General features: G+C 43.4%; 1 protein-coding gene across 5 annotated transcripts; it reads left to right on the forward strand.

The window, feature by feature from the left end:
• The first annotated feature begins 3745 nt into the window (after positions 1–3745).
• LOC116976743 (MAX gene-associated protein-like) lies at positions 3746–119653 on the forward strand. 5 transcript variants are annotated; one of them, XM_033026633.1, is made up of 26 exons: positions 3746–3891; positions 3972–4757; positions 10874–12055; positions 27997–29122; positions 36478–36544; positions 38913–39047; positions 39392–39538; positions 42326–42442; positions 43037–43593; positions 46755–47073; positions 49954–50192; positions 57328–57459; positions 66176–66254; positions 84618–85264; positions 85619–85871; positions 86929–87513; positions 94558–94851; positions 98943–100054; positions 102369–102484; positions 109052–109130; positions 110041–110226; positions 110306–110417; positions 113022–113315; positions 114985–115161; positions 115363–115566; positions 117490–119653. In XM_033026633.1, the coding sequence occupies exons 3-26, from the start codon at positions 10965–10967 to the stop codon at positions 118809–118811; spliced, it is 9390 nt and encodes a 3129-aa protein (XP_032882524.1). In that variant the 5' UTR covers positions 3746–3891; positions 3972–4757; positions 10874–10964; the 3' UTR covers positions 118812–119653. The 5 variants fall into 5 exon arrangements, with proteins under 5 accessions (XP_032882524.1, XP_032882523.1, XP_032882526.1 ...); XM_033026632.1 differs by having other exon boundaries at positions 3746–4757; XM_033026635.1 differs by having other exon boundaries at positions 3746–4757; positions 38916–39047.
• Positions 119654–144179: the final 24526 nt, after the last annotated feature.

Here is a 144179-nt window from a genome sequence, read left to right on the forward strand (position 1 = left end):
GGGAAGGCTGACCCCAGTGTACACTGCAGAGGATACCTGAAGGCAGCATCAAAGGTAGGTAAGGTGATTAAGAAGGCATGCAGGATACTTGCCTTCATTAGCTGGAGCATTGAATATAAGAGCAGGGACATTACAATACAACTTTGTAAAAATACTGGTTAGGCCACAGTTGGAGTATTGTGAACAATTCTAGGAAGTGCATGATTGTACTGGAGAGGATGCAGAGGGGATTCACCAGAATTTTGCTATGGATAGAGGGTTTCAGCTATGAGGAAAGGCTGGATAAAGTGGGTTTGTTTTCCATGACCTGAGAGGACTGATGAGAACCTGAAAGAAACACAACATTATGATGTTTATAGATAAGGGTAAATTGGGAGAAACACTTCAGCAGAGGCATTTGTAATCAGAAAGCAGAGGTTTGAGGTAAAGGGCAAAAGACTTAGAAGGGATTTGGGGAAAAACTTGTTCACCTACACCATGGTAGGAATCGAATGAGTGGGTGATGGAGGCAAATATTCTCACACATTAAGAAGTAGTTAGATGAGCACTTGAAAGGCCATGATGCAGGTTAACGTGCTGGAAGATAGGTGCAATTATGGTTTAAAAAATGTTAATAGAAAAGGTTTGGAGAGATATAAGCCAATCACGGGCAGATGGGACTTGCTCACGAGGCACTGGCATGAGACACTGCTTCAAGAAGGCCATGCCCTCTGCAAGCTGCTTCTGTCAGGCAGGGATCACAGAAGCCTGAAGTCCCACACCACCAGGTTCAGGAACACTACAGACCACCTCTTGCACTACCATGGACTAGTTACATAATTGTGGATTTTTTATGATAATTGCAGTCTTTTCACTGCCTTCAAGTATTTATCTACAATTTATGTATAATTTATGTTTTTGTGTGTGCCTGTGATGCTGCAGCAAACAAGATTTTATTGTACCTGTGCCTCACCATACTTGTGCAAGTGATAATAAACTCAAATCAACTTGATTTTACTTGAACTTGATCGGCGTGCATGAAATTAGCATGACGGCCTGTTCCCGTGCTGTATGACACTGACGTGAAACTGAGTTAAGCTTCTGCCCATTATCCACTGTGCTGTCAAGATCACCTCAATGTTTAAGGTAGACACAAAATGCCGGAGTAACTCGAGGACAGGCAGCATCTCTGGAGAGAAGGAGTGATGTTTCGCATCGAGACCCTTCTTCAAACTGAGAGTCGGGAGGGGGAGATACAAAGATAAGGAAGTGTAAGGTGTGAGGACAAGACATCACCGGGGGTGAAGATCAAAAATTGTAGAATAGTTAGCAAGGAGAAGGTAACAACAAAGCAAACAGATAAAATGTAATCAAGGACAGTCAGACTGGTCAGAGAATTGGGAAGGGGGAGGGATAGAGAGAGAGGGAAAGCAAAGGTTGAAGTTAAAGAAGTCAATGTTCACCTCCATGTCAGTGGCCCTTGTTTCTGCCCCTGACTTTGCTGAAACCCTCGTCCATGCATTTGTCACTGACAATCACAACTCACCTGATGCTCTTCAGGTCAGCTTCCTACATTGCACCTTCTACATGCGTCAGCTCATCTAAAATTCTAATGTCAATATCTTACTGGAATTAAATCCCATTTATGCCACACCATTGTCCTTGATAACCTGTATTGGCATTGAGTACATGGAGCCTCAAATCCCCTTCATCCAAATTTTCAAATCCCCCATGGCCTCACCCCATTGTACCTTTATAAACCTCCAGATTTACCATGCACTAATATCTCAAGAATATGGAAAACATGCACTAGTCATAGAGCTTTATTGCTTGGAAACAGGCCCTTCGGCCCAACTTTCCCATGCCGACCAAGTTGCCTAACTGAGTTTGTCCCACTGGCCCATATTTCTCCAAACCTCTCCTATCCATACATCTGCTCAAGTGTAATTTAAATGTCATTATTATACCTGCCTCTTCAACTTCCTCTGGCAGCTCGTTCCATATATGCACCACCCTCTGTGTGAAAATGTTGCCGTGTCAGGCAGCAGCCGTGCAGGGAATGGACAGATGGCATTTAGGGTTGGGACTCTTCTTTAGACTGGTGGAGTAGGAGGGAGAAAGCAAGAAAAGCAAGGTGGGTCTGGGGAAAAACCTGGCAAGTGATAGGCGGATACAAGTGAGGGTGAATTATTGGCAGATGGGTGGGGATGGAGACAAAGGCTAGAGGTGAAAAGGAGACAAGAGGGTGTCAGATAAAGGGAAGAGGATACAAGCACAAGGAGAGGAAAAAGGAGATGCAAGGAAATATAGGACTAAGCGATGGGAGATGAGCTGATTAGCCGCCTCCCTGTAGGCAGCACAGTGGCGCAGATGGCAGAGCCGTTGCCTCACAGTTCCAGAGACCAAGGTTCAATGTTGACCTTGAGTGCTATCTGTGTGGAGTTTGCACATTCTCCCTGGACTCTAGTTTATTTTGTGTGCTCCAGTTTCCTCCCACTCCCCAAAGACGTGTGGCTTTGTGGGTTAATCGACCTCTGTAAAATTGCCCTAGCATGTAGGGAGTGGTTGTGAAAGTGGGATAACGTAGAACTAGTGTGCACGATTGTCGGTATGGACATGGTTGACTAAATGACCTGTTTCCAAGCTGTATCTCAAAACTAAACATCTTGTTCTTATTTTAACTGTGATGAATGGCTTTGAATAACATTTAGGAGGGAACTTGATCCTGATATGAATGTTAAATATCACCAATGCCAAAACCCATAGGTGTGAGTTAATTAACATTTCAAAAGTTTAATATTATGTTTGAGATGTATAAGGGCATAAGACTGATGGATTTTGGGTATTATCGATTAAAATCTAACCACCTGGACAGATAGATTTACATGCTGGAATGTTGCCTGAGACTGCCGACGCAATGATGTTGCAACGTGGTATTTTGTTCGATAATAGTTTAATTGAAGATATACAACAAACTGTTCTGATCCATTTTATTCTAACTCGCTCCAAGTCTTTTTCCATTACTGGTGTTACAAAATAAATGACCTGCTAGAGCATAATGTAGATCTCATGTATGGACATACCCAGTTAAAGAATTTCCCTGATACATATGATACATAATCGGATCTAGGTTATGTCTAATTGGCCCACTGTATCTAAACGAAACTTTTATTTGGTATGTTTGTGGCTCCAGTGCATGTCCACATTTATTTGCAAACAAATACATCTTGTAGTCTCAGTGAATGTCGAAAGAAAGTTTAGAATACATCTCCTAGGTGTGCTCTGTGGTGACTTTGGCGATCTGGGTGGAGTCTGCCCATCCAACCCGTGCGAACACGATGAAGCGCCGGGCAAACTCTAACCGGCATATGTAGCCTATCAGCGCTGCGAGTCATTGCAATGCTACCCGCTTCACCGGCTAACAGCCGCCGACCAGCTGTTTGAGGGAGGCATGCAAGAAGTGGAGATTGGGAACAATTGAGGTTCTCTTTGCCTTTCTTCTCCCCCATCCCCCGCCCTGCCCAGGCTCCCCCCGCACCCCAGCGATGCGCGCTTCTCGCAGCGACTTCCCTCCCGCTGTTGCCGCTGCGCCGAGCCGTCCAGAGGGTGCAGACACGGGCACCTCGAGGCGCGCCCCCACTTCCCCCCCAGGCCGCGCGCTCCGCACCTCCACGGCCGCGCGCTCCCCACCCCCACGGCCGCGCGCACGAGAGGTGGGTGCGATGCCGCGACGCGAGGAGCATCGCACCGCGCGGGCGCTGTCGGGAGGCGCGAGCTGGCGCATGCCCGGTGGCGCGGCGGCGTCAGTGCGTAGTGACGGGCTGTGGGAGCGGAAGGACGGCGTCTGGGCCGCGTAAAGCCAGCGCAACGATAACGTTAAAGACCCCGGTCCAGCCGAGCGGCGATCGCAGAGTTCCGCCCTCTGGCGCTCTTCACCCGTCCTCGGTTTAAGCCGCCGGCCGTCGGCGGCAGAGACAGAGAGAGAGAGAGAGAGTGTGAGCGAGAGGGGAAGGCGGTGCCGGGCAGGCCCAAGTTCTCACACGCGCGCCTGGCGCCATTACCCGCGCGCCCGGCGGCTCCTCCTCGCCTCCCTCCTCCTCTCCTCGCCGCCGCCGCGGCTCCTCCTCGCCCGGCGGCTCCTGCGCCTCCCCGAGGCGCCGAGACCCGGGGCCCCGCGAGCACGTGATCTGCACGGCGTGCGGGAGGGAAATCGAGCGGGATTCGTCCGCAAGGCGCCCGCAAATCCGACAGCTGAGCGGCGGCGGTGCTGGCAGCAATCCCAACGAAAAGCCCGAGGGGAAAGGCGGAGGAGGCGGCGGGCCTTGTGTGGCCGCCGCGCATCAAGCAGTCAGCTACGGGAAGAAGAAGGGGGGTAGCTTTGTCGAAGAGTTGGTGAGCTGCAGAAATTAGCACCTAGAGGTAACCGCCCTTCTGCGTGAATTCTGGGAACCAAGGGAGGCCGTGAAGGGGGTTTCCCCCTCGCTCTCGGGTAGGGTTTAGAGGTTTTCTAAACAGGGTTCTCTCCTCCCCCTCCGACGAACAAGGTGGGGTGGTAATCATATATTACCAATACCCTATATATAATATGTAGGTAGGCGTATTCAGGATCTCATAAACATCGAGGCACCGTGGTTAATACAAAAATCAGGACGAAGCCTGAACTCGTCGGTGGATGTTATTTAAAACTGGACGATTAACGCCGTTCGTTCCGAAGGCTATCGATGGGCTTGGGTTTGCGGAAATAGGACGCGAGCTGCGGATGTTTTTCGCGCGGGAGGGTAAGTCTCATTCCTGAAGTTTATCGCCTTGTTTCCAAAACAAATGTTTCAATACGTGTGCAGAACATGCTTAGTATTTGACGTGATCATCGCAGAAGGCAGCTCATCTGTCATTTGTACTTAAGCAAAGCCTTGCCCAATATACTTTTGCTGATTAGTTTTATTTAGAGCCCGCAGAATATTACACGGTGACAACTTAGTAAAGCAAAGCGGGAATATGAAATCTGCAAATTTAGCATCGGTCGCCGTTGTAAATAAAAGGGAGGGACAGGAGAGTTCAGTCCTCGGGATTAAATGGGATAGCGAGAAACGGTGTCAGGTTATATTGCAGTGTTGAGGCCAAAGTGCACTTGGGGATGGGGTGAATGGGGGATGGGGAGACGCTTGAAATCTCAGGTGTAATGACTACTCCCCTGAGCACGTGTGAAAACATAGTTATTGCTCGGACACTAACAACAACACATTGTAATTCCCAACTCAGACTCAAATTCATTTTCAAGACTGCCTTTACACCGAGCTGGAAGTTTTTTTTTGTTTTTTGATCCCTCCAGAGGATTGCGACAGAGTAATTGCTCGCGGTTTTGGTTTTGTGATGTGGGACTAGCTTTGCTGCTGGTGAAGCCCTGTTTAATTATCTCCTTTTGTTAGCACCCCCTCCCAACACACAAACACGCGCGCAGAGCCGGAGATGGCCTGCCCCGAGAGATGGTGTGAGGACAGGGTTAGAAGTGCCCCTCTGGTAAAACTATCCTCGCCTCCGCCGCGCAGCTACGGCCTCCAGGTCTGAGGGGGCGTGGATTAAAGGCTTCGAGTGACCCATCGTGCTTTGGCTCTGCTCTACACTCCAGGAACTGTGGAGTTGGGACCGCGCTTCCGATCCCTTCCGCCCCGCTGCTGTATTAAAACAGATCGCGAACATTTTTCCAAGTCAGGGGCCGCTCGGTCGCGCTGCCGGCCCCTTTAACCTTGGTGCGCCTGGGGGTGGGATGGGGCGGGAAGATGGGCTATTTTGCTTCAAAGATCAGATGAGTGGGGGTGGCTGGAGGTGGTGATATTGAAAGCTCCGAGCGAGCGGATCGAGGAAGGCGCCAAATCAGATGTAGAGGTTCGATTGCAGCGGCCTGGGGCGGCAACAGTTCGCGTTCACGTGGTCAGGAGGAAGCGCTGCTGTTCCGTGGCGAGCAACACGGAGGATGTGCTTCAGTTGGAGGGCCCGCGCCGAATTTCTCTCACCCGTCCTTTGACGGAGATCGACCCAGTCGGCTTTGAGCCATTACTAAGATCGGCGGAGTCAAACCTTCCTCAACCAGGCAAGATAAATCGAGCCGATTTGCGTCCTCTTGTATCGGACGTTCAGCCCCCTCCTAGGGTGCAATGCAGTTTCCACATGCTACCCCTGTGCTTGCAATAACAAGTCGTGCCTGTTAAACCAAGCCAGGGGTCCAACTTTTATACATTGAAGTAGGTATTAGACAATGAAGGTGATCTATAACCTTTTTATTTAATATTGGGGTACGCTTGATTAAGTTGACTTACAGGCTTGTTATAAAGCATGGAGCAATCTGAACAAATATCGCCATGCTAATAGAAAGGGGCGTTTAGATTTTATCTGACATTTTGCACGTTTAAAATGTAATCTTTTAAATGATACATATTTTGAAATGGATGATGATCAATCCTTCTCGTAGAGCAATTATGTTATTTGTCAAATAAGCTGTCCTTTTTATTGTATCAGAATATAGTTTCACTCAATCCAATCCAAGTACTTAACCATTTAGAAAATAAAACAAGATTGTGTGCAGTTGCTAGAGATTATTGGTAGGCATTTTTAATATTAATAGTTTAGTAAGAATGTTCTGGGCTTCAGGTACATATTAATGGACTGATTATGTGAACATAAATGTGCAAAGCAGTTATGAAGGACAGATAAGGAGAGGGAATACACATTAAATGGTAGGATGTTGAGAAGTGTAGAGGAACATATAGAGTGGATGTCCACTCATCACCCGAGATAGTTAACAGGAAGGATCTATCATCTTAGTAGAGGTCAGTGATTTAAGTTAATCGGTAGAAAGATTAGAAAATAGTTGAGAGAAAAAAATTGGTGGGGATTTGGTTATTATTTTCTGAAAAGATGGTGCAAACGAATGTCCTTCCATGTTTGGGGAAAATATCTGGATGATCACTGGAAGAGCCATAATTTGCAAGGCTACAAATCAGGAGCATAATCGTGTATTTAACTAGAAGTTTAAGGACCTGGTTAGGTGTTTTAAATTTTTGATTCCATGATCATAACAACATGGTTCTTCTCATGACTAATCTGACACAACACCAGAACAAGAAAAAGTGGAAGATTCAAGGGCATGCATGTGAACATGTGGTTAAAGGGGATTTCAAGAGCTTGGTTGACTTTCGGTGAGAACCATCCCTGTCAGATCTTGGAGTCTCAATATAACTGCCCTGAGGATGAGACCATCAGTCTTTTCCTTCTGTGCACGTGCGAGGAAGGTCTAGAAAACATAACAGTGGTTTCTGTTGAGATTCATCCTGTAGATCTGCATAACACAAGAGTGCGCTCGACAAACTATACCCAGAGATGCACTTTGAGACTAACATAAGCTGCTATTGGAAGGTTGTCAGCTTGCTGAAAGCTGTACTTTTGTTCAAAACATGCTAGTCTTCCAATGTAAGGATCTTCCAATGTAAGTAATTAGTCAACGCATATTCTCATTTAAGACATTTATGTTTCAAACAATAACGGTCCCACTAATGATCCCTGCAGTGCATCACTTGTTGCAGACTTCCAGTCAGAAAAACACCCATGCACAATTAAATGCAGCAGACTGAGACACCCTACGTTACAGAACTATGCTGAGGGCAACAGTAAAAATTGCTGCATCTGCTACAAAGGCTTAATGGAGAAGGGCTAGTGTACAGTTGCCCTTCTTGTATTGTAATTGGTGACACACAAATGCACTGTAGTACATGTTTGCAATTTTTATATATTTTGAGCTGGAAATTAGATTTTAAGGAGTGACAAAGGGAGATAAATGTGGAGCAGTTACGGAAATCACTATCAGGACAAAACATTGTTGAGATGTGTAAAATATTGAGTCATACAGCACTGAATGGGTCCTTCTGGTACACCGTGTCCATGTCAGCTGAAAAGCCTATTTACGCATATCCTATTTGCCTATATTAGACCCTAATTTCCTTTGTCTTCCGGTCTTAAACCTGTCCAAATTCCTTTTAGTTGTTTTTGCCTCTACCACCATCTCTTGCAGGTCATTGCAGATAACTATCACCCTCTCTGCAAATCTTACTCCTCCCCTGAGATCTCTCAAATTTCTCCCTCTCACTTTAAATGTGCCTTTCAGTTCTACACTCCCCTGCCTTGTGAGAAATACTCTGGCTATCCTGTATATACCTCTCCTAACATTATAAATATCCATAAGGTCATCTCTCAGTCTCCTATGTTCTAGTGAGGACCAACCAAGCATTTCTAATCAATCCTCATACCTGCAGCTTTCAATTCCAGGCAACATCCTGGTCTCATGTACATTCTCTCCATTGCTACCAGATCTGTACATTGCTCCAAATGCAATCTAATAATTGTTTAGCATGACTGAAACATGATGTCCCTACTCTAGTAGTCAGTGCTTCAGCCAATGAAAGCATGCAGACCAACTGTCTACTTCATTATCCTATTCACCTGTGTCACCACTTCCAGAAATTTAATAAAAACCATCAGCAAAATCATGGACCAGTCTCACCCCTGTTACACCCTCTTCTCCCCAGGCAAGCGGTACAGCAATTTGAAAATGCATACCTCCAGATTCAGGGACAGTTTCTTCCCGGCTGTCACTAGGCAACAATATAGTTCTCAACAGTTCTCTCATTAGCTAGAGTGCGGTCCTGACCTACATCTATCTCATTGGAAATCTTTGAACTATCTTTAATTGGACTTTATCTTACACTAAATGTTGTACCCTTTATCTGTGTACTGTGGATGGTTTGATTGTAATGTACAAAGTTTTTTCTTTAACTGGATAGCATACAAATAAAAGCTTTTCATTGCACCTCAGTACATGTGACATTATTAAATTAAACGTATGGACTTGCACCCCAAGGTCCCTCTAAATATCAGTTCATAAGGTCTCTGCCTTTACTCTATATGTCCGACCAGAATTTAACATTCTAATGCGCATTACCTCACTCTCGTGATCACATTCCCTCAGTCTTTGTTCCATTTAACTTTTCAGTTGTATGTCCCATGGTGTCCCACGGACAACATAGAACAATACAGCACAAGAATGGGCCCTTTGGCCCACAATGTCTGTTCCCAACAGGATGCCAAGACCAATTTGAATCTGCCTGCACGTAATCTATAGCCCTCCATTCCCTGCATTTCAATATGCCTATCCAAAAGTCTCAAGTGCCATTATCGTATCTTCCTCAACCATCGCCCCCAGCAGCACGTTCTATGCACTCACCTCCCTCTTTTTTCCAAAAATGCCCTGAGCATCTCTTTTAAATTTTGCCTTTCTCACTTTAAAGATATGGCCTCTAGTATTTAATTTTTTTCCCATCCTGGGGGAAAAGATTCTGATTGTCTATCCTATCTATGCTTCTCACAACTTTATTTACTTCTCTCTTTGGGCTCCCTGCAATCTCCTGCATTCCAGAGAAAACAATCCAAGTTTGTCCGACTGCTCCCTGTAGCTAATATCCCCTAATCCAGGCATCATTCTGATAAACCTCCTCTGCACCTGTCCAAAGTATCCACATCCTTCCTGTATTGAGACGAACAGAACTGCACACAATACTCCAAATGTGGACTCAATAAAGTTCTATAAAGCTGCACCATGACTTCCTGGCTTCTTGTACTCAATGCCCCTACCTATGAATGAAAGAAAGCATATCATATTCCTTCTTTACCACTCTAACTACTTGTGTTGCCATTTCCAGGGAGTTATGGACTTAGACCCTAAGATCCCTCTGTACATCAATGTTTTAAGGGTCATGCTGTTCATCATATATTTTCATCTTCCATTTGGCCTCCCGTGGTCAGATTAAACTTCATAAGCCATTTATTTGCCCATTTCTGGAGCTGATTTATATCCCGCTGTTTACTTCGACATCCTTTCTCGCAGTCCGGCATTCCAGAAATCTTGGTGTAATCTACAAATTTTTCGTGTCATCTGCAGTTTTACTCATCAAGTTATTTGTGGTTCCAGCATTGATCCCAGCGGTGAACCACTTGTTACAGACTTCAGATTAAAATACTCATCCACCACTAACTACTCTCTGCTTCCTATCACCAGGCCAAGTTTTGAAACAGTTTGCCAACACGCCTTGAATCTCTGGTAGCTTATCCAAACAACCAGACTATCAAGTGGGACCTAGTCAAAAGCTTCCCTGAAGTCCAGGTAAAACCATGCCTGCCCTGCTAACTTCAATAATTACCCTGCTAGCTTCCCTCTTTAAAAAAAAAAAAACTCAATCAGATCTGTGAGATGCTAAAAAACACTCATATTGGTGGTCAGAACATTATATTTAAAAGCACAGAACCGAAGCAGGAACATTCATTAATTAGAAAGTCATGAATTGCACAACAATTCAACTTGGACAATAAGCACCTCAATAATGATGAAGAATACAACGTTACACCTAGTTACAGGAGTTAAAAACCTGATGCTCATTATTGGCCAATGATGACATAATACAATGGTTTCCTGCTTTCTTCTCCCAAGTATTTGTTGATATGGTTGAAGAAATAAATTAGGAAAATTATAAACGAAGGATCTGTCATGAAAATTTATATCAGGGAACATGATTGGATGTGATCAATTCTAGGAAAGATGGATCTAACCAAAGAACATGCATGCAGGACTTAATGTCACCTGTAGATGGACAATTGATTTAACGTCCATTCCTGTCAGAAACCTTTCCTTCAGTAATCAGGAATCATTCTATGATGCTGACATTTGTTAACATTGAGCTAAAAGTTCTTTGGAAACTAGGGATTGTGGGTTGCTGCCATTGACTCGGAGAGATTGCATGTGGCATCCTGTTGACATTTAATTTGATACTATGTTTTTATTTATATCTTACAGGGTGGTAGATGGCCTTCTGTTGACGACTATCTTGGATATATTTTCACTCTCTCCTGTTTTCTCTCTTGGACGGTTTTAACCTCAAAAGGATATGGAGGAACAGCAGCCAGTACATACAGAAGAGAACAACTTCCCACCAAACTCTGTCACACCCGCTGCATATTTTGTCATTCTTAAGCAGGCTTCTGGCAGTAATGACACTGAACGCAGCATGGTAGTGGCCAAACAAGAACTTGGGGGTATTGGTTGCCATCTGGAAAAAATAAGCAATTTGGTACCAGGGAGAACTGGTTATCCAGTTAAGTGCCATTCTGGGAATGTTTGCATCACCTTGGATAACCAGGATGTGTGGAATCAGTTTTTCAAGCATGGGACAGAGATGATCCTCACGAAACGTGGTAGGCGCATGTTCCCATATTGCAGATTCTGCATCTTTGGTCTGGATCCTTTAAGGAAGTACATCCTGGTAATGGATATTGCTCCCGTTGACAATCATCGTTACAAATGGAATGGCCGTTGGTGGGAAATAAATGGAAAAGCAGACCCACATGTTCTTGGAAGGGTATACATACATCCCAATTCACCTTCCAGTGGGAGCTACTGGATGAGGCAATCAATATCCTTTCATAAATTGAAACTTACAAACAATACCTTAGACCAAGAAGGTCACATCATCCTTCATTCCATGCACCGGTACTTGCCACGTTTGCATATCATCCCTGCTGACAAGCTGACTGATGTAATTCCCCTCAATGGCCCAAATGTGCACACCTTCACTTTTCCACAGACTGAGTTTGTGGCTGTAACTGCTTATCAGAACATAAAGATCACTCAGTTGAAAATAGATTTCAATCCATTTGCAAAGGGTTTTCGGGATGATGGTCTGAACAGTAAGCCAATGCGAGAGTTGAGGCACCATGGTGAATCAATGGATGCAGGTTGCAGTGATGATTCTGCTTCTTCAAACAGTATTCTAACTGAATCTAGTGAGCATTTAAGTATTAAGGCTGGGGAAAGATCTGAGACTGAGCACAGAAGAATTTGTTCATCTCCAGACTCTAGTTTTGACGGGGAGTTGTATAATACTGATGAAGAGGAAGATTGCCTGGAAGGTAACAATGCATCAAAAACAAATAAACATAATGCAGGAATAAAATTCATGAAGAAGAGAACAACTGAGAGGTAAGCAATGACTTTGTGGGGAAAAGCCAACAAATCTGCTTTACTCTCTTAATTTAACATGAGCATGTTTCCAATTTAACTGCCATGGTGGCAGAAAATTTACTTCCATATTGGTGATAAAAATCTGTCCACATAAAACATTATATGTGCTATTTGGAAAATGACGCTTTCTTGCTACATTAGCTTGGTTAAACGGGAAGTTAAGAATTAAATATACTGCACAGTTAAAACCTCAACTATACCCACCATAATAGAATCATTTTCCATACATTGAAATTGAATTCATTTGTACCTGTTCTTTTATTTGTAAATTGCATATAAGAAGCATTTTGAACCCGTTTAGAACTGTTGGTATCCATTTCCCATTGCAGTTGGTGTCCATTTCCCCAATAGGAAATTAACTGAATATTTCCCGTCACAATCCAACCTAATACCTTGTTTCCTTTCCCTTGCTATATTTCCTGCAAATGGTTACATCAAAAGTAGGTATAACTCATTTTAATTCCAAAAATGAATCAAAAGGTTACAATTTACAGTCCTCACATATCTCTCAAAAGTGAGTTCAATACACTGAAAAAAATGAATTAAGTATGTATTAATGGACCCTGGTTATTGTTTGCAAATGCCAAAACAGCGTACATTGTAACTTATTGGAAAAGATCAGTGTCAACAATCCTCTGTTAAGATAAAGAAGCTCTTTGAACTGACAGTAGCTCAGATCTATTGATCTATGTCTGACATTCCTATAGATTGTGGGGTCTTGGGACCATTAATGGGGCACAATTAGCCTAATCCATTTGTTGGGGCTGAGGGGTCTGACTGAAAACATGCACATTGCCCCTCCACTCTTTTTCCCTTGAGCTATCCATCTCTATAAGTTGGCAACGTGATTGCTTTAACAAGCATTAACCCAGTTCCCATGGGTCAGTCAGCACATAAGTGCCATGAGTGTGAGGAAGCAAGTGGTTATCATCTATGAAACATGCAGATTGCATTTTAAAGCTTTAATAAGGGGACCGACCATGATAATGAACTGTTCAAGTAAGGAAGCCCCAATTTTCTAATTCATTTTAGTGCAACTTCGGATTTGTTATATATACAGCACCAAATGAGTGCAGCAAAATACGTTGAGTGCAGGATATGTGTTTGAATTAATATAATGCAAGTCTTTTTTGAAGAATTATAATACTTTAAAGTGCATTAGATACTTTAAAATCATTTACTTTGAGACTTGGTAAGCTGGAGGCTTGCATAGTGGACATGAGGAAAGAATGTGAGGATGAATAACTTTCCACATGTGTTAGATTTTAGTGGCAAAGGGATACTGCAGATTTATTATGCATCGTGATCTTTAAATGCATTTGGAAGATAATTAGCTTCTCTGGTTCAAGCATAAAGGAGCAAATAAGTTGAACTCTGGCAGATTTGGAAATTGATTGCCCTGCTTTGAGATGGGGTACCAGTGTAATTTACCTTATTTATTTTGAAATTCCTGTGTGGTGCTCCCACAGGAGCTATCTGATAAGTAGTAGCTACCAACCTGTATTTGTTGAATGCCTCATGGTGTAAACTACAATCATAGAGTCACACAGCACGGAACAAAGTCTTTGCCAAGCACATTTTTTACAAGGTGACATGCGACCAATGAGGTCAGGGGAGTAGATGTTGTCTATGTGGATTTTGGTAAGGCATTTGATAAAGTCCCTCATGGTAGGCTTAGTCATAAGAGGACAGAGGGTTATGGTGGAAGGGTGTTTTTTACATCGAGTGGTGGCTGCCTGGTCTGTCGCCTATAACAAAAATCTGTTTTGAAGAGGTCACCGTTAAAACGAGGGATACTGTGACCATAAAATACCTTTGAAGAGTTGGGAAGTCATGTTGCCAGTTTACAGGACTTTGGTTGAACCACAGTTGGAGTGTTGTGAGCAATTCTGGTCGCCCCATTACAGGCAGGCTGTGGAGAGGGTGAAGAAGAGGTTAACCTGAATGAATTAGAGGGTATTAGGTATAAGGTGAGGTTGGGGAAAATTTAATTGTTTTCTCTGGAGCAATGGAGGCTGAGGCCAGACCTGAAGGGAGTATATAAAACTGAGAGACATAGATAGGGTAGACAGTCAGAACCTTTTTGGCTCAGTGTGGAAATGATAACACTAGAGGGCATAGTTCAAGGTGATGGGGCCAAAATTTAAAGGAGATATACAGGGTTTTTTTTTTTAATGAGAGAATGGTTTCTTTAGTCAGAGGGTGGTGAATCTGTGGAATTCTTTGCCACAGAAGGCTGTGGAGGCCGTCAGTGGATATATTTAAGGCAGAGATGGATAGATTCTTGATTAGTACAGGTGCCAGAGTTGTGGGGAGAAGGCAGGAGAATGGGGTTAGGAGGGAGAGATAGATCAGCCATGATTGAATGATGGAGTAGACTTGATGGGTCAAATGGCCTAATTCTGCTCCTATCACTTATGATTTTATGGTAGGTACCTGGAATATGATGCTGGGGGTGGTGTTTGAGGTAGATGCAATGATGACATTAAATAAACATTTGGATAGGCATATGGATGTGGAGTGATGTGGTTCATATGCAGGCAGAGCAGGTTATTTTAAATTGGCATGTTTGGCATGGACAATGTGAGCCAAAGGGTCTGTTCCTGTGCAGCTCTGCTCTATGTTCTGTGAGCCTGCATCAACCAGTCGTTAACACCAATCTTACATTGATCCCATTTTGTATTCTCTCCACATTCTCATCAACTTCCTCCATATTCTACCACTGGACCCATTCATCCTTACAATAGGGGCAACTTACAGTGGTCAATTAACCTTCCAACTTGCACTTTTTTGAAATGTGAGAGGAAACAGAGTATCCTGAGGAAACCACACTGTCGCAGGGAGAATGTGCAAACTCAGTGCACATGGGCTTGCAAACTGGAGCTCATCTACTGAAAACTAGTAATGCTGTTGTCATTGTATTTTTACATGTCCATGAGAAATTTGCTATTCCTTGAATTAAACAAATCTGGAAACAAACCCAGTTCATTATCAATGTGATCAACAGCAGCTAACACTCAGTCACCCTTCCAACATTACATCTATTGCTTACATTGACAAGTTATTCAGCAGATTAATTTTAATCCAATTCTGGAATGGTACTTGATTATTGAACAAATTATCCCTACAAGAAGAGCAAGTAGCATTAGATTCTGGAAGGTACACAAAAATGCTGGAGAAACTCAGCAGCATCTATGGAGCGAAGGAAATTCTGGAAGTCTGAAATATAAACAAGAAATACTTAAAGCTCAGCTGTGAAGGGAGATATTGTTTCATGTTAATGACATTTCATCAGAAATAGGGAAAGTTATAAAGCAAGTTAGACGAGGGAGTGGTGGTGAAAATAAAGGAATTTCTGATCTGTAATCAAGAGGGGATTAATGATACAGGTGGCAGTGGCTGAGAGAACGTGAAGGATTGTTAATTGCAGCTGACCTTTATGAGGGAATGTAAACAGAAGGAGGTGAATGAAGACGAAGAGGAAAAAGAAACTGCAATTTAAGACACAAAATTTGCAGATGCTAAAAATGCTCAGTCTGTGGATATAAAAACATGAACCAGGCATGCTGATAACCCATTATCGGAATGGGCCACTCCTTTCCGATGAAGCAGATAGATATCCTCTTGTACTGCTCATTTGGGCAGTGCAGTGTGGTCTGTACAAAATCAAACAGAGGTTGGGTGACAACTTTGCAGAATATCTTGGTTCAACCCAGTTGACTGTAACTTTAATTGTCATATTTCTTAACATAGGACGTCACTTAATTTTCTGTAATCTGTTTGCCTCTCTCACATGTTAATAAACTCCAGCCTCCTGTGCGATCCACTGATTCTCTTGATCAGTGGGAATTATTTGGATGTTGAATGAAACAAGACTAAGGCAGGGAAATTCACATGGTTGCAGGGAAAATGTGTAAACTCAACCAGACACCGCCAGTGATCAAAATTTAACCCAGGTTACTGGAGCTGTACGGCACCAGTACTAGCTATTGCTCTTTGAAACACCTATAGCCGTCCAACAAGTACTTTGCTATCTCGTTGTTGATGCTGTCATCAAGCAGCCTATGCCTCCACCTCTCTCAGCTGGCACCACCACTGCTTGCATCATTCTCTCTCAGTCTCCAACCTATTATAGAAATTCTCTTTGTTAATCTCCATCTGTCCCATTTATTTTTAACATACAACATCTTGGACTCCTAATTTTTGTAATTCTTATGAAAGGTCATTGACCTAAAATGCCAACTACCCTCCTCTACCAAGATGTAGCATGACACGCTGAGTAGTTCCAGCAGTTTGTTTTTATTTTAAACAGATACGTAGTCTGGCTCAAATTGAACAGGTTCTGTCAGAAATATTTGACAAATTTTAGTGTAACCTGGATTTTCCTCAGTGTATTTATTTCATAGTTGTACTGAAATGTGCTTGAATGTTCTCGACTCGATTTCAGAAGGGCATTGGAAACAAGGAATTGGATATAAAACAAGCTAACACAGGGCTCTCGCTTAAATTTTCTCCGCTGTTGCCAGCCAGGCAACCTAGGCAGCATTTTAGGTTGCCAAATGACAGTTTAGGTGGTCATTTAAGACGGCTTGCATGACGCGTGCGATAATGTGCTCGGACGAAGTGCGTAGTTACCAGTCAGTATTATGGTCAATGAAGCATTTACATATTATTTCTGCTTCAAATAAAGTCACAAACTAAACATATTTACCAATCAAGACATGATATATACCACAATGACATGTAGCAAAATGACAATACTGTATCTCATCTCCTTTTACATGTTGCAATGACTGCAATTTCTATTATTTCTTTCCAATTCCAAACAAAATTCTGGTTGGATTATTCAGCGTGTGATCAACCTCAGTGAGACCAAGTGCAGGCTTGGCAATTGCTTCGCACAACACCTACACTCAGTTCGCAATAACCAACCTGATCTGCCGGTGGTTCAGCACTTCAACTCCCCCTCCCATTCCGAATCTGATATTTCTGTCCTGGGCCTCCTCCATGGCAAGAGTGAGGCCCACCGCAAATTGGAGGAACAGCACCTCATATTTTGTTTGGGTAGTTTACACCCCAGCAGTATGAACATTGGCTTCTCCAATTTCAGGTAGTCCTTGCTTTCTCCCTCCTTCTCCTCCCATTCCCAGCTCTCCCACAGCTTACTGTCTCCGCCTCTTCCTTTCTTTTTCCAGACTCCCCCCCCACCTCTGACATCAGTCTGAAGAAGGGTCTCGATCCGAAACGTCGCCTGTTCCTTTGCTCCATAGATGCTGCCTCACCCGCTGATTTCCTCCAGCTTTGTCTACCAACGGGATCCCACCACTGGCCACACCTTCCCATCTCCTCCCCTGTCGGCTTTCCGCAGAGACCGCTCCTTCCGTAACTCCCTGGTCAATTCGTTCGTCCCTTCCCACCCAAACCACCCCCTCTCCTGGCACTTTCTCTTGCAACCGCAGGAAGTGCTACACTTGTCGCTTTACCTCCCCAGTTTACACCCCAGCGGTATGAAAATTGACCTCCAATTTCAGGTAGTCTCTGCTTTTTCTTCCGCTTCCCAGCTCTCCCTCAGCCCACTGTCTCCGCCTTTTCCTTTCTTCTTCCCATCCCCTGCACCCTCACATCAGTTTGAAGAAGGGTCTCGACCCAAAACGTTGCCTATTTTCTTTGCTCCATAGATGCTGCCTCACCCGCTGAGTTTCTCCAGCATTTTTGTCTCCCCATTCACACAAGTTCTGTTATCCCACTTTCCTCACCCACTCCCTACACATTAGGGGCAATTTTACAGAGACAAGTTAACCTACAAAGCCATTGCGTCTTTGGGATGTGGAAGGAAACCTACATGCTTGCAGGGAGAATGTGCAAATTCAACACAGAGTGCCCGAGGACAGGATCGAACACAGATCCCTGGCGTGTGAGGCAGCAAGTCCACCAGCTGTGCCACTATATTTTATTTTCCAACACACAAAAAATCATACGTTGACAACTTTGGTTACTAAAAAAAAAGAAACTATCCATTTTCAGTCTTAAATCTCTAAGTGATGCATGTCCCCCTTTACAGCTACTGTATGTTTTAATTCAGTTCAAGACTATGTGACAGTGCATTGGCCATAAAGTTGCTGCCTAAAATTGCCAGAGACCCGGAATTGATCCTGAATATGGGTGCTGTCTGTATGAAGTTTGCTCCTTTTCCCTTTGATTGCATGGATTTTCTCCGGGTGCTCTTGTTCCCCTCCACATTCCAAAGGTGTGCAGGAACCTTTTTCAGACCCAACCCAAAACGTAATATTTTCCTTTTGTCCTGAGATTCTGTCTGACCTGTAGAGTTACTCCAGCTTTTTGTGTCATCTTCAGTTTAAACCAGCATCTTCAGTTCTTTCCTACACACACAATACTATAGGATAGAACTTTATTAATCCCAGGAGGGAAATTGTGTGTGTGTGTGTATAGTTATATATTCATATATAAATATACACTGTTTTGTTTTCTCGTTTATAACATTGTTTACAGAGTACTATGTTTACATATCCTGTTGTGCTGCTGCAAGTAAGGATTTCATTGGGGCATGAGAGAATAAAACACTCTTGACTTACATCGCTAATGTGTGGGATAGAACTAGTGTACTGGTGATCGATGGTCAGTGTGGACTCGATGGGCCGAAGGGCCTGTTTCCACACTATGTTTAAATTAAACTAAAACACTACAACCAGAGGAAATCTAAAGAAGGGTCTCTACCCGAAACGTCACCCAATTTCTTCTATCCAGAGATGCTGTCTGCTCCATGGAGTTCCGCCGCACAATTAAAGCATGGAATAGTCTTCACCCTACTATAAGTACCCAATTTAAGGTAGCTTTTTTTTCCCCAAGAACCCTTTTTTGTTTAATTCTAGACAGGAGTCAAGAGAGTTTTATTGTCATGTGTCCAAGATAGGACAATGAAATTCTTGCTTGCTGCAGCACAACAGAATATGTAAACATAATACAGAACAGGAGATAAAAGTTCACTGTGTCCATAGACCATATATGTATATATATATATATATATATATATATGTATGTATGTATGTATGTATATGTGTATATATATATATATATATATATATATATATATATATATATATATACACACACAATAAATAAACAGATAAAATGCAATAGGCTGTTATTTTTCAGAGTTTGGTGGTGGTGTTTAAATTCTGTTTAGATTCCATTTCGAATATTTTTGGAGGACCAAGAAACCAAGAACCAAGAAGTAACTCCAGGGAGTTACTTCAGCTCGAGGGAGTGATTCTGCATTGGCTTTCAGCGGTCGCGGCGAGTGGACAGCAATGGCAGCCAGATCTCCCAACCTGCAAAGGGAGGGAGAAAGTGGCCGACGCCGACCAGTTGCAGTGGCAGTGCGCATGTGCAGGGCGGCACATGTGCACAACCACGGCCGACGATGTGCTGGCCAAAGATCCTCGCTATAGGATCTTTAGTGCTGGCCGTGGTTGTGCGCATGTGCAAAGCGGCCGGCCGTGCCGGTGGACGAGGAGCGGGCGGAGACCCGAGACATGGACAGCGGGCAGAGACTCGAGACATGGACACGGATAGCGGGCAGAGAGTGACAGAGAGGGAGAGAAAGATAGAGAGGGGGCCCGCTCAGAATTAAGCGATATGTGTCCCGGGTCCCAAAACTATGTTTGTAAAATGTATAGATTAAGGAGGAAGCTACAGGCTACATTCTGTCCATCCAGATTCATACTTTGTTTGTATTTCTCTCAATGTTCCTCTGAGATAGTGGATAATCATATTTTCTGTCTTGTGTTGCCCATCACTGTCGGTTTTGTTGGTTGTCTGCTTTCTTGTTATTTTTCCCTCATCCATTTTATCCGTGTTCCTTTTGTATTGCATTGCAAGATATTTAATTATCTTTTGTCATACAGTTGTATGTATGATTGCTATCATTTTTGGCTGTGAGATGTATTAGTGATTGGCTGTCATTGCGGTACCTGTCGGAAAGTAAAATTAGAAGCATAACCCTAGGCTCGTTATTAAGGGTGTGAATAAAAGCAGAGAAAGAATTGAAAGGTCCGGTCTGAAGAAAACAGTGAGAGAAAGGAATATTAGCCAGAATATTGGGAAGAGTAGAATAAGGAAGTTATGCGGCAGGGATAATGAAATAAAAAAACATATTTTGGAAGAATTCTGTTGGTCAGGCAGCATCTGTGGTGGGAATAGACGCCAATGTTTTGGGTTGGGACCCTTCTTCAGAAGTCTGAAGAAGGGCCCTGACCCAAAATGTCATCTGTCCATTCCCTCCACAGATGCTACCTGATCTGCAAGTTCCTCCAGCACTTTGTGTTTTGCTCAGAATTGCAGCACCTACATTTTCTTGTGTAACTATAGTTAATGAAAGGTTGGATAGAACAATGGACGATAGAAAACATTGGTTGCACAAGGAAGAGGAGCAAATGTATGGTTTGGAGTTGAGAAAATCAGAAAGGCCTTTGGATTAGGTGCGGGGTAAGGTTAGGAACAACAGAATTTGACTGCAAGTTTTTAAATGCAGTATAATAGAGCAAGGAAACAAAAAATAAACGGAGGAAAATATGTATGAATTTGATAACTGGGATATTGCACCATCTTCCTATTCTCTTCTCACAATCAGACGAATTGGAGATACCATTAAGATACTTGAATATCATTGCCATCTAGTGACCATATTTTACATTGTGACAAACAGAATTTCATTTGGAATATCCTATAATTATTTCACTTCAATATAGTAAATGACGTAAGCATGGAAAAATAATGGCAGGAAAAATTTCAAGGGCTGAAAATGTGCATCATTTACAATATTTCACTTTTACTGAAGTATAAAACAAATGTTAGAAATTAGATCTACTGGTAAATGATGATATGATTGTAAAACATTTTGGTTTATGTTTGAAAGTGAAGAACACACAGAGAATCTTATCTCTTCATACTCTTAAAATACTCTTCATACGTTATAAGTAATTTCCAGAATGTTGGTGTTTTTATACCCAAAGAGGAGAAAGGGGAAGAATAAAGTTATTTTAAGAGCGCTTGGGAATCAAATAACTGGATTTAAAGATCCAGTAGTTGTGGTCCATGTGGGTACGAATAACGTAGGTGTAACAATGTACGAGGTTCTGTTGAGGAACTTTGAGCACCTAGGGACTAAATTAAAAAGAAGAACCAAAATGGTAATCTCTGGATTGCTACCTAAGCCACGAACAAATTGGGATATGGTTGAGAAGATTAAAGAGTTGAACGTGTGGCTCAAAGATTGGTGTGGAAGAAGTGGATTTGAATTTCTGGGACATAAGCACCCGATAGGAGGGAGCTGTTCCGATGGGACGAACTCCACTTGAACCTGCTGGGACCAGGGTCCTGGCAAACCGCATAACCAGGGCCATAGATGGGGCTTTAAACCAAAGATCTTAGAGCGGAGCAAGCTGGTTCACTCTGCGGAAAAAGCCGTAGTAGCTGATGGGTAACCTTCAGCGACATTCCCGTAACCGGCTTTAGTCATGGCGGCGTCATCTACAAGCAGAGCGTACTGCTCCGCTATAATTGCAGAGTTCACACTTTAATTATTTTTTAAAAATGTATAAGCGCTCTAACAATAGTAAAAAAGACGGCGGTAATTAAAACTATCGGAATTACTTTGGAGGCACCTCTGCGATTCATCTCCAGTACACTACACCCCCCCCCCCCCCCCCCCCCCCCCCCCCTGAATATTTTATCTGGGGTTTTAGACTGAGCTAATCTTGCAGAGGGTTGACGGGTTTTCCTTGCTAAAGGATTACATGTGACCCTAACAAAACCTCAAATCCTCTGTACGCTGGATCAGACATAACTCAGGGCAGTTCTTCGATCTTCACGTTGATGTCAAGGATAGACACGAAAAGCTGGAGTAACTCAGCGGGTCAGAAGAAGGGTCTCGACCCGAAACGTTGCCTGTTCCTTTTCTCCAGAGATGCTGTCTGACCCACTGAGTTACTCCAGCTTTTTGTGTGTATCTTCGGTTTAAACCAGCATCTGCAGTTCCTTCCTACACCTTAATGTCAATACGTTTCCGAATTTATTGAGTGCAATGTTATCTATTCCCATTTTTTGTATCAAAGCTTCTCAGTGTGTGATTACCAAATTGCAGACAATTTTGCAAAATTTCAGGCTACCATCGTGTTGTGAACCTATGACTACTTTATACCTGTCCGATCCATGTACCTGTCTAAATGTTTCTTAAAAGTTACGATATGCAAAAAAGGTTGCCGACCCCTGAACTAAATCAAACTCTTGATCCTGTCCCGCCAGCCTTTGTGTTCATTGATATTTTACTCACAATATTGGGATTTCGTAGAGGGAGAGAGAGAGAGAGATATATGTTGAATGAATGAAAGAAATATATATATATATATATATATATATATATATTTATGGGTGCATACAAGCAGTTGTGAACAATGGGATTAGATGAATTCCAGAGTGCAAGTTTAATACAAAAATCAATTCACACACAGGACATGAGCCATTTAAAAAGAAAATGTAAAAAACATTGAAAACATTTAAAAACACGCAAACTGTTCTCCCGCAACGCTGATTACACAAGTCGGGTCGGGATTACTGAAATGGCGGAAGTTACACTCCGTTGTGTACTACACGTCAGTCCATTGGATTTTGCCGGAGTGGACCATCTTGCTCCGCTCTAAGATCTTTGCTTTAAACTAAATAGTGAAGGGGGTGGGGTCAACAACCTGGAAATATATGAATGAAGTTAAAAGGAAAGAGAGTGCAGGAGAGGTTACTGAAGTTTCCAGGATAGAAAGTTTAAGAGGTAAGAGACTAAGGTCAGGTAAAATCTGGACTAATGTGGGTAGAGGGGTGGTGAATACTGAACTATAGATGTTATATTTGAAGTAAACAGAACAAAGTGGGTGAGCTTATAGGGCAGTTATAAATTGGTTGGTACGATGTTGTGGGCATTATGAAGATGTGGCTGGAGCTGTGTGTTGAATAACCACAGTTACACGTCATATCGAAAAGACATGGTTGGCAGAAGGGGTGGGGTAAATCTGCTGGTAAGGAATGATATTCGGTCCTCAGCAAGTGACATAGGATCAGAAGATGTACAATCCTTGTGGGTAGAGCTGAGAAACTGCAAGGGTAAAAATACGCTGATGGGAGTTGTTTCCAAGCCTTCCAAAAAGTAGCCAGGATATAGGGTACAAATTATATCAAGAGATAGAATTGGTATGTAAGAAAAGCAATGTTACAGTGGTCATGGGGGGTTTCAATATGCAATATGGAAAAGGGAATTTGTACAGTGCCTACAAGATGGCTTCTTAGAGCAGCTTGTATTTGCTCCTCTTTGGTCCTCTTTGAAACCTACCAAATAGTGAAAAGCCTGGATAGAGTTGAAGTGGAGAGGATGTTTCCACTGGTGGGAGAGTCTAGGACCAGAGGCCATAGCCTCAGAATTAAAGGATGTACCTCTTGAAAGTAGATGAGAAGGAATTTCTTTAGTTAGAGCATGGTGAATCTGGAATTCATTGCTACAGAAGGCTGTGGAGGCCGTTGATGGATATTTTTACAGCGAAGATTGACAGATTCTTGATTAGTAACAGTGTTAGGGGTTATGGGGAGAAGGCAAGAGAATGGGGCTGAGAGGGAAAGATAGATCAGCCATGATTGAATGCCGGAATAGACTTGATGGGCCGAATGCCCTAATTCCTCTCCTGTGACTTATGAACTATTCTTGCTGTATAATGGAGTGCAACTCTTGTACTCAGTGCACCATCCAATGAAGGCAAGCATGTCAAGGTGTTCAATACCGTGTCTGCCCAGTTGCCACTTTCAGGGGACTATGTACTTGTGCCCCAAGGTTTCCGTGCTACAATGCATGTTATTCACTATATATGATCTATGTCCTGCCATTCACAGTATACAGTGCATTCAGAAAGTATTCAGACCCCTTCACATTTTCCAGATTTTGTTAGGTTACAGCCTTATTCCAAAATGGATTAATCTTTTTTTTTTATCATCAATCTACACACAATACCCCATAATAAAAAAGCGAAAACAGGTGTTTAGAAAATTTTGCAAAGTAATTAAAAAGAAATAGCTGAAATATCACATTTACATAAGTATTCAGACCCTTTACTCGGTACTTTGTTGAGGCACCCTTGGCAGCAATTACAGCCTCAAGTCTTCTAGGGTATGACGCTACAAGCTTGGCACACCTGTATTCGGGTAATTTCTCCCATTCTTCTCTGCTGATCCTCTCAAGCTCTGTCAGGTTGGATGGGGAACGTTGCTGCACTGCTATTTTCAGGTCCCTCCAGAGATGTTTGATGCGGTTCTAGTCCGGGCTCTGGCTGGGCCACTCAAGGACATTCACAGACTTGTCACAAAGCTACTCCTGCGTTGTCTAGGCTGTGTGCTTAAGGTCGTTGTCGTGTTGGAAGGTGAACCTCCGCCCCAGTCTGAGATCCAGAATACTCTGGAGCAGATTTTCATCAAGGATCTCTCTGTACTTTGCTTCATTCATCTTTCCCTTGATTTGACTATTCTCCCAGTTCTTGCCGCTGAAAAAAGGATGAGCACAACATGATGCTGCCACCACCATGCTTCACCGTAGGTATGGTATTGGCAAGGTGATGAGCGGTGCCTGGTTTCCTCTGGACGTGACGCTTGGCATTCAGGCCAAAAAGTTCAATCTTGGTTTCATCAGACCATAGAATCTTGTTTCTCATGCCTTTTGGCAAACCAAGCGGGCTGTCATGTGGCTTTTACTGAGGAGTGGCTTCCGCCTGGCCACTCTACCATAGAAGCCTGATTGGTGGAGTGCTGCAGATATAGTTGTCCTTCTGGAAGGTTCTCCCATCTCCACAGAGGAATTCTGGAGCTCTGTCAGAGTGACCATCGGGATCTTGGTCACTCCCCTGACCAAGTCCCTTCTCCCCCGATTGTTGAGTTTGGTCGGGCGGCCAGCTCTATGAAGAGTCCTGGTGGCTCCAAATTTCTTCCATTTAAGAATGGCGGCGGCCACTGTGCTCTTCGGGACCTGTAATGCTGCAGAAATTGTTTTATACCCTTCCCCAGATGTGTGTCTCGACACAATCCTGTCTTGGAGGTCTACGGACAATTCCTTCGTCTTCATGGTTTGGTTTTTGCTCTGACATGCACTGTCAACTGTGGAACCTTATATAGACAGGTGTATCCCTTTCCAAATCATGGCTAATCAATTTATTTTACGACGTGTTCCCCAATCAAGTTGCAAAAACATCTCAAGGATAATCAATGGAAACAGGATGAACCTTAGCTCAATTTTGAGTGTCATAGGAAAGGGTCTGAATACTTATGTAAATGTGATATTTCAGTTATTTTTTAATTACTTCGCAAAAATTTCTAAACATGTTTTCACTTCTTCATTCTGGGGAATTGTGCGTAGATTGATGATTAAAAAATAATAATTGAATCCATTTTAAAATAAGGCTGTAATGTAACAAAATGTGGGAAAAGTGAAGGGGTCTGAATACTTTCTGAATGCACTGTATGTCCTGTCCAACCTCCCAAAAGCGACACTTCTCACTTGTCTGATTGAAATTCCATCTAACATGCCTTCGTTCAATTTCCCAGTTGATCTAAAGTCTGTTTTAGCTTAAGAAAACCCAGAGAGTTGTGAATCTGTGGAATTCTCTGCCACAGGAGGCAGAAGAGGCCAATTCGCTGGATGTTTTCAAGAAAGAGTTAGGTTTAGCTCTTAGGGCTAAAGGAATCGAGGGATATGGGGGAAAAAGCAGGGACGGGATACTAATTTTAGATGATCAGCCATGATCATTTTGAATGGCGGTGCTGGCTCGAAGGGCCGAATGGCCAACTGTTGCATCTATTTTTCTATGTTTCATCACTGTCTACCACATCACCAATTTTGGTGTCATATACAGAATAACCAATCACTACATATTCAATCAATATTTATGACAAATAACAGGGGCACACCACTGGTCACAGGATTCCAATCTAGCAACAAAAACTTCCCTGTCACCCTCTTTTCTTGCACCAAGCCAATTTTGATTCTAATTGGCTAACTCACCCTGAATCCCAAGTGCCCAAACGTGGACCATTCTATCATGCGGATCCTTGTCAAAAGCCTTGCTGAAGTCCATGTAGACCACCTCCTCATCTATCCTCTTGGTCTCCTCTTCAAAAATCTCAAATCAAATTCATGAGGAACTTTTTCCTCGGCATAAAGCCATACAGACTTCCCTAATCAATCCTTGTCTCACCAAATGTAGATACATCTTGTTTTTCATAACTCCCTTCAGTAACTTTGCCATCATTGATTTAGGTTCATTGTCTTGTTCTGTCTTTATTAAATAAAGTGACATTAGTCACTCTCCAGTACCTTACCTGTGACTATCCTATATACTTAAAACTCTGATCTTGGATGTGTGTGTGCTCTAACGGTAAATGTTTTACATATTCCTGTAGAGTTTTATCCCGTGGATTCAGAAATTGCCTCATCTGAAAAATTAATGCATTATTTCTCGAGTTATTAATCAAAATGTTCAAATATTTCAAATAACTCAGAAATTGAAAACCGCTGGCCTTGGCTGATGACGTGATCACGCGCAATGGCTGCACGTTGTGTTCATGCGCTGCGAGTCACTTCGCCCGGCTGCGCCGCTCGTAAGACCTTTGAAAAAAACCTGCTGTCTTCTTGCTCGCGCTGCGAGTGATGTCACCCCCCCCCCCCCCCCCCCCCCCCCCGACGAACCCATTCTTGGGCCCTGACTGCAGCCTGAAGCCGGAGGCGAGGTTCGAGAACCAGCCCTCCACTCTGACGACTCGCCCCCAACCCCTTGAACACTACCCCCTTCCCTCTCTGCCCCCCTCACGCTCACTCTCTGTCCCCCTCAAGCTCCCTCTCTGCCCGCCCTCCCCCCCCCCCCCCTGCAACGGGTAGGGGACGGGTGCGTTTTGCATCCGGGAGTGAGGGATTATTGCGTTCGGGAACCAGCCCCTCCCCTCTGATGATGCCCCCCCAACCCCTTTAAATTCTACCCCCCTCCTTCTATGCCCCCTCACACTCCCTCTCTGCCCCCCTCATGCTCCCTCTCTGCCCCCTCACACTTCCTCTCGCCCCACCCCCTCCCCCATCATCCCCCCCCCCCTCCCTCTCTGTGTCTGTGTCCCTCTGTCCCTTTCTGTGTCCTTGTCAGTGCCTCTCTACCCCCCTCCCTCTCTAGCCGCGCCTGCGAGTTGGGGGCTATTGCGTGAGTGGATAGGGCAGGGGATGGGGTAAAAGGAGTGAATGAATAATATTAATATAATATCAATGGGGGTAGTTAGTGCGTGTGTGTGGAGGTGGTTAATGTGTGTGTGTGTGTGGGGGGGGGGGGGTTGGTGTGTGTGGGGGGTTGGTTATTGTGTGTGGGGGTGACGCCACTGGCCGCCCCCTCCCCTCGCAACCGCGCATTGAGGGGATGGGACCCAACGGGTCCCATTTGGTCCAGTAAAAAATTAAAAAGTAGAAAATCTCTGCCTGGACCACAGCAATTTCTTATTTCCAGCAATGTCCTAGGTTGCACTTGGTCAGACACTGGGGATTTATCCATCTTTATGCGCTTCAACATCGCCAGGCCCATCTCTTCTGTAATGTTGTTATGTTCCAGAACATCACTATTATTTTTCTCAAATTTTTTAGTTTATACATTCCCTTTTTCAATCCAGTAAAATTTCTGATAGTGTGTCATGTTCTGTTAATTTGAATGTGTTATGCAATGCTTCATTGGTTGAATTAGAATTTATATTTGTAATGGATTTTTGACCATATTTCATTTTCAGTGTGTATTTTGCTTCAGTCCTTTGTTTTTATTTCTCTGCAGCATCTTGAAATGCCTCCCGAATATATATTCAACAAATCCAACCAGCGTTGCATCATCTGAATACTATGCAGAGCCGTTTAAAATTATTGTCAAGGAAGAGCCTCCAGATGACTATGAAGATAACCATGTAGCAAACCCAGTAATCCTTGATTGTGATGGACTAAAATGTAAAGATGAGAAGGAATTTTTAGATTCAGAAGGATGGGATGGTGAAACTAATTGTGATTTACAAAATAAAACTATGACCAAAAGCTCCACAAATGAAGTGGATACAACTTCATCTGCAGTTACCAAGCAGCCACTAATCAGTCCCATAGGAGTAACTAAAGCAAAAATGCTGAGTGTGGAAAGTACCAAAGTGCCTGTAGTTTACTTGGAGCCGTGTACTTTTACAAATGGCACCATCAAAATATCTGAACTGCCACAAAAGCTACTGTCTTCTTGTCGGAGGAAAGGGGGACCTATACCAACTGCTCTCCAGTCCCCCAATTCTACAAAAAAAACTACCGATTCATCTAGCTCTGCTGAAAATTCTCAAGTGGAGAATGTAGATTCAAAATCCGTATGCTCCGGGCCCAAAGAGAGTAGCTCTGCATCAGAAAAAAACGTGAATAAAACCAGTACTTCCACAGTTTCAAATAATCCAACAGCTTCACCTGGTACGCCCCCTGAGAAAACCTCTGGAGAAGGTTTCAGATTTCGTAAGATAAAATATACAGAAAAGGCATTAAATTCTGGGATCTGGAGAACTCCAAGCAGGATATTTTGTGATTCTGCTGAGAACTCACCCGAGTTACCTGTTTATTCTAAATCTGCACGTTTGAATACCAAGACATTCAGTTCTGGGATCTGGAGACCTCCAGATGGTGGGACTGACTCGATTGGCCAAACTTCTGCACCCCACATTGAAAGCAAGTCTTCAGGCGTGTCGGAGCAGCATGCTACAGTGGGTTCTTATACGCGAGGTCGAAGAAAAAAACTGTGTTTGTCTGCAGAACCGTCTCAATCTGCCTTGAGGTCTTCTCTTGCTTCCTCTGAACGTCTGGAACGTGAAGAAACATTTCATGATGCCAGTCCAGACCTGGACGATGTGGAGGGTGTTACCTTTGTTTCATATGCATCACAGGTGAGACTACTTGATTATGTAACATTGTATTGGGATATGTATCTCATTTAATGATTTGTTTTGTGTCTTTAGAATGAAGTATGAAGCAGATTCTCACAAAGCAGGAGTTTATTATACATAAAGCCCGTAGAAAATATAGAATGGAAATTTTTTATAATTTAATATAAAACATTTTGTGCCCTTGGACAAACGTAATATTGTAATCTTAATGCAAAAACAAAATAGTAAATATCCTGGAAATTACAACAAAAATCGAAAATGCCAGAATTATTTAGCAGATCCCGTGCATTTTTGTAGAGAAATTAAATTAACATTTCAGATAAATGATCAATCAGGATCAGAGTTGTAACAGCTTTCATGGGAATGTGATTAACAAAACAAAGGGATGAACAAAAGAAGCGATTAACAAAATGAAGGTGCAAAGTTGTAAATGGGTAAAAAATATTGAGAAGAGTTTAAAATGACAAAATTAGCAACTGTTAATTTAATAATAGTCATACAGCATTGATCAATAATTTAATAATAGTCATACAGCATGGAAAACAGCAGGCCCTTTGGCCAAACTTGTTCAAGATGCCCGATTTACACCAGTTCCATCTGCCTGCGCTTGGCCCATACCCCTCTAACTCCTTCCTATTCATATATAAATCTGGAAACTCACAAAAATGCCTTATCAAAAGTTACAATTACTTAAAGTTCAATGGCATGAAGGTAAGAAGCAAAACACCGGTTAGAGTGAAGCTTAGGGTTTTTTCCGCAATTTCAGAGAGGTGTTTCAATCTGTTTGGCTCCCCATTCTAAAGGAGATCAGAATTTGTAATTGGCAGTTTATCAATCAGGTAATTATAATGGGGTGTTCTAATTTACTAGATTAATGTACACGCATGTGGTCTAAATTGATCATTGTCCACTAGAAGTAAAATAACATTAGCAAATTTGTAGATTTAAAGTAACATTAGCAAATTAAAAGATTAAAAGTCACATTAGCAAATTTGCAGATGACACAAAGCTGGGTGGCAGTGTGAACTGTGAGGAGGATGCTATGAGGATGCAGGGTGGCTTGGACAGGTTGGGTGAGTGGGCAGATGCATGGCAGGCAGTTTAATGTGGATAAATGTGAGGTTATCCACTTTGGTGGCAAAAACAGATTATTATCAGAATTGGGAAGTTGGGAAAAGGGGAAGTACAGCGAGATCTTGGGTCCTTGTTCATCAGTCACTGAAAGTAAGCATGCAGGTACAGCAGGCAGTGAAGAAAGCGAAGGGCGTGTTGGCCTTCATAACAAAAAGAGTATAGGAGCAAAGAGGTCCTTCTGCAGTTGTACAGGGCCCCGAGTGAGACCACACCTGGAGTATTGTGTGCAGTTTTGGTCTCCAAATTTGAGGAAGGACATTCTTGCTATTGAGGGAGTGCAGTGTAGGTTCACGAGGTTAATTCCCAGGGTGGCGGGACTGTCATTGGTTGATAGAATGGAGCGGCTGGGCTTGTATAGTCTGGAATTTAGAAGGATGAGAGTGGATCCTATTGAAACATATAAGATTATTAATGGTTTGGACACGCTAGAGGCAGGAAACATGTTCCTGATGTTGGGGGAGTCCAGAACCAGGGGCCACTGCTTAAGAATAAGGGGTAAGCCATTTAGAACGGAGATGAGAAAAAACTTTTTCACACAAGAGTTGTGAATCTGGAATTCTCTGCCTCAGAAGGCAGTGGAGGCCAATTCTCTGGAGGCTTTCAAGAGAGATAGATCTCTTAAAGATAGAGGAGTGAAGGGATATGGGAGAAGGCAGGAACGGGGTACTGATTGTGGATGATCAACCATGACCACAGTGAATGGCGGTGATGGCTCGAAGAGCTGAATGACCTACTCCTGCACCTATTATCTAAGAAAGTTGAGGTTCTTTTTTAGCTCTAGAGCTCATCAACTGTACGGTTTGTTTCACCTGGCTGCACCTCTTGTCAAAATAAAAGGTACCTAGGAATATTTTCTCATCCCCCTAAGAATACACAGTCTTATGGCCCACCAAGTTGTTTTTGAATCCGTGTCTAATGATCTCTGATTAAATTAATTGGCATGCCACTCAAGATCAGCCATGATCACATTGAATGGCGGTGCTGGCCCGAAGGGCCGAATGGCCTACTCCTGCACCTATTGTCTATTGTCCAAGACCATGCAAGCTTTCTGTAATGTAGGAACCTTAAGCTTGTAATGTAGAAATCTGGCAACAGAATTTGTATCGGTGGTGTCACTTCAGGAATAACTGACTTAAGACACATGGGGACAACTGTCCTGTTTGTATTTTTTTCCCAATGAGCCCAAAGGACCTCTTTGTAAATGTGAGAGTATGGAATCATTGTGGATTGAAGAGTCAGTATTGATTCATCTCAAGAATTGCATTTAAGCCCTCTGTCTTCTGATTCTTAAAGCAAAAATATTCCCATGTGCCAAGAATAGCATCCAGGTATACTTTTCTTGTTAGTAAACACTCTAGGTACGTAATCTACCTTTCCCTGGGCAGGCCATTTATGGAGTGGTTATGTGGATTTGCAAAGATTGTAGGTGATGATCTGCAGCCATGTGATGTTTCTTGCTCCTTTGAGTCACAATTGGTATTCCTTGTTCTGAGTCCAATGCCATTTTTGGAGCAAAATGTTTGGAGCAAAGACCCATAATTTATTTATTTGCCTCTGTACGCCACAATTTGAGATATGTAATAGAAAAAATCACGTGGTTAAAGTGCACATTGTCAGATTTTAATAAAGGCCATTTTTTTTAATTTTGGTTTCACCATGTAGAAATTACAACAGTGTTTATACAGAGTCCGCTCATTTCAGGGCACCATAATGTTTGGGACACAGCAATGTCATATAAATGAAAGTAGTCATGTTTAGTATTTTGTTGCATATCCTTTGCATGCAATGACTGCTTGAAGTCTGCGATTCATGGACATCACCAATTGCTGCCTGTCTTCTCTGATGATTCTCTGCCAGGCCTGTATTGCAGCCATCTTTAGCTTATGGTAAACACAAAATGCTGGAGCAACTCAGCGGATGAGGCAGCATCTGTGGAGAGAAGGAATTTGCGACATTTCGGGTCGAGATTCTTCTCAACCCGAAACGTCACCAATTCCTTCTCTCCATAGATGCTGCCTCACCCGCTGAGTTACTCCAGCATTTTGTGTCTACCTTCGATTTAACCAGCATCTGTGGTTCTTTCTTAAACATCTTTAGCTTATACTTGTTTTGGGGGCTAGTCCCTTTCAGTTTTCTCTTCAGCATATAAACGGCATGCTCAATTGGGTTCAGATCGGGTGATTGACTTGGCTACTCAAGAATTGACCATTTTTTAGCTATGAAAAACTATTTTGTAGCGTTAAGAGTATGTTTGGGATCATTGTCTTGCTGTAGAATGAACCGCCGGCCAACGTGTTTTGAGACATTTGTTTGAACTTGAGCAGATAGGCTGAGTACACCAGAATTCATTATGCTACTACCATCAGCAGTTGTATCATCAACTTAAGCCAGTACCTTCAGCAGCCATACAAGCCCAGGCCATAACACCCCCACCACCGTGTTTCACAGATCTTGGGCAGATCCTTCTCTCCTCCATACTTTGCTTTTGCCATCACTCTGATATAAGTTAATCTTCGTCTCATTTGTCCACAAGACCTTTTTCCAGAACTGTGGTTGCTCTTTTGAGTGCTTCTTGGCAAACTGTAACCTGGCCATCTATATTTGCAGATAACCAGTGGTTTGCATCTTGCCTCTGTATTTCTGTTCATGAACCTTTCAGCGAACAGTAGTAGTAGTCCCCCCCCCCCCCCCTCGGTCATGACTGACCATGGGTGATGCATCCTAGTTGGCAGGTGATGTGTGGTCAGATGCAAGGCTGGGTGATGTCACATGGAGGACAGGCTTTTGCCTATGCAGCACATCCCCCCCTCTCCACGTCGCTGATCGATCCAAAGGAAGAGCAGGGCCGTTACAGTTTGGCACCAGCACCATCTCAGGAGCTGCCATAGCGAGGTTGTAGACAACAACGAACTGCCTTAGGGTCTCCGACTCCGGATTTTCTTGAGGTTTACTCCAGGAGCCTTTTCCATGACTGGATATGGCCACAAGGCAGTGGAGGTTTTAAATCAGAGTTTTCCCTCTCCTGATGGACTGCCTTCCCAGGCTGACGAGGCCCATCTGCGGACAGTAGTCAGTGACAAATCCACACCTTACTCCTGAAGAGTGTTTCTGATCTGTCAGACAGGTGTTTGGGGATTTTTCTTTATTATAGAGAGAATTCTTCTGTCGTCAGCTATGGAGGTCTTCCTCGGCCTGCCAGTCCCTTTGCGATAGTAAGCTGACCAGTGCTCTCTTTCTTCTTAATGATGTTCCAAACAGTTGACTTTAGTAAGCCTAAGGTTTTTGTTGATGCCTCTGTAACAATTGTATTCTTGTTTCTCAGTCTCATAATGGCTTCTTTGACTTTCATTGGCACAACTTTTGGTCCTCATGTTGTTAAACAGCAAAAAAAGGTTCCAAAGGTGATAGAAAGACTGGAGGAAAGACTATGTGCTGAGAGCTCTCTTATACCTGCATTAAGAAGGCAATTAAACACACCTGAGCAATTACAAACACCTGTGAAGCCATGTGTCCCAAACATTATGGTGCCCTGAAATGGGGGGGTCTTTGTATAAACACAGCTGTAATTTCTACATGGTGAAACCAAAATGTATAAAAATGGCCTTTAATAAAATCTGACAATGTGCACTTTAACCACATGTGATTTCTTTTTCTATTGCAAATCTCAAATTGTGGAGTACCGAGGCAAATAAATAAATGATGGGTCTTTGTCCCAAACATTATGGATGTCATTGTATGTATGGAGAGCTCGTTCAATGATTTAGGCAAACTTTTTCATTTTATTGTTCATGCACTGTTTTCAGTTGCTCTGGCACATGGACGTCTGACTATTGAAACCCTGGGTTCTTTTCCTTGGTTCTTGATTCCTGTCCACTTTCATGTCGCAGAGCATCTTTACAATGACATTCAGAAGTGAAATGGAGTGTGCATTTGGTTTGTCAAGATGAGATTCTGGTGTCAGTATAATTCCCATGGTGTTCTTCAGATATGCTGAGTGCATAATGCACAACCTTGCCACAAGGAACACTCAGCCTTTGCCTGAAATCTCCATGAAAAAGAGGAGATAGTTTCAGAAGAGATTTGGCAAAAGCAGAACAGCACGTAGAGGAGGACGCACAATCATCTTCGGCTGCTCCATCAATGACTTTCCTTCCATCATAAGTGGGGATAATCAATCTCCAATACCATTATTAACTTAGTCACTGAAGCAATCTGTACCTGCATACAGCATGTTTAATCAATATTTAAGCAGGCATATGTGTAGAATAATATTCAAGCCACACGAGTACCAGGAAATTACAGTTTTCAACAACAGATTGTCTAGCCACCTATCCTTAATATTCGGTGACATTACTACCATAACGTTCTCAAACTGTAACATCCTAGAGGTTACCGTTGACCGAGAACAGAATTGGACCAGCCGCATTAATACCTTTAGTTGAGAAAGCTGGTCATAGACTGGGCATGCTTCAATGAGCATTGTGCACTTTAACCACATGTGATTTTATTGATGTCCCAAGATCTTTCTACCAAGTACAAGTCTCAAATCAGGAGCACAATGGATTATCTCTACTTGCCTGGATAAGTGCAGCTCCCACAACTTCAGACACCACCCTGTAAAGGACAATGTAGCTCTCTTGATAGGCACCCCATCTATTGCCCTAAGCAGTGATTTCTTCCACCACATGTACATGATGGTTATCGTGCATAGTGTCATTCAAATTTACTGCAGTTACTCATCTGAGCTACTCTGACCGCACCTCCCAAACCAACTGTCTGTACCACTGAGAAATACATAGGCAATACTATCTGGAGTGATGTTCCAACCTTAGGCTCAGCACCTACAATGGCACAAAGTTGAAGAAGTCGCACATAGTGATTAAGTTACAGCCCTCTCCCAATCTCATTCTCACTTTGAGCATCTCAGTGAATGGACATGTTTTGTTTGTAGACATGATGTTGAAAGCCTGTAGCTTGGCATGTTTCATGGTGATTGAGAGACTGAGCTTGTGGCATTCCAGAGCTCTCCATTCATCCCACTGTCCATCTTACATACTCAATAGAAGGGAGGTTGGAGACTTCAGAGAGATTTAGAGTGAGCATATGCTTAAAATTATTTGAAAAGAATTGGAATGTCCTTTCCTCACTTTCAACCAATTATATCACAATTTATTTTAACTTCTGGATATGATTTTAGGAAGTGTTAATTCGGCCAAGGAGGAGAAACAAGAAACTGCAGATGCTGGAATCATGAATAAAACATGAAGTGCTGGAGTAACTCAGTGGGTCAGGCAGCATCTCTGGAGAAAAGGAATAAGCAACGTTTTGGTTCAAACCCTTCTCCAGACTGAGAGTCAGGACAGGGAAACAAGAGATACAGATGGTGATGTAGAGAGATATGGAACAAATGAATGAAAGATATGCAAAACGATGATAAAGGAAACAGGCCATTGGTAGCTGTGTGTTAGGTGAAAACGAGTTACAGTCAGGTTTAAACCAGCATCCGCAGTTCCTTACTACACATGGTTTATCAAGTACTTGGCTCAAGGTCTTGTGCAGAGCAGAAAGGCCTTACACATTAGAGCGAGTATAGACAATGAGACTCAACAAGATGACTTTGAAGCTGGTACAACTTGGGTGGGGAAAGGATGGAGAGAAAGGGAATGCAAGGGTTACTTGAAGTTAGAGAAATCAATTATACCACTGGGTTGTTAGCTGCCCAAGCAAAATATGAGATGCTGTTCCTCCAATTTGTATTTGGCCTCACTCTGACAAAGGAGGCCGCCTACGACAGAAAACTCACTGTGGGAATGGGAAGTGGAATTAAAGTGATTGGCAACCGGGAGATCAGGTGGGCCAGGCGGACTGAGTGATGGTATGCAGCAAAATGATTGCCCAGTCTACATTTGTTAACACTGATGTACAAGAGTCCACACCTTGAACAATGGATACAGCGAATCAAATCAAAATCTCAAAGCAGTCTTCTTTTACTTTGTCCACCTCTTAAGGTCAAAACTTTTCCTGAAGAAGGGTCTCGACCTGAAAAATCACCCATTCCTTCTCTCCAGTGATGCTTCCTGTCCCACTGAGTTACTCCAGTTTTTTGTGTCTATCTTCATCTTAATTTCTATAATTTCTTTAGAAGTTTTCCTAATGTGTACCAACATGTAAGTTCTGATATGTTTGCTGTTCAACTCAGTGCTTGGATTTGTTTTTTGCAGGATGCCCTGCAATCCCACCTGGTTGAACATGTGTCGGAAGAGCCGAGCAATCCCATTCATCCGACAGGTAGTAGCTACACAAAGTTTATTTAGTCTCTGCTGAACCGTAATGCCATCGGCCATACATATCTTAATTTAATGTTTTAGTAACGTCCTTTTTCTTTTTCTTTTTACATTTGAAGAGATCTATCTACATGACAAATTATTACCAAAACCAGATGTAACTGAACAAAACACAATATGGGTTGGTTACAGGGTAATAAATAGTTTTTGAGTTGGGTTAGATCCAACTGGCTCTTCGAGGTTATCTTGGTATTAGCACTGGTTCTGCTCCCGTATTGTCTCCCTAAAGCATATTGCTCCACAGAGTTGTGAAGAGGCCCTGGATTGTCAAGCTGGTGCTTATCACAGGATGGTCAAGTTAATGTACAGGGTGTCTCTGAAGTGGTCCGACCTCTGAATGAAAAGAGTAGATCTTCTGACAATTTCCCATGCAGGGCCACTCAAGGATGATGTGAGGCACAGGCGAATGCAGGCGGCCAGTGGTATCGGCCACAGATGCACCAGGTAGCTGTATCTCCGAGAGTGCCGTCTGCTACAGCGAGTGTTGTTCTTGGTCACTCTGAGCTTTGCATCAGATAGCAGAGCATGCCACTAGCGGTACCACTTGCCCTGATTGCTGAAAAAGTGGCGTGCAAACCCTGGCGGGGGCAACAGTGCCCTCTCAAATACTAGGTATTGCCAAATTTTGATGGCTGGTGCTATGCATTCCAAGGCCAGATAGATGCTTATGGCGAGAGCTAGACTACTGGCACATTGCTAGTGTGACTTCTTATATGAAGACGTTAGGTTGAGTATCAAAACAAATTCACATTGTTCCCTAACTCCTCACATTGTTTATTATTGTCATGCGTACTGAATAAAACCTTTTATTTGTGTGCAATCCAGGCAAATCATATCTACCAAAGAGAAAAATAAAGTTGAGTGCAGGACATAATGTTACAATAACAGATAAAGTGTAGATTAAAAGGGCCACAGCAAGATAGATTGGAGATTCATCCCTAGCATATGAAAGATTTGCTCAAGAATCTAATAATGTCAGGGAAGAAGAGTTCATGAATATGGTGAAAAATGGTTTCAAGCTTTAGTATCTTCTGGCAGAGGGGTGAGGAGAGAATGCCTGTAATGTGACAGGTCCTTGATTATGTTGGCTGCTATCCAGAGGTAGTGTGAAATGGAATTGATGATGGGGAGTTGGAGGGTTGGGGGCAAGGCTGGTTTTGAGTGATGTACTGGGCTGCATTCACAAATCTCTGCAATTTCTTGAGGTCTTGGGGAGGGCAGGTGGCATACCAATCTGTGATGCATCCATATTGGATGCTTTCTATAGTGCATCTGTAGAAGTTGGTAAGAGTTATTGAAGACATGCCAAATTTCCTTGGCCTTCTGAGAAAGCGGAGGGTTTGGTCTGCTTTCTTGGCATTAGCATCAAAGTGATTGGATAAATTTACGATATATGCACCTATGAACTTGAAGCTCACGACCATCTTTACTTCAGCACCCTTGATACATACTCGAGCATGTTTTGCAGCCCGCATCCTGAAGTCAGTGACTACCTTTTTCATTTTGCTTGTGTTGAGGCAGAGGATGTTTATCTTAGCCCCATGTTATTAAGTTCTGTACCTCCTTCTTGTACTCCATCTCATGGTTTGTTGGAGATCCAGCCACTACAATGATGTCATGTGCAAACGTGTAAATGGAGTCAGAGCAAAATTTTGTCACAGAGTTGCGACTCTATATGGCCTCAACTGCAACCCCACCACCCTCCGTGTTTTAAAAATAAATTGCCCCGTGTATTATCTTTGCACTATGCCCCTCTCACAAAGCTATGCCCTCTAGTATCCTGGTTAAAATGTTTCTGACTGTCTACTCTATCTAAGCCTCTAATATAATCTTGTCTTCCTGCAACCTGTGGTATTCCAGAGAAACAATTCAAGTACGTCCAACCTCTCCTTATAGCTAATACTCCCTAATCCGGTGATCATTCTGGTAAATCCCCTCTGCAAGCCTCCACACTCCTTCCTGTAAAGGGGCGACCAGATCTGCATGCAATACTCCAAATGCGGCCTAACCAAAGTCTTATAAAGCTGCATCATGACTTCCTGACTTTTGTACTCATTGCCCCAACCAATGAAAGCAACCATATCATATGTGTTTTTACACTCCACTTGCATTGCCACTTTCAGGAGAGTTGTGGATTTGGATCCCAAAATCCCTCTGTGCATTAATGTTGTTCAGGGTCATGCCATTAATTGCACATTTTCCCCATACATTTTACCTCCCAAAGTTCAATACCTCGCAACTGTTTTTAGATTTTCTTTTTCCCCATCTATAATCATCATGCATATTGTGTTATGTACTTTTCATTTTTTTAGCAGATCCTCAAGAAAGTGAAGAGGAGAAAATTGAACGGCTGGAAGAGCAGCTGCTTGAGGACCTTAGTCATTTAGACCCCAGAGTTATTATGCACCCATTGCTGGAAAGAGGTGAATGTTTGACATTGAATGGAGGTTTGTTCTAATGTACCAGTTCAAGAGTCAAGGATATTTTATTGTACTATATCCCAGATAGATCAATGAAATTCTTACTTGCAGCAGCATGACAGAATATGTAAACATCGTACTCTAAACAATATAATAAACGAGAGATTAAAAGTTCAGTGTATGTATGATATTTTTAAAGATTTAAAATTTAAAAAAAAAAGATTTTAATAACATTTGAAAGATGCATTAAAGTAGTATGAATTTCATGCTAGTTTTCCAGTTGTTGCAATATATGTGAAGGATGTGAACCATAACCTAGTTGAAGCTATCATTAATAAACCTTTTAATAACTGCATGTATTCTCCCTACAGCTGGTGTTAAGCCAAATTCCTTGATGTCAACAGGCAACCTGAAACGCTTAGGAGTGGTGATATCACCTTCATCGGCTTCGATTGTTAGACCTGCTAAAAGAGACATCTTAGATCTTTCTCCAATCAAACAAGTCCAAGAACCTTTAGGTGAGAAAAGAACACTTCAGTGGAAAACTCACTCATTCATCTGAGCTATTAACGAAAAATGTATTACCATGGATTATGTGACCCATGATTTAAAAAAAAAAAACCCCATCTAAATCAGTATTTTTGTTCGATATTTCCAAAATATGGCTATAAAAATTAAGCTTGCACATCTTCTGAAGATCACAGTTCCAATTTAGAGATGAGTTTGAAAACAGTCCTTGTTTCTAAGGCTAAAACATTGATTAGGTGACAACAGTTATAGAATAGATATGAGAAGTTAAAGAATAACCACATTTTTGCTAGTTAATGTGGATCTTTACATTTTTGTGACAAATGATAACAGTAATTTTGAAAATGTTGACTACAAGAAATACTAAAAGTAAATAGTGGGTTAGGGCTGGGAGATGATCATGCAGTAAAAGAGAGAGGGGTGGGTGTTATGTGATTAAATAATTCAGTGTTCATAGAATTAGATTGTAAGATACCCTAGGACATGCTGTTTTTCCAGTTTTCATGCATGCCTCAATCTAGCAATGGAGGTGACGAATGACAGAAAAACCATAATGGGAAGGGAAGTTAAAATGGGTGGTAACTGGGAACTCTAGTCGGCCTTGGCAGACTGAATGTGAGTGTTAAAATGATCACCTTGTCTACGCTTGGTCTTGCCAATATGAAGGAGGCCACATTGAGAGCACAGAATGCTGTAGACAAGATGGGAAGAGATGCATGCACTCACCAGGAAGGGCTGCTGGGCTCCCTGCATGGGAATAAAAGGGGAGGTGTAGGGACAGGTGTCAGGTCTCTTGTAGTTGCATGAATGCATTGGGAGGGACATGATTTTTGTCTCTTTTTCACCTTTACCCTTTGTTACCTCCTCCCATCAAATGGCCAAATACCCATCTTGCTTTTCCAGCTTTCTTCTTCCCCACCCCCTCCCCCCTCCCCCACTCAGTCTGAAGAAGGGTCTGTCCATTCCATCCACAGATGCTGCCTGACTCACCAAGTTCCTCGAGCACATTGTTATTTGTTCAGAAAATCATAGTGCCTGATCTATTCCATACTGAGGCATTCTTCAATATTTACCAATACCAGGTTGTGCATCAACCTCTGGGCTATCTATAAGCTGTTTAAACTAACTTTAAATGGAGTCCATTGCAGTCATGTTTTTAAATCCCTTTCAATATGTTAAGCTAATTAACAGTCCAGTTGGAACTGACTGGAAACTGAAATTATAAAATTAGCTGGCAGTGCAAAGTTCATATCCTCCCTATATTTCAGTCCCCTTGTTCGGGATAATTGTTCATCAGCCATCTTATATACTTTTTCGAAAGCTGGTTAATTTATATTTATAGAAATATTGAACTGATGCAAGGAAACTTGGAGTGGTGAAACTTGTAATTGGTTGTTTTCTGAGTTGAGTTGTAGACTGACAAGGGAGGATCTTCTACACAAGTTGTTTAAATATTTTGAAGTGTTCATAAATTATGGTTCAGATTTTCTCCAGCAGAGTTCACTGGCTTATCTAAATCAACAAGAATAAATGCTCTTCAATCTGGTTGTTCCTTTACTTTGCCTTCCTTTCAGTTCCCTTTTGTTCTCTATTCTAGCCAAGATACAACATTTTACTGCAGATTTAGCTGAAAAACTAGCATTCTCGGTCCAGTGATTCACAGTTACTCTTTATTTTGCTTGCCTTGCTCAGATAAAGGAGTGCAAAATAATTCTTGAAAGGAGTGCAAAATAATTGTCTATCTACATTTACAGACTGAATATGCTTCTAAGGGAATTGCTTGGCCCTAACAGCAATAGTTTCAAACCAGTTTTTTTTAAATAACTGATAAATATATCAGCAATGATGTTTATTTTGAAACTTTTTTATGTCAATAGACAATAGGTACAGGAGTAGGCCATTCGACCCTTCGAGCCAGCACCGCCATTCAATGTGATCATGGCTGATCATCGACAATCAATTCCTGCCTTCTCCCCGTATCATCTGACTCTGCTATCTTTAAGAGCCCTATCTAGCTCTCCCTTGAAAGTATCCAGAGAACTGGCCTTCACCGCCCTCTGAGGCAGAGAATTCCACAGACTCACAACCCTCTGTGAAAAAGTGTTTCCTCATCTCTGTTCTAAATGGCTTACCCCTTATTCTTAAGCAGTGGCCCCTGGTTCTGGACTCCCCCAACATCAGGAACATGTTTCCAGCCTCTAGCGTGTCCAAACCCTTAATAATCTTATATGTTTCAATAAGATCCCCTCTCATCCTTCTAAACTCCAGAGTATACAAGCCCAGCCGCTCCATTCTCTCAGCATATGACTGTCCCGCCATTCCGGGAATTAACCTTGTAAACCTACGCTTCACTCCCTCAATAGCAATAATGTCCTTCCTCAAATTAGGGGACCAAAACTGCACAAATTACTCCAGGTGTGGTCTCACGAGGGCCCTATACAACATCAGAAAGTCCTCTTTGCTGCTACACTCAACTCCTCTTGTTATGAAGGCCAACATGCCATTCGCATTCTTCACTGCCCGCTGTACCTGCATTTGTGTTTAAGAAGGAACTGCAGATGTTGGAAAATCGAAGGTAGTCTGAAGAAGGGTTTCGGCCCGAAACGTTGCCTATTTCCTGCGCTCCATAGATGCTGCCGCACCCGCTGTACCTGCACGCTTACTTTCATTATGGCGTTGATGTTGATGCACTCTCACGATTTGAAAATGTTCTGCAATAACAATATAAGTAAAGGTGGTCTTTAAATGTTTAAAAATAATATTTGAATATTCCACAGAAGAAGTTTCCTTTGTTTCAAGAACAGGAAAAACAAATGATTTCACAAAATTGAAGGGTTGGAAGCAAAAACTTGGACAACATTCAGGATCTTCTACTTCCAAGCAGACCGAAACAAGTAAGTTTAAAAATAGGTGCATTCCAGTGACATTGTATCGTTGAGTAAAGTTTCAATTCTTAACCCAGTGGGGCAGGTCACCCAATCCCAAGGACTGATTTTTTGTTTCTGTTGGTGCATCGAGGCAACAAATTTGAAAACTATCATTGTATACCTCTCAATTCTGCTTTTGAGGGACTTCAGATACTGACTACCCTGTCCTTTTCGACCCTCACCTCTCCACCCCTCTTCCTCCATGTCAATCTGATAGGGGGGGGAAAAGGAATTGCTCAGTTTACTTATTGGCCCTTAGTCTCTTGTTGGGTTGTGTTGATGCATCCTTCGAGCTCAGAACTTGCATATATATATGATAACATGAAGAACCTAATTTATATTTTAATTCGTACTGTTTGTCTTCATCCAAAGGCAAAGCTTTCCCAGAGCTAATTTGCCGAGTGTAGCATTAAGCATGTTAGCAAATTGCACACTTGCCAAAAAATAGTTCTAAAGAGGTGAGGGAACTGAGTTTGAATGGTATACTTCAGTTGATGATAATTTGTTTGGATGGTGCACTAAAAAAAGAATGGATGAATATTGCTTTGTGATCTGTTCCAGGTGCAAGACCAGAGTACTCCTTAAAAAATAGTTCTGTTTTCTCAAGTGACAAATTGGATGAATACCTGGAAAATGAAGAGAAAATTATTGAACAGCGTGCTGCTCTGTGCGTGAACAAAACATCAAAAGTTGTATATCAAATGCCAACCAAAAGTTCGAGTTACGTCCGCACGTTGGATAGTGTATTAAAATCCCGGTCATCCCAAGATGACTGTATAGGGTCCCGCACAACCAATCGAACTTCGGTTTCTCCGCAACCCATTTCTGTTGGCTCTGTTTCCAAAAACACCAAGCAGATTGAGATGACATTGGGACCTGTCCCGGATAGCAAAGAGCAGAAGTCTGCAAACAATGCAAAGGCGCCCTCGACACCAGTCAAATCAGCAGCTAAAACCAGTTTGCGGCCGTCCTTTGCACCCATGAGACCTCCTGGGTTATCCAAAAAGCAGATGAAGTTAATGAATCTGGAGAATAGTGCCCGCTGGGTTGGGAAACCAAGGACTTACATCACAGAGGAGCGAGCAGAAGCATCCCTTGTTACTCTGCTAACAGCACAGGTACTGGTTTTGTATTACATTGAACATAGCTGAGGAAAGTTTTTTTTTACTAAAGCACTTGAAGGATGCAAACCTCAAGGAAAGTGACTAGATCAATTCAGAATTGTAATACAACTGTTTGTTCACGATAGATCAGTTTATATGGCCTTGGGACACAAAGAGAAAATATTTTAACTGAGTTTTAAAACAATATTAATATGAACATGACATGGGAGAGAGAGAAAGAGCAAGCCATACATCTCATGAGTCAGTTTTTCCATTCAGCAACCTAGTATCTGATCTATTTTTTGGCACCTACTCCAAATTTCCTGTTTGATTATCATAATCTTTATTTTCTCCATAGTTTAAAAATCCATCTCGGCCTTAAATGAGTTTAATAATGCTCATCCATGCCCCTTTCAAGTATAGAAATGCAACCATGTATGGACAGAACTTCATTTTCTCAGCATAAGTAACATTTTATTCATCTTGCAGAATCTATCTTCTGTAAATCCTAAACTAAAAATTATTGAATTTGCATTTATCAATCCATTTTGTTACACCCAGAAAGAAGTATTGTAAATTTGTCAAGAACTTCCCCCCATCATAAAACCATGTATGACAGCTTTATACTATTACAAATACCTCTTCAATAATGTATTCCACCATTTTCCCATTAAGTTTTATATTTCCCTGTTTTCAATGTTTCAAGGTCAGTTTATTGTCACATGTACCAGCTAAGGAACAGTGAAATTTGAGTTACCATACAGCCATAGTAACTGAAAAGCACAAGACGCACAACCACATAAAAGTTAACATAAACATCCATCACAGTGGATTCCACATTCCTCACTGTGATGGAAGACAATAAAGTTCAATCTTCTCTTTATTCTCCCGCGGTCGGGGCAGTCAAACCATCTGCAGTTGGGGTGATCAAAGCCCCAGCAGCCGACGATCGGAGCCCCCGTCGGGGTGATCGAAACTGCCTTGTTGGGATGGTTGAAACTCTCTCCACGGCATGGAGCTTCTGAGTCGGCCTCTTCTTCCCAGAGATCGCGAGCTTCACCATGTTAAAGTCCGCAGGCCCCGCGGTTGGAGCTTAGATCCCCGACAAATGCTCCGCGATGTTAAAGTCCCGCAGACTCCTGCGGCTTGGAGCGCTTGTCGGTCTGCAGGAAAGGCAGCCAACTCCACGATGTTAGGCCACAGTGAGGACGGAGATACGATACAGAAAATACTTGCGTCTCCGTCGAGGTAAGAGATTGAAAAAAAGTTTCCCCCCACCCCCACACATAAAACAAACCAAGGAACATTAAAACATACTTTTAACACATACTAAAAAATAACAAAACACGAAGAAAGGACAGACAGACTGTTGGCGAGGCAGCCAATGGCGGTGGCGCCACCCTGGTGTTGATCTCCCTTTTGGGAGTGCCATTACATCTGGTGTTCTATCCTTCAGATATCGTCAAATCCAGGATATGTTGATAGAATGTGGCCACAAAGGCAGTGCAAATAATCTAAGTCGCCAGGATGCAGGCCACTTCGAGCCAGCACCACCATTTAATGTGATTATGGTTTATCCAAAATCAGTACCCTTTCCTGCTTGTTCCCCATATCCCTTGATTCCATTAGCCCCAAAGAGCTCTAACTGTCTCTTGCAGCAAATCCTCACTGCCTCCAAAGGTGTGGCCTGAGCAAAAATTCCCTCTTAGCTAAATATTAAGAGGACAAGAGTTTTCAATCAGTTTTGCAGGCCCTATTCTATGGCAATTATCTTCATCCCCTGGCATGTGAATTACCAGAGGCAGATCCAGACCATTTGCAACCTGAAATTTTGTTTGATGATAAGTTTATCTTCCAGCTTGGTTAATCTAAATTTGCTGTTTCGATCTCTGCACCAATGTCAGTTTCACGGTAAGTATTTTGATAAAATACCCATGCCTTATACCCATTCCTTATATATTTCAGAATTTTAACTATTCCAATGCATCCTTGGCCAGCTTCCCAAGTGTTACCCTCAGTCAACATGAAAGCATCCAAAGTTGTGTTGCTGATGTCCTAACTCCCATCGACTAGTTGCTTTTTGATATTTTTTTAATTCCGTTTTTCAAATTCATCTATGACCTACGGGATAACTTCACCTTTACAATTCTGGCTCTGTTACATCCCTAATTTTTATTGGCTTTTACTGCCTATGCTTTAAACTCTAGGATTACCTCCCAAAATCTCTCCATCGCTTTACAGTTCTGGTCTTTCAACCAGTCCTTAAGTCCTCTCTATATGATTACGCTTTTTGTCGTCTTAACAGCGGCTCTTCAATGATCTGGTGTTGAAAAAGTTCACTTAAAAAGATAGACAAAGTACAAATTCTTAAGACCATACAAAGCTTTAATTTAACGTCTGACGGGTGTGGACCTAGAGACCCAGAGGCAACAATTTCACGTCTGAATCTCCAGCAGCACACACAAAGAAATACCAGCAAACCCGAGTTTATATACGTACAGAAATAAAACCAATTGCATGATGTGATGTACAAAAACCATCAGCCACCTCCAAATATGTCCAAAAGTTGTTTTTCACTCTTTGCCAAAAGCCAGTCATCCCAATGGCATCCTCTGGGCCCCTTCTTATCTGATTAACCTCTTCAACTTACATTAAAAAAAACTTGTAAGAGAGCTGTGAACTATTCAACTTAAGTTTAAAAAAAAAACCCTTGTCATGATGGGAGTTGTCGAAATCCCATCATGCATTACAATTGGCTCTTTACAACAGGAAAGCTTAAATATGACAACAATTAATTAATAACTCAGTGTCGTTCATTGATGCTCCTGAGAACCATACCTCCTTGGGATTTCAAATACTATGACTATTGTGTCCACTGCTACTGATGGATTTATGCACTTTCATTGAAATGCAGCTTCTTGCACAATTCTCCAGCCAGGGGACAGTTGTGGTTGCCCGAGCAGGAGAGAGCAATTCAACAAGAAATTCCACACCTTTTTCTGAAATTATTTTTATATAAGAACAGAAAAGGAAGAGGCTCTAAAGCGGATAGGTTTCAGAAAGTTGTACTGACATTATTTCCTATAAAATTCATTTCATGCTCATCTGACCTAATAAATCGTAATTTATTATTGCATTTTGTATTAATAAAGATTTATTTTGTCACAATCTCCTAGGGATCACTATCGACAAAGAAACATAAAGTGATACCTAGGCAGGCGCCACTCTGTAAGAATGAATTCTGTCGATTGGGCTGTATTTGTTCCAGTCTCTCACACGTCAAACAGCCGCCCAAACATTGTCGAAAGCCAGAATGTATGTTCAGCTGTAAATGTCCTAAGCGGAAAGTGTTTGTGCTGAAGTCATTTTCAAAGCGTAGGAAGCAGCTGACTAAATCTCTCAGGGACGATTTAATATTCTACGATGCTTTGGCAGACGATGAGGACTGGAAACCAAAAGCCAAAAAGAAGAAAAGGAAGAAGGTGGTTGAATATGGTTAGTACCTAGTCGCTTGAGGCGTACGGCCGCGCGGGGCCGGTCCCAATTCGAACCGCGGAGGCGCATGGTCCCGACATCATACTCACCAATCAGCTGGGCGGGAGGCGGGCCGACTGAATTTGGACGTCGCACGGCGTCGACCGGTGACGTCATCACGCCACGCGCTAGGCGTACGACGTCAAGACGCTGCGTATGCCCTCAACGCGCCTGTGGGCCGACAGGCCGTTGGCGTGCGGGTGTTTCGGACAGTGCAAGATTTTTGGAGCCCCGCGTGATGTCGGGACCAGCCCCGCAAGGCCGTTCCCCCCTCCCTGCTCCCCCCCCTCCCTGTTCCCCCCGCCACTATTTCCCCCCCCTCCCTGTCCCCCCCCCCTTCCCCCTTTCCCCCCCCCTCCCTTTCCCCCCCCTCCCTGTTCCCCCCCCCTCCCTGTTCCCCCCCCTCCCTGTTCCCCCCCCCTCCCTGTTCCCCCCCCTCCCTGTTCCCCCCCCTCCCTGTTCCCCCCCCTCCCTGTTCCCCCCCCCTCCTGTCTCCCCCCCCCTCCCTGCTCCCCCCCTTCCTGCTTCACCCCCCCTCCCTGCTCCACCCCCCCTCCCTGTCCTCCACCCCCCCTCCCTGTCCTCCACCCCCCCTCCCTGTCCTCCACCCCCCCCCCTCCCTGTCCTCCACCCCCCCCTCCCTGTCCCCCCCCCCTCCCTGTTCCCCCCCCCCTCCCTGTTCCCCCCCCCTCCCTGTTCCCCCCCCCCTCCCCCCCCCCCCTCCCTGTCCCCCCCCCCTCCCTGCCCCCCCCTCCCTGTCCCCCCCCTCCCTGCCCCCCCCCCCTCCCTGTCCCCCCCCCTCCCTGCCCCCCCCTCACTGTCTCCCCCCCTCCCTGTCCCCCCCCCTCCCTGTCCCCCCCCCTCCCTCCCTGTCCCCCCCCCCTCCCTCCCTGTCCTCCCTGTTCCCCCCCTCCCTGGTTCCCCCCCCCCTCCCTGGTTCCCCCCCCCTCCTGGTTCCCCCCCCCCTCCTGGTTCCCCCCCCCCCCCTCCTGGTCCCCCCCCCCTCCTGGTCCCCCCCCCCTCCTGGTCCCCCCCCCCTCCTGGTCCCCCCCCCTTCCTGTCCCCCCCCTCCTGGTCCCCCCCCTTCCTGTCCCCCCCCTTCCTGTCCCCCCCTTCCTGTCCCCCCTTCCTGTCCCCCCCCTCCCTGTCCCCCCCCTCCCTGTCCCCCCCCTCCCTGTCCCCCCCCTCCCTGTCCTCCCCCACCCTGTCCTCCCCCTCCCTGTCCCCCCTCCTCCCTGTCCCCCCCTCCCTGCCCCCCCCCCCCCCTCCCTGTCCCCCCCCCCTCCCTGTCCCCCCCTCCCTGTCCCCCTCTCCCCCCCTCTCCCTCTCTCTCCCCCTCCCCCCCTTCTCTCTCTGCCCTCACTCTCTACCCCCTACCCCCCCTCCCTCTCTAGACGCGCTTGCGAGTTGGGGGCTATGCGTCAGTAGATAGGCCGATTATGGGATAAAAGGAGCAAATTAATAATATTAATATATCAACGGGTGTGCGGGGGGGTAGTTAGTGTGTGTGGGGGGAGTGGTTAATGTGTGTGACACCGCATACCTCCCCCCCCCCCCCCCTCAACCGCACATTGGGGGAACAGACTCAACGGGTCTGCACTTGGTCTAGTGATATTTAAAATTGTAGATCATTTTATACTTTTAAGAACTGCACATTCCAAAATTTATTAAAATCTGACAATGTGCACTTTAACCACAAGTGATTTTTTTTCCTATTACAAATCTAAAATTGTAGAGTACAGAGGCAAATAAATAAATGATGGGTCTTTGTCCCAAACATTATGGACGGCACTGTAGTTTGAAGCATTAGCCTCAATCTTTCAATTGAGTCAGTCAACAAAGTTTCAAGTGGCTGCATCCTGAGGATAGGCTAATAATTATTTTATCAATCAAAATTCCAGGTATCCTGGAAATTTACAGAATGGGCTTGAGGTCTGCCCCTGTATAGGTACAAAGAATAAGTGGTCCATGAAAATTAAAAAAAACTTATTGCTGCAAATCGGAACTAAAAACAGAAACCATTGGAAAAGCTCAGCAGATCAGGCAGCATCTGTGGAATAAGAAATGGGGGTAGTAGGTTGAGGACTGCATGAAAGAATGTTGAACCAGATTTGGCTTGTGGCCAATACTCATGTACCACAGAATTTTTATGTCACAGGATTGTTGAAGACTGCATAATTAGAGTCGTAGTACTTCTGATGAATTGCTAAATCACTGACTCGACAGTCCTTTCTTGTGATGCTTAAGAAAATAGATTTTAAGAAAAACAGATTATTTTCAGTGCTTTGATAGAGACAGAATATATAGTTGTTCCTCTTTACCTTTATTACTGAAGTGCAATGTAGTGTATGTAACAGCTTTAATTGTAGATCGGCGCAAAATTATGAAGAATTTTACATTCCTAATGCTGACTGGGCATTTGAAATATGTAATAGGTTCAGTTTCATTTGTAAAATTAAAATAGATGTGAAATGAAGACCATCAGAAAACTGTATGGCAAATCGATAATGAAACAAAATTGTATCGGAAGATTAGAAATTTATAAATGCTAGCATTTTGGATATTTTTAAGGGGTGAAACAATAGGCAGTCAGGACTAATGTAAAATATTACTCATATTTGTTGTAATATCTATTATTGGTTTCATATCCTTTTTCTGGTAGGATGGAGATTAGTACTGTTAATAATTATGCCTTTAGATCCTCGGATCCCTATTGCATTAAGACAAGGAGAAACCATACCAAATGTTTGTGCAGCCAACTCATTATTAATAAACGACCAGTGTGCACACTGAAAGGGTAAAAGATAACCTTCCTCCATTTTTTTTTCCTCAACCCTGCAGCAGTTCCTGAGCCAGAACAACCTGTGCGCTCATATCCTCTGTGGGTTCGTGAGGAGGGGGAGGTGGACCCTGAGCCAGTTTACATCGCACCTCACTTCGAATCCTATCATGCTAATAGAAGCCCCTCTTTGTCTGAATCACAATCTCCACTTAGTCCAAAAGAGTCTGGATCCACTGATGTGCAAACAGGACAATCGACTCCTGTAAGTTCACCAAAGCTCTCTGAGGTACCCTCTGAGGTAAGAAGCAAATTATATTAAATATCTCCATGATATGTGACTCAGAATTAACATTATTCAGAATATGTTTTGTTGTTTTTACATAACATGGCCAACACTTGCCAATATTTGAGCCACTGGTAAAGCTGCTGCCTTGCTGCCAGAGACCCAAGTTTGATCCTGACCTAGGGTGTATTTGTGTAGAATTTGAACGTTCTCCCTGTGACCGCATGGGTTTCCTCCGTGTTCTATACATGGGATTTGGAAGCTTAGATCACCACAAATTTATGGAAGCAGACTGGACAATAATGTGATGAGATATAGTCATGGTTCAAGTTCAAGTGAGTTTATTGTCATGTGTCCCTGTATAGGACAATGAAATTATTGCGCTAACATTGGCATGGATGACGTTTTGAGATGTTTTGTTGACAAGTGAATTAAGACAGTTGGTGAAAGATGAGATTGAGGCAGAAGTAGGTGTTCATGGTACTGGCTTGGATTTTGTAGCTGAGCATTCATCTGGAGACCATGTTTAATTCCAAGGTGCTGAGAATAGTGTGCTGGGTTTTATATGGGATCAAGGTAGACAACTAAATTTTGGGGATTGAAATGCATACGTTATTAGACTCAGGGAATCTGAATGGATTATGGAATGGGTGAAAGGGAAAAAAAGGCAGCAGGTGGCTAATTGTAGAGTTGCAGGGAAACCATTTTCCCAGGGACTTATTGCCTCGAAGCAGTCTTCCTGTATTTTTATTTTGATAAAGCGGATACAGTAGCTTAAGTGTTTGCACGCATAAGAAACGCCGACAAGCAAACTGGAAAAAAACATATGATATGAACAAAATATACCCTTATCTTTGTGGATCAGGAGCATTTAAAAAAAAAAGTTAATTTCCATTCAATCCCTGGGTTGTCCGCCAACAACTTGTCATATGGCAGGCAGTATGGTGAAGGAAGTTCTCTTGTGGACATGGTAAACTTCCTGAAGCCAAAGTAATCTTGAGGACTGACCTTGTCGTTACTGTGAGTATAGTTATTAAATAATGATATTTTGGTTCATTATTGAATTGATAATTAGGGTTGTTTAATCAGGCAGTATTAACTAAATTAGTTTACGCAGAATGTATGTAGTAACACCCCTAGATGTAAGGAATCTTTGAAGTGTCATTCCACCCCATGTCTTGACATGTCAGTGTGAGTTTGTGATGCTTTTATTTTGGTACTTCATTGGATTTTATATGTAACATTTTTTCTCGCTTCACAGGAATATTTTAATCTTCCCTTTTAGTTTTGCTGCCATTATTTAATTTATTAACAGAAGATTTAGGCTGTTCGTGAATCTTGGTCAATAATTTGTTCAAGTACAGGGCTCTCACTAAACTTTTTTTCCCTGTTGCCAGCCGGGAAACCTCGGCAGCTTTTTAGGTTGCCAAATGACAATTTAGGTTGTCATTTAAGACGGCTTGCATGACGCGTGCGATAATTTGAAGGACGAAGTGCGTAGTTACCAGTCGGAATTATGGTCAATGAAGCATTCACATATTATTTCTGCTTCAAATAAAGTTGCAAACTAAACATATTCACCAATCAAGACATGTGTATATACCACAATGACTTGCAGCAAAATTACAATACAGTATCTCATCTCTTTTTACACGTTGCAATGGATGCAATTCCTATTATCTCGTTCCACTTCCAAACAAAATTCTGGTTGGTTTATTCAGTGCATGATCAACCTCGGTGAGACCAAGCGCAGGCTTGGCGATCGCTTCACACAACACCTCCACTCAGTTTGTAATAACCAACCTGATCTCCCGGTGGCTCAGCACTTCAATTCCCCCTCCCATTCCGAATCCGACCTTTCTGTCCTGGGCCTCCTCCATGGCCAGAGTGAGGCCCACCGCAAATTGGAGGAACAGCACCTAATGTTTTGCTTGGGTAGTTTACACCCCAGCGGTATGAACATTGGCTTCTCCAATTTCAGGTAGTCCTTGCTTTCTCCCTCCTTCCCCTCCCATTCCCAGCTCTCCCACAGCCTGCTGTCTCCGCATCTTCCTTATTCCCGCCCCCCACCCCTCCCGACATCAGTCTGAAGAAGGATCTCGACCCGAAACGTCGCCTATTCCTTCGCTCCATAGATGCTGCCTCACCCGCTGATTTTCTCCAGCCTTGCCTATCAACGGGATCCCACCACTGGCCACATCTTCCCATCTCCTCCCCTGTCGGCTTATTGCAGAGACCGCTCCCTCCGTAACTCCTTGGTCAATTTGTCCTTTCCCACCCAAACCACCCTCTCTCCTGGCACTTTCCCTTGCAACTGCAGGAAATGCTCCACTTGTCGCTTTACCTCCCCCTTGACTCCATTCAAGGACACAAGCAGCTCCTGCACCTCCTCCAACCTCATCTATTGCATCCGCTGCTCTAGGTGTCAGATGCCCTACATCGGTGAAACCAAACGTAGGCTTGGCCATCGCTTCGCCCAATATCTCCGCTCTGTTCGCAGTAACCAACCTGATCTCCCGGTGGCTCAGCACTTCAACTCCCCCTCCCATTCCAAATCCAACCATTCTGTCCTGGGCCTCCTCCATGGCCAGAGTGAGACCACCGTAAATTGGAGGAGCAACACCTCATATTTCGCTTGGGCAGTTTACACCCCAGCGATATGAACATTGACCTCCAATTTCAGGTAGTCCCTGCTTTCTCCTCCGCTTCCCAAGTCTCCCTCAACCCACTGTCTCCGCCTCTTCCTTTCTTCATCCCACCCCGCACCCTCACTTCAGTCTGAAGAAGGGTCTCGACCCAAAACGTCGCCTATTTTCTTCGCTCCATAGATGCTGCCTCACCTGCTGAGTTTCTCCAGCATTTTTGACTACCCATTCACACCAGTTCTGTTATCCCACTTTCCTCACCCACTCTCTAGACATTAGGGGCTATTTTACAGAGACAATTTAACCTACAAAGCCAATGCGTCTTTGGGATGTGGGAGGAAACCCACACGCTTGCAGGGAGAATGTGCAAATTCAACACAGATAGTGCCTGAGAATAGGATCGAACACAGATCTCTGGCGTGTAAGGCAGCAAGTCCACCAGCTGTGCCACTATATTTTATTTTCCAACACACAAAAAATTATACGTTGATAGCTATGGTTTCTAAAAAAAAAAGAAACTATCCATTTTGAGTCTTAAATCTCTAAGTGACGCTATGTCCCCCTTTACAGCTACTGTATGTTTTAATTCAGTTCAAGACTACGGGGCAGTCCATTGGCCATAAAGTTGCTGCCTAAAATTGCCAGAGACCCGGAATTGATCCTGAATATGTATGCTGTCTGTATGGAGTTTTGTTTTCTCGTTTATAACATTGTTTACAGAGTACTATGTATACATATTCTGTTGTGCTGCTCCAAGTAAGGATTTCATTGTTCTAACTGGGACGTGAGAGAATAAAACACTCTTGACTCTTGAATTATGTTGCCAATGAGTTGGATAGAACTAGTGTACGGGTAAATTAAACTAAAAACACTAAAACCAGAGGAAATCTAAAGAAGGGTCGCTACCCGAAACGTCACCCAATTTCCTCTATCCAAAGATGCTGGCTGCTCCATGGAGTTCCCCCGCACAATTAAAGCATGGAATAGTCTTCACCCTACCATAGGTACCCAACCAGAGGCAACTTAATTTAAGATAGCTCTTTTTTCCCAATAACCCTTTTTTGCTTAAGTCCAAGTAAAGAGTCAAGAGAGTTTTATTGTCATGTGTCCCAGATAGGACAATGAAATTCCTGCTTGCTGCAGCACAACAGAATATGTAAACATAATACAGAACAGGAGATAAAAGTTCAGTGTGTCTATATACCATAGCCCATATATATACACAATAAATAAACAGATAAAATGCAATGGGCTGTTATTTTTCAGAGTTTGGAGATTGGTTGTGGTGGGTCAATTCCAGTTTAAATTCAATTTCTAATATTTTTGGAGGACCAAGAAACCAAGAAGCAAGAGTTAATCCAGGGAGTTACTCCAGCTCCAGGGAGTCATTCTGCATTGATTTTCAGCGGTCGCGGTGAGGCGGCGACCGGACAGCAATGGCGGCCAGATCTCCCACAATGCAAAGGGAGGGAGAAAGTGGCCGACGCCGATCAGTTGCCGTGGCAGTGCGCATGTGCAGACCGTGACAGTGCGCATGTATAAGGCGGCCTGCCGTGCCGGCGGATGAGGAGTGAGCGGAGACCCGGACACGGATACGGATGTTGGGCGGAAATGGAGACGGAGAGTGACAGAGAGATAGAGAGGGGGCCCGCTTAGAGTTAAACGATAGGTGCTTGCCAAGCTGGGCAAAATGGCATGGCTTTCAGGTTGCCCGGCGGAACTGTAGGTTGCCATTGGCACCCGGGGAACCGCTAATTTCGAGCCCTGAAGTATTAAATCAAAGAGATCCCAAACTAGTTCACTGTAGAATCTGCTGACTAACCATGCTCTCATTGCTGCAAAATCTGCCTACCTCCACCTGCCTAAACCACAGAAGCCTCTTCTCCACAGTGGGCAACCTCCTCAAGCCTCGAGCCAACACTCTCCCTACCTCTACTCCGGATCTCTGCAACTCATTCCTCCACTTTTTTGCTGATAAAATCAGCACCATCTATCAATCATTATCCCCTGTACCCGACTCCCCAGCATCTACTCCACCACCTACCAAGGCCCCTCCTTTCAACATCTCCACTGACCTCCTTACCCCTCCTCCACACTGCTTCCTCTCCCAGTTTGACCTGGTCACCCCTATTGAAATCTCCAAACTCATCAGCTCTTCCAAACCCACTACCTGCTCCCTCGACCCTCTCCCCACTCCCCTGTTGAAGTCCTGCCTCCCCGTTCTCTGCCCCTACCTCACTAATCTCTTCAACTCCTCATTGTCCCAAAGAATTGTCCCCTCCGCTTTCAAAACTGCTGCCGTTACACCAATCTTAAAGAAACCTGGTCTTGATCCCTCCTCTCTCATTAACTACCGCCCAATCTCAAACCTCCCCTTTCTTTCAAAAACCCTGGAGCGTATCGTTGCGTCGCAACTTCATTCCCACCTCCTTGCGTATAACCTACTTGAACCCCTCCAATCTGGCTTTCGCCCCCTCCATAGCACAGAAACTGCTCTCCTCAAAGTCCTCAACGACCTCCTCACCTCTGCTGACACTGGTTCCCTCAACATCCTCATCCTCCTCGACCTGAGCGCAGCCTTCGATACAGTGAACCATAACATCCTGCTCACCAGACTCAAAGACCTCGGCATTGAAGGCTTAGCACTCAGCTGGCTCAGTTCCTACCTTTCCAACAGATCCCACTTCATCTCTCTCCACAACCACACCTCTGCTACAGCCGCAGTCACTCAAGGCGTTCCCCAAAGCTCCGTACTCGGCCCCCTCCTCTTCATCATCTACATCCTCCCCCTTGGTCAGATACTCCGCCACTTCAATCTGGACTTCCACTGTTACGCTGATGACACCCAGATTTACCTTGGCACCAAATCCCCCCCCTCTCCCATATCAACTCCTGTTTGTCAGCTATAAAAACCTGGATGCAACATAATTTCCTCAAACTCAACAGCGATAAGACAGAATTCCTCCTCATAGGCTCCAAAGCCACACTCAGCAAAATCAATAACCCCACTCTCACCATCGACGGCACCACTGTCTCCCCATCTCCCCAGGCCCGCAACCTTGGCGTGATCTTTGATTCCACCCTCTCCCTTGAGCCTCACATCCGCCATGTCATTAAAACCTCCTTCTTTCATCTCCGCAACATCGCCAAACTCAGACCCTCTCTCACACCGCCCGCTGCTGAAAGACTCATCCATGCCTTCATCTCCTCCCGACTGGACTATTGCAACTCACTTCTCCTTGGCATCAGCTCCACCTACATCAACCGACTCCAACTGGTCCAGAACGCAGCCGCCCAACTCATCACCCATACCAAATCCTGGCATCACATCACTCCAGTCCTCAAACAACTTCACTGGCTTCCCATCTCCCACCGGATCACCTACAAAATCCTGATCCTCACCTACAAAGCCCTCCACCATCTGGCCCCCCCATATCTCATTGACCTCCTCTCCCCCTACCAACCCTCACGGTCCCTCAGATCCACATCAGCCGGTCTCCTCTCCATCCACAAGTCCAACCTCCGCAGTTTTGGGGACAGAGCCTTCTCCAGGGCAGCTCCCAGGCTCCGGAACTCCCTCCCCCAACTGATCCGCAATTCCGTGTCCCTCACCATCTTCCAGTCCCGCCTCAAGACCCATCTCTTCACCTCTGCCAATCCTTAGCCCCACGTCCCCGTCCCTTTTCATCTGTGCATTAATTGCCTCGTACTGTGTTTTGTATTGAATTCTGTCTTTACTTTGTGTACTAGTCATGTCTCTACTATTTATTTCATTCCCCTTACATGTTTTTCCTCTACATGCTCAATTTTTGTAAGGTGTCCTTGAGACTCTTGATAGGCGCCCATAAATAAAAAAAATTATTATTATTATTATCTTTAGGACTAGTGACGATCTCACCCTTGATGCTATTTAGTAACTAGTTATGTATGCACTGATATCTGCTTGTTATTATTTTCTGTAACAACCTTTAAAAGTAAATGTGTCAAAGTTCTAAAATTACTGTACATTACATTTTTACTTACGTTAAGATCTTTGTTGCAGTCTCAAAAAAAAGATTGGTCGGTTCTGCACGAAACCACATCAGATATTTAATTGTATACCTCATATCTTATCAGTAAATACTTATCCGACTTTAGCAAGATGCTTTTGCAGCCACTCCAAATAGTTTTACAAATGTCTTGTGATGCCTCCTTCAGAGAAACAATATATATTGGAGCCTTGTTTGATTCCTTTGAAGGCCGATGCAGTGGTGCTGTTCAAAGGTAAACACTGCAACGTTATCCCATGGATAACGAGCATTGGTTATAGTCATTGCATTATTCCAATTTAATTTGCCTGCCTGATACAGCAACTGTCTTCCAGAAATGTTGCTGCATGTTTGTAATTGTGAAATGTTTGGATGCAAAATATGGCACAGTTATGTATGTAGCATAATGTTGTTTCGTGTCAATATCTGGTAAAACATTCCTTCATTTTGGCTATCTTATTTTTATCTTTATTCAAGGTTGATGAGAAAGGTCCGGTGTACTGGTATTTTGAGAGTATGATGACCTGTGCACGTGTTCGTATCTTCGAACGTAAAGATGCTGAAAGATCCGTAAACTGCACTTGCAATCTAAAGCGCTGCTGTACACAGGTAAGCTACAAAATTCTGTTTAATTTTCTCTATCAGTCTGTTTTGTAGCATGTGAGGAAATGACCAGACAAAGTTATACTGTTATTCTATTTAGGAAAGAACTGGTTTAAATCGAAGGTAGACACAACAGATGCTGGTTTAAATCGGAGGTAGACACAAAATACTGGATTAACTCAGCGAGTCAGGTAGCATCTCGAGAGAAGGAATGGGTGACATTTTGGGTCGAGACCCTTCTTCAGACTGATGTCGGGAGGGGGCAGGACACAGATAGAATGTAGTTGGAGACAGTAAGACTGATGGGAGAACTGGGAAGGGGGATGGAGAGAGAAAGCAAGGGCTATGTGAAGTTAGAGAAGTCAATGTTCATACCGCTAGGGTATAAACTACCCAAGCGAATTATGAGGTGCTGTTCCTCCAATTGCGCTGGTAATGGTGGAGGCCCAGGGCAGAAAGGTCAGATTAGGAATGGGAGGGGGAGTTGAGGGGAAGATTAGGTAGATTAAGACGGACTGAGCGGAGGTGTTCAGCGAAACGATCGCCGAGCCTGCGCTTGGTCTCGCCGATGTAGAAAATCTCCCTTCCCAGTTCTCCCACTAGTCTTACTTACATAGAAAATAGGTGCAGGAGTAGGCCATTCGGCCCTTCGAGCCTGCACCGCCATTCAATATGATCATGGCTGATCATCCAACTCGGTATCCCGTACCTGCCTTCTTTCCATACCCCCTGATCCCTTTAGCCACAAGGGCCACATCTAACTCCCTCTTAAATATAGCCAATGAACTGGCCTCAACTACCCTCTGTGGCAGAGAGTTCCAGAGATTCACCACTCTCTGTGTGAAAAATGTTTTTCTCATCTCGGTCTTAAAGGATTTCCCCCTTATCCTTAAGCTGTGACAACTTACTGTCTCCAACTACATTCTATCTTTGTCCCTCCCCCTCCCCTGACATCAGTCTGAAGAAGGGTCTCGACCTGAAACTTCACCCATTCATTCTTTCCAGAGATGCTGCCTGACTCTCTGAGTTACTCCAGCATTTTGTGTCTATCTCGTACTGTTATTCTGGCAGTTTATCAGTTATCAAGGTTATTAAGTCGCTGTTCAGCGCTTTCGTATAATTTAAACTAATGGTCTTTTGCTATAGTGAGGGAGTCTCACCATCTGAAGTTGCTGTTTTGTGAAGAGATATTAAAATCAATTCCTACTTGGTATGTTGGACGATTAATATATGCCACAGCAAAGAAGTAGTCACTACGTCTTAGCTATTGCTTGCCTGGCTATCAACACTCAATAAAATGGAGTAGAGTTTAGAGGATCTTGCAACTTGCAAATTAAAAATGGACTACATTTTGTAAGTACAACGGTGATTATAATAAAAAGTACTTTTATTTATGACTTCAATTCAGGTTCAGTTTAGTTTATTGGCACGTGTACCACTGAGGTACAGTGAAAAGCTTTTGTTGCATGCTAACCAGTCAGCAGAATTACGATGCATGATTACAATTGATCCATTTGCTGTGTATAGATACATAATAAGAGATTTTACTTCGGAGTCACGTGAGTGACTACGTGAAGAAGGGCCGTCCGTCTGCGTGCGCGACATAACGTCTGAACGCAACGCGCACGACGGACTGGCAGAGGCACTGCATCCTCCCAGCCGTCGGGATGGGCAGGTAAGGAAAGTTGAACTACTTACCTGCGTTCTTTCGGGCTTGAAGCATTTAGTAGTTTCAGAGCCCAGATGTCGAGGAGACGGTCCGCGGGGAAGTCGGCTGCCGAAGACCGCAGCATTCCCAGTAGCGGGCGACGGTCTTGTTCCCGACATTACCGCCGGCAGCAGAACCGGCAAGAGAAGACTTGGTGCAGGAGGAGGAGCTCCGTGGTGGTCCTGCGGGACGTAAAAACCACCCGCAAGTCTGACAAACCCGTTGACTCAGATGAGTCCGGGGAAGAGGGATACCCTCCCTCAACGGAGAGCGTCTGAGGACGACTCTCTGACATGGAGCAACTTATGGAGAAGTTGCTCCAACAATGATCTGCTCCGAAGGAGGGAGCAATATCAGCATGGGCCTCTACAGCAGGCCGTGCCAGCAGCCTCACACATGGGGAAAACAAAACGGGCCAGGAGTACCTAGGCAAACCCAATTGGAGGGTTAGCCACTGTTTGATCTCTCGCTCTGAGGAAGGGAGCGTAAGGAGAAAGCCCGCAAACAAGTCGGGCCAGGAGGATCCCGGATGGAGAGGATAACCTCCTTCATGGGTAACGTGTTTAAATGTTCAAAACCCACATGGAGCACCTGACGGAGAGGTGCTCCACAATGATATACTCCAAAGTAGGGAGTTATCAGCCCGGGTAGTATGGAGAACCCACAGGCAGCGGCACCTGTTTCAGGGCTGCACAAATGTCTCCTGCTCTGAGGAGAGGAACATCCACGGTCAGTTTCAGTCTGACCCAAAGCAAGAACCTCATTTAGGTCCGCTGGAGAGACCATGTCAGCGCAGGTATCCTCAGGGGCCTGCGGTAGCACCTGTTTTCAGGGCTGCCTACAAATCTCTCAGTGGAGGGGAGTGCGAGTGATCCGTAGGTAACTGATCTCGAATTTAAAGTATGAACATACTGAAGCACATGCATATGGCCTCAAGAGCCAGCAGTTGGCAGAATATCCGCTCGCTACAAGTGCCGGCAAGGGAACAGCGCTATCAGGGTGACTTTGGAGAAACCAGCCTCCGAATCCTCTCTTCAGGTAAGACCAGAAGAAGGAAGCAAAAGCTGTCGGACCAATCAAGGTACCAACGACAAGCAAAACTTCATCAGTAGGCGACAACACACCCCACACCTCCATAGGGGCTGGGCACGGAAATATGATCAGTCGTCTTTCAAGGCAGACTCAAAATTATGGCCAGAATTGTCTTACAAGGCAGGCTCAGTATGATGAGGTTTTTCAGACCAAGACCCAAGCAGAGGTCAGGAGAAACATGGAATCCACACTCCCTACCAGTCCTACTCCCAATCAAGGAGAGAAAAGGAACCCGCATCAGGGGCCTTTGGGCTTACCATAAGACCACCGGTAGCCATGGAGGTAGGTGGGTCTGGGTTTACCGAAACAAGAGATTGTGGACCAGTTACATGTTGGTAATTTTTACTCTTGTGTTTTTGTTCAAAATGACAATAACATGTATTTCAGATCTGGTTTTAAAAAACAGATAATAACGTGATTCTTTTTACTGCACAACATACATAGGTTCCAAGCAGACTTGGAACTCGGACCGGAGTTGTCTTCGAGGCAGGCCCAGTATTATGGGCAGGATTGCCTTTCAGGACAGGTGACAGATGGAGGATGTCACTTCATCCAGGTTTAACTCGTATGTGCAGTACAGACTTTCAGAACAGTAAATATTTGTTACGGTCTAACAACTGTTTTATAGGAGCTTCCTATAAAATGGTCACATGGCATGCATCGACCTCAAAGATGCATACTATTCGGTGTCTAATCACTAAGAGCAGGAGATATTTGAAGTTTAACTAGATGGCATGGCTCTGCCAAATGGGTTGACATCAGCTCCTAGACTATTGACTAAACTACGGAAACCAATTCTCAGAACCACATAGTAATGGCATATCTGGAGGACATTTTCATTTTGGAGTCATCAAGAATTGGCAGAAGCATCAGTCAAAGCAAACCAAAACCCTGTTTGAAAGACTTGGTTACCTCATTCATCCAGTTAAATCAAAATTGACACCTACAAGGGTAATTGATTACCTAGGATTTACTATCAAACACAGTAAATATGTTGGTGACTTTGCCTAGGGGCAAACAACAAGATTTAAGTAAGCTTGCTATGACCTGATAGTCAAATACTAGCCATCTATCAGGCAAACAGCGAGTGTAATTGGCAAATAGTAGCTGCATTTCCAGCAGTACGTCACGGGCCTTTGCATTACCAGAATTTACAGTGAGCAAAGGAACGAACACTCAGATTCCATGCAGGCCAAATTGGCAAAACTATGGATTGCCAGCAGAGACCATTGTTGAATAACTATGGTGGATAACGAACGTGAGACAGCTCAAGGGAAATCTTGCTCGAAAGCCATCGGTGGTTCTTCAGACCAATGCAAGCGGCTAAGGATGGGGAGCCACAAACACAGTCTAGAGCTGTGGGGGCAAATGGAATGAGCAGGAGTCTGTAATTCCCCAACACATGGAATCAATTACCTAGAATTGTTGGGGGCACAATATGGACTCAAGGTTTTCTGTAGCAACATGCAACCTGTGCTTGTTCAAATTCAGATTGATAACACCACAGCGGTGGCATATATCAATCACGATGGTGGTGTAAAATCTGTATCTTGCGTCAGATTGTCGAACCTCATTTGGCACTGGTGTATCGAGAGGAATATTTGGGTTACAGCGGTCTATCTACGAGGTAGAGATAATAGCGTGACAGATGCTGGATCACGAATATTTAATAACCACACAGAATGAATATTGAATCGGGTAGTATTTAACGAAATAACTACACGATTTGGCATACCAGATATTGATCTGTTTGCATCTAGACTAAACCATCAGTTACCCAGATATGTGTCCTGCGAGCTGGATCCTGGAGCAAAGGCAGTGGATGCTTTGTCCCTCAATTGGGGAGGAATGTTTATGTATGCTCTCCGCCAATTTGTCTCACAAACCGATGCTTGACCAAAATCAAGCAAGACTAAGCCACAGGCATATTGCTAGTGCCATATTGGCCTACTCAAGCCTGGTTCCCAAAAAATTTTGGGAATTATAGTCCAGCCAGTTATGGCTGTACCCAAGAGCAGGGACCTCCTAGTGAACCCAGTTACAGAGTGCAATCATCCACTACATGAACGTATTAACTTGTTGGTCTGCAGATTCTGAGGAGGCCATTTCAAGGCACAGGACTGTCCGAACAAATACAACACAGTTCAGATAACGGATGCCTTGGATTTCCTATCAACTCTGTACTATAACTATAAACAAAGTTATAGTGCAATCTATAGTGCCAGAGGCGCACTCTCCTATCTGATGCTGGAAGCAGGGCACGGGTCGATAGGAACGCACCCCTTTACAACAAAATTCATGAAGGGAATTTACAATTTAATACCCCCAAGGTACATGGACACATGGGATGTGAGCGTGGTACTAACCCTACTTTGACAGTGGGGACCGCCTATAACTAACCCTGAAGGTGGTATGCTGACAAAGAGTCCAGACACTGCAAAAGCTACGGTTGGACTACATGACCACCAATATGAGCAACATAACATTTGTAATCAGGAACCTGATAAAACAGAGCAGGCCAGGAATGCCAGGGATGAAGATCCAGTTCTTGGCATATCCAGAGGACCAAAGGTTGTGTGTGTGGTAACATACTAACACCACTATCTGAGAGTTACGGAGATCCTCAGAGGCTCAGAACAATCGGTCCTCATCAGCCATAAAAAAACACACGAGAAGGTGTCAACTCAAACCATCTCCAGATGGTCAAAGGAGGTAATGGCGGTAGCAGGAGTGAACATTTATATAGTTAAATCTCACTCCACCAGGGCTGCATCTACGTCGGCAGCAAGAGCTATGCACGTGCCCCTTGACGACATCCTAGTGGCTGCAGGATGGACGAATGAAATAACGGTCCACCGGTTTTATAACAAACTCATAACCGGACTGGGGGTGTTTGCACGTACCATTTTAAGTTCTGTCCCCTAGTTTCCCCCCAAGGTTGGGAGGGGTAACTTTTTTTTAAATGTTTCTTTCATTTAAAGCATCAGTGTCTTTACTTAACTACGTAATGTCTGAATGCTTTAATGATTACACTCATCCATGGTCAATCCATTCAGTGTGTGACGCCTGGATTCATAACCGGCATAAAATCACAGAGCTTTGAAATCTTCACGTAGTCACTCACGTGACTCCGAAGTAAAATAGTAAGATTAAACGAGAACTTACCAGTTTGAAGTTTGATCTTGATTTTATGAGGAGTTACGATGAGCGATTACGTGCCCACCGCTCCCACCCTCATACTATCAAGGTCATATGGAAGTTCTAGTTTCTTCACAATCTTACTATTCTCAGGTCTTCTTTTTATCTGTGATTTAACACCGCTGCTTTGAAGATTGACGCGCACGCAGACGGACGGCCCTTCTTCACGTAATCGCTCATCGTAACTCCTCATAAAATCAAGATCAAACTTCAAACTGGTAAGTTCTCGTTTAATCTTACTAATAATGTTTAGTGCAAGGTAAAGCCAGCAAAGTCCGATCATACATAGTCCGAGGGTCACCAAAGAGTAGTAGTTCAGCACTGCTCTCTGGTTGTGGTAGGATGGTTCAGTTGCCTGATAACATTGTTTTATTATCTGGAGGTGTGCGTTTTCACACTTCTATACCTTTTGCCTGATAGGAAGGAAGAGAAGAGGGAGGGCCAGGGTGTGACGTCCTTGATTATGCTGCAGGCCTTGCCGAGGCAGCGTAAGGTTTAAATGGTGTCCATAGAAGGGAGGTTGGTTTGTGTGATGGTCTGGGCTGCGTCCACAACTCGCTGCAATTTCTTGCGGTCTTGGATGGAGCTGTTCCTAAACCAAGCTATGATGCATCCTGATAAAATGCTTTCTATGGTGCATCTGTAGAAGGATGCACATTCTAAGATGTAGACAGTGCTGACAAAACCAGCTGTTACTGTCGCATTACTCTGTGTTCCTGAACACGGGAGCCAGTTAAGAATAGACTACATTGGGACCCTGGACTTGCATATTGGCAAGATTTACGATTAATTAGATGCACTTTAACAACAGTCTTATTTGTAAGGCTTCTAATACTGAAAAAAGCTTTTTTTAACCTATATTTCATTACTTGAATTAAAATTCGAATATTGTTATGGTGAGATTCAAACTTGTTTCTTCACCTGTGGACCAAGACTCTGGACACTACCAAGAAACCTAACCACAGCTTCTGGTAATTGGTTATAAAATATTTTGATTGTCCTGTGATTGAGAATGGCACTATAAAGAAAAGGCATGCTTATATGGATTTAAAGTGGAAAAACTACTTTTGAACAGTTTTAAAGTAGGAAATGGTACAACAAAGTCGTTTTCATTTAGCTCTGCAAAACTTCACAAACCTCATTGAAATATTGGCCTGATAATCTATTTTGAGTATTCCGAAGAATTGTCTCGACCTGAAACTTCACCCATTCCTTCTCTCCAGAGATGCTGCCTGTCCCACAGAGGTACTCCGGCATTTTGTGTCTATCTTCAATGTAAACCAGTATCTGCAGTTTCTACATATTTTGGGTACTTGTTGACTGGGTTACAAAGGAGAACTCCTTGAGGAAAATGTTTGATGGGCTCTTCTATAGATAACTTTGAAAGATTTAATATAATGTAAAATATAGTGGAATTGCTTATCATTGCAGTAGAAATTTTGCTCGATCATTAGTCTGGGGTTTGTAGGTATAACTTCCTGATGGTGTGCCTGCGAACCCAATATTGATAATATGTCAGAAGAATTGCAATGTTGGGCTACATAAAGTAGGTATGTTACAAAACTTACCTTCAGCGGCGCTGCAGTTCTGCCTCTGGCCGTGTGCGCGAGTTTGGCGCCTTTGAAGGGGGGGGGGCGGGGTTAAAATGCGTTTTTTCTCCTACCTGACCTGGATACATTTTCTCGGAGTGCAAGCTTTTGCTGAAGAATTGTTCCGACGGCCTTTCTGTGAATTTTTTTTTTTTTAAATCGCCTGACAATTTCAGCACTGGAGTAATTTAAAAATCAGCTTCTAAAGCCGTCAAAGCCGACAACGGGGACGGATTTCACGAATGGGACAGGTAAAGGAAAGCCGTTTATTTTACATATAAACGTGCTTCTTAGGATGCCTTTAATCCACATTTTACGTTGCGAAACGGTGATTTAGGACCCATACGAACCGGCAGTATTTTTCCTGCCGATATGGGGTTTAAATTCACCGCAACCGCAACGTTCCAAACGATTGCGTTCCTCAAAAACCCACTCGCAAGATGATTTAAATGGCCATTAATATATGGGAATTAAACACTAAATTCCTTCCATTTGGCCTATACATCCATGACAATGAGATTTAAAAATCATCTTATATTGTGAATTCTTGTGAATATTATTTGGACACTTAGGCTATTTAAAAATGTTAATCTTTTCTTAAGAAATGGATAGATGTTTAGATCTAGTAATTGAATTTTGTAATTAGCTACAATTGGGTAACTAACTAATTATATGCTTTAATTTCAGGTCATCCAAGTAAGATTGTTTCATATTTGTTTCAGAATGCTTCAATCTATAATAACTGACTGTTGACTGTCCTTGATCACAGCTTTTGTGTTAAGTCAATGGAAAAGCAATAGGGAACAAGATGCTAATTTCCGAGTATGAAAATGGCCATATCTTTTTTAATACTGAAGATATGAATATGAATTAGGTGTCAAATTAAATTTATTTTTATGCTTTATCTGATGGGATAAATTGTAGACTTGATTTTTTAAATCTCATAATTTTGTAACATTGCTACATAAAGATGTGCAGTTTTCAAAAAGATGTAAAAGGAGTTAAAAGAACTATCAGAAGCAAGATTGAATCTTATTTGCACTTTTTAATTATACCATTTTTCACAGACTTAGAAATCCCCATTGAAGAAACTCTTGAAGAGTAGAATTATTTGTCTTTTTTGCTTTCTTTACAGGAAAACAGCAAGAGAAATAACAGTGGAACAGTTACAGCATGCAGGTTGAACAGGTGTAGGAACTCCACTACCATAGAAGGTAAAAATATGTCATGTAGATTAATTTGTCGCAATATTGGTACATATCTTGTACATCATTAGGTTGTTCCATGTCATTTGGCACTTACAGGCTTTTTGTGGCGCTTACAGGTTTTCGTATCATAAATTTGGCAAGCAAGGTTAAGCACCCATTTTCTTATCAACTAGTCAACTCCCACAACAGTAGAATTTCCACTGCAAATCTGAGCTCCTCCTCTGACCTTGCAGGCCATCAATGTAAATGGTGCCAACCTAAGTCCGCTGAATTTGACAATTAAATAGCGGGAGGTGCATTGTACTTTAGGCCGGCAACCCTACACTGTTCTAGGACATTATAAGCGTGCTACGGAGGCTGTTAAATAAGATGCACCAGTTCCTTCAAATGATTCAGTAGATGGACGTTAAAGATAATATGCTGTAAATTGGAATGTTACCACTGTAAATGGCCAACCCTCCCTTTCATCCAACACATCATATTTAATGAGTCATTTATCTGATCAGAATTTGTGGAATTCACGTGGTTGGGTTTCAAAGTTATCCATATTTTATGTTCTGTGAGATATAAATTTCTAACTACCGAAAGATGCCTGTTGATGAGAATACGGTCATGGATCAACCAGCCACAGTGACTTTGTAGCCAGCATAGTGTACTCTTTAATGTACAGTCGGTTTAGAAGTACAGGCAGTCCCCAGGTATGAATGGTTTCCATTTTTACAAAGTCAATTTTTTCTACAAGTCAGGAAATGTGTAAAAATCACTCGCTATTGTAACCATATCTCCATGGTATTGTCTTGAATGGTAGCAAAAGCTCCTAATACTGATTGAGGAAAAATACAAATAATGGAAGTGCAGAGAGAGGAAACTATGTCTACCATTCATACCAACCCCTCCCTGCAATGATCAGAGGTAACCAGCTGCTATACAATAACTACTATCACACAGTGCCAAAGAAAAACAAGGTAGCGAGAGTTAATGACTGTTGTCCACCATTACAAAATATGTAGAGGCTGGTCATGGTGCAGATCAACTCCAGCATACCAGACAACTTTGATCCACTGCAATCCACCCGCTGCTGGAACAGGTCCATGGCAGACATCATCTCCCTGGTCTTGCAGTCATACCTCAAATATCTGGATAACAGGAACACCCATGTCAGATTCCCATTTATTGACTGTAGCTCTGCCTCGAACAGTATCATCCCAAATAAATTCCTCTCCAAACATCTGGACCTAAATCTCAGGATCTCCCTCTACAACTAGATCCATGACTTCTGACCCATAAGTTGCAATCAGCAAGGGTAGACAATAAACCATCCTCCATGGTAATTCTCAACACTGGTGACCCATAAGGCTGCGTTCTCAGCCCCTTGCTATTACTGGATACACTCACAATGGTGCAACCTAATTTTGCTTTAATTGCATTTACAAGTTTGCAGATGACACCATCACAGTGGACCTGATTTCAAACAATGATGAGACGGGGTACAGGAAGGAGATAGTTTCTCCCTCAAGGTCAGCAGAACGAAGGAGCTGCTCATCAACTTCAGGAAGTGGAGAGGAGAGCATGCCCAATACTGAGGTTGAGTTGGTCAGGAGTTTCTTCCCTGCTGTTATCAGATTCTTGAACGATCCTTTTGATAGGTTAGGATGAATTTCCTGATCTTACAATCTACCATGTTGCCATCCTTGCACTTTTTTTTATCTGCACTTTCTCTTTACCGACAATATTACATTCTGCGCTCTGTTTATTTTCTCTTTTGCACTAACTGATGAACTGTTATGATTATGTTATTTGCCAGGAGAGTATGCAAAACAACATTTTCCACTGTGTTTCGGTACATGTGATATTAATAAACCAATACTAATATTTCATATTATGTGGACATTATAATTTAATGCTGTTATAGGAGTCTGTTCAAATTTAGAGGTATCCACAAGTCAGTTGTCCACAACTTGGGGATGGCCTGTAATGGGAACATTTTCACATGCAAAAGACTTTCTGTTATAACTTTGTGACACTGGAGCTAATAGTCCAAGAATTTTAGATATTCTAACCATTTTTAGATGGATGATAATGTTTGTGAAAATAGTGCCCAAGAACTGCATTTGAGTAACAAAGTCAGTGTTTCAAAGTGGTGACTTTTTAAATCAGATTGATTAAAAGAGCTGTATTCAAGACTTTGTTGTGAACACTTATTTAGCTGATCAGAATACACCATACAATAGTTGAAATGTTCAGTTAATGCTCTGCGACAAAATAACTGCAGACACTTCCCTACGTCCCAGTTGGTTTACACCCTTTTCACCCGCCCCCCCCCCCCCCCCCCATCCTCATCCTCCAATATTCCCTCCCCTGGATTCACATTTCATAACTATTATCCTTATCTCCTGCACTTTGTATTTTCATCTCTGGCTTTTGTCCATTAATTTGCCTATCAAAAACCGCTCTCTCCTATATCCACATATCACCCAGGTATTGTCCCTCAACCCTCCCCGTCAATCAGTCTGAAGGAGGGTACTGACCGTAACATTACCATTCCATGTTCTCCAGAGTTGCTACCTGACCCGCTGAGTTACTTCAGTGCATTGTCTTTTATTTTGTAAACCATCATCTGCAGTTCTTTGTGTCTACAGGTATATAAAAGCTACTTGGATGCCTGCGGAATTATTACTTTGTGAATTCACTACTGAAATACAAATGATGAAAACTATATTTCTGATCACTTTTTTTGCTTCTGTTCCTACCATTTCCCATTTAAATTTCCAAATATAAAGTATATTTTGGTTTCCACTGATAAAATATATTAAATTTCTTATTAATTTATTCCATCATGACACTGATTTCCACAAGCAATTTTTCAGCAATGTGAATTAAGGTATTTTAGGGTGACCAGCATATATTTGTGGCTAGATTGGGATCAGAGCCAGCATCAAGAGGGGTGTGTATATGTGTGTCTGTTGAGCGTTGAGAATCTGTTGGGTGCAAATGAAGATTGGGACATAAGGCTAGTATGATGATACGGGAATGGGGTTGAGAATGGCAATAGTATTGGGGGGAGGGCAGCGACGGCATGGGATGATAGTGGATGTATAGGCCAGCATAAATGTAAAATTTTACTTGCTTATCATCCACTGCAGTAGTAATACAGAATTGCACCTGGACACATTCTTCAGGCTCCACAACAATGTGGTAATAGGTATATTGTAGGAATGTTGTCACCTTGTGTGGCTAGAATCCCCAAAACATGTCTTCTTCAGGAAACGTCTCACTGAATTGTTGTTGTGGTGATGCAAATTGACTTGGTAATTACCTTGCGTTGTATGGGGGAAAATCAATTTTCAGCTCGCAATGCTGATTAAAATGCTACGCAATCGAATTGCGAGGCATTAAAGTGTTCACAAAAAAGCACTTTTTTTCAACACCCCTAATAATACATGGTGGTAGAGTGAAGCATTTTGCTAACTCATTCAAAATTGGATGTATACAATTTATTTTCCGTTTTAAATTCAGATTCAGATTTATTGTCACATGCACCAATTAAGGTACAGTGATATTTGAATTACCATGCAGCCATACAATTAAAAGAAAACAATACAATTAAAAAGAACGATATAATTTAACATAAACATCCACTGTGATGGAAGTCAATAAAGTTCAGTCCGTCTTCCTCCTTTTGTTCACCCGTGTTTGAGGCCTTGACCCTCCGTAGTCGCTGCTATGGACGGCTCGATGTACAAGTCCTCTCGTCGGGATGATCAAAGCTCCGACATCGGGACAGATGGAACACACTCCATGGCTCGGAGTGCCCGAATCGGCCACTTTCTTACCGGAGACCGCAGCTCCTCAATATTATAGGCCGCAGGCAGGCCAGCGGTCGGAGCTCCTCTCCGGCGATCCCTGGCTGAGAGATGGTAAAGTCTGCTCAACGCCTGCTGCTGGAAGCTCCGCAAGCCCACAGCTTCACATTGTTGAAGTCAGCAGGCCGGCGGTTGGACCCATTCTTCTGGCTCCGCGATGTTAAAGTCCATGCCGCGCCTGCTGCTGAAGCTCTGGGCCGGTCTCCAGGAAAGGCCACTCCAATCCACGTTGTTAGGCCGCGAGGGAGGGCGAAAAGACTCGGAGAAAAGTTGCATCTGTGGCAACTGCGGTTGTTTAAAGCGCTTTATAAATAAAGTTTATTATTATTATCGTGGTAAGTGACTCCCACCCCCCCACACATAAAAACATACCGAGAGACATTAACACATACATTTAGACATACTAAAAAAACAAAAGTCAAAATGACAGACACTAGCATCGCTGCCAAGTACGGATTTTCCGCATTTCGTACGGAAATGCGATTAGAATGCAGAAATACGATTTTGCGTTGTTAAATACGGATTTTTTCCAAAAACGACCATCGATAATCGTAACGAGTCACTGCCATCGCTTTGGAATTTTACATTTTTAAAAAGCTCAGTTTTAATGAGTACTGCAGAAAGATTGGAGTCGTTATCACTTGAATCTTCTGAGATGAAAACGATGTGTTAACGACCACTGTTAGCGCTTGTTAACTGCCAGTAGTTAACAAGTAGTTATACAATGCGTCACCAATGCATCGATATACATTCCTCAGTAAATATAATTGTGTTTTGACCTTCAAGTATTACTGACGCCACGTTCCTTTGAATAAAATGCTCAGTTGATCTTCTAATGCAGTAATTGTTCCGAGCGTCAAATCCCTTCAGCTGTACCTGCAACTGAAGCTACAGGTGATTTAGTAGACTTTGAAGAGGCATTGACACTTTGTTTCTATATAGAGGGGTAATAGAGGTAAGATATGTGATTTGAGAGTAAGTATCGTCTGCGGGGTAAAACAAAGTACGACTAACTCGACACTGCTGCTAAATGGCGTCCACATCTACATCTACAGCTCACTGACTGAACGATACAGACGTCCTGACTGAAAATCACACCCTTCCGATCAATTATTTTAGGATAAGCCTTTCTAGAGAACATGCTACTTTTTGCTTCGCCCATTTTCAAAATATAAAATTTTGAATTTTGCGTTTGATTGGTATATTATTTATATGTAAATCTGAACTGATGTGACATCTGGTCGGAGTTGGAAACTAGCTATTGAAAACACACACCCATAAACACTATGGATAATTGTAAAAGACATCTGTGCCACCGCATTAATGAATGTTTCATACAATAAAGCTGTAATAAGATACATTGGGTGTGTATCGATTAATTCTAGACAACAGATTTAAAAAATAATCTAACCCATTAATTCACTCAGGGTGTATTATGATGTGCTCTACTGTATGAAGTGTACAGCAAAACTTGCATTCCCAAAACATCACCTATTCCTTATCAGAGATGCTGCCTGACTCACTGAGTTACTCCAGCATTTTGTTGGCTTGGCGACGTTTAGGGTCTGGTCCCTTCTTCAGACATTTTTTTAAGGGGTTGACAAAGATCGAAAATTTCACGTGTTTAAATATGTTGTTACGAATATAACTAGTAGTGGGGAAAAATTTCATGAGCCATAATTGCCACATGCATACCCAAAAGTAGAAATGTAGAAAGTTAGTGTGTAGAAAAATAGATATTACGAGCTTTGTAGTCTCCTTGTACCAATCAAACGCCAAATTCAAAATCTATATTTTGAAAATGGGCAAAGCAAAAAGTAGCATGTTCTCTAGAAAGGCTTATCCTAAAATAATTGATCGGAAGGGTGTTATTTTCAGTTGGGACGTCTGTATCAATCAGTCAGTGAGCTGTAGATGTGGACGCCATGACGATAATTGCGAGCACATTAAGATGGCGCAAAAAATTAATCATGATTACTACGGCTTTGATCTTTTAGTCGTGGATTCACAGCAGGGCTCGAAATTAGCGGTTGACCGGGTGCCATTGACCACCCAAAGTGCATGGCACTGCAGATACTGGTTTATACCGATAGACACAAAAAACTGGAGTAACTCAGCAGGTCAGGCAGCATCTCTGGAGAATAGGAACGTGACGTTTCGTGTCGGCGGCGGCTGTATTGCGGGGCAAAGATACTAGGTGCGGGGTGACGAAGGGTCGGAGCGAATTACAGCAGCAGCGATAGAGGCCACGCCGCCTCCTCCTGCACCCCGGCGGAAGGAGGCCCACCTCCCTCCTCCCGGCCTTGGCGTGCGAGAGGGGTTGTTTTGAAACGCCGTTGGCAGATTTGCAAGCAGCGGCCGCTATCAAAACAACCCCTCTCGCACGCCGAGGCAGGGAGGGAGAGGGAGGCCTTGCGCCATCTGAAGCAGCTGCACCAAAGATCCTATAGCTATAGGATCTTTGAGCTGCACCGCTCAGCCCCGCACCTAGCTGTTGGCTGGCGGAGGAGGGGAAGCGGTGGCGAGGAGATCTCAACCGCTTCCCACTTTGACGGCGGCACTTGGCGGTTGTCAGGGACGGCCAAGGCAACGGGGCGATGTTGTCCGAGGAGCGCTGACCTTCCTTCCTCCCCACCTCTCTCTCGCTCTCTCTTCTTTCCCCCCCCCCCCCCCCCATTCCCTCCTCTATTCAGTCCTCACTGACATCCCCTGTGCTCCCCTCCCAATCTATTCTTCACCCTACCCACCTCGCATTGATTCTCCTGCCTCCCCTCCCCATCTAACCCCCCCCCCGTCCATCCTACACTGGTCCCCCCCCATTCATCCTCTACTGCCCCCCCCCCCCCCCCCTTCCCATCCATCCTGCACTTCTCTCCCCCCCCATTCATACTGCACTGGTCCTCCCATACTGACCCACCCTCCATTTACCCTGCACCGATCCCCCCCATCTATCCTGCAGTGATCTCCCCATTCATCTTTTACTGATCTCCATTCATCCTGTACTGAACCCCTCATTCATCCTGCACTGATCCCTTCATGCATCCTGTACTGATCCCCACATTCATCCCGTACTGAGCCCCCATTCATCCTATACTGATCCCTTCATTCATCCTGTAGTGATTCTCCATTCATCCTGCACAGACCCTCCGATCCACACTATCCTGACCCCACCCCCCCTTCCATCCTGTACTGATCCCCCTATTCAAGAAGAATGGGGGAACAATCTGAAGAAGGGTCTAGACCAGAAGGGCCTATTTTCTTCGCTCCATAGATGCTGCCTCACCCGCTGATGCTCCTCCGGGGCACGCAAGATGGGAGAAGAGCGGCAACCTCGAGATCTGGGGTGGGGGAGGAGAGGGGATAGAGGAAGAGGAGGGAAGCAGGGAGGGGAGAAGAGTTATGGAGGGAGGGGGTGACTGAGGGTAGGGGAAAGGTGAGAGGCATTGGGGGAGGGTAGGAGGAGCAGGAAAAGAAGAGGGAGGAGGGGGAATGAGGGTGGGAGGTAGGCAGTGGGGAATAGAGAGAGGAGGGTAGACGGGGAGGTGAGGAGGAATAATGGGGTGGGGAAGTGAGGAGTGGGGAATGGGGTAAGAAGGGGAGAGGAGTTATGGAGGGAGTGACTGAGGGTAGGGGAAAGAAGAGGGAGGCTGAAGGGGAGAGTGCTAGGATGAGGGGGAAATGAGCTGTGCCTGTGCAGTTGGGGGCTATGGGTAAGTGGTGCATTATTGCATTTGGAGACCAAGCCTCTTGTGTGACAGGGACCCAACGGGTCTAGTGCTCTCTAAAGGTGTTGACGCAATGAGTATTTCCAACATGCTCTGTTTTTTTTATTTTTCCACCTTGTGTAACTTCATGGTAACGTTTGTTTTCATGAAGTCTTACCCAGTGCCAATGAAAGTTTGGCCCTATTAAGGGAATTTTTTTATTTCTGATACACAGGTGCTATGTTTTTTGTTAATCACTAGGAATGTTACAAAATTTTGAGATTTTAACAATCAAGCCTGTAATTGATCCCATCAGATGAAGCATAAAAGTAACTTTAATTTGATACCTTATTCACTTTCATATCTTCAGTATAAAAAAGTTTATTGTCATTTCATACTCTGAAATTAGCATCTTGTTCCCTATTGCTTTTCCATTGACTTAACACAAAAACTGATCGAGGACAGTCAAAAGCCCATAACTTTCTTAAAAATTAAGAGGTGAATGAAAATTTCAGTTATTATAGATTGCAGCATTCTGAAACAAATATGAAACATCTTACTTGGATGACCTGAAATTATAGCATATAATTAGTTAGTTACCTAATTGTAGATAATTACAAAATTGACCGTTGTGACAGAAATAGTAATAAACACCTAGACTGCCTTGAAAATTCAAAAATGTGATATTCTCAAGATCAGAACTTTAATATTAACTAGACCAAGTGCAGACCCGTTGGGTCTGGTCCCCCAATGGTGTGATCCCCCAACCCAATATTCATCCAATGGAACTGAAGCCGTTCCCAAATGTAAGATTCCAGCACTCCCCTGCCTCCCTCAGCAGTGAAAGGTTCAGAGTGTTCCTGTCTTGCAAGTTTGTTTCGAAGTGTGTTGGAAGTGTGTTGGAAGCTGATAGGAAGGAGCAGCCATCAACAAATCAAAAGGCAGAAAGTCAACGAATCAAAAGGTAGAAAGGCAGCCGGACGGCAGCCGGTCGGATGGCACGAGAGTTTTAATAGTATACTAGACCAAGTGCAGACCCGTTGGGTCTGCTCCCCCAATGGTGTGATCCCCCAACCCAATATTCCACCATGCACTCGTCTCCTCCAATGGAACTGAAGCCGTTCCCAAATGTAAGATTCCAGCACTCCCCTGCCTCCCTCAGCAGTGGATTTAAAAAAAAATCCAATCGCACCTCCCCTGCCTGCTGCAGCAGTGAAAGGTTCAGAGTGTTCCTGTCTTGCAAGTTTGTTTCGAAGTGTGTTGGAAGCTGATAGGAAGGAGCAGCCGTCAACAAATCAAAAGGCAGAAAGTCAACGAATCAAAAGGCAGAAAGGCAGCCGGACGGCAGCCGGTCGGATGGCACGAGAGTTTTAATAGTATATAGATAGATGTATTATATGCTGTAAGTCCGTAACAGATAGGTAAATAAATTACTATTTCTAGAAATAGACCGTCTTTATGGAGAAGATCAGTTGCTAGCTGAATGAAGGGATCAGTTGCTAGATTGGCATATCATAATCAGTAGCATCATCATACTCCTCAGATTGTAACCAATAAGCAACTCTACACCTTGTTTTTCCTCGACTTTCCAATTTTTGCATTGTAAACTACAAGTTTTTGCTCTTCAAACCACGCATGACATGCTTTTCTGCTCACTACTTTCCCATTAAGAATGTCCTGTAGATCATCACATTTGGAGTAGTCCAAATTCAGATAATCTCTGCGAATGCTGTCTAAATCAGTCTCTTGCTGGGCATTTGGATTGACAATTTTGCATTTCTTCTTCGGAGACATCTGTTTAAAATGTAAAGGAAAAAAAATACTGAACAGCATTAACAGAAACAAGTTATTATTTGCATTTTTAGAAAAAGGGTAGAAATCAAAAAGTTAAACACTAAAACAAATAGTAAATACCCAACAAAAAATTCATACTCATCAGTTTCATCAAATCAATTAATTTCATCTAATCAATTAAATTCATCTAAATTCAATTACTAGATCTAAACATCTATCCATTTCTTAAGAAAAGGCTAATGTTTTTTAAATAGCCTAAGTATCCAAATAACAAATAACAAACCGATCCCATTCACACAAGAATTCACAATATAACATGATTTTTAAATCTCCCTTTGTCATGCCAAATGGAAGGAATTTAATGTTTAATTCCCATAAATTAATCCAGAAACACCCACTCTCAAGTTAATCAAAATCATTATTTTTTGCACAATACATCTGACTAAAACTGTACTGTGGATATTTAGTATGGAAATATTTATCATGGATAGACAATAACACAACATGTAGATGAGTTAGATGTTCTTATTACATGATTCTGCGAAAAAATAATGGATTTGATTATCTTGAGTGTGGATGTTTCTGAAATGTGATCGATTGGAATGTTGCCATTGCCATAAATTTGAAGCCCATATCGGCAAGCAAGACATTGCCGATTCGTATGGGGGTCTAAATAGCATTTTTCGCATCATAAGATTAAAATGAAGCCACACCAAAAAGCAAGATAATATGTTAAATAAACGACATACCTTTTGTTTTGTCCTGATATTGCGATCCGTGATGTTAAAGGCGTTAGAAGTCGCGTTTAACTTCAATCCAGTGGTGCAATTGTCCAACAATTTAAAAAAAAACTAGAGCGGAAGTGCGGCCGATTTTGCTTCATCAGCTAGCAGCCCGAGGAAATCCCATCGACAACCAATACAAGCCTGCATTTTAATCCCCCCCCCACCCCCCCCCAAAGTCTCCGGAATCGCACGCACAGTCAGTCGCAAATCAGCAGCGCCGCTGACGGTGGGATTTCTAACAACGCTAATCACTGTTGATGTTTCCGCTACTATTTTGTTTACTTATTTTTAAAATGTGGGAATTGCTGTTAAGGTTATGATTGTTCATTCGTGGCGGTCAGCTACCTTCCTGAATCACAAATAGCAGCTTCCTGTGATTTTACTTCGGAGTCACGTGAGTGACTACGTGAAGAAGGGCCGTCCGTCTGCGTGCGCGTCATTACGTCTGAAAGCAACGCGCACAACGGACGGGAGCGACACTGCGACCTCCCAGCCGTTGGGATTTTAAAAAGGCGGCAGGTAAGAAAAGTTGAACCACTTACCCTGCGCTTTCTGTTCGGGCTAAAGAAGTGATTTTTCTTTCGGAGCTCCAAAAATGTCAAAGTGAAGGTCCGCGGGGAAACCGGCTGCCGAAGACCGCAGCATTCCCGGTAGCGGACGACGCTCATTCTCGCCGACATTACCGCCGGCGTTAGAACCGGTAGTAGCAGACTTGGTGCAGGAGAGCAGCACCGTGGTGGTCCCGGCGGGACGTAAAGCCACCCAAAAGTCTGCCAGACCCGTAGACTCGGATGCGTCCGGGGAAGAGGGATACCCTCCCTCATCGGGAAGCGTCCGAGGACGACTCTCCCACATGGAGCAGCTGGTGGAGAAGCTGCTCCACAATGATAAACTCCGGAGAAAGGAGCATTATCAGCACGAGTCCCATTTACAGACCGTGCCAGCAGCCTCATACTCTGGGCAGCAATATGTCTTCCCCATGGAAGGGGGAAGCACATACGGGGATTACCCGGACTCAGAGTTTGGAAGCACAGGGGGGGAACACTCCCAGGGGGGACTGGAGGAAGTACCCCTACAATCAACTAAATTTGCGATCTCCACAGCACTGGGAGCACCCTTGGATGAAGACCTAGCAAGTAACATCAACTACTTGGCGTCTCATCAACTCAAGGATCTTGTCATAGAAGAAACCTTAAACAGGTACCCCCCACCATCAAACTGTGCTTCCCTCAAGGAACAAGCGGTGAACCGCATAATTTGGGGACAAATAGGTCCCATAATCAGGAACCAGGAACTAAAGTTCCAAAAAGTGTTAAACCTGCTGGGGTCAGGAATCACTTCGTTTGCAGGAGGTGTGGAAGGAGGCATCCTCACTGAGCGGGAGCAGGATACCATGGCACTGCTATGTAATGCCCGTTTTGAAATAAATTGCATACGGAAAGAGGCCATAAAACCGGCTATAAATTCAAAGTTCGCAGCACTTTGCAAAGCTAGCGACACCCAGCCCGCAAACTACCTGTTTGGAGAAGACCTGCCGAGACAGGTACGGGACTTGGATGATGAGGCAAAAACCGTGCGCCTCATAACAAGAGGTCAGCCCACACCCAGGGGCCCATCCACGAGATTCCACCCCTACAGCTCTCGGCGTTTTACACATAGAGAGCCAGGCACCGGAGGAAGATTCACCCCTGAGACAAGGACTTTTTTAGGGGCAGGCCCCAGCAGGCCGACAGCGAGGATGAGGAGAGAGCAACCACTAGCTCTGCTCCCGAAACCTCGCGGACAAAAGCCAGCACCACGACGCCGGTAACAACAGAGGTAAGTAAAACCAGTTCCTCAGGGAACATACCAAACGAACCTCACTTACAGGTGGGGGGAAGGTTGAAATACTTCTTAAAAGAATGGTGTTGGGTTACTAAGGATCCATTCATACTGCACAGTATAGAAGGATTCAAAATTGAGTTCAATTTAAATTTATCACCACCACCAACACATTCTAATACTCGCACATATGTCTTTTCCCAAAAGAGACAATGGATATACAAAAAGAAATTGAAACGTTATCTGACAAAAATGTCATTAAGAGGTCATACACAGAACCTCACCAATTTATATCCAATATTTTCCAAAAGAGAAAAAGGATGGAGGGATCCGTATTATTTTGGATCTTACGGAACTAAATACATATGTGCAATACAAACACTTTAAAATGGACAATTTTGGAACAGCAACTCAGTTGGTTTCCAAAAATGGCTATATGGCATGCATCGACCTAAAAGATGCATACTATTCGGTGTCTATTCACAAAGAGTATAGATATTTGAAGTTTACCTGGATGGGTCAGTTATGGCAATACAAGGCTCTGCCAAATGGGTTGACATCAGCCCCTAGACTGTTTACCAAATTACTTAAACCAATTCTGGGGCTGCTAAGATCTCAAAATCACATAATCATGGCATATTTGGATGACATTTTCATCTTTGGAGTTACCAAAGAATTGGCGGAGGCAACAGTCAAGGCAACCAAAACCCTGTTTGAAAAACTTGGGTTCCTAATCCATCCAGTTAAATCAAAATTAACTCCTACCAAGGTAATTGATTATCTAGGATTTACTATCAACACAGTAACCATGTTGGTGACTTTGCCAAAAGGCAAACAAAAAGACGTGAGGAAAGCCTGCAATGATCTGATAGAAAAACACAAACCAACTATCAGACAAACAGCAAGTGCTATTGGCAAATTGGTAGCTGCCTTCCCTGCAGTACGCTACGGACCTTTGCATTACCAGCATTTACAGCGGGCAAAGGAACGAGCATTGAAATTGCATGCAGGTCAGTTTGGCAAATCAATGCGGTTACCAGCTGAAGCCATTATTGAACTACAATGGTGGATGGAAAACATAAGACTCAGCTCAAGGGAAATCTTAATTGAGAGCCCATCAGTGTTTCTCCAAACCGACGCAAGCGGGTTAGGATGGGGAGCCACAAACACAGCCAGGAGCTGTGGAGGCAGATGGAATGAGCAAGAGTCAACTATACTCCAACAATATGGAATCAATTACCTAGAATTGTTGGGGGCACAATATGGACTCAAGTCTCTCTGTAACAACATGCAACATGTGCATGTTCAAATTCAGATTGATAACACTACTGCGGTAGCATATATCAATCACATGGGTGGTGTAAAATCTGTATCCTGTGACAGATTATCTAACCTCATTTGGCACTGGTGCATCGAGAGGGATATTTGGGTTACGGCAGTATATCTACCAGGAAGATATAACACGGTGGCAGATGCAAGGTCACGAATGTTTAATGACAACATAGAATGGATGTTGAATCGTACGGTATTCAATGAAATAACTATACGATTTGGCACTCCAGATTTGGATCTGTTTGCATCTAGATTAAATCATCAATTACCCAGATATGTGTCCTGGGAGCCAGACCCAGGAGCAGAGTCAGTGGATGCCTTTTCCCTAAACTGGGGAGGAATGTATATTTATGCATTCCCACCATTCTGCCTCATAAACCGATGCTTGACTAAAATCAAGCAAGACAAAGCCACAGGCACTTTAGTAGTACCAGATTGGCCTACACAAGCCTGGTTCCCAAAAATACAGGGGATCATAGTGCAGCCATTAATGGTTGTATCTAAGAGGAGAGATCTCCTAGTAAACCCAGTTTCAGGGAGCAGCCATCCACTTTCTGACCGGATTTATTTGTTGGTTTGCAGATTCTAAGGAGGCCATTTCAAGACATCGGATTATCCGAACGAACTGTGGATGTCATCACAAAAGGCATGGCGGGACAGTACCAAAAAACAGTACGTCACCCATATTAAGAAGTGGGAAGCTTTCTGCCATGCAAACGATATAGCATACAACACAGTTCGGATAACGGATGTCTTGGAGTTCCTATCAACCCTGTACTATGACTATAAATTAAGTTATAGCGCAATCAACAGTGCCAGATGTGCACTATCCTCCTATTTAACACTGGAGGCAGGGCACGGGCCGATGGGAACGCACCCCTTCGTAATAAAATTCATGAAGGGAATTTACAATTCGATACCCCCAAGGCCTAGGTACACGGACACATGGGATGTGAGCATGGTACTGAACGTACTTCGTCAGTGGGGACAGCCAACGGCCTTATCTTTGTCTAAACTAACATTGAAAGTGGTAATGCTGATGGCGCTAATAACAGCCCAAAGAGTCCAGACACTACAAAAACTACGACTGGACTACATGACCAGCAACACTACGACTGGACTACATGACCAGCAACACGAATAATATAACATTCGTTGTTAAGGACCTGATCAAACAGAGCAGGCCAGGAATGCCAGGGATGAAGATCCAGTTCCTGGCATATCCAGAGGACCTACGATTGTGTGTGGTAATACATTTACACCACTACCTGAGAGTCACGGAAAACCTCAGAGGCACAGAACAATCGGTCCTCACCAGCCACAAGAAACCACACCGAAAGGTGTCGACACAAACTATCTCCAGATGGTTAATGGAGGTAATGGTGGTAGCAGGAATAAATACTCATAACTTTAAATCTCACTCCACCAGGGCTGCATCTACGTCGGCAGCAAGTACGATGGACGTGCCCCTTGATGACATCCTAGCAGCTGCAGGATGGGTGAACGAAAGAACGTTCCAGCGGTTCTATAATAAACCCATAATCGGACCAGGGGTATTTGCTCGTGCCATCTTAAGTTCTGTTACCTAGCTTCCCCACAGGTTTGGAGGGGAAGCAAATAAAACATTTATTTTTCCTTTATTTTAAAGCATCAGTGTCGTTACTAACTACATTATGTCTGAATGCTTTAACAATAATCTCATCCATGGTCAATCCACTCAGTGAGTGACGCCTGGATTCGTAGCCGGCGTAAAATCACAGAGCTTTGAAATCTTCACGTAGTCACTCACGTGACTCCGAAGTAAAATAGTAAGATTAAACGAGAACTTACCAGTTTGAAGTTTGATCTTGATTTTATGAGGAGTTACGATGAGCGATTACGTGCCCACCGCTCCCACCCTCATATTATCAAGATCACATGGAAGTTCTAGTTTTTTCACAATCTTACTATTCTCAGGTCTTCTTAGTTATCTGTGATTTAACACCGCTGCTTTGAAGATTGACGCGCACGCAGACGGACGGCCCTTCTTCACGTAATCGCTCATCGTAACTCCTCATAAAATCAAGATCAAACTTCAAACTGGTATGTTCTCGTTTAATCTTACTATTACTTTAGTGTGATGATGGAAACACACAGTAGCCTAATTCAAAATAGGTTTCCCTGCTCAAACAACTAGAGTGAATAGTTTGAATTTTCTGCACACTCATTTTGGAGTTAGAGCTCGTAGGTCTTGACATTACATCCTCTGCCATCCTGCAAATAGTTGGAGATATGGGATAGGTTTTAAAATAGATAAAGTGTTCCCAATCTACTTCATACAAGTCTTGTGCCATTTACATGCATCAAGGTGTCTGGCTGGAAAAATGGGCTATTTTGTTAACATGGTAAATTTAGGTTCTCCTCGTCTCATGCCAAGATCCCAGGGAATATGTCAGTGAAAAGGAGATAGAAGTTTTTATTTAATAAGCGGATTTTCAGAGCAATTTTTGTAAGGCAGGACTGCTTTCTTAGTCCCACTGCAGTTTGCCCTTCCTTCTGTTGATCATTCCTTTTCTGGATATAATCACGAGTTCAGACCCCCCCTCTCTTCCTTTGTTTAATTATATGAATAGTAGCTGCAAATTTTCGACAGGACCAATCTTGGCCTATAGTTACTTGCTCTAGGTTTTACTCTTGCCATAAATATCATCCCTTGTTCTCTGGATTATTAATTCAATAACATATACTCTTCAGTTTCAGGCCTTTTTGTATATTTCAATCAGTAAGTATTGAGGATATATGGGGGTTTGTACGTAAGGTCAAAGGGAGTGACGCACGGAGTAGCTCAAGCCTTCTGGAGTACATGGGAGCTTCCGGCATACACTAGTAACACACGAAACACATACGTTCTTACCTGTTAAAAACTGCTAAAATGGTCAATATTTGCACTGTAAAAAATTGTGGAAATAGGGGTAACCGTGAGAGAAACCCGCCAAAATCACTGCTGCTCATGGACTTGCGAAAGAGCAGCGTGCCGGTGGATTGAGGGCACGTCCCGGCCCTGACCGCTTGGGGCTGGAGGGTGACTGAGTGGTCTGAACTCTAGCACCAAGGTGTAAGCAGCCGAAGAAGCGGATCCCTCCGGACAACTCCCACTCTCCCCCCGGGGTCAGCGCTGTCCAGCCGTGGCCGCCCTCCGCCCAGTCTCCTGTCACGGGCTGTGGGTCGGCAGCGCCCACACAAGGGACCGGGGCCGCGGCCCCGGGATGGCATGTATTTTAGTTGATACTGGCCTCAATATTGAATTTTCTCTGCTGCCGTTTCCATAATTAGCACAATTCATATTTATGTGGAAGGTGAAGATTAAAATTGTTAAATGCTGAACTTCCTTTTGTTAATATTCAATTACTACATGATTACTGTCTTTACTCTGCAGCCTCCAGTTAACCTGGAGTTTACTGCTTTTATCATCACACACGAACATGCCATTATTCCTTGCAAAATTGGCAGGGCCTGATGGTCTGCATCCCAGAGTACTCGAGGTGGTCCTCGAAATCATGGATGCATTGGTGAAAATCTTCCGAAGTTCTCTCGTCTCTGGATCAGTTCCAGTGGACTGGAGGGTAGCCATTGTAACCACACTTCTTGAGAAATGAGGGAGAGAGAAAACGGGGAATAGAGGGGAAGATGCTTGAGTTGATTGTTAAAGATGTTATCGCAGCACATTTGGAAAGCAGTGACAGGATCGGACAAAGTCAGCATGGATTTATGATGAGGAAATCATGCTTGACTAATCTGGGATCTTTTGAGGATGTAACAAGTAGAATGGATAAGCGAGAGCCAGTGGATGTGGTGTATCTGGACATTCAAAAAGCCTTTGACAAGGTCCCACATGAGATTAGTGTGCAAAATTAGAGCATCTGGTACTGGGGGTAGGGCATTGATATGGATGGAGAACTGGTTGACAGACTGGAAGCAAAGAATAGGAATTAACGGGTCCTTTTCAGAATGGCGGGCAGTGACCAGTGGGGTGCCGCAAGGCTCGGTGCTGGGACCCCAGTTATTTACAAAATATATTAACGATTTAGATGAGGGAATTAAATGTGACATCTCCAAGTTTTTAGATGACACAAAGCTGGGGGGCAGTGTGAGCTGTGATGAGGATGCTCTGAGGCTGCAGGAAGACATGGATAGGTTGGGCGAGTGGGCAGATGCAGTATAATGTGTATAAATGTGAGGTTATCCACTTTGGTGGCAAGAACAGAAAGGCAGATTATTATCTGAATAGTGTCAGATTAGGAAAAGGGGAGGTGCAACGAGACCTGGGTATGCTTGTACATCAGTCACTGAAAGTAAGCATGCAGGTACAGCAGGCGGAATAAACCTAAAGGCATGTTGGCCTTGATTGCGAGAGGATTTGAGTTTAGGAGCAAGGAGGTCCTACTGCAGTTGTACAGGGCCTTGGTGAGACCGCACCTGTGTGCAATTTTGGTCTCATAATTTGTGGAAGGACATTATTGCTATTGAGGGAGTGCAGCCTAGGTTCACCAGGTTAATTCCCGGGATGACGGGATTGACATGATGAAAGAATGGGTCGACTGGGTGTGTAATCAATGAAGTTAGAAGAATGAAAGTGGATCTAATAGAAACATATAAAATTCTTAAAGGATTGCACAGGCGAGATGCAGGAAAAATTTACCTGATATTGGGAGAGTCCAGAACCGGGGGTCACAGTTTAAGAACAAGGGATAGGCCATTTAGGACTGAGATGAGGAAAAACGTCTTTGCCCAAAGAGTTGTGAATCTGGAATTCTCTGCCACAGAAGGTAGTGGAGGCCAATTCACTGGATGTTTTCAAGAGAGAGTTAGATTTAGCTCTTGGGGCTAAAGGAATCGAGGGATATGAGGGAAAAGCAGGAACGGGGAACTGATTTTCGATGATCAGCCAAGATCATATTGAATGGCGGTGCTGGCTCGAAGGGCCAAATGGCATACTCCTTCACCTATTTTTCTATGTTCTATGTTTTCTATGTTCTGTGAATCACCTGAACTTTGAACAAATTCTCAAAATTGTTTTTTTGTCTTGTCTAGCAATGGAATCTGAGAAATTGGACGATTTCGAGAACAATTCAATGTCGCCAAATGCTGCTGAAACTAGCAAATGGAAGCAAAAAGAGAAGGCAGATTCGCTGTTACACTGTGACAGTCCACAAGAAGAGAATACTAGTCTTCAGTCAGAAACGCCACAAACATCAGTAGAGGCAAAGAATACACCCAAACTGATTGAAATTATATCAGATTGTAACTGGGAATCAGAACGTTCCAATATTCTTGGAGTGCTTGCTCAATACACTGCCAATAAGAGACCTTTGGAGAAAATAAGATTTGGCAATTTTCTTGTTGAAATTGTGTCAAATTATGGAAAAAGTCGAGATCCTTCACCTGGAAGTGTGCTGATTTCTAGCTCAGTGGTAAAGATTTCCCAGTCCAGTGAAAAAGAGGGAAGTGGCAAATACTCAGGTTGCAATATGTCTGTTCCAACCACCTCCCAATCTCCTGGAATCCAGCTGACTGAAACACCACCAATTGCACCAAAAGAAACTTTACCAACACCTACCAAATGTACATTGCAGGAAAAGGAGGTAACCACATTTCACTTAGGCTCAATAGTAGGTGGCAAGCAAAAGCCTGCCTTTGACACACCAACATCAACTTCTCGGAAAAGCGGTATGATCCAGGTATGTGCAAGGGGAAGGGAGAGTAATGAAGTGTTCAACTAAATAGAAGTAAATTAGTTTCTTGATTGAGAAGTTTAGTTTTTTCATGGAATGTGGACATTGTTGCGAATATCAGCATCTTTTTTTTTTTTTACCTTAATGCTCTTGAGAAGATGGTGATAAGTAGTGGTCTTGAACCAGATTTGCATTCAAGTAAAACAGTATACCATTTCAAGTTAAATGTTGATATTTTATTTAATTTTGCTTAATCTTTTCACTTATGATAGGGACTTTGATAGAAATTTATCTGTGATGATTTTCTGAGGATTGTCTTAAGATTTTTGCTTTGTGTTTTCCATTATCTGTTTTGATTAGTTCACTGGAAATGCCAATGGTGATACGAAGCTGACACTAGGACAGGTTGGAGCTCTTCATCCAGTGAATTGGGTGACAGCTAACCATAAAAAGAAAATTAAAATAGTTGAACCATTCAAGATGTCCTCCAGTACGGTTGCCTCATCAGCCTCTGCTCATTTACCCTCAAAACACCTGACAACTTGTTCCACATCCACTGGCAATGACTTTTTAAGAGATCCCAATGATGCCACTCCTGTTAACCAGGCCAAAGGTATGAAGGTTAGCTGAAAATCTAGTACCGTTGAGTGAGAAATAAGGCCAGCAGAAATCTTGAGTTCTTGACGCAGATGTTAATATGCTAGCATGTGATGGATGGCTGAGAATACTGAAGGCAACTAGGTTCGAACCAGATTGTTAAGATTTCCAGGTTGTAAGGTGCACACACCTGAAAGGCAGATGGAGTAATATGTGATTCATTAGATGACGTTTTAGTTTAACCAGAGTGGTGAAGGAAAGCTTGCAACTTTTATCTCTTTAATGCATCTTATGAAGGAGTCGGGCTGTGGGGTTTGTCAATTAAAAGTTGGAGTTGTTCAGAGGGGCCTTGTTGGGTTTGTGACATGGGTTTTGTTAACACCAAGAAGAATTTTCTCACCAGTTCATAGGTGCACTAAACAATGTAGATTCATAACATTCTTAATTCATTTTAAGTGAGGGGTATGATTTGAGGTTTTGTGAGAACGGGTTAGGCCAGCGTTGTTGTTTACTACAGCAGTGTAATCAGTGTAAGGAATGAAGATTTTCTTGTTTAAGAAGGAACTACAGATGCTGGAAAATCTTCAGGTAGACAAAAATACTGGAGAAACTCAGCGGGTGAGGCAGCATCTATGGAGCGAAGGAAATAGGCAATGTTTTGGGTCGAGACCCTTCTTCGAAGAAGGGTCTCGACCCGAAACGTTGCCTATTTCCTTCGCTCCATCGATGCTGCCTCACCCGCTGAGTTTCTCCAGTATTTTTGTCTACCTGAAGATTTTCTTGAGACGTTTCTGAAAATCATCTTCCCGCTGGGCCTCAATTTCATTGCTTGAAATTTAATATATTTGGATCTTTGATGTTCATAGGTCAGCTTTATTGGTTGTGATACTCACTGATCAAACTTCAGTGAAGTTTAACAATGTTGTGGGAGATAAATGGGAGAGAAATGTAAAGCCGCTCATTGTGAATAGGCATTTTAATATTCTTTCATTAACATTCCACGGCTTTTTAAATGAATAACTGATCACATCCTGATTATACTTTTAATTTTTCTGTATCTTTTCTCCTTGCAGAGGATTATACTTCTAACAAGTACACTCATCTTGTAATAAATAAAGTTGGAGGTTTGTGGAAAAAGAAATCATCTTTCAGTACATTGGAGCCAGTGCTTAGCAGGCAGCAGCTTGATACTCCATTATCGACAGTCAGCACTAATGTGTCGGCAGGTATTTCACCATTATCAACTGTTGGGGTTATGCCAGCTACCTCAGGTTCTGACTCTGTCATGCCTGATACATCGCAAAAGAGCATTTCAATGGTTGCAGTAAGCACAGGTGCTGTCTACACAGCGGGATCTCGTTTATTAAAGAGCTTAGAGACTACAGATGCTGTAGGGTCACAATTCTCTGGAATATCAGCAGCAAAGAGACTTAGAGAAGAGAGTGTAACTGCAAGCACAGTTGAAATTCCAACTAAAAGTACATCAACTACTCATTTTGCTGTTATATCTGCAAGTGCTTCAGGAGTCAGGACAATGCCAACGTTAACTAAAGTGCTTTCCCCCAGTGCCTCTACCATAACTGCTACTGCTATAACAAATACTGTAAATACAAGAACAACCATTATGTCAGTAGCATCGATGGCGAACAAGACTCCAGGTAAGCTCTGATTTGACTTACTTGAGTACAAAACTATGACATTTGGAATGGAGCTTGCTCAATAATAGGCTGTATACCACTGAACAACACAATGCTGCAATCAAGTGCACAATCTTTCACACTGTTTAAGAAGGAACTGCAGATGCTGGAAAAATTGAAGGTAGACAAAAATGCTGGAGCAACTCAGTGGGTGAGGCAGCATCTATGGAGCGAAGGAATAGGTGACGTTTCGGGTCGGGTATGAAGAAGGGTCTCGACCGAAACATCACCTATTCCTTTGCTCCATAGATACTGCCTCACCCGCTGAATTTCTCCAGCATTTTTGTCCTCCTTCAATCTTTCACACTGATACTTTATAACTGCTATTGGAAATGCATTACAAATAATTTATTCACCTCTATGAAAACCTTTAGATTTCTAGGCATCCACAACTACCTAATTTATCTCTATCATATTCTATATTCTGAGAATGCATAGATAAAGGCAATTCCTAGTTTTCAATTCAGTTCTTTAAAGACATGTGCCTAATGCCAAAATAGGAAATATAATTTTCACAAGACACACAACATTAAAATTTGCAATTTTCTTTATTCACTTCATCACATGTACCCTTCAATGTGAATAAAAACTAAGACTTTAACAGTTTCATTCCTATTTTTTCAGCTAAGCAGTCAATAAATTCAGCAGCCTCTGGAATATTTCATTTATTTGCCCTGTCTATGAATGAACTATTGTCTTTTTAAAACTGCAATGGAGTTTGACCATCATTAGCTTCATTTCAAAATCAAATATACCTGAATGCATATTTTCTTACAATTTGGATATCTAATCAAATACACCTCTAATTACCTTTGGTGCTATTTCCGATGTTAAGTTTTCTCTTCCCATTTTGGCTTAGCAAGAATGAGGATTTTTAGTGGTTTTTTTTCCAATTACTTCTTGCTAGCAAAGGCAATCTAGCTTGTAAACGACATATACCAATAAACAAGCCCAAAATGTCGACTGTCCATTTCGCTCCCACAGATGGTGCTTGACTCACTGAGTTCTTCCATCAGACCCTTGCTTGCAGATTCCAGCAAATGCAGTCTCTTGTTAACAATTCTCTTATCCCTTTTTCGTCTTTTTTTAAGTCCGACTGATGACTTGGGGATGTTTTCCATTAAAACCCCAGAACTACTACCGTTTCCCAGAGAGGAAAAAAAGATTGGGATGTTTCCTATAAACTTCCCATTTGTTTATATTATTTATTGCCTTCCCAGTTCCACAATGTTTCCTTTTTTGAATGTTGTTTCTAAATTATTTAATATAACTTAGTCTATAATTCCTCCAGATATACTCTACTGGGTGTAGATGCGTCTCCTACCAACACTAGTTTGTATCTGCAGTGAACTTTGTCTTTATCCTTATTGCAAATCATTTAATATTCATCTAAGCATCAAAGCAATGATAGTTCATGAATATATTTCCAAACCATTGGGAATCTTGTTGCTGGTCCTTTAACGATTTAGCAATTCTTTTGATTCAATAAGTTCTATCCATGTTCTAATTGTCTCCCTACTCTGACCTTCTTAATTGTATAATGAGTATCTTCAAAGTATAGCTGGTGGCTCACAGATAGAGTTGGTACCACCAAATGCTAGATTTCCTATTCATTCGTTTCACAAGGTTGAATTTTGTGAGAATAGTGATGTTAGAATGGTTTATTCCAAGCTGCAGAGTACATTTTATTGGTGGGTATTGAATAGCCACCAAGTAATGGAAGTGATTTTAAGCATGATGTGATATGCAATTTATTTTATATACAAATGGCCATTTTTTTAAATTCTAATTTTAATACCCTTTTATATTGGTGGAATTGTTGGGATTAACCTCAAGTATCGCTCTCTTGCACTAGTTTTTTAGGTAACATTCTTGCACTATATGATGAAGATCCAGGGACTTGACTCTAGTGTTCTGTGTAATAGCCAATAAAGCACTTTTCTCAATCTCCCATTGCTGTTTATGAAAGCCTGCAGTACAATCCTACTTGTTTCACAGAAAGGAAAAAAGTTAGCAAAAGTTAATGTGAGACTGACTTAGACTTAGTTCCTCCCACATTGTTGAGTGCATTGGGCAGCAAGCTTTTGCCATTCTGTTCGGTTACGTTCAATGTCTTCCACCCTTGATAGGTTAGCGTCCCGGGCTTCCAAATCCTTCTAGAATGTTCGACTCCATGTGAGTTTTGGTCGGCCTCTTTTCCTTCTTCCGTCAAGTTGCCATGTCATTGCTATGTTAGGTGCACGTTCTGGTGACATTCTGAGTACATGTCCTGCAAATTTCATCCTGCGTACCTCTATGTCCTGGCTGAGAGGCTTTGTTGCAGTTTCCCGGTAGATCTCCTCGTTTGTGATGTGGTCTCTGTAGCTAGTCTTCAGGTTCTTCCTCAAGCAGAGTTGTTGGGATGCATCCAATTTATTTTTCATCTGCACATTGATTTTCCATGTCTCACTGGCATAGAGGGCTGTAGGGAGGACTACGGACTGGAAGAGCTTGACTTTTAGCATCTTGGATATCCCGCTACTAGACCATATTGGTTGCATGCGTCTGAAGACTGATGCAGCTTTACCAATTCGGGAGTTGATGTCGACCTCTACATCTCCATCTGCTGTGAACATGCTGGCAAGATAGGTAACCAAGATAGATAGCAGCATGTTCACAGCAGAGTGTGAGACTGGGATAAAGAAAAGAAAATTAACCCAATATTTTCAGTTTTCATGGAAGAAGACGCGGACATTTTTCAAGAAATAGTGGTGAGCTACAGGTTTAGTGTGAAACATAGAAACATAGAAATTAGGTGCAGGAGTAGGCCATTCGGCCCTTCGAGCCTGCACCGCCATTCAATATGATCATGGCTGATCATCCAACTCAGTATCCCGTACCTGCCTTCTCTCCATACCCTCTGATCCCCTTAGCCACAAGGGCCACATCTAACTCCCTCTTAAATATAGCCAATGAACTGGCCTCGACTACCCTCTGTGGCAGGGAGTTCCAGAGATTCACCACTCTCTGTGTGAAAAAAGTTCTTCTCATCTCGGTTTTAAAGGATTTCCCCCTTATCCTTAAGCTGTGACCCCTTGTCCTGGACTTCCCCAACATCGGGAGCAATCTTCCTGCATCTAGCCTGTCCAACCCCTTAAGAATTTTGTAAGTTTCTATAAGATCCCCTCTCAATCTCCTAAATTCTAGAGAGTATAAACCAAGTCTATCCAGTCTTTCTTCATAAGACAGTCCTGACATCCCAGGAATCAGTCTGGTGAACCTTCTCTGCACTCCCTCTATGGCAATAATGTCCTTCCTCAGATTTGGAGACCAAAACTGTACGCAATACTCCAGGTGTGGTCTCACCAAGACCCTGTACAACTGCAGTAGAACCTCCCTGCTCCTATACTCAAATCCTTTTGCTATGAAAGCTAACATACCATTCGCTTTCTTCACTGCCTGCTGCACCTGCATGCCCACTTTCAATGACTGGTGTACCATGACACCCAGGTCTCGCTGCACCTCCCCTTTTCCTAGTCGGCCACCATTTAGATAATAGTCTGCTTTCCTGTTTTTGCCACCAAAATGGATAACCTCACATTTATCCACATTATACTGCATCTGCCAAACATTTGCCCACTCGCCCACTTCAAAGAAGAAGACCTGAAAGATAAATTTGTATCAAAGCAATTAACGTGACCGAAACCCCATAATCAAATGATTTGCATAAAGGATGGTGGCTTTGGAGATGCTGAATGCATTAGTTGACATATTCCTAAATTTGATAGATTTTCAAAATGATTCCTACAAATTAGAAGGGAGCAAAAGTATCCTCATGATTTGATAAAGATGGGTAATTATAGGCCAGTTGCCTTGACATCAATGTGGGAAAAATGCTTCAGTCTGAAGAAGGGTCCCGACTTGAAACATCACCAATCTCTTTTCTCCACAGATGCTGCCTGACCTACTGAGTTACTCCAGCATTTTGTGGCTATTTTAGGATTTACTCCAGCATTTCGAGTTTATCTTAGGATGTGTTTAACAATCAGGAAACGGTGGAAATAAATGGATTGTTGTGAAATTGAGAGTTTATAGCCAGGGGCTCAGAATGGCACAGGAATCTGTTCTGTGGAGGGAACTGTTCACAACTTACTAAATGCAGTGTATCCACTTTTGCTGATGAGACAAAGCTGGGTGTCGGTGTACTTGGTGAAGGCATTGCACAGTGGCATCAGAGAGATAAAGACAGATTAAGTGAACAAGCATGGACGTAACAGATGAATGTAAGAAAAAATGCTGCTTGACAGAGACCAGGGTACAATCCAGACCTCAAGTGCCATCTGTTCTCCCTGCGTCTCTGCACAGGCTTCATGTGGGTGCTTCTGTTTCCTTCAGCATTCCAAACATGTGCAGTTCAGTAGATTAATTGACCAGTGTAAACTGCCCCTTAATGTATAGATGAGTGGTAGAATCTGAGGGCAATTAATAAGAATCTGGGGAGAATACAGAATGGGATTAATATAGGATTGGTGTTAATGATCGGTGGAAATCAGTGTGCACGGTGAGGCAAAGGGCCTGTTTCTGTGGTGTATCTCTTCATACATACATAATCTTTGTCTTGACTAGGTTTTCGAGAACAAGGAGTAAAAGTTGCATAAATTGAGTTGGTCATTCGTGAAAAAGCAATTTCTCTGGAATTCTCCACCCCAAGTGAACTCTAAAGGTTTAGTCACCAAGTACATGCAGGAAAGGGACAATGCAATTGAGAATATTTAGATTAGGGAATTGAGGAAAATGGAATTAGTGCAAGAAAATGGTACTGGGGTAAATAAAATCGTCCCATTGAATGAGAAACCAGACATGAGAGCCAAATAGCCTACAGCTCTTATTTTTCATATCATTAACTTGGGCAGAAGAGTTTACGGAGACAGAGTTTTGGTGTAATCCAAACCCATTACTTGGAATCACGTTACTCCTTGCTTCCACCACCTAAAAAACAGGCATTTAGTCTCTTGATGATCTCCTTATTTCCCCCAATGATCTGCAATGAGGGCTGATTCCTCCCACTCCTCCCCTCATGTCACAGCAAGATTGCAAGCTGTCTTCAATGATGATTGTTGTGCCTTATGGTGAAATGTTTGGCACAGTACATACAGTGCCCTCCATAATGTTTGGGACAAAGACTCATCATTTATTTATTTGCCTCTACTCCACAATTTGAGATTGATAATAGAAAATATCACATGTGATTAAAGTGCACATTGTCAGATTTTAATAAAGGCTATTTTCATACATTTCGGTTTTACTACGTAGAAATTACAGCAGTATTTATACATAGTCGTCGTCGTCGTCGTCCCCCCCCCCCCCCCCCCATTTCAGGGCACCATAATGTTTGGGACACATGGCTTCACATCGTTTGTAATTGCTCAGATGTGTTTAAATGCCGCCTTAATGCAGGTGTAAGAGAGCTCTCAGCACCTAGTCTTTCCATCACCTTTGGAAACTTGTATTGCTGTTTATCAACATGAGGACCAACGTTGTGCCAATGAAAGTCAAATAAGCCATTATGAGACTGAGAAACAAGAATAAAACTGTTAGAGACATCAGCCAAACAAGCTCATCAAAATCAATAATGGGATATCATTAAGAAGAAAGAGAGCACTGGTGAGCTTACTAATCACAAAGGGACTGGCAGGCCAAGGAAGACCTCCACAGCTGATGACAGAAGAATTCTCTCTATAATAAAGAAAAATCCCCAAACACCTATTCGATAGATCATAAACACTCTTCAGGAATCAGGTGTGAATTTGTCAATGACCACTGTCTGCTGAAGACTCAATGAACAGAAATACAGAGGGTACATTGCAAGATGCAAGCCACTGGTTAGCATAAGCTAACCACAAAAATAGAATGGCCAGGTTACAGTTTGCCAAGAAGTACTTAAAAGAGCAACCACCATTCTGGAAAAAGGTCTTCTGGACAGTCTTGTGAAGATTAACATATCAGAGTGATGACAAGGACAAAGTATGGAGGAGAGAAGGAACTGCCCAAGATACAAAGCATACCACCTCATCTGTGAAACACGGTGGTGGGGGTGTTATGGCCTGGGCATGTATGGCTGGTGAAGGTACTGGCTCACTTATCTTCAGTGATGATACAACTACTGATGGTCGTAGCATAATGAATTCTGAAGACTCATTGGCCGGCAGTTCATTCTACAGCAAGACAATGATCCCAAACATACTGCTAAAGCAACAAAGGAGTTTTTCAAAGCTTAAAAAAAATGGGCGATTATTGAGTGGCCAAGTCAATCACCCGATCTGAACCCAATTGATCGTATCTTTTATATGCTGAAGAGAAAACTGAAGGGGACTAACCCCCAAATAAAGCATGAGCTAAAGATGGCTGCAATACAAGCCTGGCAGAGCATCACCAGAGAAGACACCCAACAATTGGTGATGTCCATGAATCGCTGTCTTCAAGCAGTCATTGCATGCAAAGGATATGCAACAAAATACTAAACATGACTACTTTAATTTACATGGCATTGCTGTGTCCCAAACATTATGATGCCCTGAAATGGGGGGGGGGGGGACTATGTATAAACACTGCTGTCATTTCTACATGGTGAAACCAAAATGTATAAAAATGGTTTATTAAAATCTGACAATTGCACTTTAACCGCGTGTTATTTTTTCCTATTACAAATGTCAAACTGGAGTGCAGATGCAAATAAATATATGATGGGTCTTTGTCCCAAACATTATAGAGGGCACTGTATCTCTTGCTGTCCACTTCTCCGATATTTATTTCGGCTTCTGAAGACTCTGACCACTGCTGCGGTAATGATTCCGCAGGAGATGATGACTTCCTGCCACCTTACTCTCAACCTGATTATTCATTCTGTATGTAATCTAAGCAGTATTGTTGCATTGTTTAAAATTCCTCTTTAAGGCTAAGAAATTCTATTTTTGCCAAGCAGACTAACAGTCATTGACGCATTCATATTGTATTTTGTTATGACAGGAGTATCTAAGCATCCTGAAACTTCCAACTTCACTCCTGATTTTTCTAAAGCCACAAATTCTGACAGACCACAGCTCCTTATGATCCCACTGAAGTCTACTCCCACTGTCCGGCCTGCACAGAATCTGCAACTCGCACCCGGACAAAAGATGATACTGCAGCCCCTCAAATGTCCAGGTGCAAAACTCTTCCAACATCCAAATGGCCAGATTATCCAACTTCTGCCTCTACCAAATCCTGGTCCAGTGAGTCGACCAAACGTCCACCAAAAGGTCACTTTTGTACGGAATCCATGTGAGTTCTGCCGTTGAATCTCGGAGCAGACTTTCAGAAGATTTTATTGGTTTTGTTCATCTTTTGCCTCATTGTTCATGCACTGTTTTTGTGAACCCCTGTTATTTTGATATGACACAGTGTGTACTTGGATTAAACTATATTATAGAATAATTTAATTGTCAGACTTTGCAGAGATTTAAGCATTTAACTTCCTGCGAATTAATATTTGCTTTAATATTCTGATTAATGTTGCTAATTTTGATCATTCTTTTTCATTGAGAAATGTGGCTTGTCTTGAAGGTTTCTAGAAGAGTCATGTTTTGATTAAATGCAAGAAAATATCATAATTTTGATGTGTGTCACTTAGGACTTTTATCAAAAATGTAAGACATAGAAATGAGATGATCCCCTCAAAATTGTTCTACAATTCATTATGGTCATAGACAATCATCACCCTGACCTTCACTTTGCTGTCAGATTCCTTTCCCTTGATTGTATCCATTTATCCCTATTTTGCACTGTCAACTTGACCACTTTGTAACAAATACTTTGCACATTTAGATACCGCACCTTCAGATTAATTTTTTTTAAAGGCATCTTCACACTTTTATATGGTAACCTATTTGTCATTGTCACGTTTTCATGCTTCAGTTCTTTTTGCTAACTGTTCTGTTCCTTCCTGACACAAACTGGTCAATCGTACCCCCTTTTTTATATGGCTCTGCATCCACGTTGTTACCATGTAACATTCCAGGACTCCACTCGGGCTCTTCCTACCCCTGCCCCCATACTTTATTTAGCTTAAAGTCTTATTTATCTCCCTATCACTAGAACTCTAGTCCCAGCATAGTTAAGGTACAGTGGTCGACAACAGGGTAACTCTCTCCTTCTCTAATAACCATGCCTCATACATGAAATCCACTTTTCCCACACCAGTCTGTGCTCCACATATCCATCTAACTGACCCTATTAACTGTGAGCCAAATTCGTCATGACTCTGGTAATAATCCAGAAGTTATTACCTCTGTTTTATTCTTTTTATTTAGACCCTTGTTGTATAAAATTTCAGAAGATCCCCGGTATCCTACTTATAAAGTTGGCAGATACATTGACGGCTGGATTCTTCTATGCTCCAGCCAGGAATTTATATTAATTTAATTATTTTGCATAGTCATATTTAATTGCTTTAATAGTTTTAACTATTTGCTCATTTTATTTTGTTAAATGGATTTTAGTTAGTCGTCACATTTATTTATATAGCACATTTAAAAAACAACTCTCGTTGGCCAAAGTGCTTTACATTTGTTATAAGAATAGCACAACAAAACAGACTACATACATATATACATGTAGCCCTCACTCAGAGGACGTCAGGAAAGGCTTGGGAGTATAGATAAGTCTTTAGTCTTGACTTAAAAGACTCGATGGAGGGGGCAGTTCTGATGGGAAAGGGGATGCTGTTCCACAGCCTAGGGGCTGCAACCGCAAAGGCGCGGTCGCCCCTGAGCTTATGCCTAGACCGTGGGATATTCAGCAACCCCAAGTCGGCCGATCTGAGGGGCCTGGAGGTGGAGTGGTGGATGAGAAGACTTTTTATGTAGGTGGGGGCAAGCCCATTGAGGGCTTTGTAGACATGGAGGAGTATCTAGAAGTTTATACGGAACCGCACAGGGAGCCAGTGAAGAGAGGCCAGGATCAGGGTGATGTGGTCCCTTTTTCGGGTGCCCGTCAGGAGTCTAGCTGCGGCGTTTTGGACCAGTTGCAGGCGGGACAGGGAAGATTGGCTGATGCCAGTGTAAAGGGAGTTGCAGTAATCTAGGCGGGAGGAGATGAATGTGTGGATGATCTTTTCCAGGTCATCAAACTGGAGGAATTGTTTTATTTTAGCTATCATTAGCTATCAGTTGTTAGAGATTAGTGTCCCACAACTGGCCCTGATAGGCATCTATGCCTTTTGATCTGGCATTGTCTATCCCTCTAACAATACTGGCCTTCACTATAACTGCATCACTTTTAACTCCCTCACTGGTGCTACAGTCTCTTTTGCAATGTTCACGCAGGTTGCAAAAGGCTCAAATTTACCGGACCAAACACAGGGTCCAAGGCTTCTGGATCCCCACACCCCCTTCACTTACAATCTTACCTTCTGGTTGGTCATCTTGTGTTCAGTGTAAATGATTTAATCTAAGAGATGTGATGGCTCTTGGAGCAAATGGTCTGAATAAATTTCTCCTTCCCTGGCTTAATGCATTTTTGCAGCTTGGACCATAGTAAAGTGCTGAATGGGCCTGTCCGAAAAAAGGGCCTGTCCCACGATGCGAGTTCACCCAAGAGCTCTGCCGAGTTTAAAAAAAAATCAAACTCGTGGTACTTCATCACGAGTATTTTTTTACTCTTGGAAATTTTGCACACTGTTGAAAAAACTTCATGAGTTTCACGAAATTACCGCGTTTCCCGAATACCTGCCATTAGCGTTATGAGCCGCTACGAGACGTCCACGAGCTCCAACATACCCGTTACGTAATTCTACGTACTTACCACAAGTTTGATTTTTTTTTTAAACTCGGGAGAGCTCTTGGGTGAACTCGCATTGTGGGACAGGCCCTTTAGGCGATTTTTCAGGCAACTGTGAAGTTGCCGGCAGTTGCCTGAAAAAGCGGCAAGTGGAACGGCGACTGTCAGAATGGAACACACACAGACACAGACACAGACAAACACACACACACACACACACACACACACACACACACACACACACACACACACACCCTTCACCAGCCCTTATGCGGTGGGAGCTCTGAGTTTAATTGGTAAGCCAGGGTGAGACAGACACACATGCACGATATGTCCTTTAATAGAGGGGGGAGAAGGAATAGAGACAGCTTTTAAGAAGGCAGACAACTTTTAAGAATAGGACCTCCTGGCGACCCATGACGGCACGAGAATTCTTGCTACTCTCCATGGCGGCTACAATTGGTTAATTGATAACTGGAAATAGCCCTTAGTGCAGATGGGTAGTAGGAGAATCGGGGAGGAATTGGTGAGCATACGAGAGGGAATAGATTAGAGGAAAAGAAACAGAATGAGGTCAATGGGATTTCTCCGATCGAATGCTGAACAGCGTAAGGGAAAAATGAACCTCTCACTAAGCACTGACAAATGACTTCCATAATATAAGGCATAGGAGCAGAATTAGGCCATTCAGCCCATCTACTCTGCCATTCAATCATTTTTCCCTCACAACCCCATTCTCATGCCTTCTCCCATAACCTTTGACACCCTTCCTAATCAAGAACCTAGCAATCTCCACCTTAAAACCCAGTGTCTTGGTCTCCACAGCCATCAGTGGCAATTAATTCCACAGATTCACCACCCTTCGGCTGAAGAATATTTTCATTTCCAATTTAAAGGTGCATCCCATTATTCTTTGGCTGTTCCCTCTTGCCCTGCACTTTCCCATTACTGGAAACATCCTGTCCACATTCACTCTATCTGGGTCTTTCATTATCCGGTAGGTTGTAATGAAATCGCCCCTCATCCTTCTAAACTCCTGTGAGTATCGGCACAGAGCATTCAAACTTTCCCCATATGTTAACCCAATCATCCCCAGGATAATTCTCGTAAATGCTCTCTGGACTTCTCCAAATTCAGCACTTCCTCAGATATGGGACCTAAAACTTCTCATAATATTCCAAATGTGGCCTCACCAGAGCTGATAAAGCCTCAACGTTGCAAATTAGCTTTAAATTTGCAACGTTGTATTCCATTCTCAGAGGAACATTTGCTCACTCCTGGTTTATGGTGTCCAGATTATCTTTCTCTTCATGATGAACAGTTCAGCGATGCTTAGTCAGGTTTATTGAGAGACACCAACTTACTGTATATATAGTTGCTTGGAATTGGGCTGCTGTGAACCACTTCCTTTGCCATCCTCTTCTAAACACATTTTTTGTTGGAATTAAGGCATTAATTGCTTAATATTTTTTTGTATTTTACAACAATTAATTTAATGTCGTATTTTCATAGCTTTTAATTTAAATAATTGACTTAACGTAATCTCAGTTTGTTTTATCTAACATTTCCTCTTTTTTTTATTTTCATATTCTTAGGCTCAGGGATTGGAAATCGTATGCCTACCCCAATAAAATCTTGTTCGGTGGCTTCATCTCCCAGCAATGTCATTCTATGTCCTAAAGGGATAATACCACAAAGAGGAAGGCCTCGTTCAACCCCTGTTGTAAAACCAGCCCGCGTTGCTTTGAAGCAAACCTTTACTCCTCAATCTATTTCTGCAGTGGTGTCAGAGTTACCTGTGAAAACTACTTCACAGGCTAAGTTTGTAGCTATTAATGGTGTTGGTCAAACTATCAGTGCAAGGCACCTTGTTCCCCTTCAGCCAGTGGGATTTGCTCTACTGCAGCTGCCTCCAGGAGTGTCAAATGCTTTCATAACTGCTGGACATTCATTGAAGCTCGCAAATCAGTCATCTGGTTCACAGTCATTTGAAAAAGCAGGCTCTGAGAAGACTGCCAACCAGAATAACAAATCAGAAGAGAAGTTGATTGAACCTGAGCTGGAGGAGATTCATGTTGCCGATTCTGAGCTTATTGAGACAACGGTGTCTCAGGGTGTAACAGATGAGGACCATGTAAATGCTGATCCATTGCCAGAAGTTAAACAGGCGACTGATGCATTTCCTTCTACGCCTTCAGTCCGTGAGGCGGACGATGAGTTGGAAGATGGATCTATGGACCATCAAAATGCATTTGAACACCCTACTCCAGCAGAATTGGTTGACCATTCATACACCAGTGAAAAACAGATTGTGGAAGAAGAAAATGAAAATTCTGCACTGGAGAATTCCACAAGAACTGGTAAAGGAAGTGGTGTTGATAAAGATTCTTCCAGATTTAACCACGAAGTGGTTTATAAGGAACCAGGGGAAATTCCTGGTATGGAGGAAAACAATTGGTTGCAAGATGAACAGATGGAAGTGGAGATGGAAGATAGCAAATGTTGGTTTGAAGCAAGTACATTTAATGTTCCACTTAAAAGGGAAGATGATATACTAAAAAATCCAGACAATGAGGAACTAGACTTTCATCAAAGATTACTGCGATATGAAAACTTTCTGGACTCAGATAAAGATACTGACTCTCAGAGTGATCTGGAGGATGGTGACAGTCAAAGTGATGCAGAGAAAATTGACGTTGAGAGAATGGTGAGTAGTTTCACTTGTCGGCATTTTAATGATCAGCTTGTTGTTTGACAGTGTAGGATAGGTTGTGTTTTTTTGACTAGTATTGTCATTTTACCAAATAATATAGGGATTACCTTATTAGCTGCATCCTCGTTAATTTTATTTCTTTTTCATGGCAAAGTGTAGATCCATTTGATTTAGAAATATTTGGCCCAGAACTGTCAGGGTGGCAAAAGGATAAGGAAAACGTGGTATATAACTCCATCTTATCAACTAATCCCAGTTAATATGTGTGATTAACGCAAAAGTGTATCTGCTAATACAGGGGTGGGGAACCTTTTCATGTTGGAATGCTGCATTAAGTTAGCTGTAATCTAATAAGGCCGCATCCAAGAAACCTCACTTAGATATACTTCAAAATGTACATTATTTTGTAAAAATCTAACTATTATGTACTAACTTCAAGAAAATGAAAATAAATTGTTAATTCTAAAGTTAATTAACCTTTTAATGACTTTGTTGTGACTGCTTTTTGTGGGAAAGCATTTGAATATTTGGTTGCAACATGATCTTCTAGATGGGTATCCGTCATTTGTGACCTTAGGGCGTCTTGATTTAGGTTATGTGGATCAATGTAGAATCGTAGCAATAAGTGGTTGAAAAGCAAGAAAGCATTTTCCGTGCATGTCAAAGTTAACGTACAATTTAGAATCGCATTAGAACTAAATCATGAGCATAACAGGTGTTAAAATAGCCCTCATGACTTACTAAAGTTTTAATTGTGGCCGTCAGTCGGGGAGGATTACTTTTACTTTTACTCTTTGGTATTTTAAATATGTTCATTTTAATTTTAAAATAAAAATGATAAAAGACGAACAAAAACATATTAATAAAAATAAAAAGATTTGTTCTACAAAATTTGGATTCATTCAAAAGGCCGCACTTAATGGCCTAGAAGGCCGTATGTGGCCTTAAGGCTGCAGGTTCCCCACCCCTGTGCTAATAGAAATAACCATTTGTACTCTGCCTGCAGCTTCATGTTTTGAACCTGCGTATTCCAGGTTCTTCTGATTGGAAGCAATCTTTTTAATAAGGCTTCCACCTGATTCTAAACCCCAGCATATTTAAGATAGACACAAAATGCTAGAGTAACTCAGTGAGTCAGGCAGCATCTCTGGAGAAAAAGAATAGGTGATGTTTCAGGTCAAGACTCTTCTTCAGACGTAGTGTCAGGGAAAAGGGAAACGAGAGATAACGTGTTCAGCAATCTTCCCTATACCTCCTCCCTCGACTGTCCAGGGACCCCGACAGTCCTTTCAGGTTAGGCAGAGGTTTACTTGCACCTCCTCCAACCTCATCTGCTGTATCCGTTGTTCCACATGTGACCTCTAATACATCGGTGAGAGCTAACGTAGACTGGCGATCGTTTCGCTAAACACCTCCGTTCAGTCATCCTACGTGATCTTTCAGTTGCTGGACACTTTAACTCCCTTTCCCATTCCTATACTGACCTTTCTTTCCTGGGCTTCCTCCATTGTCATAGTGAGGCCAAATGAAAATTGGAGGAACAGCACCTCATATTTTTGCTTGGGCAGTTGACAACCCAGCAGTATGAATATTGATCTCTCTAACTTCAAGTAATCCTTGCATTCCTTCTCTCTGTCCCTCTCCCACCCTAGTCGTTGTTCTGTTGAGTTTCATTGTCTATAACTCGCTATCACCTAGCTTACAGCCAACAATGGATCGTTGTGGGCTCCACTGTTCCTTGATCATCATTACTTTTTTGCATAGGAGGTGGAAAAGCTTTTCAACATGTTGGCCCTACTTGTTACCAGCACCAATGTCCCCCTTCCCTCTTTCACACTGTACCTCTTGGCATTTGTTTCTATTGGAGAATACCCAAGTAATTCTCTCAAAATTTCCCTCTCCCCTATCGATTCCCCCTCATCCATTGCAGTCATTAACTTTATTGCAGCTGTCCCTGCCTTTAAGGACTAATCCCTTTCTGAAATGAGTGTGCAGTAAATTAGCAGATGATTTGTGAACTGCATTCTTTCTAGATGAAAATCGCCAACGCTGCATCAAGTAATTTTTGGACCAATTTCTCCAACTCTTGCAGGGAAGTACAAAATACAAAAATGATTCAGCTTGTCAGAACAAGTTAAAAATCCAATTTCAAGTCAGTCTATTTTAGTGACAAATGGAAGATGACATTTCATGGATTTCAAGTTTATTCTCAATTTCTATAAAGCGTGTATGGAGCTGAGGCTGTTCTTCAAAATATGGTGTTTTGGATAGTCAGTATCGTGCTTTACTAACCTTAATGTTTTCACAGTTCGAATCAACCTCCAGTGAAGAGGCAGTGGACATCGAGACTGTGGAGGAACTCTCTGAGAAAATCAACATTGCTCGTCTTATTGCTTCTGCCTCTCGTCTTACAAGCAAATCAAAGTATTGTGAATTTTTTATAAATTTGAAATATAATCTGGTTAACATAATGTGTGTACTTACAGATTTCATCTGTTAAATCTGTATATGGGCGTATTGATGTAAATGTTCATATTGAGACACTGTTCCCATTGGTAGATGGTATAAGCACCATAGTACAGATTCAACATGTTGTCAAAAGTTGCAATGGGTGATGTGAGGAAAACCGAGCAGCTGCCTGGATAGCTCTACTGCAGCAGGGCAGGTGCCTCTTTCTGAACTGCAACAGTTCTATGACTGTGTATAGTACATTTACAACCTTAGTAGCAGTGTTGGAAAGTGCAGATAAGATTTACAAGGATGTTGTCAGGAATTGAGGGGCTGAGCTAGAGAGGTTGGGCAGGCTCAAGCTTTATTCCTTAGATGGGCAGGATGTTGAGGGGTGATCTTATAGAGATGCGTAAGGGGAATAGAAAGGAAAAACACGAGCACATATGTTTTTAGGTGAGAGGGGCAAGATTTAATATGAACCTGAGGGGCAACATTTTCCAGGGCTTGAACAGCCCTTGAAAGTCCTGGAATTTGAAACTGTTTTACAAGGCCTTGAAAGTCCTTGGATTTATTGTAGATCCTTGAAAAATCACTTTTTATGATAAAAGTATCAATTCATGCAGAGTAATGTGTTTTCATGAAGTGTATAATGCGTATTTTTATTAAATTTGGGAAACATTGTTAGATATGTTTGCTAACGGCGTTCCCGGTAGGAGGGAGGGGAGGAGCACTAGGACCCAGCAGAGTCAGACCACATGCTGTCTGCATCGTGGAGTTTGTGGGCCTGGTGCCTGGAACTCTGGTGAGGTGACTGCTGTGGCTCGCTAGTGGCTGGTGGAGAGACGAGGGTCGATGGTGGGAGTATGTGAGTGTGTGTGTGCAGAAGTGAGTGTGTGTGTGTGTGTGCGGGCCCAGAGCTGCGGGAGAGTCTGGGCGAGTTGATCATCGTATTTTTATTTACTTACTAATTATATGTCATGATAATTAGTGAGGGCAACCGTGCAATATTTTGTCATATTATTAAATTACCGTATTTCCCGGCAATGAAGATGCTATTTTTTACCCTAAAATAAAGCCTGAAAATTTACCTGCGTTTTGGAGGCCGAAGGTTAGCTTGTTAGCCAAGAAAGATAGACTTGGGCCAAATCGCTTTTAAAACATGGGGGGGAGACACAATGAGGCCTAACACAGGGAACGGCAACCTTTAGCCCGGATCCAGCCCGTAACCCGAACTAATCCGGCCCGCAGGCGTATTTTTTTTCAATTAGTTTTCGCGACCTGGGAACTGCAGCTAGTCCCGGGGCACGCAGGCGACCTGGGAACTGCAGCCATTCACGGGGCATGCAGCCGGCCTGGGTGTCATAGCCAGACCTGGGGCAAGCGAGCCGACCTGGGCGCTACAGCCAGTTCCGTGGCACGCAGCCGACCTGGGAACTGTAGCCAGATTGGGGCAAGCGAGCCGACCTGGGAACTGCAGCCATTCGTGGGGCACACAGCCGACCTGGGTGGCTGCAATCGGCTGCCGGGACCGGACAGCGGAACCGACCGGCAGGTAGCTACTGGGCGGAAGGCTGGCTGCTCCGACCTGGGCGCTCCCTCTCCCTCTCTCCATCCTTCCTATTAATGTGGTTGCATAAAACTTTATGATTTTGTTGGTTAACCTTGATTGATGGCTACATGTTTTGTTTTGAATTTTTTCCATTTGTTTTACGCAAGTTCTTTTTTGAGTTCACTAATTAAATTTACAAAACGGACATTTCTTTATTTTTTCCTACGGCCCGCAAAAATGTGCCAAATATATAATGTGGCCCTCATGCTGAAAAGTTTGGAGGCCCCTGTTGTAAGGTATAATTTTTTTTTTTAATACAGTATGAATTAAGGGTAAACAAGCAAGGAAATTGTGTCATTTCAAGGTATAATTATCAAGAAATTATCAAACTTTTTCTGTGTAAAGGATACTTCTCCGTAATTAGTAAACAAACAAGGAGCAGGTATCATGTTACAAGTGTAATATAAAATATTTTCAATATGATTAAGTATAAACAAGCAAGGAGTTGGTGTCATTTTAAGATATGATTACAAATTTCTGTGTAAATTAAGAAGTAACATGCAAGAAAAATGTGTTATTTTAACGTACATTTTAAAAAAAATTACAGTATAAATTAAGGGTAAACAGGCAAGAAACGGTGTAATTTCAAGGTACAATTATCAAATCTTTTCTGCATGGGGGTCCAGGGACATTGCCCCTTGGAACCCTACCAGGGGGCAATGCCCCCTGGACCCCCATCTCTCTTCCTCTTTTTTTCATTTTTTTTTCTGTCTCATTCCTGATGACGACAGAGCTCAGTGCGACAGGCCTGTAGTCATTAAGACCAGTAATCCTTGTCTTTTTGGGTACAGGGACAATAGTGGAGACTTTGAAGCAGGCAGGGACAGTACAGGTTTGCCGGGACTGGTTTAAAAACAAAACGTTTTCCATCATCATGGTTTCAGATTGAACAACTAAGAGATAAGAAAATGGACCATCAGTGCGCTATTAAAATACAAATATAGATAAGTTAACCATCTTGTGCGTAATTAGTTTAGTGTCGTTCTGTGCAACCTGGACTAATGGATTGACTGATCACCTTCTCAAATTTCCCTGAAAATCAGTGTCTGTACATCAGAGCACACAAGTGACACAACAGAAAACAAGGTCTCAACGCCATATTCTAATGGGAGTTTGGCAATAATTTGAGCTATATCAATGGTTCATAACTTCGAAGGAATTTTGTTGAAAGTTGATTTTTCTGCTGTATTCTTTGTACCAGAGGTGTGCAAAACGTGATTTTCAATCAAATCTGTGATGGTGACCAGCCAACCGTCTTACTTACTTTTTATTTGGTACCGAATCAAATCATTCAATACCAAGCAATTTACTATCAATGTTTGCTGGATTTTGTTCCTTGAAAATTGGATTTTTGGACCTTAAAGTCCTTGAATTTATATTTATTCCCAGTGTACGAACCCTGCTTGTCACTCTGAGGATGGTGGATATATGGAATAAGCTGCCAAAGGCGGTAGTTGAGGCAGGTACTATAACAGCATTAAAAAAAAACCTTAATGTGGGTAGAAAAGGTTTAGAGGGATCAGGGCTAAACGTGGGCAAAGAGGACTAGCTAAGACGAGCCATCTAGGCCGAAGGGCCCGTTTCCATGCTGTATTACTCTTAAGACTCCAGGACCAGAACTGTTTTCAGTACTTAAGTGGGCAAATAAAATTCTGGCATAATCTCCCTTCTCTTGAATTCCACGCCTCAACCTATTCCAAGCCTGTTTCACTACCTTTTGAATAACTATTTTCCTGCAATGAAGACGCTATTTTGTACCCAAAAAAGAAGGCATGAAAATTTACCTGTGTCTTGGAGGCTGAAGGGTAGGTTGTTAGCCAAGAAAGATAGACTTGGCTATCCCTCTCTACAGCAACATCAAGAATGATGTTGCTGTATTGAGGGATAGCCAAGTCTATCCCTCATTGCTGGCAGCTGATGGGAACTGGCTGTATAGTGGGAAGCGGCTGTAAAAGGACATCACCGCTGGGGCTGTGGGGGGGGGGAAGAGTTCTTTTCACAGCGTGTGGGGTGTCTGGCCTGGGTCAGCACAGCCTGGGCTGCACAAATTGGCTGGGCCGCCAGGGGTAAAGTTGTGGGGCGGGCAGGAACATTGAGAAGAAGGGAGTTGGGGATAATGCCAGCAACCCACTCACTCATGGCTGCCGCGGCACTCCGGGCGCGGAGCCACCGCATTGTGGCTGCGGTGGGAAGTAGCTCGGGTGGCTGCGAGCGGATGCTGGGACCGGACAGCGGAACCAGCCTCCTCCACAGCGCTTTCTGCCGGCCAGCCTGCCACGATGCCCTTCGGCACAGGCTACAAGGCTACTGTAATTCCCAAGTTATTCCCTTAATAAACTTTTCTTTACTTTTCACCGTTAACTGCGCTCCCACTAGCCGACCCATGCGCAGTTGCGAGAGGGTTGCCAGGCCCACTATCCAAGCGTACGCAGTTGGGGGTTGCCGGGCCCGCCGCCATTTTAAGATCGTCAGCTGCACCTGCGCTGTTGGGGGTTGGTTGCCTGGCCGGTATCGCCATTTTCACTGAACATCACCTCGTGTGTAGGTGAGTTGTAGAATATTGCGTTGGGGAGACGGACCCAACGGGTCCGCGCTTGGTCTAGTTGTACATAAAACTCTGTGAAGTCCCATTGGTAGTAGCCTTCCATTGCCAAAAATAACCATCAGATACTATCTTCTACATTCTTCATCTGATCAGGTTTTGAATTCAGCCTGGCACACTCCATTAGATCCTGTAAACTTATACTTTTTTGGCTTGCCAGTCATGTGGGGCATCATCAAAAGCCTTGTAATAATCTACAGTGGCTGGCACGGTATAGGGACCTCTGTTACATCGCTTGTTGGAGCAGTGATTCAGCTGCTAATATCATAGTATTGATTGAAACATAGAAACATAGATAGACATAGAAAATAGGTGCAGGAGGAGGCCATTCGGCCTTTCGAGCCAGTACCGCCATTCATTGTGATCATAGCTGATCGTCCCCTATCAATAACCCGTGCCTGCCTTCTCCCCATATCCCTTGACTCCACTAGCCCCTAGAGCTCTATCTAACTCTCTCTTAAATCCATCCAGTGACTTGTCCTCCACTGCCCTCTGTGGCAGGGAATTCCATAAATTCACAACTCTCTGGGTGAAGAATGGAGGATTGAGGCATTTTCTACATCTTGAAGGCATTTCTGAGGATGAACCTGCTCCATCGTTCCTCTGCTCACCTGGATAAGCTGGGAAGCACTGTGAGAGTCATGTTTTTTTTGCTTCTCCAGTGCTTTTAACATCATCCAGCCTGCAATGCAAGGGAGCAAACTGACAAAGATGCGGGTGGATGCTCCATTTGTGTCCTGGATCACCAACTACCTGACTGGATGACCACAGTATGTCAGACTACAGAATTGTGTCTCGTACATGGTAGTGAACAACATGGGATTGTCCTCTCTCCCTTCCTGTTCACCATCTACACCTTGGACTTCAGATACAACTCTGACTTCTGCCACCTGCGGAAGCTTTTGGATGACTGCAATTGTGGGCTGCATCGGTGAGAGGAGGGAAGCTGAATACTGAGGTGTAGTCAATGACTTTGTCGAGTGATGTGAGCTGAATCACCTGCAGCTCAACACCGACAAGACTAAACACATGATGGTGGACACTAGGAGGATAGGAGCACCCCTATCCCCTGTCTCCATCAAGGGTGTGTATGTGCAGTTTACCAAGGAGTACAAGTACCTTGGAGTGTACCTGGACAGTAAACTTGACTGGTTCAGGAATGCTGAAGCACTGTGTAAGAAGGGACAGAGCCGTCTACCTTCTGAGGAGGCTCCGCTCTTTCAACACCTGCAGTAAGATGTTGCAGATGTTCTATCAATCGGTGGTGGCCAGTGCCATCTTCTACGCTGTCGTGGCAGGGTGAAGGCCGCGGACACCAACAGAATTAACAAGCTCATCAGGAAGACTGGCTCCGTCCTGGGAGTGGAGTTGGATTCATTGAAGGTGATCTTGGAGGGGAGGATGCTGTGTAGCATCTTGGACAATGCAGCTCACCTCCTCCACGTCACACTGATGAGCATCTTCAGCACAGACTGGTTCCGCCAAGATGCGGCATAGGACATCCTTTTTACCTGTGGCTATCAAACTGTACAACTCCTCCCTCTTATGTTGAGGGGTAGACTGACTCCCCCTCCCCACCCCAATCTTTGCACATCCCCAATCCTGGACTTTCCACTCGTCGCTTTAATTTCATGTTTCATGTACCTTGTTATGACTGTTGGCAGATCAATTTCCCTCTTGGGATAAATAAAGTTCTATCATATCGTTAGTCCTTGCAAATCCTGAAGTTGTTCGGACTGAATTCCTCCTTGAGCTAAGTTATGATGAACTACTGTGTTCAACCTTCAGTCAGCAGCTTAATAACTTAAGGAATCAAAATCTCAAAGCCTCTACATTTGTTGTTTGTTTATTTTTCTTACTCATATTATTGATTAGATAAAAATGGGTGAGTTTGGACATTGTTCTATTGTTGGTCAAATCAAAAATCCTACAACTAGGCTTAATTGGTATTAGATACTTGCACATTAATGTAAATGTGGAGTTTGTGTTTATATGGACACTGTTTTACAGTGGTTTGTTCTGTATAAACCGCATAGAAACATAGAAATTAGGTGCAGGAGTAGGCCATTCGGCCCTTCGAGCATTTAGGGATATTTCTTGCATCATGGCTTTAAGTTCTTTAAAGGAGATGTTGACCGGTATTTAGCTTTGCTGTTCTTCTGTTTTGAAGTAGATGGGATCAGTGTTGATCTTCCAAAAGTCTATTAATGAACTATCTCGAGAGTCTAACAAACTAACTAACTAACTCGGCATGTGTGTTAAAGTTTTGTGTTCAGATTTGTTTCCTTGTTACATCTGCTGGTTAATACATAAACCTTTTTCCTTCCAGGTGCCATTTCCACAACCCATACGTTACAAATAAATCGGATGAGGAGGAGGAGGAGGAGGGCGACATCAAATCCAAGCCAGTAAGTTCCTGTTTGGAGGAGGGCTTTGAATCAACTGTTGATAGGGTACCCTCGGAGGGAGATAATACCTGTGGATGGAAAGCATTAGTGCCATTAATATGTTATTTCATATCCTATCATTTGTACTGCTGAAAGAAGTAGGAAAATATGCAACTGTAAGAGTTGGTCCTGCTGTAACTCATAGCAGACTTCACTTTTGTCACTGTTTTGCAATATAGGAAAATAGCAGGTGTAGGCCAGTCCCACCATTTAGTATAATTGTGGCTGATCTGCCCAAAGCCTCAACTCCTGTGGCAGTTTCCTATTGTTAACTCTCTTATCTTTCAAAAACATTTTCTGATTGCTCTTTACAATTGCTGGGGTAGAGAATTCCAGAGATTTGCCATCCTCTTGAGAGGTGAACTACCCATCTCAGTTTTAAACATACTTGTTCTTGTACTTCTGTGTCATTGTTCAAGATTCTCCTTTGAGTGAAAACCTCTCAATATCCTGTCATGGAGACATAAAAGACTGCAGACGCTGGAATCTGGGGCAAAAAAATAAATGCTAGAAGATCTTAGCGGGTCAAGTAGAATCTGTAGAAATGAGATATGACATTCTGGTCAGGATCATGCGGCAAGGTCCCGACTAAAAACATCGACCATCACTTTTACTCCAAGATGTGTTTGTTCCAACAGATTTTATCACCGTCATACTTTCAGGATCTTGCATATTTTAATCAGATCACTCCTAAATACTTTATTTCCAGTTTAGTTAGCAATTCATGATAGTAAAACACACTCATCCCTGGAATTGAGTCTTGTGAATACAAGAAACATTTCACATTCCTTGCTTTGTCTGATCCAAATGACTGATGACAACTGCAAGAAATTCTGTACTGTAAAATCTTGATTATTTCTTGCTGCATTAGAAACACATTGCTGATCTCGATAAGGAAGCACAAGCTCAGCTGGATGCTCTGGTAGTGTATCGGACCGCCCACACAGTAAATGAGCGGCGGAGGCGTTCTGAGTTGCGAGACCTCTTTGAAAAGTTGAAGAGAACTTTGGCCATTCGCGGGGAGGAGAAAGCTTCAAAATACTTTATCCTGAAGCAGGTTTGTAAAGATATTTAAAATGTCTGAATGCCTGTATTGTTCAGAATATTTTGTGACTGTTAGTTCTCTGCTGTTGTAGGCATTTGCAGAAATCCAGAATCTGCAGGATTATTCTGATTGTTTATCAGCTGGGAAAAGTATCCAGACTCGCAGAAGGGATTTTCTTATTCGAAAAGTCTCTCAATTGACAGGTAAGGATTGACTCCAGTGATTATTGAAAGATCCCTACTAATGCCTCCACAATCTCAACAACTACCTTTTTCAAAGGGTGTTGTCCGTCTGGTCCCAGTGCCTTATCCTCATTCAGACCTTTCAACTTCCCAAGCATCTTCGCCTCAGTAATGGTGACTGCCCCATGACTCTCTTGCATTTCTAGCACATTGCTGGTGTCTTTCACAGCGAAGACTTGCAAAAAACGATTCAGTTAATCTGTCTTTTCTTTGTTAGTTTGCTAGAATTGAGATCATTTGTACAGTTGTGGTGAGTGAACAGTATTTGTGAAGGCAAAGGTTGTCCTTAAAGATCAAAATAATGTTTTGGTACCATGCAACAGCAAACCTTTATTGGAAGTTGGAAAAAAAATCTCTGCAATGAGGTGCAGGAACTCATAGCCCACTGTACCCTGACAACTCTTTGGGACTTTTAGGATGTCCACAGTGAAGAATGTTCTGGGAAGAATTAATTTGGTAATCTTGAAGTGGGTACAGCAAAAATCTTTCCGGATTATAACCATATAACAATTACAGCACGGAAACAAGCCATCTCGGCCCTTCTAGTCCGTGCCGAACACGTATTCTCCCCTACTCCCATCTACCTGCACTCAGACCATAACCCTCCATTCCTTTCCCGTCCATATAACTATCCAATTTATTTTTAAATGATAAAATCGAACCTGCCTCCACCACCTTCACTGGAAGCTCATTCCACACAGCTACCACTCTCTGAGTAAAGAAGTTCCCCCTCGTGTTACCCCTAAACTTCTGTCCCTTAATTCTCAAGTCATGTCCTCTTGTTTGAATCTTCCCTACTCTCAGTGGGAAAAGCTTATCCACGTCAACTCTGTCTATCCCTCTCATCATTTTAAAGACCTCTATCAAGTCCCCCCTTAACCTTCTGCGCTCCAAAGAATAAAGACCTACTGGAGCTGAAAGGGTTAAATGATGATACCTGAATATTTAACCTTTTGTTCCCTAAAGTATTAAAGATTAAGAGATGATCTAATTGTGGGATGTTTTAAGGTGATTAAAAGAATTGTTAGGATTGAAAGAAAATATTTTACCTGTGGAGTATTGAGAACAAGGGGACAAAAACAGAAAATGATGAGAGCACTTAGTGGGTCAAGCAGCATCAGTGAGGAGAGATACAAAGTTGACATTTTAGTTCAAGAACTTTGATCAGAACTGGAAAAGTGAGAAAATAAAAGTTTTTAAAGTTACAGCAAGGATAAAGGTAGGAGAGAACAGATGAAATGTTTGTGATTTTGAGCAGAATAAAATTGCCTAGGTCATAATTATACCGACAGAGATGGAAGATAAAAAAAATCCGTGAAGGGAGAGGAAAAATGGGGAGGGAAGGGGGACAGATGAAATGATTACATTCAGCATTATGTCTTGAGGGCTGCATTTGCCCACATGGAAGATAAGGCGATGTTCCTTGAAGTTGTATAGATTATGACTGGAGCCATGCAGGAAGCCAAAGTCAGGTCAGAATAGGGTTGAGAACAGTGAATTACTGTGACAGGTGATTGGAAACTGCATACGTGTGCAACATAGTGGTCACCAAATTTGCATTTGCTTAGTCCTTTGTAGAGAAGTCAATGTTGTGGGCACCGAATGCAATGCACAACTTTGCAAAACTGTGCAAGTGAGTTACTGCTTCTCCTGGAGGGATTATTTGAGTCCCAGGGTGGGAAGAGGCAAGAGGGCACATGGTTCAGGATCAGTGCAATAAGAAAGGATATTGTTGATGGTGATGGAAAATCAGGCCAAGGAAGGGCAGAGCAGCAAGTCCCTTTGAAGTGCTAATAGGGGAGAGTAAATGTCAATTGTTCCAACCCATTGAAGATGTTGGAAATTACCCATTGAATTTTAAGGCTGCTGAGGTACATGGTGAAGACAGAGCAAATCCTATGCTTATTATGGCTTTGAGGAATGGCTAACAACAGATATGAAGGAAAAGCAGGAGATGAGTTGAGAGCCCTGTCAATGTGGTGAGGGGGAAAGGAGGACATCTTTAAGGCACTGGTGTAGAAAATGTCGTCATAGCAAATAAAATTGATCTAGGGTAACTGGATACTGGGCACAAAGAATACTGGTAACTAAATTATCTCCTGAGATGGTGTAAGAGATGTTAAGAAAGGGAAAGAAAGAGTCAGAAACAGCCTGTGTTAAGTGAAAGGAGGATGGAAATTAGTAGTAAAGATAAGAAAACTTGGGAATTCTTGTGAGTGCGGAGAGCAGCACTAATACAGTCATCAACGCAACAGAATAAGAATAGGTGGAGGGGACTGAATAAGTGAAAGAAAGACAGATCGACGTATCCAACAGAGAACACATACTGCTCAGATACCTTGCACAACATGGAAGGATATCTTACCTCACTTCTTTCAGTTGCAAGGAGTGAAACTGAAGTTTTTGGATTATGTAATAAGGTTAATAATTCAATTGAGGCCTAACTTGTTGACATGAGATGTAGAATTAAGAAGAGAATGCTCAGAATGTTAAGAAGATGTTTACATCAGCTTACCTAAGATTTAATCATTGCTGTATTTATTTTATTATATGTTTTGTTTGTAGGAAAGACTGAGGAAGTTATTTTGAAGAAACTGGAATATATCTGTGCAAAGCAGAGAGCACTAGATGTTGAGAAGAGAAAATCCATGCAGGAAGGAGATGATGCAAGTGAACAGCATTCTGTCAGTTGGAATACAGCATCTATATCATCAATGGACTCTCTACAGAAGGTGGCCATGGATTTGCAAATCCAGAAACCACCCAATGTCATGATGCTATGTAATGGACAGGACTTAATGTCTGAGGGTGGTCATGCAAGGCCTCTTATTCTCACCAGGAAACATTCATCAACTCCCCGTATGTAATTTTGTCTTCTATAGGTATTATAATGTTTTTGTATAATTGCACATTGTGGATGCCACGTGGTGTAACACTGTTATCTGTAGTTGATAGACAATATTAAGCAATTTCTAAATACAGTGGTTGGGTATATCTTGTTCCGTTCCCTTTTTGTTAATTTGCAGTCTACATCTGTCCTCTCCATCGCTGAGTAACAAGAGAGTTGGGTGGAGCCCTCCAGCGTTAAAGGTATCTTGAAGATCATTGGGTCCCCTATTACTGAAGACTTTTCATCTGCATAATCTGCTGGCAAAAATATTTTCCATATTCAGTTTTGTTGATACACAATGAAATATTATACAAATAATGGAAGAGAATTTTTTTTGTTTCATTTCTGTTGCTACCTTCTACAAAGATTACTCTGCCAAATGAAATAACCTTTGAGGCCGAGCAACTGAGAAGAAACAGGCACGCCTTGAATGGGGATACAGTGCCCTTCATAATGTTTGGGACAAAGACACATCATTTATTTATTTGCCTCTGTACTCCACAATTTGAGATTTGTAATAGAAAAATATCACGTGTGGTTAAAGTGCACATTGTCAGATTTTATTAAAGGGTATTTTCATACATTTTGGTTTCACCATCTAGAAATTACAGCTGTGTTTATACATAGTCCCCCCATTTCAGGGCACCATAATGTTTGGGACACACGGCTTCACAGGTCTTAAAATCTGACAATGTGCACTTTAACCACATGTGATTATTTTCTATTACAAATCTCAAATTGTGGAGTACAGAGGCAAATAAATAAGTGATTGGTCTTTGTCCCAAACATTATTTAGGGCACTGTATGTACATGGTTTTAAGAATTTAGTGGTGTATTGACAATGTTAATATTGTGTTACGGAAGAACAAGGCAATTTTGCAATTGGTTTGTTTGGTTTAGAGATACAGTACGGAAACAGGCTCTTTGGCCCATCGAGCCCGCACTGACCAGCGATCCCCGCACATTAACACTATCCTACCCACACTGGGAACAATTTGCACTTATACCAAGTCAATTTACCTACAAACCTGTACGTCTTTGGAGTGTGGGATGAAACCGAGGATCTCGGGGAACTCCGTACAGCCAGCAACTGTAGTCGGGATTGAACACAGGGCTCAATCGTTGCAAGCGCTGTAAGGCAGCAACTCTACCGCTGCGCCATTGTGCCGCCCTTGATTCATGATTCTATGGCTGTCCAAGTGAGGAAATGAGCTCAGCCATTGTAATTGGTTGGACGATTTTAAAGCTGCCATGAGAGTTGACTTGAGTTTAGAGCTATAAATTGCGAGTTGGTGTTTCAGTGATGTTTAGAAAATTAGTGTTTAGAAAAGCCTTTCATAGGTATGTGACCCAATGATCTTCAAGATACCTATAAAGTCTGGTTGAAACAGACACACACTTAACTGCAATGTTTCTGCCTCTCTCGTCTGACTCGTGCTGAATTGGCATTCGATGCTGTGGGTAAGATCAAGGAGATCAAGGAGTTTTAACTTTCTCTCCAGAAAGACGTCATCACTGGATGATATGTGGGAGAGAACAGTGAGTGATGACAGGGAACAGAGAAGAAGAAGAAATTTGAACTATTAGGTGCATGATTAGAAATTAAATGTCGTCATTGGGATGTTCATTTTTTGACAGAGTCTTCAACCTCCTCCATCCCGCTGACAACTGGAAGTCTGCTGATGACACCACAGGGTCAGGTTCTGACTTTAAAGGGTCCTCTTATTTCCGGCCAAACTCCATTCTTTACTGCTGAGGGACACCTAAGTGAAAATCAGTCCAAGGGAGATGGTGTTAGTGGAACAAGTATTGCAGGTATGCTATTGAGTTTAGACTGGAACTTCCACATTTGTGAAAGCCCGCCTTCCCGTTCCTACTTTCTACTCCCCTCTCTTTACCTCTCCTCTCTCTCCTCCCTCCCCCTCCTTCATCCTTGACCCCCCCCCCCCCCCCCCACAATGTTTTGCTGTGTTTCTCCCTTTGTCTAACTCTCTCACTATCCCTTTCTCTCTCTAGGCATTGCCTCAGTTACTATACAACTGCAAGGGTTGCCAGTGCCACTTCAGGTAAATAACTTTACTATTGCGGGATCACTCAGTTCTACACTGACAACGTCTACACAGTTCACCACTAGACCTGGTATGGAGGCCTCAAGCTTCGGTTTGGCTGATGCGTGTCAAGGCAACGATGCCAGATTGAACGTGGCCGCAGTTTCAGTTGGTAAGCACTACATCAGTATTTCCTTTTCTGATTTCCATAGTATGTTTTAAAATACCGAGAACTCAAGTTTTCAGTATATGCCCATTGTCCCCATACATTAGTGCGAGGGAGATTTCAAATGGATGAGAGAATTGTGATCTTATAAAAATAATAGACGCAATCAGACTTCCGTTTCCAGGATGTATATTGGTTAACGCCCATCAGTCGCAATCTGACGAGAGTGCCCTTTCTGGCTGACAACAGATAAAGACGGACAATTAGCACCCCCTCCCCACCCAATCTTTCACCTTTGACACCATTGCAGTTGTTAGTCAACACAAGATAATTCAGTCAAGAGGAATAGGAGCAGAATTAGGCCATTCGGCCCATCAAGTCTACTCCACCATTCAACCATGGCTGATCTCCATCCAACCCTCATTCTCTGCCTTCTCCCCATAACCTCTGATACATGAAGAAGCTTTGAGGGTCTGGGGATTCATCCTAATTCAACTTCAATCATTCTAAGTTAGTATCAAATTATCTTGGTACTTTGGTTGATGAGGAATGGTTAAAGCTATATTTGATAACTGTTGCCTCTACTCTTTCTGAGCACTTTGACGAATGTCCCTTTTGGGATTGCTTTACCCAGAGCTTTATAGTTTCGAGATTTAAAAAAGGACACGCGTCAGATCCCAGTGCAAAGGCAGCTTTATTCACGCACCCACACACACGCACCCACACAGTTAATCATGCAACACTTTCGGCTCTATCCGAGTCCCAAATTACCATGTCACCTTTGGTGTTTGTCACTGGTATCTTCACTGGGCTCCCAGAGTGTGGGGTTCACTACTCTTCATGAAGGTTGGTCTCAGGTGGTGCTGTTGCTGTCCACACCTTTGATTGGAGCTCACAAAGTAAGCTTTTGCTGGTTGTGATCCTCGCTGGCTGCTCTTAAGGTTCTTCCTGCTGATTATGCTGCTGATTGGTTATGCCCCTGCTGTGGCCTTCCAGAAACCTCTCTGCTTGATCAGTTGAATATCCCTCCCACCCAGCCACTGTAAGTCACCTCAATGGATCAAAGCCCTTGAGGGAGGCTTTGAATGCACCCCTCCAAATAAAGGAGAGGCAAGAAACCAAGACTACAATGAGTCTGCTTCCCTATTCTTTCTCTTTCCCTGAACCGATATTTATGTTGAATATTCAATCACTGATCAGTAACACCGGTTCTTGTCTTAGTATCACTAACTTGTGAGCTCCGACTGAATGTCTGGCGGCCTAGCTGGTTTAAGATCAGCTTGACCATCCTTCTCATTGGTCCCAGATTTCTGTTTTAGAGTGTGCTTGGCCACACAAATGTGCTGATAGTCCCATAACAACATTTGAGATAAGATTAACTGATGTTATGTGAGTCATGTTTGTTATTATGAGGATTTCCATGTTATTACAATTAATTTACAGTACAGGAAATGTGTTTCTTGATGTGTAGGAAGGAACTGCAGATGCTGTGTTAAACAGAAGATAGACACAAATGTTGGAGTAACTCAGCAGGACAGGCAGCATCTCTGGAGAGAAGGAAAGGGTGACGTTTCTTTCTCTCCAGTCCTGAGTTACTCCAGCATTTTGTGTCTTATGATGTTTCTTGATATTCCTCACATGTTACTTTTTCATACCTGATTATTGAGCTCTGGATGATGGCCTGGCAGTTCATGGGAATACACATCCGAAGTCACTCACCCAAGCTAAGGTTGCACACCTCACAGTAACCATTTAAGGAGCAACTTTGGTTGAGGGAATTTGGTGTTTGCACATTTCATTACTGGAAACATGATAGACAAAAATAACTTGTTAATAAACTTCTTGTAGATTGAAACTACAAAAAAAGGTATCAATAGTAGATTACTAATCTTGTAATTACATTTTTATTTGTTTTGTGTGTCACCCTAGATGATGAAGTGTCTTCATTCATGATGCCGAGAATAGTGAATGTAACGTCATTGGCAACTGGCGAATCCCCATTGCTAAATCTAGAAGAAGCAAATTATTCTTGTGCACTGGTTCCACAGCCACTTGATTTCAGCATGAAAGGGAGGAAGCATACATCACAAGAACAGCTCAGTCCTATGACCAGTAAGAAACCAAGTTTGCCCATTATAAAGAGCAACTCGCAGTCATCTGGGCAGTTTACTGCACCTGATGAAAGTGAGGCCATGTCATTTCTTGTTTCATCAGAGGCCACAGTATCCGAATGTGCCCAGCAACAAACCCAACAGACTGCAGCTTCTCGTTCAATGAATGCTGACAAGAACGCTGAGTTACCTAAAGCGCTGGATCTGTCTGGTTTGCCTGATGGAACCGCAGTGTCTTGTGCAAGGCATTCTTGGAATCAAGATTTGGTCCCAGGAGAGTCGACATCTGTGACTGAGATAATACTTGGAGATAAATTGGAACTGCAGGTTATGAGTGGCCGATTGCAGGCATGCAGTATGGACAAAGCTGGTGGGCAGAGTGACAGAGATGCAGAACTATCAGCATCTCAGCTCCTCGAACCATTGTTGAAAGCAAATGGCTCAGCAACTGGTGACATGGTGGACACTGAGGGATATGAGCCATTCACTTCACTTTTAAACGAGCTTGCGTTTTTAAATCAACATTTCTCCGATGAAGAAAGTCCAGATACATCAATGTCAGACCACCACACATTGGGCTTTATTGGCAGTGGAAACCAAGGGGACAGCATGGATGAATTGTTAATCCATGGACCAGTAAGACTGATAGACATCGATGCTGTTGACAGTACGACAGTACTGAAGCAAGTGGAAGGGAGGGAGAGCGGTGGCTCCACCAGTCCCCTGGTGTTGCAGCTGGAAGGAGAAGACTTGAATGTTGAACAATTGCTTGGCGATGAGATGCCTATGGATTCTCAGAGTGAGTTAGATAATTGCACACTGGACTTTGAGGGCAACTCTACGAGTGGTTCAAACAGTTCAGTAAACGTTTCTCCTCCCCCACTCATCCATATGAAGACAACTTCCTCTCCAACAAATACAGAGATCCCAAGTTCTTTGGATCTGCTCTGGAGACCCATGCCTAAGCTGGCACCACTTGGTTTAGCTAAGGGGTCTGGGAAAGGTGAATCATCAGACCAGACTGAGTCAGAATCTGAGAATTCTCCAGAGAGTAGCAAGCCTATGCCTGCTTTGGCTCGAATCTCCTCCCCACAACAAACCAGCACGGAGAGTCCAGAAGTTGCTTCGGAAGAACACTAGAACTTCAAAATTACTTAATTTTTTGCTTCTTGCCAGCTCATAGTAATTTTACGAAAAGCAAAAGTATGTTCGATCTCTCCAATGGGGAGTTTAAATATGAAATTGAGGTTTGGAGATATGTGGTGATCATGTAATGAATGTTATTAAATTACCAAGTGCAGGTTTGGATAATGGATCTGATATAGTTTCTGGTATTGTCCATCATGAAGTTATGCTGATCATGGCTGAATGCTGCGGTGCTATCATTTGCAGGGAGTTCAGCTAAAGCTAGGTATTCCTAGTTCTATCTTGCTACGTGGAATCTTCAATTTAACTAATTTGGAAGATTTTTGTGTAGTTTTTAACTCCTTATTTTAAGCATGGAGATTCCAAGCTTAACTTTCGGGGAACCTTTTGTATGTAGCTTGTATAATGAAATTTGAGCTTTGCTTGCTAGAGCAATCATTGAACTGTAGCATAAGATAACTTTCAGTGTTTTGATAATCCAAAGTTCTGAAAAGATGTTGGTGCATTCGAAATGCACAAACTACCTTTTGAATACCAGAACAAATGTGATTTAAATTGTGTATTATTGTGTTAAAACTAATGAAAATGAATTATGTTGTGCAACAGAAGTTAAGCCGACAAATCTAATGTCTGGTGTGTATTAGAAGATATGTAAATACTGTATTTCACAATATGGTTTTTAAAATGTGTAGCAGAGACTTTTCTTAATTTTTTTGTGTTTTCTTTTGTCGAGATAGCACTATTTTTTTAGGTAATTCATACTGCTAACAGACCTGATTAGAACCTCCTGTGGTAAGAGGGCTCATGTGACCTTGCAATAAAACAACTAAAATCAATATATTTTATATTGCAGACATTTTACATATTATTGTACCTTACTGGTACTGCAGTGAAAGGAATAATTTGACTCGTAATGGTTCAATTGCCTCTTTATAATGACAAATCAGTGCTATTGATCACCCCAACATTGTCTGGAAGTCCCATAAAGATGTTTACTTTGAGGTTTGCAGAATGATGATGGAAGACTTTAGCAGCTGATGGCATTGATGGGATACCACATTACGTGGCACTCTTCCTGTGCGGGGGAGTATTGCTACAATGTGAGGCTGCAGAATGAGAGTGCTGCCTTGGCATTGGAGAGGACTGGGCAGCCAGATAAAGAACAGTAATTGCAAAGTTTGTGCGGCACAGTGGTGCACCGGTAGAGTTGCTGTCTTGCAGTGTCAGAGACCTGGGTTCAATCCCGACTATGGGTGCTGTTTGGATGAAGTCTGTTCGTTCTCCCCATGACCGTGTGGGTTTTCTCCGAGATCTTCGGGTTCCTCCCACACTCCAAAGACGTACAGGTTTGTAGGTTAATTGGCTTGGTATAAGTGTAAATTGTCCCTAGTGTGTGTAGGACAACGTTAATGTGCAAGGATCGCTGGTTGGTGCAGTCTCGGTGGGCCGGAGGGCCTATTTCCACGCTGTATCTCTAAACTAAACTAAAAGTGGTATGTTCATTATGTACTAGGGCAATAGGGTCCTTGATTGTCAGGTATGTCTCCTATAAGGAGTTCACTACATGAATGCCTGCACATTGCAGACTGCAGTACTGGGAGATACTGTGCCTGTTCCCATGGGCTGCAGGTAAACTAATTAAATCTACTGTCCTCCATTACGAAGCTTGAGCGACATTCTTGCACAACAGTGATCAATAACAAAATATGCACAGACCAGCAACTGGAATGATCCCGAAGCTAGGAAACTGAGAGGGACTTCATCATCCATAGTTAAAGCAATTCATCGTCTGTACAAAGCAGCATCTGACATTGCAGAATGTCACAGATCTTGTTGAGGGCAAACAAAGTAGTTTGTTCTATTTGTCAGTCTTGGATCAGTTGAAATTAGTAATCATGCCAGAAACAAATTTGGCCAGCCTTGTGATAGGGAAGGTGCTCGAACAAACAAAAAAAAAGCACTGAAAAGTCAAGTTGAAGTTGTCAATAGGAAACTGCTCACACCCACAAACAACTGTATCATTGCTTTCCCCAGGGAATTTTGAGACCAAAGTTTTCACTGTTACTGTTGCATTTTATTCCAAATAACTGCTACAGTAAATGCAAATCATTATTCACTTTTATCCGTCTTGACCTGTATAAAGAAAAAATTGTCTCTCCATACCATCACTCAGCATTTCCCATGCCCATTACTGCCCCAAACCTAGTTATGATTCAATCGACAATCCTATTCAGATGAAGACTCGTGAAATTCTTGTACAGCAGATTCTCATCTATGCTGAATGAGAGGCCATTATTTACAAGTGCTTCTTTATCAACCATGATAAAGCCAATCAGCCATGATCACAATGCTGGCTCGAAGGGCCAAATGGCCTCCTCCAGCACCTATTTTCTATGTTTATCTCTCAAGAATAAGAAATATTTCAAGTTCAAGTGAGTTTATTGTCTCCTCCCACCCTCCCATCCGCCCGCCCTCGGGCTCCTCCTCCTCCTCCCTTTTTCCTTCTTTCTTTCCCCACCCCCCATCAGTCTGAAGAAGGGTTTCGGCCCGAAACGTCGCCTATTTCCTTCGCTCCATAGATGCTGCTGCACCCGCTGAGTTTCCCCAGCAATTTTGTGTACCTTCGATATTCCAGCATCTGCAGTTCCCTTTTGAACACTTATTGTCATGTGTCCCTGATAGGACAATGAAATTCTTGCTTTGCTTAGCACACAGAACATAGTAGGCATTTACTACAAAACAGATCAGTGTGTTCATATACCACAATATAAATATATACACACATAAACAGATAAAGTGCAAATAGCAGATAATGGGCCACCAATAATCAGAATTTTGTCCGAGCCAGGTTTAATAGCCTGATGGCTGTGGGGAAGTAGATATTCCTAAACCTGGTTGTTGCAGTCTTCAGGCTCCTGTACCTTCCACCTGAAGGTAGCAGGGAGATTAGTGTATGGCCAGGATGGTGTGGGTCTCTGATGATACTGCCAGCCTTTTTGAGGCAGCAACTGCGATAAATCTCCTCGATGGAAGGAAGGTCAGAGCCGATGATGGACTGGGCAGTGTTTACTACATTTTGTAGCCTTTTCCTCTCCAGGGCGCTCAAGTTGCCGAACCAAGCCACAATGCAACCGGTCAGCATGCTCTCTACTGTGCACCTGTAGAAGTTAGAGAGTCCTCCTTGACAAACCGACTCTCCGTAATCTTCACAGGAAGTAGAGGCGCTGATGAGCTTTCTTGATAATTGCATTAGTGTTCTCGGACCAGGAAAGATCTTCAGAGATGTGCACGTCCAGGAATTTGAAGCTCTTGACCCTTTCAACCATGTTGATATAAACGGGACTGTGGGTCCCCATCCTACTCCTTCCGAAGTCCACAATCAGTTCCTTGGTTTTGCTGGTGTTGAGGGCCAGGTTATTGTGCTGGCACCAAATGGACAGTTGCTCGATCTCTCTTCTGTACTCTGACTCATCCCCATCAGTGATACGTCCCGCAACAGTGGTGTCGTCAGCGAACTTGATGATGGAGTTCGCACTGTGACTGGCTACGCAGTCATGAGTATAGAGTGAGTACAGCAGGTGGCTGAGCACGCAGCCTTGAGGTGCTTCCGTGCTGATCGTTATCGAGGCTGAATCATCAGTTTATTTGATCACCTGCAACATTCCACCCAATAAACTACGGAAAAGAATTGCACAAGATACAAATTATTCCAGAAACTTTGCTGCCTGACCGTGTTGAATTGTGCTTTTCTACTGACGGTTTGTGCTACCATTTCTGATATGCAAATTCAATATCCAGGCGACTTGAATGAACTTCTTAAGATAATTGCTATCTGCACACGACAAAGTAACTTGATATGGCCAAGCTATCAATACGGTATGATCTTCAAAGGGTTTCAAACGTCTTGTCCCATGTACCAATTAAGGTGCAGTGATATGCAAATTATTATACGGCCATACGGAAAAAAAACAAGACACAACTACATAAAAGTTAACATAAACATCCACCACAGCGGATTCCCCACATTCCTCACTGTGATGGAAGGCAAAAAATCCAAACTTTTTCCTCTTTTTCCCCCGTGGTCGGGGCAGTCAAAGCTCCCGCAGCCAGTGGTCGAAGGCCCTGCGTCCGGTTGATCGTAATCCCGCATCGGGGCGATCAAAACCTCCGAGTTGAGGCGATCGAAACTCGCCTGGCTTGGAGTTCCCGAAGTTGTTCTCTGACCAGAGACTGTGGGCTCTGTGATGTTAAAGTGTGCAAGCACCCAAGGTTGGAGCCCCGAGGTCAACCCCTGGCAAAGGGATCGCGAGCTCTGCGATGGTAAGTCCTCAGGTGACCGCGGTGGAGCTAAAAAAATCGGTCTCCAGTAAAGGCCGCCAACTCCACGATGTTAGGCCATAGTGCGGACGGAGATACAATACGGAAAAAAATTGCATCTTCCTTACCTCAACCCAAGATGTAAACCAATGAGATCAACATGGCACTAAACTTGGAATGCCTTTAGCAACTAATAGGTACAATAATACATTTAAACATAGAAAATAGGTGCAGAAGTAGGCCATTTGGCCCCTTGATCCAGCATCGCCATTCAATATGATTATGGCTGATCAAAAATCAGTACCCCATTCCTGCTTTCTCCCCATATCCGTTGATTCCATTAGCCCTAAGAGCTATATCTAACTCTTGAAAACATCTGTTGAATTGGCCTTCACTGCCTTCTGTGGCAGAGAACTCTACAGATTCACAACTCTGGGTGAAAACGTTTTTCCTCATCTCAGTCCTAAATGGCCTACCCCTTATTCTTAAACTGTGACCCTGGTTCTGGACTTCCCCAACATCGGGAATATTTTTCCTTCATCTAGCCTGTCCAATCCCTTAAGAATTTGATATGTTTCTATAAGATACCCTCTCATCCTTATAAATTCCAATTTAAAGACATTTCCACCGAAAATTGCAAGTTGTTTCTGGTCAAGATCATGAGAGGAATTGGAAGTAAGAACCAAGCAGTCCTTTTGAAAGTGGATAGTTATGGAGATGCATCATCTGGTTATTAAATGAGGTCAGATCATGTTGCCCTGTCATCCCACTTTGAATCATCGCCACAGACCTTACACCCCTTTTGCCTGCATTGGACATAAGGGAATGGGGTGAGCCTAGCCTTCTGGCCTTAACTGCCCAGGGAGACAAGATGAATGATTTAAGCAGCAAACTCCCATATTTAGAGTTTTTAAAAGCTAATCATTGAAATGAATTAAAATATACTACATGTTTTTAATGTCTGACTCCCATGGCTATCTGGACTACACTTCTTCCTACCCTGCTTCCTGTAAGGACTCCATCCCCTACTCCCAATTCCTCTGTCTATGCCGCATCTGCACCCAGGATGAGGTGTTCCAAACCAGGGCATCGGAGTTGTCCTCATTCTTTAGGGAACGGAGGTTCCCCTCTTCTACTATAGATGAGGCTCTCACCAGGGTCTCTTCTATACCCCGTAACTCTGCTCTCACTCCCCATCCCCCCCACTCGTAACAAGGGCAGAGTCCCCCTTGTCCTCACCTTCCACCCAACCAGCCGCCACATACAACAAATAATCCTCCAACATTTTCGCCACCTCCAACGGGATCCCACCACTGGCCACATCTTCCCATCTCCTCCCCTTTCGGCTTTCTGCAGAGACCACTCCCTCTGTAACTCCCTGGTCAATTCGTCCCTTCCCACCCAAACCACCCCCTCTCCTGGCACTTAACCTTGCAACCGCAGGAAATGCTACACTTGTTGCTTTACCTTCCCCCTTGACTCCATCCAAGGGCCCAAGCCGTCTTTCCAGGTGCGGCAGAGGTTCACCTGCACCTCCTCCAACCATCTATTGCATCTGCTGCTCTAAGTGTCAGCTGCTCTGCATCGCTGAGACCAAGCGTAGGCTTGGCGATCACTTTGCCCAACACCTCCGCTTGGTTCGCAATAACCAACCTGATCTCCCGGGGGCTCAGCACTTCAACTCCCCCTCCCATTCCGAATCTGACCTTTCTGTCCTGGGCCACCTCCATGGCCAGAATGAGGCCCACCGTAAATTGGAGGAGCAGCACCTCATATTTTGCTTGGGTAATTCGCACCCCAGCAGTATGAACATTTACTTCTCCAATTTTAGGTTGTCTCTGCTTTCTCCTTCTTTCCCCTCCCCTTCCCAGCTCCCCCACAGCCCACTATCTCCACCTCTTTCTTTCTTCTTCCTGCCCCCACCCCCACATCAGTCTGAAGAAGGGTCTCGACCCGAAACGTCGCCTATTTCCTTCGCTCCATAGATGCTGCCTCACCTGCTGAGTTTCTCCAGCATTTTTGTCTAGGTTCGATTTTTCAGCATCTGCAGTTCCTTAAACATGTTTTTAAAGGTATGAGGTTAAAACACTTGTAAATAATGTAAAATAGTAAGATTAAACGAGAACTTACCAGTTCGAAGTTTGATCTGTATTTTATGAGGAGTTACGATGAGGGATTACGTGAAGAACCCGTCCAGCACGCATGCGCGACATACTTCAAAGCAGCGGTGTGGAATCACAGAAGACACAATAATTGAAATAAACATAGTAAAGAAAAGGAGAACTTAAATACCAGTTGATTTCTATAATTGAGGGTGGGAGCGGAGGGCACGTAATCCCTCATCGTAACTCCTCATAAAATACAGATCAAACTTCGAACTGGTAAGTTCTCATTTAATCTTACTATTTTACTTCGGAGTCACGTGAGTGACTACGTGAAGATTTTAAAGCTCTGTGATTTCAAACCGTGTAACAGTTCATACTTCACTCGCTGCCGAAGTAATTCGAGGGAGGAAGTATGTTATCGTAATCAACCATGAATCTGTTTGTAAAACAATAATGGTGTTATTAACAATAACAAGACCAAAATGCTCCCCCGGGTTTAAATTATATATTTGCAGATTCTAATACTTTTTCTGCAAAAGTTACAGGTTCTGCCAGCGGCTTGTTATAAAAGTTTGGAACGTATGCTCCCTAGACCACCCCGCTGTAGCCAGGATGTGGTCCATAGGCACGTCCATCCTCTTAGTCACCGATGTGGATCCTGCCCTGGTGGAGTAAGATTTATACACGTTAGTATTTACTCCAGCAACTCCCAGTACCTGCTTGAGCCACTTGAGATAGTTTGGCTCGTCACCCGACCATGAGGTTTCTTGTGGCTGACCCATAAGGCTTTTTCTCTCCCTCAGGGATTTCTTATTGTGTCGATGTAATTCAATAAGTGGGTCATGACACATAACCGTGGTTCAGGTGGGTGTGCCCGGAATTCCATGACTGGACCTGGTGTTCCTGGTCTGCTCTGACCAGCCCCTGAATGGTAAATGTGACACGGTCTGGTGTTATAACCATATTGTCCAATTGTAGTAGATGGAGGAACTGGACTCTTTGTGCTGAGACAAGGCCATCAGCATGACCGTCTTCAGGGTAGGCTGTTCCAGGGTGAGGGACCTGGCTGGTGACCATCCCCTAAGGTACGTCAGGACCACACTGACATCCCAGATTTGGGTGTACCTAGGTCTGGGGGATTAGAGTTGAATATGCCTCTCCTGAGTTTGGTCACCAGTGGGTGGTACCCTATGGCCTGTTGTCCTGGTGCCTGAGTTAAGTAGGCTGACAGAGCACTTCTGACTGTATTAATGGTGCAGTAGCTGAGTCCTTCATTATGGTGAAGACCTGCCAGGAACTCCAGTACAGGTTTTGTTGTAGTTGAATATGTAGTTCCTGTATTTGAACAGTATCTTCCCACTTCTTGATGTTCGCCAAGTATGTTCCCTTGTGGATATGCAATGGGATGCTGTCATCGTGTCGATAGTGCTGTCTGACAATCCAGGCCCAGCAGTGTTCTTCCCAATTCTGCAACCCAGGCCCAGCAGTGGTCTTTTCAAATCTGCAACTTAGTAGTTTAATTTATCGTGGCATGGGTGGCTTATGCCTGAAACTGGGTGAGTTGATAAGTCTGGGCTACTGGGAAAATCATTAGGGTTTTAATGACCATGTCGAGGACCACTGGGAACCATGACTGTGGGTTTAGTCGGGTACTATCAAAATACCTGAAGCAGAGTCCATCTGTATTTTGCGTAGTACCCGACTGATGAGGCCATAGTACCTGACTGATGAGGTAGAAAAGGGGAGAACATAGAGATTAGATTCCCCCCCCCCCCCCCCCAGTTCAGTGGGAATGTATCCATTGCCGCTGCCTCAAAGTTTGGTTTCATGCGACATACATCGGTACGTGGTGATTCAATTGGAATACAAGGAAATCTATATCTGGTGTTCCATATTGCTTTGTAATTTCAGCAAATACTTTGGTTTAATATGTTTGTTTACAGTATTTAACTCACCTGGTAGGTAAGTTACTGATGGTCAAATATGTTTGACGACATACAGTTGCCAATTGTTAAATAAATTGTCACATGATATCGATTTTATTCCGCCCAAGTGGTTTGGTATATGCCACCACTGTGATGTTGTTAATTTATAAGCGAACATGCAAAATGGTGCACTACTGAACAATATGCTTTTACCCATAGAAACGTACTCAATATTTCCAACTAGGTTTTATGCCCAGTGTCTATAGTGATGACGACTCCAGATTAGCCCATTTGCCACCATGTTCTGGGTATGGGTTATTTTGTTTAAATACTAGCAGCTTAGCTCTAATGGAAAGGTTCAAGTTAAGTAGCTGGTAATGCTGCTACTAATTCCCAATTACTCTTGTCACTTTGTTGAATGGTTGGTTGATTGTTACCATTAATTGTTACAGGTTGTGCCATACGCTGACTCTCCTTATGGCAATGTTATAGATGAGTGGATAGAGTTAATTGAATACCAGATAGTCAATAGTTGTGGATGGTGTCAACGTAGATTTATCTGGATTGTATGACAGAGCCCAGGCTAAATACGTTTTAGTAGCTAATGCTGCTGATTTAGCTATTTCCATGGATTTGTCTGTCGTTAATATCATAGAGACATGCCATGACGATATGTTCCTTAATAATGTCAGGGCTGGTTTGAATATCTGGAAACAGTTTTCGCTCATATTAGTCATTGTCAATAATTTATACTGCCATAGTTACCCCATCCAGGTAAATTGTGGTATCTCCGAAAATCTTTTATGAATGGGTACTGAATAGTATGCATCTTTTAAGTCGATGTCTACCATAAAGTATCCTAGGAAATCCATGGTTAGCAGTTACAAGTTTCCATAAAGTGTGTATACCTGGTGAAAATACTCAAGTGGTTAAGTCAATGATGGTGCGACATTCATCATCTTTGGGTTTTTTGGTACCAAAGGTTCATATTAGACTTCTTTATGACCCCTTTGTATATCTTCTCCAGTTAGCTAGTCCCTCATGTTCTTTTTTAGTGGGAGGGTAGATCACTTTGGGGTGCATGCTGAACTGGTGGCAAGTTCCTTAATTCAATTTTATCCTTGAATACTTTTGGTATATAACTACCAAGTGTGATAGATCTTCATGCCAGGTGTGATTTCCCCTCCCCCCCTGTTAGTACAACCCCTTCACCTTTTATGCGATGGTAGGAACCATACTTACCTGTCTTCTCTGTTGTTTAGTGGTGTGTTAATTTCTTCGGTTTCTGGTTCCTTGTCTGTAGGGATGGTGTTGTTGGGGGGTAGCGCATTTTCCATGGGGCCCGCTCTGGATCCTGGCCTGAAAAGGCTTATGGGGGCTGGCATGCGGGCCCCGAGCATTCACCAGTACCATTAAGTAGACGCCTACTGGTGGACGCGTGGAGGTACTGCTGTCTGGTTTTGTGTGGTTTGCTCATTCCAGGCCCTGCCCTCTTGATGCCGAATATCTTGGACACTTCGTCCAGTTTTTTAGGCTTGGTTTGGTAACTTTGCCAGATAGCAGGATCTGTGGTTGTGAGGTCGGCGTTCTCACAGTCCTGTGAATTTTTTAGGTTGAGGGAAGGTTTTATGACTTCCTTCGAGAAGTTGCGGAGCATATTGTGTTGAACAGTAGGGTCAGGTGTTTTGCCATACTACCCTGCCCCTCTGTTGGTCAGACAGCTGTTAGCGGGCTGGGCATCGGCTCGGTATCCGTGACTGGACCGCAGCGTGTGCGGTCCAGGTGCCGCCTCTCCCCCCTTCACTGACGGAACGCTCCTTCCCTGGAGTCGAACGGGGGCCGTTTCCCTCTGTGCTGCTTTGCGCTCTCCAGTTTCCCCTTGAGCAACAAAGAGGAGCAAAGTTGTAAATTCGAACCTGTGGGTAACCTAACGGTCCGTTCTTTCAGGTTTGTAGCGGGAGCGTCTGTACTCCCGTTCGTCGCTGTTGCATCTGCGTGAACGCTCATGCTGGACGGGTTCTTCACGTCACTCACGTGACTCCGAAGTAAAATTAGCTTCTTCTAATGTTTCTCTTTACTTCCTAAATCCTTGCCGTACTTTCCCTATTAAAGTCTTGAATCCTGCACCAACTCTGAGCTGCATAGTGATGAATCACAGAAAGACCAAATCCTTTAGAAGGCAAAGTGACAGATTCATCTGTCCGAATATTGTCGGCAAGTCGGTTCAGTTACGTTTATTGTCATGTGTGCTGAGCTACAGTGAAAAGCTTTTGTGTGCTTTCCAGTCAGTAGAAAGATACCACATTAATACAATTGAGCCATTTACAGTGTACATATACATCACAAATATACATGACGAAAGTCAAAGACTTACTGCAAACTCAACACCAGCAAGTCGGTGAGATCCAGCCCACCATTATACTGAGTTAAGGGCACAACAACAATTTTATTTGGTCCATTGGCTTGCTAGTTCTAGTGAATCAATTATAACTTGCCATTTGCACACTTTGGTGTATTGTTTTAGTACAATAAGCATCGAGGCCTGTGAAAGTAATATATTTAAGAATGCGTTGGAGAAGTAACAGCAATAATCTAAGTACAACACTTAACTTGTTAACTTGCTACATCATAAGTAATTGGAGTAAAATTAGGCCATTCGGCCCATCAAGTCTACTCCACCATTCAATCACGGCTGATCTATCCCTTCGAACCCCATTGTCCTGCCTTCTCCCCATAACTTCTAACACCCCTACTAATCAAAAGAATGTCCTTTAATTCTGAGGCTATGTGGAAACATCCACTCTGTCCAAGCCTTGGTTCTGCATCCCACATGTTCTTTGAAGCTATTAAATGCTCCGTTCTAAAAAAGATTACAATGTTTTCAAACTGCATCATGGAAGAATCGATTTCTCTTCAGCAATAGAAGTATATGAAAATTCCTCAGCAGTATAAAGTTACAACCCTATTTTTGATTTACACAAAGAAAATCCAAAGTTTAGAACAGACATTAGTATTAACCCTGAAGCCACAAGAAATTGCAGATGCCAGAATTTTGATCGAAAAAACAAACTGTTGGAGGAACTCAGTGGGTCAGGCAGCATCTATGCAAAGAGTGGTCAGACGATGTTTTGGATCAGAACCCTTCTTAAGACTGACTGTCTGAAGAAAGGTGTAGGAAAAAACTGCAGATGCTGGTTTAAATCAAAGAAAACTCAGCGGGCCAGGCGGGATCTCTGGAGAGAAAGAATGGGTGACATTTTAGGTCGAGACCCTTCAGATTGATGTCAGAAGAATGGGCGGTACAGATATAAAATGTAGTCGGAGACAGTAAGACTGGTAGGAGAACTGGGAAGGGGTGGAGAGAGGGAGAGCAATGGTTGCTTGAAGTTAGAGAAGTCAATGTTCATACTATTGGGGTGTAAGCTGCCCAAGCAAAATATGAGGTGCTGTTCCTCCAATTTGCACTGGGCCTCACTCTGACAATGGAAGAGGCCCAGCACAGAAAGGTCAGTGTGGGAATGGGAGGAGGAGTTAAAGTGTTCAGCAAACGGCGGGCGGGGTTCCTGACCTGAAATGTGATCTGTTCATTCCCTCCACAGATGCTGTCTGACTCGCGAAGTTGCTTCATCACTTTGGATTTTTTGCTCAGTTTTAACCACGGCAGATAAATGAGAAGCAAAATTACATGATTGATATACTTAGGTTTTTTAAAGCATATTGTGATCATAATTCCTAAGCCTCTGGTTTAAAGAAGTCACAAAGCGTTTATAAAGACACGAGACTGCAGATACTGGAATCTGGAGCAAAAATACCCTGAATTTCTGGAATAACCCATTGGGTCAGCATAGTCTGCAGAGGAGGGGGCAACGATTTGGGTCTTGCCTGATCTTGACCCTCATCAGGGCTGAAAGTGCAGAGGAAAGATGGCCAGTGTCACAAGGTGAAGAAGAGGTAAGGCAGATGAGCTGGGGAGGTGATGAGCAAATTGAGCTAGTTCAGTTGATGGGAGAGTGCAGGTAGATACTGGCTGGCAGGTAATAAGCGGAGGCAAAGGGCTGCAGATTCTGAAGTCTGATAAGGATGATTATGAACCATATAAATTAGGGGTGCTGGAGGGGAAGGGGAATCCCTCTAGGTAAAGTGTACAGATTGATGGATGGGGAAGGGGAATGAAACTAATGAGGGGTGGTGAGAGGACCTGGGTGACGAAAGAGAAAAGAACACTGGGTACAGGTTGGAGAATTCAACGTTTACAACATTGTGTTGAAGACTACTCAAGTGGAACACGAGATACTATCCCTCCACATTGCATTCGGCCTCACCATTGCCAGTGAAGAAAGCCGAGGGCCCTCACTTTTTTTGTGTGCCGATCAGACCTCAAGTTGGCCCTTGCAGACAGAGTGCAGGTGTTCGGCAAAACAATTGTCTAGCCGTTGCTTAGTCTCATACAGAACACAGAGCAAGACCCAATGAAATTAACTTGCTTTCATGTTGTTTAAAAGCTTTCCCTTTGCTTCTTAAATCTTTGCTGCACAATCCCTATTAAAGTCTTGGATTCCCCCACTAACTGAACTGCAGCAGGAACCAATTAGAGATGAATGCCAGAAAGACCAGATATCGGAGGAAGACAAAAATGATGGAGAGACTCAGCGGATAAGGCAGCATCCATGGAGCGAAGGAATAGGCGACGTTTCGAGTCGAGACTCTTCAATCTCTCTTGTATATTGGAGGAGGTACAAGTGAATCCGTCTCACATGAAAGGTCTGTTTGGGCCTCAAGACAGTGGTGAGGAAGGAAGTGTAGGGACAAGTAATGCACCTCCTAAGGTTGCAGGGGAATGTGCCGGAAGACAAGATATGGGTGGGGTGAGTTGAGCAAACCATTATGGAGAGAATCTTCTCTGCGGAAAGCAGGAAGGGATGGGTGGGGCGGTGATGTGACTGGTGGGGAGATCACATTAAAGCTGGCATAAATATGCTAGATGCAAAGGCAGGATGAAAGGTAAGCACTACGGAAACTCTATCCCTGGAAATGGAGGAATTGCAGGTGACGACTCTGCCTACGATAGGGATGAGGCACACCTACAGTTCCTAAAGAAGGACATTCATTAAAGGAGTCCCAGAACAAAGCATGTGGCAAAAAAGGAGAAACAGAAAGGGATGGGGTCCTTACAAGAAACGGTGAAAGGAGTAGTTTTGGGAGTCGGTGGATCTGTAATAAAAAAACAGTGGATAGTTTGTCTCCTAAGATGGAGACAGAAATCCAGAAAGGGGAGACCAATGCAAGAAATAGTCCGTGAATTTGACGATGAGGTGCTAAAAGTTGATAATAATTGACGAGTTCCGCGTAACGGAGAAAGAATTGGGGGGGAGGGGGGGTCGCTGTGGAACACGGACTCTTCGTGAAAACAACGAAAAGGCAGGCATAAGCTCTGAACTATATTAACGATTATTGTTATTATTGCACTATTATTGGGGGTTTTTGTTACACTTAACTTTTTCTCTCTCGTTTATTATATTGTTTACAGTGTACTATGTTTACATATTCTGTTATGCTACAGCAAGTAAGAATTTCATTGTTCTATCTGGGACATATGACAATAAAATACTCTTGACTCTTTTGGAACACGCATTTTTATGGGTTCCAGTCTGAGAATCTCCCTACCTCACAAGTGCAGCACTACTCCAGCTAATATAGCGTAGTTCTGGTAAGTACATTAACACAACCCCTCGCCCCTTTCACAGCCCCATTTGTGCAGCAGAGGTAACCACTGTTGGCCCACCATCATCTTTTACCATCAGACTACACTACATTTTAGAAGGAATTCATTGCTTGTACTTAAATCAGGGTTACTCGGCGTGGCAGGCTTGTAGTGGAACCAACTTGTAGCCACATTGTTATGAATGCTATTTCGAAGCTGCATAAAAAGAATGCTATGAAATTCTTGTAGGACTCCCGAGAAAGCAGACCTTCACTAGAATCGCACCTGCACAACTCTCCTAAAACGGGTTAACAAGGATTCGAGCAGTTTTCTACAGATTTGTAGTTTTCGTATTGGCTGTCATGAAACTCTTGAATCTGCGCAGTTTTCGGCAGCTTTCTCTCTTGAACAATCTCTGGTGTAAAATTCTCCCCAAATGGTCAACATTGCAATGCGGGATGAATTTTTGGCATTTACTCATTGCATTCTTCATTCTCACTGAAAGGTGCCTACCTCGATGTTGCTGCCTGTTGGGAATAGGGTTACACCACAATCACTCTCAGTGTCATGGCTTCAGCACCATCCATCCCATGCTGCAGCCACGGATCACTGCAATATTCACACGACTGGCTGCATTCGGGAGATCTCCCTAACTCCATACTTGAGGAGAGGAGATTTCACTTACTTTGCCTTAAGCCCACAGCAGCCGGCAGAGGGAATGTGGAAGATAGACACAAAATGCTGGAGCAACTCAGCGGGGCAGGCAGCATCTCTGGAGTGAAGGAATGGGTGACGTTTCGGGTCGAGACCTTCAGACTGAAACATCACCGATTGCTTCTCTCCAGAGATGCTGCACGTCCCGCTGAGTTACTCCAGTATTTTTCGTCTATCTTCGGTGTAAACCTTACTTCCGCAGAGTGGATGTGAACACTGGCTCATGCGGGAGTCTTCTCTGAGACATTAACGAAAATCTCCAGGTACTGGAAATCCAAGATATAAACAGAAAATGCTGGGACCACACTTTCTCTCTCCACAGATTCCGCCCGACCTGCTGAGTGTTTCCGGCATTTTCCATTTTTATTGCCCGACTTGCAGGCATTTTCAGAGACTTTCCAGACAACCTCATCCCGGAGTGGCTGGCTGCAGCCTGGAGATCCCTGTGGACTCACTGGACAAACATCCTGTCACCTGTGGGCTCTCATCCTCTGCAGTCCACTGAGGTTTCTCTGGTTTCTTGGGGGCATGTACCAACCCATTCCTATTGTAGTGAAATACATCTATCCATCCAGGGGTAGCACGGTGGCACAGCGGTAGAGTTGCTGCCTTTCAAACCGCCAGAGACCACGGGTGCCGTCTGTACGGAGTTTGTATGTTCTTGTGACCGCGTTGGTTTTCTCCGGGTGCTTCGGTTTCCTTCCACTGTCCAAAGATGTCCAGGTCAGTAAAAAAAAATAAATAACATTGTCCCTGGTGTGTAGGATAGTATACGTGGGAGATCGCTGGTCAGCGCAGACTCGGTAAACTAAACAAATGTATACTGAACCCCCTCCATGCACCGCACTCCATGGAGCATGTTTGCATGGATTGTACCTGCTGTGCCATACTGAGAACACAATAATGTCATTACAGATTGAAAGCCGACAGTGCTGTGCGCTGTAAACCTTGATCTTTCAGGGTCTGAGAAGGGTCTCGACCTTTCGAATGGGTGACAAAAACGTCACCCATTCCTTCTCTCCACAGATGCTGCCTGTCCCGCTGAGTTACTGCAGCATTTTATGCCTATGATCTTTCACGGACTTGCACTCCAACTGAGACTACTCTTGTAAAGTACTCAACTGATCATGTCGTTTTAGCGTAAGGGACAAATCAGCCGTGACCACAGGGCAGGCTTGAGTGGCCGAGTGGCCTAATGCTGCTCCTGTTTTACATTGTTCTTGTATAAAGGGACCTGAGTAAATGCGTCATTATCTTTTTTACCGTAGTCCTGTACGGTAAGACCCTGCAGTTTTTCAGTGTAATTATTAAATGTGCTCTCAACATCCTCACAGGTGTTGCATTCACAAGCTTTGTATACAAATAAAATGCTTTTCCGTGTCCCCTCGGGTAGCGTCTAGGAGTGGGGCTGTTTCCATGGTAACCTTGCGTGGGGATGAAATACATCTTTTGAATTCTCGATGTTATGTTTGAGGAGAAGGAAATGTGCCTTTTGTTTATAAATTGAATTTCTGAAATGTGGAAACTTGCTTCTCGCACCTTTTCCAGGACATTTCCTCAGTTAGTCCTGCAGGTATACTCATTCAGCTCTTGGAATCACATTTCAGCCTTTAAACGAGTGCAAAACTTGGATTGTTCCAACACTTTATTTGCTTAGGGAGGGTTGTCCATTTGGTCAAGATTCCATGTTAAAGCACAGTAAAATGCTGATTATCCAGCCTCTGATTGTTCAGAATACCCAAATGGCCGGCCATCTGACTCACTCATTGGTCTGGAATGCCAACTGGGGCCCAGAGTGCCAGTGCTGTGTGATTCTAGAGCTGGTCCAGCAGAGTGTGCTTCCAGTGCTTGTCCAGTATCCAGTGCAGTGTGCCTATCCAGAGCTGGGGGTCCAGAGTTCAGCTGGGACGGGGTGCAGACTGTGGGACAGTTGTGCAGCTGGAGCCAGGGTTTGGGTTGGGAACACCAGGGATCCCAAACATAGGTGGGTCATTGTCTGGCTGGATCCTTCCATGGGTGAGAAGGTCGGGAGATGCCTGCTTCTTCAGCACTCTCCATCTTCTCCCAATAAAGAATCCTGAGATTCCGGGAGCTGTTCCAGATATTTTATAGATTATTACAAACTGAAGATTCCCAAATGTCCGTGAGGATATTACACTTTCTCGTTTTTTACAGCATAGCGTGGAAACAGGCCCTTTGGCCCACTGAGTCCACACCAACTATCGATCACCCGTATACTAGTTCCATATTCATTCCACTTTTGCATCTTACACACAAGGAGCAATTTACTGAAGCCAATTGAACTGTAAACCTACGCATCTTTGGAATGTGGGAGGAAACCAGAGCATCCAGAGAAAACCAATGCGATCACAGGGAGAACGTACAAACTCCACACAGACGGTACCTGTAGCCAGGGTCGAACCCTGGTCTCTGGCCCTGTTAGGCAGCAGCTCTACCGCTGCACCACTCACTGCCCGCTCTACATGGGGATTTTGTAAATGTGTTTCATCATGGTACTGTAGCGGGTGCGTGAGAGAGCCCGGATTGAAGGCAAGAAGCCAGGCAAATTCTGTAGAGTCTTTAATGAGCAGAGCACACTACTCCGCTTCAGTGAGAGACTGAAAACTGGTCTCGCGCCAAAAATCCCTGTTCTTATCTTTGTAGCTGGAAGCTGCCCCCGGACCTGTCCATGAAGTGCCGAGGGGGATGGACCAGGGAGTGACTTACTCCCCAGGAACCGCCACAGTACACTCTTTCCCTAACAGCTCACAACAATCTACTTCAGGAGTGTGGACAATGTGACCTTTCTGTTATAGTTGTGAGCATGATCGGAGCCTTGGCCACTGGTTCATTCAATTCAATTCAATTTAAAGCACTTTATTCATCCCCGAGGGGCAATTTTGGGTTGTCAGCAGCGATACAATAATAAAGAACACACAACCACAATAAAAATGTAACACAAACATCCACCACAGCATTCATCACTGTGGTGGAAGGCACAAAAATTTGGCCAGTCCTCCTCCATTTCCCCCCCGTGTACAGGACCAGAGTCCAGTCAGTCCAGGATCGGCTCTTCCTCACCGGAGACCGCGGCTTTAAGTTGTTGTAGGCCGCAGGCCGGCGGTCGAGATTTAAAGTCTCCGCCGCAGCCAGAAGCACCGTAGACTGCAGGGCCGGCGGTCAAAGCTCCCCTCCAGGGGTGATGGTAAGTCCATGCCGGCCCCGCGGTAGAAGTTGGCCGCGGGCCGGCAGTGATGGCTTCTTCTTCCCCCGGGGTCCCCCACGAGGGATCCCGGGCTGTAGACGCCTCACCAGCTGGAGCTCTGCAGACCGTGGCTTCAGGCCGCAACTTCAGGCTGCCGGCTGCCCTGGGCCAGCGAAACGGAGCGCTCCCCTCCAGCGAGCCCCAGCGAGGGCTCGCCCGCTCCACGCCGAGAGTCCACGCTGCGCCCGCCGCTGAAGCCCCGGGCGCGTCTCCGGGAAAGGCCGCGCCGATCCTTGATGTTAGGCCACGGGGGAGGCGACCTGGAAAAAGTCGCCTCTCCATGGAGGAGGCGACCGAAGCGGTTTCCCCCTCACCCCCCCACACCACCCCCCACACAAATCACACCGATAAAAACACAAAATACATACTTTAAAACATACTAGAAAATGAGAGGATGCTGACCTTAGTTTGCTTATCCTGCTTGTGTGTTTGGAGATCTAGTGGAATTGCTGTTGCCGGTACCTCTGCAGTTGTTTGTGGTTGTGTGCTGTTTGTGATCCAAAGTTAGGGGTATACAAGAGTGCCTGGATCATTGCAGTGGATCATTAACTTTGGGCTGGGTTTGAGGTCCTGATCTTCAAATGCTCTCTTCCCACTGGCCCCCAAAGATTGTGGCAACCAAGTTGCCCAACTGAGCTAGTCCCATTTACCCCCTTTTCGCCCATATTCTTTTCGCCCTTAAACCTTTCCTATCCATGTATCCATCCAAGTATTTTTCGAATGAGAAATAGGACTAGCATATATGGGTATCTTGCTGGGCACAGATATGTTGGGCCGAAGGGCCTATTTCGTGCTGTATGACTCTATGAGTTCAATTGTTGTAATTGTACCCGGCTCCACATCTTGTCCCGGCAGCCCGTTCCGTCTGCCCGCCCCGTCTGCCTGCCCCGTCTGCCCACCACCCTCTGACGGAGTTCATTGCCCATTTTTGTTTCTCTGGAATTGCTAAATTTAAAGGAATAAGACAGTATTCCCATGTATTGGTAATTGATTTATGAAGCCTTTGTGCACATGTGTCATGGTTTGGGAAGGCCTTTTTTCAGGTCCTCCATACGTCTTTCCACTCCATCCAACCCCACACATCCCCAGACACACCAACTGATGTTAAATAGCCAGTAAATCAGGGAGGCACGATGGCGCAGCGATAGAGTTGATACCTTACAGCGCTTGCAGTGCCTGTGACCCGTGTTCGATCTTGACTACGGGTGCTGTCTGTACGGAGTTTGTACCTTCTCCCCGCGACCGCGTGGGTTTTTTCCGAGATCTTCGGTTTGCTCCCACACTCCGAAGACGTACAGGTTTGTAGGTTAATTGGCTTGGTATAACTATAAGTGTAAAAATTGGCTCTAATGTGTTTGTATGATAGTGTTAGTGCGCGAGGATCGCTGGTCGGTGTGGATTCAGTGGGCCAAAGGGCTTGTTTCTAAAACTTTAAAAAACAATGTCACTTTTTGATATGACTTCCACAAACTCCTCTCCCAAACACTTCATTCTTCCTCCCCTCCCACCCACATCTATGGCTGAGGGGGACAACACTTTGTGCATGTTCTAATGTGTAAGGCCTTTCTGCACTGCACAAGACCTTGAGCCAAGTACTTGATAAACTATGTGTAGTAAGGAACTGCAGATACTGGTTTACACCTGTTTGTAACTCGTTTTCACCTAACACACAGCTAACAATGGCCTGTTTCTGTTATCATCAGTACTTTTTTTGCATATCTTTCACTCATTTATTCTATATCTCTCTACATCACCGTCTATATCTCTCGCTTCCCTTTCTCCTGACTCAGTCTGAAGAAAGGTCTCGACCCTAAACGTCACCTATTCCTTTTCTCCAGGGATGCTGCCTGACCCGCTGAGTTACTCCAGCTTTTTGTGTCTACTTGATAAACCATTGTTGTTTGGTGGTCTCACAAAACTAATCCTCGCCCCTCCATGCCTTACCCGTACTAATCAAGAATCTATCTATCTCTGCCAAAAATATCCATTGACTTAGTCTCCACAGCCTTCTGAGCCTTATTCACCACCCTCTGACTAAAGAAATTCCTCCTCATCTCCTTCCTAAAGGAACATCCTTTTATTCTGAGGCTGTGACCTCTAGTCCTAGACTCTCCCACTAGTGGAAACGTCCTCTCCACATCCACTCTATCCAGCCCTATCTCTATCCAGGAACTGGATTGAAACAAGAGATGGCTCGAGACTCATGCATGGAGATGCATGGGGGCAGTACTGCACAGTTCCCTTTCAAGGTAACACAGCTTCCCTGCAAACAGCACTTTAGCGTTACAGCAGCTGCTGGCTCTGTTTCTATGGAGACACAGACTGCGTTCACAGCCTCTGTGCCTCTGCAGAGATACGGACGGATCCCATTAGAATTCCACTGGGATCAGATTAATATGTGTGCGTGGAGAGATTGCTTTTCTGCACAGTGATGGTTGGGAGCATATTGCTGTACGATGGAGCTGAGAGCTGACTAGGGTGGCACAGTCACACAGCTGATTGAGCTGATTCCTCATAGCTTCAGCAACAAAAGTTGGATCCTGGCATTGGGTGCCATTTATGTGGTGTTTCCAAGTTCTCCCAGTAACATGCGGTTCCTCCATTCTCCTCCCACTTCCCAAGACAGCAGGATTGGCAAATTAGATTGGCCCTCGCGTTTATGTGAGTGGTAGAGTCTGGGTTGAAAATAATGGGATTGCAAGGAAAACTAGTGGGGATTGGGATTGCCTGGAGAGCCAGCACAGACTCACTGGCCCAAACGTCCTCTTTATCTGCTGTAAGGAAGTTGGGACTAGATAATACCAGTCCACAGGAAGCAGACCATAGAGTCGTAGACCAGTGGGTCAGACAGCATATCTGGAGAAAAGTCTGAAGAAAGGACTAAACCTGAAACGTCACCTATTCCTTTTCTCCAGAGATGCCGTCTGACCCACTAAGTTACTCCAGCTTTTTGTGTCTATCTTCGGTTTAAACCAGCATCTGCAGTTTCTTCTTACACACGAGTCATAGACCAGTGTTTGGTCATTGTGTTTTGAAGGTTTTAATGGTGTTTGCAACCTCTGGATCACATGATCCATGCGTCCTGCAGCCACCTATTTTGGACATCTCAAGAGTTCCAAGAGTGTTTATTTTTTTCGTTTGCACAAGATGTGATCTGGACAAATGACATTTCTGTTTACTGCGGCTTTACAGGCACATTAAATGCAACGACCACAAAAAATACAATAAATGATCAGTTATTGTAAGTTAACTGTACTGTGATAGTGCAAAAACCAAGCTAGTGCAAAGTCCAGAATGTAGAAACAAAGAACTGCAGATGCTGCTTTATACCGAAGATAGACACAAAGTGCTGGAGTAACTCAACGGATCAGGCAGCATCTCTGGAGAAAAAAGATGGGTGACATTTAGAGTTGGGACCTTTCTTCAGACTGCCTGACCTGCTGAGTTACTCCAGCACTTTGTGGCAGTCTGAAGAAGGGTGAAAATGAATGCCAGGCTAAAGTAATCTCTGCCCTGTGAATGATCAAAATACCTAAATTTCCTGCATATCAATGTGTCTTTCTCAAAGCCTCTTAAATGCCACTATCATATCTGCCTCCACTACCAGTGTGTACCAGGCACCCACCACCCTCTCCATAAATATATACTTTCCCTACACATCTCCTTTAAACGTTGCCCTCTCACCTTAAAGCCATGCCCTCTAGTCATTGACATTTCCATCCTGGGGGAAAGGTTCTGACTGTCTACTCTATCTAAGAATGGCTAGTTCAGGATTGTCCATTCATTCCAAGAATGCTACTAGATAAATGCAGGAAAATACAAGCAAGTCTACAGGAGCTTGACATTAATGTCCACAGGAGCTTGACATTTAAGTCATAATTTCTCTGATGGGTGAGCAACTATCCTCCCTCTCCCTCTCCAAATGCACAACTTGTTTATTTTGAGACAAAAATATTAATCCAGGGATCATCATCCTTTGACCTTTGTTAGATGATAGTGATGTTTCTCCCAACACAGTCTCACCCAGTTGGTCATTTGATTAAACAGGAAGAAACATAGACAATAGGTGCAGGAGTAGAGGCCATTCGGCCCTTTGAGCCTGCACCGCCATTCAATATGATCACCACAATCAGTACCCCGTTCCTGCTTTTTCCCCATGTCCCTTGATTCATTTATCCCTTAGAGCTAAATCTAACTTTCTCTTGAAAACATCCAGTGAATTGGCCTCCACTGCCTTCTGTGGCAGGGAATTCCACAGATTCACAACTCTCTGGGTGAAAAAGTTTTCCTCATTTCAGTCCTAAATGGCCTACCCTTTATTGTTAAACTGTGACCCCTGGTTCTGGACTCCCCCATCGGGAACATTTTACCTGCATTTAATCTGTCCAATCCCATAAGAATTTTATATGTTTCTATAACATCTCCTCTCATCCTTCTAAATGCGAAGATTCTAATATCAGTGAAGCATCTGTTTTTGCACATAACTGATTTTAAACATAAACCTATATTTCACTTCCCTGGCCTAAGGACTAACCCTAAGAGAAGGAGATTCAGTGCCTTAGTTCTGGATCTAAACAATCTTACACACGGTTAAATGAAGATACAGTACAAAATAATGACTCATCATTTGCCCATTATTGATGTTCATTCAAGCTGTAGTAACTTCATAATTTGTCTCATTGACATGCCTGGTGCCACAGCTGCAGCAAACACATCTGTCATGGCAAGTGACCAGTCTTTGGACACGGTCTACCACGGAGCACTGAGATTTGTTACTAATTTTAAAACCCTCACGCACCACTGCACTTTGTATGCTCAAGTTGGATGGTTTGCCCTGTCCACCCGCAGACTCCATCATTGGCATATCCTTATTTATAAGACTATCCTCAGTGTTCTTCCTTCATACCTGCAGAAGTATGTAATTCGAAAAAGCACAGGAACTTATCAGCTCCACTCTGAGGACTTGTTCTTACTAACTGTACCTAAAGTCCGTACTGAACTGGGGAAAAGGGCATTCAGTTATGCTGCTCCCTTCGCATGGAACCAGCTGCAGAATGAACTGAAACTTAAGGAGCTGGTTTCTATCAACAGATTTAAATCCCTTCTTAATGATGTTGAAGCGGGCTCTTCTGTCTGTACATGCTTTGTTTGATGATGTTCTGACTGTGACTCTATTTATATGTTCTCTGTTGTTTTTAAATTATTGTCTGTAACTGTGGAACTGTGCTGCTGCCTGTCTTGGCCAGGACTCTCTTGTAAAAGAGATTTTTAATCTCAATGAGACTTTTCCTGGTTAAATAAAGGTTAAATAAAAAATTAAATAAAAATAAAAGTGCCTTCTAAAAGTCCCTCATTATAAATACTCTATGGCTGTTTAATCGAAGAAACCAGGCTTGGTACTTTGCGATGGAGAGTATCTATGACTCCAGGTCATGCTGCTGAATTATCTTGATTATCTGAATTACCGAAGACCCTTACCATTCTGGCCATGCCTTGACTTAGAAACATAGAAACATAGAAATTAGGTGCAGGAGTAGGCCATTCGGCCCTTCGAGCCTGCACCGCCATTCAATATGATCATGGCTGATCATCCAACTCAGTATCCCGTACCTGCCTTCTCTCCATACCCTCTGACCCCCTTAGCCACAAGGGCCACATCTAACTCCCTCTTAAATATAGCCAATGAACTGGCCTCAACTACCCTCTGTGGCAGAGAGTTCCAGAGATTCACCACTCTCTGTGTGAAAAAAGTTTTTCTCATCTCGGTTTTAAAGGATTTCCCCCTTATCCTTAAGCTGTGACCCCTTGTCCTGGACTTCCCCAACATCGGGAACAATCTTCCTGCATCTAGCCTGTCCAACCCCTTAAGAATTTTGTAAGTTTCTATAAGATCCCCTCTCAATCTCCTAAATTCTAGAGAGTATAAACCAAGTCTATCCAGTCTTTCTTCATAAGACAGTCCTGACATCCCAGGAATCAGTCTGGTGAACCTTCTCTGCACTCCCTCTATGGCAATAATGTCCTTCCTCAGATTTGGAGACCAAAACTGTACGCAATACTCCAGGTGTGGTCTCACCAAGACCCTGTACAACTGCAGTAGAACCTCCCTGCTCCTATACTCAAATCCTTTTGCTATGAAAGCTAACATACCATTCGCTTTCTTCACTGCCTGCTGCACCTGCATGCCTACTTTCAATGACTGGTGTACCATGACACCCAGGTCTCGCTGCATCTCCCCTTTTCCTAGTCGGCCACCATTTAGATAATAGTCTGCTTTCCTGTTTTTGCCACCAAAATGGATAACCTCACATTTATCCACATTATACTGCATCTGCGAAACATTTGCCCACTCACCCAGCCTATCCAAGTCACCTTGCAGTCTCCTAGCATCCTCCTCACAGCTAACACTGCCCCCCAGCTTAGTGTCATCCGCAAACTTGGAGATATTGCCTTCAATTCCCTCATCCAGATCATTAATATATATTGTAAATAGCTGGGGTCCCAGCACTGAGCCTTGCGGTACCCCACTAGTCACTGCCTGCCATTGTGAAAAGGACCTGTTTACTCCTACTCTTTGCTTCCTGTTTGCCAGCCAGTTCTCTATTCATATCAATACTGAACCCCCAATGCCGTGTGCTTTAAGTTTGTATACTAATCTCTTATGTGGGACTTTGTCGAAAGCCTTCTGGAAGTCTAGATACACCACATCCACTGGTTCTCCCCTATCCACGCTACTAGTTACATCCTCGAAAAATTCTATAAGATTCGTCAGACGTGATTTACCTTTCGTAAATCCATGCTGACTTTGTCCAATGATTTCACCACTTTCCAAATGTGCTGCTATCCCATCTTTAATAACTGACTCTAGCAGTTTCCCCACTACCGATGTTAGACTAACTGGTCTGTAATTCCCCGTTTTCTCTCTCCCTCCCTTCTTAAAAGTGGGGTTACGTTTGCTACCCGCCAATCCTCAGGAACTACTCCAGAATCTAAAGAGTTTTGAAAGATTATTACTAATGCATCCACTATTTCTGGAGCTACTTCCTTAAGTACTCTGGGATGCAGCCTATCTGGCCCTGGGGATTTATCGGCCTTTAATCCATTCAATTTACCCAACACCACTTCCCGACTAACCTGGATTTCACTCAATTCCTCCAACTCCTTTGACCCGCGGTCCCCTGCTATTTCCGGCAGATTATTTATGTCTTCCTTAGTGAAGACGGAACCAAAGTAGTTATTCAATTGGTCCGCCATATCCTTGTTCCCCATGATCAACTCACCTGTTTCTGACTGCAAGGGACCTACATTTGTTTTAACTAATCTCTTTCTTTTCAC

This window comes from Amblyraja radiata, chromosome 9 (genome assembly GCF_010909765.2).
Source record: "Amblyraja radiata isolate CabotCenter1 chromosome 9, sAmbRad1.1.pri, whole genome shotgun sequence".
Lineage (NCBI taxonomy): Eukaryota > Metazoa > Chordata > Chondrichthyes > Rajiformes > Rajidae > Amblyraja > Amblyraja radiata.

Excerpts from the sequence above, each read along its gene's own strand:
- LOC116976743 (XM_033026632.1), top strand. The coding sequence starts at position 10,965 with ATGGAGGAACAGCAGCCAGTACATACAGAAGAGAACAACTTCCCACCA. Across the intron at positions 100,055-102,368 it reads AAATTGACGTTGAGAGAATG|TTCGAATCAACCTCCAGTGA; the intron begins GTGAGTAGTTTC and ends ATGTTTTCACAG. Across the intron at positions 113,316-114,984 it reads GAAACATTCATCAACTCCCC|AGTCTTCAACCTCCTCCATC; the intron begins GTATGTAATTTT and ends ATTTTTTGACAG.